We start from the raw sequence: 141,492 nt of genomic DNA, 5'->3' as shown, positions 1-141,492 counted from the left end.
AATGAAGGTATATTTTGTGTTATATAAATGTTGAGAAGTTCTTGCTATTTTTTTTTCTGTAATTTTTTTCTCCCCTTTTAAAAGTCACTGAAGTTTCAATAAATTTTTATTGAAATGTCTTGGGCGTACTGTGAAATGCCTTCACCCCAACCCTCCCCGAAGTGCCTGGGAGGATGGAGGGGTTGAAAGATATATATCCCTCTTCTGCCTTTCTCCTCCACCCCCTTTCCCGGTCCCAATATTAAGATATTTCCCCTGCAAGGAGCTAGTACGAACCAGTCGAGATGGTGTCATTGGAATTGTTGGGGGGGAAGGACGAGTTTTAAGCAAGCTGTTTAATGTACCTTTTCCGTCTTTATCCCTCTCGCTTTTAAAGTCGATCCAGAGGCTACTAAAGTCACCTCTTTTAATGGAACAATATTAAGTGGCGTTTGAAAAGTTAATGAGAAAGGCTCAGCTATGCTTTTATCTGTCATAAATTAATAACGCAAAAGTGAAGAATTAGAGAATAGATCGGTTAAATTTTAATGCAGAGCCCTCCTTCAAAGTTTCCAGGTAAAGTGCTCAGGAGTTGATGCTGCTGCTGGGCTCGTTTTCCTCTCCCGTCCGGGCAGAGGATTTGGCTTTCCCACTTAGTTATCACCTGGAAATACATGGGTTTTTTTAATATTTATTTTCCCCCCTTTTATTGGAATCGCCCCTTTTTGCCCTTAGGCTCGCGATATATCGAGATTAAGCTGGAAAACGGCTGGAACGGGGACCGACATCCAGGCTGGACCAGTGGCCTGGGAGGTCACTGAGAGGAGAGCTGAGGAGAGCTGGCAGCCCCTGCTGTACCTCTGCCAGTCTATGAGCACATCCTTTAGCAGAACATATATATTTCTTGTTAATGAGATTTCTTTTCCCCCATCCCTTCAACAGTTAGTGGCCCGTATATTGAAAAGCGATTCATCGTCCGCCAGTAATAAATATTATAAGGATGTACTTCCAGCCTGTATCCTGTTTTATGCTCTGCCTGCCCCTCGGCCCGCGGCCCCCGGTTCCTGTGCCGGCGAGATAAAGGGAGATCCAGGGGGTAAAAGTGGCCGCGAAGTTGTGGTTTTTTGTGGGTTTCCCCCCCCCCCCCCCCTCGATTTTTTAATTTAAAAATTCCCCCAGGAACATGGAACTGTTCCCCTTCGTGGGGAAACGGGACCCTTCCCATTTCAGCTTGGGGATGGGGGTTTTGTTTAAATCCACGATGTTTGAGCGGCAGAAAGGTTTGGGCTGAGTGTGAGCAGGAGTTTTTGTCTCCCTCTTCTTCGCCCACCTTCGCATGGCCCAAGGTGACGGCAGCTGGAAATGTCACTCGGGCTGATGCTCCCCTGAGCTGGCCTGGCCCAGGAGGGGCTTTAGGGACAGAGGTGGCGGCGGGTCGGGCCAAATAAATGAATAAATAAATAAAAATAATAATCCAGGCGAAGAAGGAGGCAGCGGCTGTGCAGGCGGCCCGGCCCGAGGGCTGCAGCCCCACAAGGGTCCTCCACACGGGTGGGAGCTGGAGCCGCTCCGGGACAGGGACCCCGGTGCCGAGGGGAGCAGAACAGCGGGACAGAGCCTGGGACAGCCATCCCCGCCCGGGGAGCAGCTTTGCCCTCCGTGCGCCAGGGCTCCGGTCCATGACAGACCCCGGCCCCTCGCCCCCATCCCTCTGGATTCAGCAATCACGCGGGGACCTCAATTCTTTCCCTCTCTCAGCTGCTGATCCCCCAAAGGGCTCTTAGAGGGGGAGAGCCGCTCTGATCTGTGTGTGAGCGGGGAAATGTCCTGGTTGGTGAGGAATTCACTGCTGATGGTCAGGAGGAAAGCAACAGACACCCACCCCAGGCCCCCCTCGCCCATCTCGCTGTCCTGCCAGCCCAGGAGCCGCGCCGTAAACCGGGCAGGCACCGGGGCGCCGCAACCCCCGGGCTCACCATTTATTCTTTGTAAGGCTGAGGATGCAGCCTGATTGCTTCAAAGCCCCGCTTTTCCACCGGCCTAACGCTGACCTCCCCCTCGCCATGCCCTTGCAAGAAACCCGTGTACCGCAGGTGTAACTCTGACTTGCAAATGTCTTTATCTCCTGTGTATCTTATTTGTATATAGTAACGTTAATGAGTAACTCTTGTGGCGCTTGTGGAAGGAGGTAAACAGCGAGCAATCTCTGTGGATTATCCTGTCTATTACTCACCTGGCGCCTGTCTTGATATCCTCAATGGTTTTATGGCTGATGCAGGCGACCCGGCGCTGGGTGGGGGTGGCCGGCGGCGGGGGGGCTCCGGCGGGGCGGCGGCGCCACCTCTCGGGCAGCCCGAGCAGCGCCCCGAGACCCCCGAGGGGACCCGTGGGAGGGGGCACAGAACGGAACGCGGGGCATGCTGCGGGGAGCGAGCATCCCGCACCCCGACCCCGACCCCCGGGAGGGCAGCGCAGCTCCCGCAGGCTCTGCTCGGAGCCGAGTTTCACCCACGGGAGTTTTAGCCCCGAGTCCAAAGTCTCTGGGAATGCGGCGGGGATGGATGGAAGGAGCGGGGATGGATGGACGGAGCCGGGAGCGCTCCCCGGAGCGGCAGCGGCAGCGCCCGGGGGGCAGCTCGACACCGACACCCCGGCGGGCCCGGCACCCGCTGTCGCCGGCGCGCTCGGCCCACGCTCCGCTATTAGTTAATTATTGATTGACTACAAGTGAAAATTTATGACCCTCTCTACCCCCCGCCCCCCCGCAGCCTCCCGGTCCCTCGCACGCACACACGCTCCTGCCCTCTGCAAACACTCCGGGGGAGGCGGGAGGCGTGTTGTTGTTTTTGGCCTTGACAGCTTCCAGGAATATGAAATATTTAAGCCCTTCGGTCGATCTCCCGTACCCTGGACGTCCTTTTTTTTTTTTTTTTTTTTTTTTAAGATTTTTTTTTGGTCTTTTTTTTTTTTTTTTCTTCCCCCCTTTCATGTCCTGGGTCGGAGGCTGCCGAGCCCCCTCCCCGCAAACAGCCGGCGCGCGGGCCCGGAGCACGCCAGGCCTCGCAGATCAAAGGGACCTCTCCGGCCTCTGCACAAGGGGAGGAAAAAAAAAAAAAAAAGACAAGAAAAAAAAAAAGTTTGATTTCTTTAACGATTGTTCGTAAAAATCTTGGAAGCAGGGACCATCCCGCCTCCTCCCTCGCCTCGGGCTGCAGGATTGCACCGGGAAACGATTTGGGGAAGGCAGAAACAGAGTTTGGGAGAAGGGAAGATAATAGAAAAGGGGGGAAAATTAAAAATATAGAGGAGTTGCTTGAAACTTAGCAGCCGTGCGTCTGCAGGAGCGCACACGCCGTCCCGGGTGGGAGTTCAAGCCGCAGCCCCCGGTGGGCAGCGGGGCCGGGCCGCTCTCGGGGAGGACTCGGAGCGCCTGAGCGTGCCCGTGGCTGCGCGGGGACACTCCCTGAGGGTGATACTCCCAGGGTGACAGTTCCCGGGGGACATTCCCAGGGGGACATTCCCAGGGGGACACTCTCCAGCTCCTGCCGGCACGCCCGGGGCGAGGGGCGCTGCCCGCGGGTGACCGCAGCGCGGCCCCGGCGGGGCTGAGAGACGGACGGACAGACGGACGCACGGACGGAGCGGTTGTTTGCCGTCTCGGGAGGGTAAATGGGCCGATGAGGCGATTGCCTGGAGGCGCTGGCGCTTGGCAGCGTGCGGGGCCCGCCCCGCTGCCCCCCCGGTCCCTGTCACCGGGCCGGGAGCGACAGCCGGCCGGGCGGATCCGCGCTGGAGGCGCCGGGGCGGCGGGGCTGGAACCGTCTGATGGGGGAAACGGGGCGGGAGAAACCTCCCGGCTTGGGCACCTCCAGGGCGCCTCGCTGAGAAACCCGCGGGGGCACCGCCGAGCCCTCACCCTGTCCCCCACGGACGGAGAGTGCCGGGGGAGCGCAGACACCCCCGGCAGGACACCCCAATCCCAGCCTGGGGCTCTGCGCTCCGCACCGCGGTACCGCCTTGAGCCACGCAACCATCTCCCTTTGCACCTGAAGTTTTTTGGTTGCGGATGGGGAGAAAAAACCCAGCGGTTCCCAGGGAAGCAGCCCCAGAGGGTGATGCCTTGGGGGTTTTTCTTGTTGGCATTTTTGTTTTGGTGTTTTGGTATTTTTTTTTTTCCCCCCAGCCAACCCCAAACTTCCCACGTGCTTCTCCCCAAACCCCGCATTATTAGGGAACAATTAAGGCGTGTAAAAACACGGCGGGGCGAAGTCCTTGAGCTGGAAGTGGCCGTTCAAGGCGCTGTTTGAGCTCCCGGCCCCATCCTCTCGCCCCGAGCGGGGCTGCTGCGGGCAGGGTGAGCCCCGAGGCCGGGCCGGGGCTCCGGAGCTCCTGCGGGGCTCCGAGCTGCGCTTTCCTCCTCCTCCTCCCTCCTTCGTGGAAGCTCAACCCGCAGCCGCCTCTCAGACACCACCTTTGGGCTTTCCCATTTCTAATCCATATTTTTTTTTTATTTTCCTTTTTTTTCTTTGGTTTCTTGCTTTTTATGATCTGATTATTCTAGCCTAAATGCTTAATAATTATTATACTTCTAAACGCTCTCAGCCGAGACAGAGTTCAACCTTTAGCTCAGGTAACCGCGGCCATAATTCCTGCTGAATTTCGCCTTGGTCTCGCCAAACGAAGCTTTCCCTCACTCTCCCACATAGAAACCTTCCCAGAGAAGGCATTTAAATAAAAACCAAACCAGCACCGAGCGGGCTGAGCTGTGCGGAGCCAACCCGACCCCACGGACACCCCGACCCCTCCCGGGGCAGATCCCTTCTGCCTCCAGGTTTTCGAGGTCCTTTCAAGCTTTATTTCCTTTCAAGCCGCCCGAGCGCCACTCACAAAATAAAGTTATCAAGGAAATAAGCCCAGAGAGAAAAAGCCAGTGGTGCTTTTCCCCCCGGACCTGCTCCTCCCGGGGAAGGTACGAGCGGCTCCGGGCAGGGGGAGCCGGCCGAGCCCGGGCTCCGGCTGGAGCATCCCTGGGGCTGCACTGACGGGGGGTAAATAAGACAAGGAGGTGTTTTTGGGGCAGGAGGAGGCGGCAGGGATTTCTGGAGAGGTTTCTCCAAGCTTTCCTGGAGTCACGTTTTAGGTCCCTCTGCAGGAATGGTGTCCCCGCACCGCGCTCCTTCGGGGATGTCGCCGCGATCTTCCGCAGGATTCTGTCCCTTCTGCCCCGACACTGCTCCTGGTTTATTCTCCACAGGTTTCTTGAAAATGCATTTTTCCAGCTTTCCCTCGCTGCCCATTCCTGGCCTTCCCCGCGGATTTTCGAGGGGCGCTTTTTGATTCCTCCGTTCTCCCGAGTCCTTTTTCAGCCGGTTTTCATTTCTCCCGTCTCCGATCTAAAAAAGCAAGCAGAAAAAACCCCCTCAAACCTAAATACAATTATAAACCAGGTCAGGAGGCTCCCCCGCTTCCCTCGCTGGAGCGGGTGGGGGTAGGGGCTACCCCTAGGAAAAGTGAAAAGCTCGTTTTAATGGGCGGTCATTGCTAAATCTCACCTTAGGGCCAAAACGACTCGCGACCCATTGCCCTCCTTACGATGTATTTATTTGTCTCAGTGGCACCAGCCGTCAGTCATTAGTGGGGGGGTGAAGCCGAGAGCCGCCCCACGCTGGTGGCGGTGCTCCTGCGGCTTTTTTGGTTTGTTTTAAATCCATTTTTTCAACAGGAACCCTTCCAGAAGAGGAGGAATAACCTGTCCCGGGCGGGCTCCTTGGCGAAACACGGGGGGAACACGCGTGGGAGCGCAGCGAGCGGCGACCCCTCCGAGAATGGTTTTGGTGCGAGCGAGCGGGGTTTGGTTCGCACCCCGAGGAGTTCGCTCCCAGGAAAAGCGGCGCTTGGGCCAGCAGGGACATTATTCAATGCATGACAACATTTTCCGATAGTGACCATAACGGAGGGGCAAACCAGCCCAGAAACCCGAGCTCAGCAGCAGCCGGGCGGGCACCACAGACCCCGGGACGGGAGTGCAGCTCCGGACACCGCCCGGCCGCGCTCGCCTGCCCGCAGCTCTGTGGCTGCGGCCGCTCCAGGAGCTCCGGAGCCGCTCTGCAGCTGGAGGACACTTTATGCACAGCTTTCTCTGCATGCCATATTCAGAAAGAATTTTATATACATTTCATATATTTATATAGCTCAAATGCTTGTGTGTGTGATTATATAAAGTTGATGTAAAGAAATGTGGCTGTGAGCGCGGTTTTTTTTTCACTCCACACCAGACGGTGCTCTCTGTCCCCGCATCCCCTCCGACCCCGATTATCGCAGCTCAGTCCCGCCTGGCCGAGCTCAGCCCGGATGGGGCTCTGAGGCTCGGAGCGCTGGGTCTGGGATTCGTTCAGCGATCCTTTTGCTGTCGCGTGTTTTGAGTAAATCCATCTCTGCCAACAGCAGCTCGCTGAGCAGCCCCAGGCTCCCCCGCCACCCCCGGGACAGATTTGGGGTCCCTGACCAAGGAGAGGGAAATGGATGTGAGTGTCCCCGGTATTTGTGTTCGCACCCCTTCCACAGGCGGCTCTGCTTTGTTCCCTCTGCCAAATGTCCAACCAGGGGTAGGGACGAGAGAGAAACAATCCATTTCATCCTCCCTTTCCCCCAGCTCGCCATCCCGCGGCTCCAAACCTCGGCTGTCAGGAGGCTGCACCGACGGCGCGGCAGCGCTTGGCCTGGCTGGCTCCGGGCAGGGAGGGAGGGATGGAGAAAGGGATGGATGGATTTGGGATGGGGTCGGGATGGGAAGGGCGAAGCTCCATTCTCGTCTCACGGCTCATTTCGTCCTGAAATCAGGAAATCACGAAATTAGGGAATCATGAAACCACGGCAGCGGGCAGGACCTGGATGCCCGGAGCCGGCAGCCCGCAGGAGGAGCACGGGGGGCTCCCTGGGGTTGGGGGTGTCCCTGCGGCCGCTCCCGGGCTGATCCCGAGGCCGGGGCCGTTCTGGGAGCGGGGCCGAGCTCGGCGGGGCCGGGGGCGCCTCTGCCGCTCCTGCGGCGCCACCTGGCGGGGGCAACCCGGCACGGCACGGCTCGGCTCGGAACACGGGCACGGCTCCGGGGGCGCGGCCAGGAACATGGGCACGGCTCGGCTCCGGGGGCACGGCTCGGCTCCGGGGGCACCGGTTCATTGGCAGGGGAAGGAGTTGAAGCATCCCCAGCACGGGTTCATTAGCAGGGGAAAGCGTTGAACCATCATTTTCGGGGTATGGGCCCCACAGCTTGTTTAGCTGACCCTACTAGAAACTAATATAAGGGAAGGATGGAGGGTTTTGATTCCTCTAGTGTAGCAGGTTCGATTCCCGCTTTTCTAAGTGCTAGGAAATGAGAGGGCTGGTATAGCTCCATGTTCACTCTGTCCTAGTGACCCTTAGTGCTCCAGGGGCGCAGCCTGGCAGCTCGGGCACAGCTCGGCTCCAGCGGCCCTTGGGGAGCCTTTCCCAGGGCTGGCAGGGGCAGCAGCGGGGTCAGGGGGTCCTGGGGATCCCCAAGGGCCTGGCCATGAGCAATGAAGGGGATGCAAGCAGCAGTAGCCAAAAGGAAAAGATCTGAATTGTAAGTGTTCCTCCTTCAGAGGCTGGAAATGCTGAGAGCCCCCTCGTTCTGCTCCCCTGAAAGCAGGAGGGCAGGGCTGCCTCCAGCACGGCCAGGATGGCTCCTGGGGAGTCCCATACACTCCAAAGGAGATCCTTTGTGCTGGGCATTCAGAGGGAAGCAGCTCTGGGCCTGGCACTCTTGCAGGAACCCTCCCAGGGTTTTCCGTGTGTGTGTGAGTGTAGCTGCAGTGCAGGGAGCAGTGCAGGGGTTCCACAAATGGAACTGTCACCCTCCTGGTCGTGCCATGGGCTGGTTTGGGTGGCAGAGCCCTCCTTGCTTTGTCTCCTGGGGTTTCTGATGCCTTCCCTCACATGTCCACATCCATTGAACTGTTCTGCTCCTGTGGTTTTGTCTCTGCTCTCTGCCTGCTCACTCACAGACAGGTCCCACCTTGAGCAAGCACAAAACCAATGTGTTTATATTTTGTTTTATAGTTTTATTCGTACTCCTTTAGCTTGCCTTACACTTTTACTCTCTCTTACACACAACTATCCTTCATAAGCACTTTGCCTTATTATATCCTTGTTTTAGCTCTGATTTCTGCCTCCTGCCCCATTACAAAACCATTCTGCACCAGAAACTGCCATTTCACATGAAGCACTTCACTATGGGCCAGAGATTAACCAGCTTTGGTGACACCAGGGGCACAAAAATGTGAGAGCAAGGATGTAAAGGCAAGGAAGACAAGCATCAAACTTCAGAGTAAACAGTGGGGATGATATTGACTGCCTTTTAATGTAATGTGGGTGCACAATGGGGAAAAAAACCTTCCCAGAGCAAAAATATAAGATATTCATCCTGCCTGAGACTCTTGGAGCAGCCAGTGAAACTTTGGGATTAACTCAGAGGGGACCTTATCCCGGGGCTCCTGTGGGGAAGTGCTTTTCCAGATCTAGCAGAGCTTCCAAATAAAGTGCTGTCCTACTTTCTGGCTGTGTCTGAGAGTGACGAGGAATGCCCATTGTCTGTGCCCAGGCTGGTGCGTGCCCTCATTAAGGCTCTGAATTGTGTGTGTGCATCTCGGCGTCAGGGCTCTTTGGGAGGCAGGGACAGGCAGGGCGTTTGTGGGAGGGAATTCCCAGGTTCCTGCAGGCTGGGACATTTCTGAAGGAGTTTTAAACTCTTGGAGGCTTGGTGCTTCCAGGAGTGGTGGGACAGGAGGATGGTGATGGGTAGGATGGTGGTCCTGCATCACAAATGTTCAATGGAGCTGTGTAGCCACATTTCTCCTCACAGAGAAAAGCAAAGAATATTTCTGGGATTCCCATTCCCTGAACCTCAGAGAATGATCAAAACAATTCTTATCTCATTTGCTGTGCCTGTGTTTGTGCCAAAATAGAATTCAATGTGGAGATTGTTTAACCAAAGTGATGGTGTTTTGTTTCCTTGGCCCATCAGTGCCAAGTGTGTGTGTGTCAGGTGTGTGTTTGTGTGTGTGTGTTTGTGTATGTTTGTGTGTGTGTCAGGATTGTTGGGTGACACTCATGAGATTCTGGGCAGTGGAGTACAGTTGAGTGCTTGGCAGATTCCGTTTAGATGTAATGTAATATAGATGCAATATAGCATAATAAAGTAATTAATTAGCCTTCTGATAAGATGGAGTCCTCCTCATCATTCCTCTCCCTTGTTCTATCCACTCTGGAGCTGTGTGAGCAGAGCTGTGGGGGAATCCTCCTCAGAGGATTCCCTGGGAGCAGCAGGATCCATTGGAGGTGTATCCAAGTAACCCCATTTTGCTCCTTGGGTGTCAGGTTCTGATCTGAACTGACAGGGGTGAGGAGACCTGGAAAATGGCCTTCCCTGCCTTCCCTTAATGAGTTACCTCGAGTCCAAACCACTCCATATTCAGCGAGGGTGGTGTAACAAGCAGAAGTGTCAGGAAACATGAAGGCACAGCTGTTCTTTCCACTTGGGTAGCTGTGATTGGTTTGAATAATGGATATTCTGTTCAGCTCCTTCCAGGGCAACTCGGAGTCTCCAGCTCCTCACTAAGAGGAGACACACTGATTTATCATTTATTTATTGGATTATAACCCTGTTTTACGGGTAATCAATCGCTGCTTTTTCGGCTTCCTCTTAAATCACATCACCCCAGTGCAATCAGGGGCTGAGGCCACGCCAAGAGCACGGAGGTTTCCATTGGAAAAAAGTGTTTCCATCAGATTTGGAGATGTTAATGTGGGGAATTGATGGGGGAAATAACAGGCAGGGACTGTCTGTTATGTCTCTGGGCTGGGTGAGCACCCTGGTGGTCACACTGGAGGAGGATGCTGTTTCCTCAGCTGCTCTACAGTTTGGAGACCCTGATGTTTGCATTGAGATGAGCTGGGACAGAAACAGCACCCCTTTTGGGGCTAAATCCTATTTATTAAAGAAAAATGGAGGGGAGGGCACAGTCTGCAAACTCAGATGAAAATTGTCGTTTATTCTTTGCACATCACTTGTATATCCCACCAGATGCCTCCCCACCATTGAGTGGGACCCAGCACATCTCTGGTGAGAGCTTCACACGAATTTTAGTGCCAGGAGCCCTCAGGGCAGTGTGGGCACCCCTGTGAGGGCTCTCACTGCCTGCTTGGGGTGGTGCTTGCCCTCCCCCTGTGCCCAGGTGCAAGTGATGCCCATCAGGCTCAACGAGAATCAGCTGTGGCCAATAAAGAGATCATTAAAGTGTGAATTTGCTGCATGGAAGAAGAGGGCCCTGAGTTTTTATAGACCTGATCCAGGCTAAGGAAGGATTTTTTCTCAAAGCTGTGCTGCTGAAGGAGCTCTGAGAGGTTTTTGGGAGAGGACCTATGATGGGGAGCTCTGGAATCCTTCTGAAGGTAGGAAACTGTGAGAAGTGAGGGGGACGTGGTGTAGACACGGATGGAAATGGTTGCTGTGTGATTTCCTGGCTCCCCTCAAGAGCTGTGGGGGGGTTGTTTCCCTGGAGGGAGTTTTTGGATGTGTTAGATGTGACTAAATAGATGTTCCCTGTGACTCAGAAGGGCTCCAGGGTCTTGGAACTTCTGGTTTCTGCTTCTTTGGGGACTGGTGGGATGAGCAGAGACAGGAGCAACGTGATTTACATGGAGCTGAAGGGTGGGGGAGAAAGCAGCTGCTCTGTGCAAATGTGGAATCTGACTGTGTGAAAATGTGGGGAGGGCTCACAGAGCTTCCCTGTGGAGCTGCTTCTCCTCCCTGCTCCTGCTGGGAGCTGAGGCTGGGCCTGCTGCCCTCCATCCATGGCCAAGCATTGAACTCAGGGGTCTGAGGTTCTCCATGGAGCCTGTGCACAAACTGAGCTGGTTTTGCTCTTTTCTGGGACTCTTCCAGAGTCACCCCTGCTTGTGTGTGGGATTCAAGCTAGACCTGAGCAAGCCCAGCCTGGTTTTGGGTCCCCAGGTGCCAGTGTGTCCCTACAGAGAGCTGGTCCCGGTGTGCCCCTGCAGGCAGGTGGGAAATGGTTTGGGTTGTGCGTGGGGTCCTGGCCTATCAGTTTCTCTGTGCTCTTTGATTTTTGGAGTTCCTTGGCTGCAGAACAAAGGAGGAGCCCTGGGTTTGGGGAGGATGTTGAAACCCAGGGACCAGCGCGGCAAAGATTCTGCTGCAGAATCAGGAGCATGGCTGGGAGGGAAGGAACTTGACAAACGAGTGGAATGCTGCCCCTGGCTGCCCTGGCAGCCTTTTATCATCTGCATTATCTGCCAGCCCGGCTGGGCTGCTCGACACCTGCTTTCTTATGTGAGAAGTCCCCAACCTCCCCACAGTGGTTTTCCTTTTGAAGGACCTCAGCCAGGTACAGCATCCATGTGTAATTTTCCACCCTTGGCAAGGCACACCCGGGGAATCTGGGCCAGCCATCTGCTGATCCTGGCTGTCCCTTGGGGCTCTGGGTGCTGCAGGGGAGGCTCAGGCAGGGCCCAGCACCCAGGAGCAGGGTGGGAGCTGTGATGGGAGCCTGTGGCCCTGGTCAGGCTGGAATGGAGTGGAAATAAATGCTGTTTTTTACAAACTCTCCCCTGGAAGTGTGATCTTGAGCTTTAAAACAACCCGTTACCCCTCTAAAGGTTTAATGTAGAAAAAGAAAAATGTTTGAAGGGTGGGATGCCACCATAACCTTCAAAGCTGCAGATACTTGTTGTGACTATTGCCACAATAATGTGCTCATCTTTGTCACAAGACAGTACCAGATATTTGATGATTGAGGAAATATTGATTTCCCAGGAAAATTACTGCACTGGATGGATTTCTCATTTGCTAGTGAGATGTTATACATAGGAGTGAACGCCACAACATTTTAGGCTGGGTTCTATTCTGATATTCTGCAAATTCCTAAATTTCATAAAGCCTAGAACCTTGATAATACTTATATGTAGATATACAATATCTCGGAGCTGATTGTCCTTGCAGAAGGCAGGAGCTGCACAGCTGTGGCCAATCCACGGTGTAAATGCTGCCCTCCCTCCCCATCCCCTGGTGACCCATCAGCCCCAGGTGATGAGGAGGGTGCTCATTGTGGTCATGTCTTACAGCTGGGGGCTGAGGAACCCGTCACGGGTCTGCAATGGGCAAATAGACACAAAAAAAGGCTCAAAATGTGTGTCTGTCTTAGCACTGAGGGAGCAGAGCAAGGGCAGGGGAGTCAGGACACAGCCCTGGCTGGTTTTGGTCTCCTCTGGTTGTTTTTCTGGCCCAAAACGATGGTGGTGTTTCCCTGGTGAGCTCTGCAAATAACTCTTTCCTAATCCCTGCTGCCACTCCTTCCTGCAGGTGAAGGCAGGCCTGGCTGCAGTCCCTTGGGAACGGTGTGTGATGGCCCTTGTGGCATTTTTGTGTGCAGGAGCAGGGTTCCCTCATCCCCTGAGCCCAGTGCCATGCTGGTGACACATCACTGAGGGCTCTGCTCTGTGGGGAGGGAAATAATTTGAATTTCACTGATCTGATACTGGTGCACCTTGTCTAGATCAGGCAATGCTTTTCCAGGCTTGGGTGGGATTTACAGAGTTAATTTCATTTAAATCTCTTTAGGCAGAAGATCTGGGGTTTTTTTTTTGCACAGCTTAGTGCATGGGAACAGCCGCATGCACATTATGGTAAATACAATTTGGAAAAATTCTGGGTGTAGAGGCACAGGTGTTTAGCTCCTTAATTTTAATGGAGATAAAAACTCTAAACCTTGTAGTTATCTTGATTATTCTGGCTTGGCTGTGAGGTGCAGGCTTTGAAACATGGATGGTATCTTTGTGATTAACCAGCCTGCTACCTCTGTAAAAGCATTTTTTTGGATTAAAACTTTCCATGTTCATAAAGATTTTAAACAGAGGGGGAAGGGGAGCATGTGCTGCTCCTGGTGTGTCAGAGGAGGGGCTGGGGAGGTGGAGATGCTGCTGTGTGCTCTGATGCAGGAGGTCTTGTCACCCTTATTAAGATGTTCTAACCTTCTGGTATTAACATTCTTGTAGCAAATTTTCTCACACGCTTTCTGTAAATAACTCATTGTTTTGCATTCTTTTATGGAGGAGGAGAAAGTTGTTGGACTGTTGGTTTGTCCAGTGTCATTGGAGAGGTGGCACTGTCACCCTCCAATCCACTGCCACTTTTGGAAATCTATAAATGTTAGAGTCAGAAATTAAACTTCCTTTTCTCTTCACCTTGAGCACAGCGCTGTGAGCTCGTGTTCTCTCGTGTCCTACAAGGACAAGGGCTCGGAGCGGCTCCCAGAGCGCGGTTTGCGCAGCGCGCGGCTGTCGGGGATGTGTACGGAGATGTGCCGCTAGATGGCCCCAGGAAGAAGGGATGGATGGACGGGGCAGCGGCGAGGGCAGGAGCCGCCGCCAGCAGCGCCTGGAGCGCCCCGAGCAGGGCTGGGGAGCCGAGCCCGAACCGAGACAGCGCTGGTGGGAGTGAGCGGGGCAGCTCGGGGCTCCCGCACTGCTCATCTCCGCCGGCTGCTCCTGCTGTGCCATGGGAGCGCAATCCCGGCTGTGCCCGGCTGGGCTGCCCCCAGGGAGGGCTGCTGGGGGCTCCCTGTGCCGGTGCGATGGTCCCTGGCACTGCTCTGGGATCCCTGTCCCTGTGCTATGTCCCATGGGGCTCCCTGTTCCCCATGCTGTGTTCCTGGGAATGGTGTGTGATGGCCCATGGGGCTGCTGTGGGCTCCCTGTCCTGGTGCTGTGTCCCCCCTCTCCTGTGTGCCATGGGATTGCTGGGGGCTCCCTGTCCCAGTTCTGTGTCCTTGGGACTGCTGTGGGCTCCCTGTGCCTGTGCTGTCCCCCCTGGGACTGCTGGGGACTCTCCATCCCTGTCCTGTGTCCTTGGGGTTGCTGTGGGCCCCCTGTCCTGGCTCTGTGTCCCCAGGGTGGCTGTGGGCTCCCTGTCCCAGTGCTGTGTCCCCAGGAATGGTGTTGACTCCCTGTCCCAGTGTTGTGCCCTGTCTTGGCACTTTTGCATGAAATGAGGGACAGCCCAGCACAGGTGGCACATCAGGGTGGCTCTAAGCTCTGTGTATCTGTGTGTACTTCTCAGGCTGGACAATTAACCAGCCCTGGTAACTCACAAACATGACCCTCCATCTACAGCCAGCCTGGCAGCCAGAGCCAACACCCCACACTGGGATAAATGACAAAATCATCCCTGTGATGAACAAACCCCTGGGGTCTGGTCAGCAGTTCCATGGGACATAGCACAGGCACAGGGAGCCCCCCACAGTCCCAGGGGCCATCACACCAGGACAGGGAGCTGGCCTGGCTTGTGGGGCTTGGGCTGCTCCTCAGGGGGATCTCTTGTATTTGGGATCAAGGCGCTTTTCCTTTCCCCTATTGTGTGAGGAAGCATTAACTTCAGAGGGGGACACAAAGTGTTCCCTTTGGATGGGGGAAAGGGACACCAAGTGCTCCCTTTGGATGGGGCTTGGGGCAGCCTGGTGTCCCTGCCCATGGCAAGGTGGTCTTTAATGTCCCTTCCAACCCAAACCATCCTGGGGTTCTGAGTGTCTTGTTCTGGTCACTGCTGCTTCAGCTGGATGGAGGGTCACAGATATTGAGGTCTCCATCCACAGAGCTCCAGAAGGTCTGGAAGGGTGGTGGCTGTGCTCAGGGGAGCCCATGGGTTAGGAGGAGATGCAGGGGCTGTGCTCCTGCCCCACAGCTGAGCCTGTGGGGAGCAGAGAGGATGAGAGGCTGTGCATCATTCCAGTGCTTCTCTGGTGTGCTGATGAGCTCCTGGGGAGGATTTAATGAATGGAGCTTCTCTGATGGAGGAGATAGGAAAAATTGCTAACCTGGGGAGGTGGAAAAGCGTGCAGGGCCGTGTCACAGAGTGAGCCTGGCCTGGTGGCCTTCCAGGAGGGGATGGCTGCTGTGTGAGCCAGCTCAGGAGGCTACGCACAGCCAGGGCTGGAGCTGACACCGAGCCACGGCGTTCTGGGCTGTGCTGGCACAAAGGCGCTCAGGGATGAGCTCAGGGAGGCTCTGTGGGCTGCAGGCAGCTGTGAGCCCTGCCAGGGAGCGCTGCAGGGCAGGCTCCCCCCGGGCCAGAGGGGAAGTACCTGCTCTCCTGCAGACAGGGAAGCTGCGTCCTCTCCCCTGTGATCTGGGGTTCCTGCGGGGCCCCGGGCCAGTGGCACTGCTCTTCCAAGCCAAGCTCTGCTCCTGAGGCAAGCTGGGATGAGTCCAAGGGCTTGTCTGGTTTCCTTTCTAGGTTTCCTCCCTGTTTACTGGGATTAATAACACCTAAGGGTGTCAGAGTTAATTACTCATCAGGCTTTGGGCGCTCTGAGAAAACCCTGTGCCGTCATAGCTGGAATTTATGAGGCACTGCTGCCTCCTGACTCCCAGAGCAGTGACTGAGGTCCCTTCTGTGACTTTGCTTTTTGAGGGACGCACAAAAGCCCCTCTGTTGTGACTCCTGATGGACCAATGGGGCACAGGAGGGAATCCAAAGGTTCTAAGGAGCAGTTTGGTTTAGGAATGGGCCAAAGAGAAGATGTGGCTCCTCTACAAGACCCCTTGATTTAAGGAGCGAACCAACCTTCAAAAAAACAAGAAAAAAGCAAGACAACACCTTTGATCCCTTATTCAGAACTCAGTAAAACCAGTGGAAAACCTCTGAGTCTGGGGGATACTGGATCACTTCCAAAGGGAAAAACAGTGCAGAAAGGTTGAGCCCAGGTTGGGACAAGCTGGAGTTTTGTGGCCAATGGCTGTCAGGACAGAGATCAGGTCTTTCAAGAGAGAAGTGCAGATTTCTATCCCTGTGTTTGAACTGACACAACTGAATTTACTCAGTTTGGGGCATTTTATGCAGATTTGAACCACAGGAAAAATACCCCTTTTTTGGGTCTAGGCATAACCAGTATGAGCTGAAATAACACCTGCTGGGAAGTGTCCCTGGGTACCATGGATAAATCCAGTTCAACATGGCTCAGAAACGGAAACTTTTTCCCTGAAAATCTTCATTTTACCCCTTCCCATCCCTAAATATCAAGTCAGACCCTTTTTTCCCCTCTCAGCCCCATTTCTAGAAAGCATCCTGTAAAAACAGCTGTTCACTGAGTAAATTCCTTCTGACAGGTGCACTGAAAGCTGCCATTGAGCCCTTTTGGGCTGGGCACTGAGCAGAGCTGGGATGTGCTGGATTCGGGAGCTGCTCTGTCAGGGAGGCTCAGCTCCAGCTGAGGCATGGCAGGTACCTGCTGAGTCAATGTGCGATGGCAAGTGCAGTGCCCTGCCTGACACCTGCTGATGAGCTCAGCCAGGATTGTTTTACCTGTGGGAGGAGGAATTTCTGGAAGGGGAAATGCAGAAGGGAGCACTTGGAGTCAAGCTGAACCTGTTCTGTGGGGTGCTGGCCCTGCTGAGACACTGGGATGACTGCTCTGCTCTGCTTGCTGGTTTTGTGGGAGCAGGGAGCTGAACCCACCAACACATCCCTGAGGATTTCATTCCCAGACTTGCTGGGTTTAGTTAAGTGGCAGCAGGGGTGGGTTTGCATCTCTTGTGATGCAGGAGCTGTGGAGGATGTGTGCTAGGAACTCATCCAGCTGACTGCAGGTGCATCTTGAGGCTTTTGGTGTCTTGGATTTCAGGCCTTTTAGCAATGTGGGGAGTTTGGGAGCATTCTGTGGTGTGTGTGATGGATGTAGGAGGGGAAGTGGATATGCAGCAGGCCCTTGAGGATGAGTGTGCCTGGAGGAACCCTGGGTCCTGTTGCCTAAAATGGTTCCTTTTATTATTATAGATCGTGTCATTCCCACCTTACATGATGGCAATTGTGTCCAGTGTCCAAGTCTTTGCTGCCAAATTCACACAGCCATAGAATTGTCTGGACTGGAAGGAATCTTAAAGCCATGTCATCCCACCCTCTACCATGCGCAGGGACACCTTTGACTGTCCCAGGCTGCTCCCAGCCCTGTCCAGCCTGGCCTTGGGCACTGCCAGGGGCAGCCACAGCTGCTCTGGGCACCTGTGCCAGGGCCTGCCCACCCTCACAGAGGAGAATTCCTTCCCCATATCCCATCCATCCCTGCCCTCTGGCACTGAGAGGCCATACCCCCTTGTCCTTGTGAAAAGTCATGGAAGCCCTTGGAAATCCCACAGCAAGGTGGGGAGTAAACTCTTGGGATGATAGAAGGAAAAAAGGAGCCCTTTGAGTGCTGCCAGGGCCCTGTTCTGTGGCTGTTCTGTTGGGCTTTGTGCTGTGGCTCCTTGGGGCAGGCAGGAATGGGCTGTGCTGGAGGGAGGAATGCCTTTGTGGTGGGCACAGGAAGGTGGGCAGGTTCCACATTAGTTTTGATGGCAAAGCTGGGAATAAACACAAGTAGTTTTTATTTCTCATTTACCTCCTCCACCATCACTGCTCCTCTGCTTTCACCAGCTGTACAAAAGGACAGAGAACAGCAGCTTGTTTTGTTGGCAAATGTTTATTTTGTGGGCTTTTCTTACACAAGTTTTGGAAATTGGAAACACAGGAATGCGCTGCCAGGGCCATGCTTTCCTCAGCAGAGCTGTTCCCTGCCTTGGCTTTGCTGCTGTGGAGGAAAGCTGGTGCTCCCAGCCCGGCTGCACTGGGGGAGTCTCACCTGGGGCGTCAGGACTGTTGTGGGTTGCTCAGGGGGATGAACCCCCTATGTACCCCCAAACTGCAGCATGAGTGGGGGAAAAGGAGCCTTGCCTGCCCCTTGTCCCTTGCAGTGGGTGCAGAGGGCTGGCCCACGAGCTGACTGTAAATCAGAGTGCAGGAGGAAGGCAATTTTCAGTGAGTGAAACCTGCCCTCACCGAGCCCTGGGGGAGGAGGAGAGCTCAGAGTGTCAAGGTGGGACGGAAGAGCACCAGAACGAGATTTAATTTCCTTCCCAATAATTTTCTCAAGCTGTATAAACTTTCCTTATTTAAAACAAATACTCCCTGAAAACACATTCTGTGTCAGTGGCCCTGTGAAAACAGCCCCAGTCACAACCTGTGCCTGTCCCTTGCTTGCAGCCTCAGCCAAGAGCCAGCAGTTTTACATTTTGCTCTATTAATTCGAGCTGTAAATTTCCTTGTGCAAAGTCTCCCAGGCTGGGGAATGAATTTAAGTAAACAGGGTGTACAATAATAGACTTGTGTTAGGGCAGGTTTTTCAAGTGGCCTGTAACTTTTGGGTAAGTTGGTCTAAGTCTTGCCCTGTTATGCTGGAGAGAATGTGAGTTTGTCCAGGAGGTGGAGGAAGTCAGAGAAAAGGTAAAAATCTCTGTGTTCAGACAAGAGCTAAGAATTCAGGTGAACTCCTTACCTGGCCCATGGCAGAAGGGTTGAACGAAGGGATTTTTAAATCCCAAGCTGCTTTATGATCCTATTATTCCATTATAGTTTTTGGTTCAAGTCCTCCATAATTATTTTTTTTTCTCAGTGATAGCATTAAGGAGATACTTATAAGGACACTGAGGGTTTTTCCCCTTCCCTTGACCTAAAAAATCCTGAATGCCCACTCTAAAATCAGTTTTATTTGCTTTGGTGGCTAAAGGATTAATTCCTTCTCAGTTATCTTCTGTGGGGAGAAGACAGGAGGAGTTTCTCCTGTAAGTGTGATGGAAAGCAAAATTCTGTTTCGGGGTTGTGGGCATCCTTGCTCTGAGAGCCCTGAAACTCTGCCTGCTTGCTGTGCAGCTGTGCTGGATCTGTTTCTGGCTCATCTGAAGGGATTCTGGGGATGTTATGAGGTGTTCATGTTTCCTGCTGCTCCAGGAAATCTCTACTGTAAATGCAACCTACTTATCTCAGATTGTTGTTCAATCTTCTGCTAAAACCAGGCTCAAGGTGAACATGAGCTAGAAGGCTGCAGCTGAGGAAAGACTGATCCCATGTTGCAGTTTTCCTGGTGCTTCTGTAGTAGATGATTTTATTTTTCCCCATGAACTTGCAGTTAAAATGCACATCTGGTCAGTGTCTTTGAGTGATCTTGTAAAGGGAACTTGATCATTGGATAAAGAGGAAAAGAACTTCTGGCTTATAGACAGCCCTTTACTGAAAAAAAAAAAATAAAAAGGAAAGTTGTATGGAATAACCTGGCATAAAAGCCCATGAACAGGGATTTCTTTGGACTCCCCCGGGTTTGGGGATGTCTGGTTATCCAACCTTTCTCCAGCTGGCTCTTGTAAAACCACAGCAAAGTGGTTCTGACTTCTGCTGGGGAAAAAAACCAAGAAAACATCTTTAAGTCCTTATGCAGAACTCAGTAAAACCTCTGAGTCCAGGGGATCTTGGATCATTTCCAAAGGGTGGAAAACAGTGCAGAAAGGTTGAGCCCAGCTCATGTTAGATCTAGAAGCCAAGGGAAATTCTCTGCTCCTGGGAATGGAAAGAGAAAGGTCTCTGTAAAATCTGGATTGCAGTGCTGAAGGAAGTGATTGACCCAAAATGGGAATTTATGGGATAGAAGGAGGATAAAGCCTTGTGTATTGGGGCACTTGAGCATCTTCTGAACCAGGAATTTCCTCTTGGTGCCTTCTTTAGATAAGAAGTGGGTGTCAGGGTTCCTGCTGCTGCTACAGCCCCTGCTGTGATACATCCATTTCTTCTCTTTAAAACAAGTGCGTGCACCCCAAATTTCCTCTCTTTAAAACAAGTATGCACCCCAAATTCCTCCTTCTCCCAGCCAGGGGGCTGATCCTGCAGCAAGGCTCAGCCCAGGGCTTTCTGTACCCCAAAAGACACTGAGCTCACTTCTGTGGGCCTGAGGTGTGACTGGCAGCAAAAGGGCAAATTTACCCAGCTGGATGCAAAGACTTTTTTAGATAAAACCAAGTGTTTGCCTTGGCTTTCAGAAGCTTGGAGATACCTTGGATGGAGAGCTGCCAGCTGGCTGCTCCCCAGCACTGACTCAGAATGTAAAAGTGTAGTGTGAGTCCCTGTATTATTTTCCCCCCCACTCCTTGACAAACTTTATAACTGGCTTTTCTTTTTTTTTTTTTTTTTTTTGAGAGGAGGAGGGAATTCTCATGGTTTTAAGCAAATCACAACTGACTCAGCCTAAGCCCAAGGGTAGAATGGCGAAGGCTTGATGGATTAAGTGTCCTGGAACAACAGGCTGCACAGCTCTTTCTTGTTTTCTGGCTGTGAGCATCATCCTTTTGATTAGATCCATTTCCCTGCCGCTTTCCGGGTTGTAAATCCAGATTAGTCATGGCAGGGTGGCAAACAATGAGTGTGGAACAGGAGGTTAAGCCCAGGGAGTGTGAGGTGGTCTCTGGGTGCTGCTCACACCCTGCTGGCCAAGCAGGGACACCTTGAGGCCACCTGCTGGTAAATTGGGAAGGGTTGGCAGCCTGAGATTCCAACAACAACCTGGATTTCTGTCACATGTGCAGAGATGTGCCTCTGACTCACCTGCTTGAGGGTCTGACTTCCAAGTCTTGATGTAAAACTCAGATTTGTGTCCTAAATCTGTGTATTTTGGCCATTTACCATCTCTCCTGCATATCTGACCTTCTCAGCTCCTGTCAGTGCTGCTGAGGGTGTCCTTGCCCTCAGGACTCCCTGGGGAACTGGTCCTGGAGAGCTCCAGCAGCTCCTGCTCATCCCTTGGGTGCTGCTGATCCCTGCTGGAAGCAAACTACCTTGCTTCTCTGGCTGAAGAGGAAACTGGGATCACTTTATGGACCTCTGCATCTGGGAGAAATCACTGAGACACTTAAAATCAGGGTCACCAAAGTTGGAAGACACTTTTAAGATCATCAGGTCCAACCATCAACCCAGCACTGCCGCTGTCACCCCTTCTTAAGGACTTTGAGGAGGGCAAAGGCTTCAAGTGCAAGGCACAAAGTGTCCTGATGGCCACTCAGTGTGCAGAGGGATGAGCACAGGAACACCACAGCCCTTTGCTTGCCTCTGAGTGAAATCCCTCCCAGCTGCCCCAGTCACACCAACAGGCTGGTTCTGAAGGCCAGTTTGTGTTTTACTTCCCCAAAATGTGGCTTCAAAATGCTGCCTGTCCAAAGGTGAGGGTTTTGTAGGAGATGAGGTGACTGTGCCCAAATTACTGCCATGCCCAAGCCTGGAAATGTCATTTTAAGGCAAATTCTTTAAAGCAGCAAACTTGCAACACCATCAGTTTAAAGTGGGCTCCCAAAGGTGGAGCCAGCAAGGGCTGCTGTGTGAATTTGCAGATTTATTTGCAATAAACTGATTTGCCTGCTTAGGGGGGCTTCTGAACACAGCTGCTGCTTGGAGCAGGGCTTCTGACATCAGCACTGTTACACCAGGGGTGAAATTGGCCTCCCCTACATTGTTGCCAGTTGCAGGAATTTATCATCCACCTGTGCTCTGATTTAGGTGTGTGTAAATCCCAGGTAACTGCATTAACATCAATAAAGCTGCTTGAATAGATCTCTATCTGGGTTGTGCTGAAGCCTTCTCCTGTTGCTGTTGGCTATGCAGGTGCAGGGATGCGGTTGGCTTCAGCTGGGAAACACGATGCCATCCAAGTGTGTGTCTAGCATGCAAACAAGAAAATGCTGAGTTGAAACCACAATGCTCATTTAAAAGCAGGGGGGAGATGCTGTCAGGCTTTCAAGATGTGATTTCTCTTTGCCATCTTGAAATATTTGAACAGGCAGAAATTTTCTGGGGAATGTTTGCCTGGAAATGTTTCCCTTGGAGGAGGAGAATATGTTGTCCTCCTTTGTGGTGGGCACAGGAAGGTGGGCAGGTTCCAGATTAGTTTTGGGAAGAAAAATGAGTGGTTTTTATTTCTCATTTACCTCCTCCACCATCACTGCTCCTCTGCTTTCACCAGCTGTACAAAAGGACAGAGAACAGTAGCTTGCTTTTTTTGGCAAATGTTTATTTTGTGGGCTTTTCTTACACAGATTTTGGAAATTGGAAACACAGGAACAACCTTGAGGCTGTGGGGTGGAGCAGAGCCGCCTTGCACTGGTGTATGGATTTTGGGTCAGTTGTCTTGTGGCAGCAGCAGAAATTAAAATTTACCTGGAAAAGAGTTGTCCCAGGTTGATGAGGGAGTTCAGACCTCAAACAATTTCTCCACCAAGCTGGTGGCTGCAAACCCAAAACATTTGGGACTGGAAGTTTTTCTGAACCACTTGTGATGTTATAAAGGCTACCATATAAATTATCCATACAATTTCTGAATCTCACTAACCCCTTTGGGACAGCTCCCCTAAGAAGATCCTGGGATTTTTGGGAGGGCATAAGGCAACCTCATGAATAAAGGTGGAAACCAGAATCAGTTTGGATTGGTTTTGATTGGTTTTTCACATGTGAAATGCAGATTTTTGATTGGAATTTCTCCTGATTAGCTGAAATAGAAGGATTGGAAATACTGTACATGGCAGCTCATTTCTGTGAGCATGTGCTCATATCTGGGGACTCCAGAACTGAGCTAACAATGGATAGGTGCAGGGGAGGAGGAAAGAGGATTATTGGCAGGTTTATTACAATTTTGGGGGTTTTAAAATTAAGATGTTGTCTCCTTGGAGTGAGAGGTGGCATCTTAAAGAAGGAAAAGACTTGTGGCCTCCTGAGGTTTTCCATTGCAGGGAGGGATGTTTGCTGTGTGCCCTCAGCTGGTGACAGTCTGGGCAGGAGCAAGGGGGTGCCAGCCTCGGGCTCTGGGGACACTGCCGCCATCTCTGCTGGCTCTGTGCAGAGCCACTGTGTCCTCCAGTTCAAGCCTTTGGCCAAATGCTCATTCCATTCAGACAGCTGGCAATGGCCAATACTGGGGTGTGTAACCTGCCTCTGGTTTTTTACCACTGCTCTGTCTTGTGCCTCTGAGCTGGAAGCAAACACAAGACCAAGCCAAGCACCTTAACCCCCAGACTAAACCATGGCCTTCCTCATCCTCTTCATCCCACAGAAAACTGGAATAGTGCCTTTGGAATGAGCAGAGAATGTACTTTTGGGCTGTAACCTTTGCAGCTGCTGGGTCTTTAATATGAAGAAGGGTCTGAAAATCTCAGTTTGGATCTGATCCTCATTCACCTTGCAGGGCCCCTGAAGCAGCTGGTGCAGGAGTTGCAGTTCAGGTGTCTCATGTGCCTGTTTTCCATGAACAGGTTTCCCACCTGGGCTGTCTCCCATGGCAGATTGTAGCTGGAGGTCCCTCTTGGGAATTCTGGCTGTTTTTCCCACAGGCTGATGCAAAGTACCACAGGGGATGGGAAGTGGGCAGGAATCTGTCATACAGAGGAAAGCAGAGGCCCTGGCTGCATTTTATATTGCAATGGCTTTTTGGTAATAATGCCTTTTGTCAATAAAGGCTTAATTTTTATTAATTTGGGGGGAATGTGTCCCAAAGAAGCTTTCCTTGGGGACAGGGGTTGGAGAGGCTCTTGTACAAATGCCACCTGTACAGTGGTGTGAAGAAAGGGGCTGTTAAAATGAAAAATTCCTTTCCAGCCTCGGTGCTCCTGTAGGTGTACCCAGGTTTGCTAAAAATAGGCTCCTGAGCTGCCTGAAAATGGGCTGCCCCAGGCGCTTGACTCCTGCAGCTCCCCTCCTCCTTTCCCTGCTTTTGAAGTCGAATGCTTATGGATGTTTTTTAGCTTATCACAACCCCATCACTCCTGGCAGCACTCCACTGTTCCAGGGCTGAGGGTTTTCTTTCTCAGCCTCCACCCATGCATGTACCTCTGGGGAACAGAGCACGTGAAACCCTCTGCTGCTGCAAGAGCAGCTTGTCACTTCTCCATGCCTCACAGATGGTGCTTAGCATTCCTGTCAGGAGCATTTTCCACCTCCTGAAGGGCCTCAGACACTGGCTGTGCCCTTGATCTGTGACAGACTCCTTCTGGTGGCCTTTAGTCTCTGCTCTGAGCCCTCAGGCTTGTCCTAAGGGGCTGGATGAGCTTGAGAAGGGGAAGGTGTTTCCAGGAGTCCTCCTGTTTTAAGTGTTTCCCTCCCAGAGATCACAGGGGGAAGAAAATTCACTGTTGATACCTGCTGAGACAGAACCATGGAATTGTTTGGGTTGGAAGGGACCTTAAATATAATTTAATTCCAATTCCCTTGCCATTGGCAAAGACGCCTTTTAGACTCCCACCTGATTTAAGGGACACCTTCCACTAGATTTAGAGTTTTTACACCATCAGCAGCAGCTGGAGGTGTCTTGTACTAAACTTGAGGGTTTTTGTGAAGCACATTAGGGGACAGATCTGGCTAAGATAGAGCACCTTAAGAGAAGGAAAGGACATTTAGAAACTGTGTCCATGTCCCCAGCAGGGCCCTGTGTGTGTGAGGCACTGACACAGCCAGTGCTGACACCAGGAAAGGGGAGACACAGCAGCTGTGGGACTCTGAGAGAGCTGTGCTGGGATGTGTGGGCTGGCTGTGCATGTGAGCACTGCAGGAGTAACCACAGAGTGCTGGAGGCTGGGAAAAGCCTCTGGGAAAGATGAGTGGGCCCAGCTGAGCCATGGATGGGCCCAGGCTGTTCTTCTCACCTTGGGCCTGCCTGCCACAGCCAGGCTTAGGGGGGCTGTGCTCTAAATTGTGTTTTAAAGGTTGAGGGAGCTGGTTTGGGCACACCAGAGGGCTTCCAAGTGCCTCTTGGTGAGGCCTGAAGGGGTGTGCATGGTGCTGGCCATGGCTCCATGGCGGGAAGTGTGGCACTCCATAAATGAGAATGCAGGACATGTTTTGTGGTGCAACAGAAAGGATCCATCCTGGTTTATTTCACATATCCCTTTTATAGGGCTTTTAAGAACATCCCCTATCCCTAATTGATCAGTAACAAGTTGTTATCCTATATTAATTGGTCACTCAAACCCCTGTGTGTGTACATGCAGGAAAATTGTTTGTGAGAGATAGCTTTCATTTTTCTAACAGTGTAAAAAGATATTATACAGTGGGTAGTGTATATCACAGTCCTAGAGTTCTTCCTCAGGGAAAACAAGTTGTTTTTCACTGTTGCAGAGCTCTGTTGTCACCAAGAGCTGTCAGCTTTCTCATGGTTTCTCTTGGTTTGAGTCAGGGTTTGGTTTGTAGGCCTTTGGCTGCTGTTCCACCACCACAGGAGTGGTACAGGAGCTGAGACATGGCTGGAAGGAGCTGCTGGGGATGGTTTTGTGTCTCCCTGCTGGTCACAGGTCTCAGCCAGGCTCATTTGTGGGGTGAGCAGACCAAGGCACCCCAGGCAGGCGGGGGATGCTGGTGCTGCCTGTGGAAGGGACTCTAGCTGAACAGGCCATGTCATGAGGAGTTGCTCTTTGCCCTTCCAGCACAGATTAACCCTGTCACAGATGCTGGAAAAAAGGTCCCTTCCCTGGAAAAGGGAATAAGGATTTCCCCTGTCCCCCTAATGCAAGTGTGGCTGCAGTTCCTGCACACAAAGGATCCCCTATGGAGCCTTTCCAGCAGGTTTCTACCAAGAAAACTGGGAGAATTCTGTAGGGCTGCTTCAAAAATCTTCCAGAGGCAGGGATGGTAGGGGAAGAGTTAAGGAGAGTTAATGTACAGGACCTTTTCAGAGGGTTTCATTCCATGGGGCAAGGGACAGCCCTGCGGTGTCACCACAAATCCTACAGATCCAGGTGAGAAAAATCTCAGAGGCTCTGTTCAGGTGGAGAGGGACCCAAATGCTGCTGAATTCCGATTCTTTGTGACATCCCTGCTGCTTCAGCTGTGTGTCCATGGATGTAGCAGTGGATACCCCATTGCTTAGCCCAGACCCACTGCTGTGCCTGCCTTGTGGGGCTGAAACCCCTTTTCTGCACAGAGCTTGTTCCTGACTGACTTTTCAGGGGTGTCATTGCTGTTAGTTCTTGAGGAGACAGGAAAATTCACAAATGTGCTTGGGAACACTTTGTCTTGCTAAGAGCTTTGCTCCCTGGGTCAGGCTCTCTGATAATATCAGTGTCTGAGCTCAGGGAGGGATGTTTTGGTGGCTGCTGCACTGCAAACAAGACAGATAAATAATAGCAATCCATGTAGACAGAGGTAATTAAAGTGACAGTCCCACTGACAAATAGCTGAGTAAATGGATGGGGTGATTTGCTAATGAAATGAGGATAAATGGATATATGGACATGCAGGATGGGGAAAATGACAGAAATATGAATTTGGTGTATTCCCAATAGGCACTCTCGGGGCTGCTGTACAATGATTTAGTCAAACAAGGCTTTGTGTCCTAAATCATGAAGTTGTTGCAGATTGAAAAGACTTTTTTTCCCCTTTAGCTGAGTGTGAGATTGATTCAGAACTGGAGGAAGAGTGCAAATTCCCAAAAGAGGCAAATCTGGACAATAATCCCAGTCCTGGGCCAGTGACTGTGGGTTAAAGTACAAAGTACCTTCAAGGCAATGAGATGTGCAAGCAGTTTGATGAAAAGCCAAGGGAATTTTCTATTCTTTAGTCCTCCATTTAGTAATGGTGCAAGGTGCAGAAATGTTTGCAAGTGTTAGCATTGGGATGAGTCAAAATGGGAGAAAACAGTGCTAGGAAGTCCTGATAGCCAAGTTATGCTCTCTGCAAGCCCTCAGATGACAATGGAGTGGAGAGAAAGTCCTGAAGGTGGTGTGAGCCCCTATTCAAGACTGGGGACTTGATGTGTATCAGCTTCTCTAGACTCTGATTAAGCCCAGCTTAAGCTGCTTTACACCTGGGACCAGTGCAAGAAAGGTTTAAGCTCAGTCTTAGACAATGAAGTGTTTCAGATTTGTGGTTATACACAGCTTGGCTGATAAACAGCTTATCTTGATTTTTAAATCCTCTGTGCTGTATGCTGGGAAATCCATGAATTTTTTGACAATTTCAGTCAACTTTGGAGCAGAATCTGAATAGCCAGCTTGTGATCCTACTGCTCATCAACAAAATACTTAGGAAAGATAAATATTAATATATTACTTACTGTATTTTTATCTTATTCTGGCCATCTGATGTTATTTAAAGTGTTATTCCTATTTTTGCAGCCTCTTAAGACCCTATATCAGTCTTGCACATGCAGCTGTTTCTGGGGAAATACCATGAAAAAATCAGAGTTGTTGCAGTTTTTAAGTAAAGCTTGGAGTGGTTTCTCTGGCTTTAATGGAATAGGCACCAAGTGCTGAGCAGCTTTTCAACTTCGTGTGCTCAGGGTGGGGAAAAATGCTCCTTTAATATGAAAATGACGTGATGCTCCTTTTCCAGAAATAGCAAACGGTGTGTTTGGAGGGTACCCATTAATCTTCATTAAATTAGTGTCCTGGAAATTGGGGTGAGCAGAGGTGCAGAGGGGGAGAAGATGGGGCAGCTCTGGAGCACGTGTACCCTGCTGCTTTGTGCAGCTCAGAGCATTCAAAGTGCTGCTTGTCGGGACTTGAAGCTGAATTTAATGGAGGGATAAGATGGAGGAGGCAGGAGAAGGAGGCAGCATAACTTCCCTGCAGGCAGCATTTCTGCTCAGAGCCTGCTTTGTGTTGGTGTGCTCTTCCTTCCTTGAGATGAATTAATTGGAATGGTGGGGAAGCTTTTGAAGGCTGCCTGGTGCCACAAGCCGCATGTCCCTGTGTCCTGCAGGAAAAACACAGCAAACCAATCTGTCAAACTGCTCCCATGATGGAGAGCTGCCTGCCAGCCTGGGTGGTCCTTTGGTTTCCAGAGAGGGAAATAGCAGGTGTAAAGCAACTTTTTGATGCAGAGCTTTCAAAGCATGGTCCCTGTGTGGAGCTGGGCTGGGTTTGCAGCCCACAGTGCCAGGATTCCCTTCCCAGAGGCTGAGTCACTCCCTGGCCGTGGTTTTGCTTTGGTTGCTCTGTGCTCTGGTGTGTGAGCAGCAGGTACTAAATATTGCCTTTTGCAGGAGAATATCTTGTATTATGGAAACCCAGGGCACTGGGAATATTTTCCTTTTTGCTCTGGGGTGTCCTGACCACCAGGGGAGCACTGACTCTGACCTCATCCATGGAGAAAGTTTCCTAAACTCCAGAATAGACTAGAATCCACAAAAGTGTGAAATAGATTATAAAGAGCAGTGTAGGTGCGTCACTTAGGTGGGAAATTTATGTTTTGGGATTTTTAGTATGTTGTGGATGGAAGCAAGATGGAGGGCACTGGGTGTCATCCTGGGTTTCTTCTTTGTGCTGCTTCTTCCTTCTTCATGGGTTTGGGTGGCATTTTTTAATTGGGCAGAAAAGTCTGCGTTGTGGGTTCTTTGGGATCAGTTATTGGGTTAAAAAGGGAAATAATCTAGGTGTCAACTCTTAATTGGATAGCTTGGCTTTAAAAGACCTTGTAATGAAAGATTTTTAGCCATTTTTGTGGTGCTTTTCCAGTGCGCTGAGCCTGGTGTGAACAGCATGCAAAACTCTAGGTAAGATAACAATAAACAACCTGAAGACTGAAAAGATCCAGTGAGTCTGTCTTTCCATACAGAACCACTCCAGGAGGGTCTCCCTGGTACCCTGACATTGCATCTTCCTCTGGGAAGTTTGTTTGCTCTGTCCCTGGGCTGAGCAGAAATCAGGATGGTGATTTCCCCAGCCAGGAGCTCCTTTGGCTCCCCTCAGCCTGTGCAGGATGCAGTGCCTGCTCCTGAGGGATCCATCTGAGCACAGCCACACCTCTGGGGCTTTGTGTTGATTGGCAAAAGCTTAGAAACACTTTTTGTCACCAATTGAAACTTCTCTCCATCAGTTTTGCTCTGCTGGTTCCTGTCTGGACCGAAATCGGAGTGTTCAGCATTCCAGACAGGCTGGATTCAATGGGCAGAGCAAGGTCATGGTTCATGATTTTTAAAGGATTTTTTTCAATATATCTTTCAGAAAAGAGAGTTTACAAAACCTGGTTCTGTGTGACTTAAAAATATTCCTCCCATGTGCTCTGTTTATTGTGATTTTTGTTCTCAAGGTAGTTTCAAGCTTTTCTGCTTCATGACTCAAACAGAAAGAAGTGGATGCTATTTCTTGTCAATCTCAATGTGTTTTATTATTTTTCTTGAAGTGGCAGGTAGAAACCAAAGCTGAGTTGGGATTTTTCAGCCCACAGCTTATATTGCTGACACTGAAAGATTGGATGTGTGTGGATGGAAGAGTCTAAAACTCACTTTTCCCACAGTAGCTGGACCTCCTTGGGTTTGCTTCTTGGTGCCTTTTCCAAATTCCCCTTCATGCTGAGTAAAGGGAGGTTGTTGCCACGAGTTAGGCAAGGCTTGCTAACCAAGCTTGAGCCTGAAATTTAGGAGTCTAATCCTTGTGTAAGGTGCAATGCCACAAACCACTCCAATTACGGAGCAAACTGGTGTGCACATGCTCCATCCTGAGCCCAGCTGGAGCCTGCCTGCTGAGCTGGCACAGCCTTTTATTCCACGCTGCTGGGGGTAACAGCAGAAAATCTCTGGGGTTTATTCAATTTATGACCGTAAAGTGAGTATTAAGAAATTCAGGATGCAAATTTTGTCTTCAGTGGTTCAGGGGCCCCTGAGATGGATCTGATGCAAGCAGTCTGTCCTGGCTTCTTGCTCTTGTTAAATATCTTTCTCATGCTTTTGTAGAGTGGAGGGAGTTTTCTGTGCCAGGCATAATAAAAATATAACCTCTGCCCCAAATCCTGCTGCTTTCATGTCAGAGTACAGTAAATGTTTGCAGATTTTGATGCCCAAATGCCAATATTAAACCTCCTGTCAGCTGTGCTTTGTAGTCAGGGTGAAGTTGTTTATCCCTTTTTCCTCTTACTCAAGCTTGTTTAGGTGTAACCTGTTCCTGTAAAAAAGGAATTTCTCCCACACTGTAAACTATTTTTTTAAAAATCAAACTATGTAGCACATGGAATTTCCCCTCAGATATAGCAAGACTATTTTTAAATCGATCTCAGTTAAATTAGGTGTATTTTACCTGCACATTTTGGGGCAGGTGTCTCTGGAGAGCTCACAGCCCTGGTTAGTGGTGCAGAGCTTGCCTGTTGTGGCAGACTCTTGTCCCTAAGAGGCATTGCAGGGCCATAAATGATAAACCCTCCTCTTCCCTCCTGGGCTTTCCCATCATTTGGGAGGAGGAGGAAGGGCTGGGATGCTGAGAAATGTGGCTGGAGGGCATGGAGAGGCCATGGATTGCTACCCATGGAGTGCAATATGCAAAAATGGGAGGGAATGGGAATTCTGGGATAATTCTTTCCAATTCCTTGCCCTGCCCCAGGCACTGCTAAAAGCTGCTGGCTTCATGGCACAGGCTGCTTTGGAGTCCTCATGGCACAGCCTGGTGCTGCAGGTGCTGGGGAGCTTTAGGCTGCTTCCAAATCAGCAGGATCAGAGGGAAAATGGGATCAGGAGTGCAAATGAGAGAGAGTCAGCAGCAGATTTAATGGATTTCATGTCTTGCGGCATTTTCCTTAGAGCTAAAGCAATTAGCTCAAATATGGAGCCTTGGGTGAGCTGTAATTCCCTTTAAAGGTGTGTTTTGAAGGTTTCTTGCAAAACCAGGGCTCAGGTGGCATCCCAGCCTTCCTCCAGGTCTGTGTTTTCCATGCTTGGCCTGTGCAGGAGTTTGAAAGGAGCTCCCTGTGGGAGCTCAAACATCCCAGCAGTGCTGGCACTGGAGCTGTGGCCGTGCCCCTGTCACTTGTTTCTGGTTTATTGTCTGAAACTGGACTGGGAGCTGCTGGGGAATTGTCAAGGCTTAGCAGAAATCAATAGTTTTATTTTCCTTTTAGCAGAGCTGCCTCTGAACCCCTCTTTAAGGTTGGTTTCATGTCCAAATGCAGGTCCCCAGTGCTCCTCAGCACGCTCCGCTGGCTCTGAGATGCCTTCTGTGGTGGGCAGCATGTCTGATGTGAGCAGATGTGGTTTTGCACTGCTCCCTGCTTCTTCCCTGGGCTCCCGGGGAAGGAAAAGAGCTGAACTGGTCATGTTCCACTTATCTCCAGCTGTTGAAACATCCTTTTCCAGGTGATGAAGAAACATACTGTTAAGACTCAAGGCCCTGCTCTTTGCCAAGGATATGGTGTCCATTTATCTTCCCTTAAAATGTTTTTTGTTTCCTCTCTCAGTTCACCTTCACAACACCCATCACTCTGACAATCAACACCCAGTACTAGGCGATGGAAACAGAGGAGTGCTCTGCACCAAAGTGACTTCTTGAAGCTGGGGTTTATTGCAAATTAGCCATGAATCATAAAATAAAAGCTTTGCACAGAACCAGTGCTCCCATGGAAATTCTGGGAGTGCTCTCCTGAGCTCCAATCTCATTTGTGGTGCTCTTGACTCTTTTGATATTTGCTGGCACTCCAAGAGGCCTGGCAAGCTCACAGGAACTGACAGAAGAGTCTTTAGGGAAATCTGGACCCAGGTGATGCCTTCAGCCTGGTGGAGTTATGGACTGGGGCAAAATGCAAAGGGGAAATCCCTGTGCTGGGACAGAACTCGTTGTGCTGTCACTGCTTTGAAGATATCTGCAAGATCTGGGGGAGGATCCATGGCCCAGGAACTCCATCCTCAGCTGGGGGAGCTGGGTGGAATACTCTATGACAAGATACTGGAAGCTCCCTCTGTGTCCAGGAGAAATTAAGCTGTCAGTGAGGAGCTCCTAATGCTGGACTCAGGGTTCAGCCTCTGCAAACCTTAAATCATATTTGAGGTGGCAACAGTGCTAAATCTCAGTAAATGTCACCTCCTGCCAGGTGGTGGCCTCATTTGTGAGAGGACATAAAGCTCCCCCAGGCTCACCTTGCTGGTGGGAAGCAGATCCTCACTTTGCCTTGGTTTCCTCCTGCACTCTGCTCATTCAGAGGAATGAGGAGATATAATTAGTGTTTATGAAACACTTGGGGATTGTGTAAAACAAATCATAAAAAAGGGGAGCTCTGCCAGAGCGCTGACAATATTTACACAACATCTGAAGCCTGCCTGTGTTGGACTTTATCACAAGGAAATCCACGCAGGTGCCAGAACTTGAGCAAATGTTAAATGCATCCTTCTGGCATCCATGAATCCTGGAGGAAGGCTCAGTCCTTGAAACTCAGCCATGATGTTCCTGCTGGTTATCATCCAAAGCTCTCTGAAGCGGGAGACCACCTCACTGCTGCTGGTCTGGAACAGGGATGATGGATCCTCAGGGAGGCCCAACAACTCCAGGGTTGTGAAAGAGCTTTAAATCCACAAAGTTCTCCTTGCCTTGTTCTGTCTGCTGCTCTTGGCTTTCCCTCCTCCTGCTCTGAGGAGGGGTGGGGAGGGTTTAAACCTTCCCCTGAAACAAATTCCAGTGGCTTCCTTTCACAGTGTCCTTCTCATTTTAGGTGGCACCTCCTGCTCTCCAGGAGGAAGCTGCATCTTCCAAGAGTTCAAAGTCTGAACACTGCAGGTTATTTCTACTTTCCTTTAAAAATCTGGGATTGAAATCTGCTCAGGGATGCCTCCAGCACCTCAGAGCTAACTGCTGCCCATCAGGATGAGCTTTTGGAGTCACATCCTCATGCCTGATGCCCCCCAGGGCTGTGCCCAGTGGGAGGAGGCACATCCAGGCTCCTGCAGAAGGAGGAATTATGCACTCATCCCTCCCTGAGCCTCCTGGGTTTGAATCCTATTTCACCCTGCCTTTCCCAGCTGATAGGCCTTATCTCCTTGGAGGGCTTTCCCCTGGGATGGGGCCATTCTGCAGGATCACCTTCGGCACCAGAAGATGCTTTTTCAGGAAGAATGATGGGGTTTTGGGATCCTTGGGGGAAATGCAGCCAGGATCAACGTGCTGCTTGTTTCTTGTGCCTGAACTGCACAATTCCATCTTTTTCCCCTGTTCCTGTGCTCAGTGGTGCTTGCCTGGATCTTATACTCAGCTGTCTGCTTCAGATATCAGCTGGCTGTTTATCAGTGACTTCCTTCACCCAGCTCAGGGTGACTTTCAGATGAGTGCCAGGCAAGCATGGAATATCCCTTCCTTTTAATAGCATTTTTGGGATCAAGTCAGATCCTTTTCAGGCCTAGCATGTTCTTATTCAAATACCAGCAGCAAAATGTCCCTCAAAAAACATCTCTCAAATGGAAGACAAGAAGTTCCTCTGCTCCTGAATGGTGGAGTTCTGAGACTTGTCAAAGGCCGTGGGGGATGTTGGGAAGGAGGAAAAGGGCTGGTGCTTGCAAATTCCTCTGGTTTTTGAGCTCATTCCTAGGATTGAAATATAGGAATATGGTTTGGTTTAGCTGGAGGAGATTTATGGCTTTTGGAGGCGATGGGTGAAGCAGATAGATCCGAAAACCCTTCTGAATTTCAAACAAACAAATGCTGAACATGTTTTATTGTATTTTAATTGAATGGTGTCTTGTGTCTCCCATAGACTGCAGGGAAGTGCCTGGAATATTGAGGCACTGTTGGGTTATATTGATCACAGGGATAAATCATGAAGGATGTGGAATGAAAGAAATTCATTCCTTCTGTACATTTTGCTGTATTGCTTAGGAATGAGGAAGTTCTGTCTTCCTGGAATTTCAGATGCCTTTGGATGTTTGATCAGATCCCATGTGAGACCAAGTGGTGTGTTTTGGCTCTGCATTCAGGGTTTTTTTGCATTTCTTGAAGTTACTAGAGAAGCACAAAGTCCTGGCAAGGAGTGCATTTCTTTACATCCTGCCTAATGCTGAAACTGCTGTCTGGGTTTCCAAATTTTAGTGGGAACAAGACTAATGTTCATTTGAACAAAAATAGAAGTTGGACTAAGGCACTTTCTGCTCTTCTGTGTTTGGGGAGGGAGGGAATTGAGAGGGAAAGCCAGTGAGGCTCAGCAGCATTGCTAATCAAATCCATGGTCTGATGATTGTCTTAATTTCAATTAGTGCAAGCATCCTCCAAGAGGCTGAGGCCAGCTCCGGATGCTCCAGGGAATCCAGAGCCTCCTTCTCTCTGAGAGCTGGAATGGATCTGCTGGAAGCACCAGTCTGATGGACTGTGCTGGGCATGTAATGGCAATGCAGTGGGAATTGCTGATAGATGATGCTTAAATGGACTTGAGCAATCTTTCACCCAGAGCTGGATGGCTCTGCTAAAAACACCAGAGCCTAAAAACACCAGAGCTCAAGTCTATTTTTGATATGAAGGGAAAGCAGGAAGGTTTAAATAGAGCAGATTGAGGAATGATTGTTGTTTTATTAGTCAAGATTTGTTGTTAAAATGGTGTTGGGTTAAAATTTGTTGCCTTTAATTTGCCTGGAAGCTCATTGGCTTCAGTGGGAATGAGGGACAGAGATGGGAAAATCCCAAGCTGTAAAGCTCAGGGAGGCTGCAGCTCCATCCAGCACTGAACCCTTTCCCTCAGAAAGGCTCTTCCACACCCTGGGTGGATGCTTTGGTCACCAGCTAGGGTACAACAACGATTGCACAGGTTCAGTGTGTGCAAGGCCTGGCCAAGGATAAATTGGGATTTCAGGCCAGGACCTCAGAGTGCATCTGTGTTGCTCTGTATGGTTCCTATGGTCTGGGCTGCTCAGACAGAAGCTGTTCTGCCTCTGAAAACACTCCTGGAAATGTTTTCAGCTGCATCAGGAGCTCCTGTGTCAGCTCAGGAGTTCTTTTGGATCACAGCTTTAGCTTTGACTGTCCCCAGGATCTCTTCCCACAAAACACTGGCACAGTGTTGCTTGTCTTGGTTAAAAAAAATTAGTGAAAACTTTGATTGTGTGGTCTTAGGCTCTGGTTTAGTCTCTCCAGCTGAACTCCCATGACTCCCTGTCAGTGGCTGCTTCAGGCACTCCTGCTGGGTGGAATTTGTGACAGCTCAGCAATTCCTGTGTTGTTAATTTGTCACACAGAAGGGTTTTCTCCACTGCTGGTCTTCTACTGCTTTCCCCATCTTTCCTCACCTTGAAGAGAGGGAAAATCCCAAACCAAAATAAAATAATCCAGAGTTTTACAGCAGAAATTACCCTCAAGGCACTGAACGTGACATGGGGGATCCCTTGGACACTGTGGGTGTCAGTTCTTACAACACACCCAATTCAGTGGCATTTCTTAACAAGGATGGGGATATAAATGTATGTGAATGATCACACAGCAGTTGTGTTAGCTTAGGAATGGGTTTCATTCAGTGTGAATTCCTGTGAAATCTTAAGACAGTTTCCGAGCTCATTTTCCTTGGAGAAAAATGTGGGAGAGCTTCACACTTCTACAAGAGTTGGAGTTTTAGTTTCTTCACATTTATTGCCTCTATATTCTCTGGTTCTGCCTTCTCGCTGACATTTACTCTGAAGAGGCTGTAGCAGCTTTCACACCTTGTCTTGATAATCTGCTGCTGGTTTATTAAGTAACTTTTTGGCTTTAATTGAATTAAATCTTCATGTATGAAGAATTGGATGGAGGCTTCACAAAGCCTCTTCCTAAGGCAGGGGGCTGGAGCTGAAGGGTCTTTAAGGTCCCTCCCAAGCCCAACCATCCCATGGTTATTCTCCATCCTAAAAACCTGGCACCTACAACTGCTCAAGCAGGTGCTGCCCTCTGCTCTGCCTGAAAAATTGTATTTCAGCAATGCCTGCAACACCTTGAAATCCCTCTAATACACTTCACAGCTTTGCTGTTCTTAACACACCTGAGTCCCTCTGTGTCTGTAATGTCTCCTCACCTCTGTCATGCTCATCTTTATTTATGAGGCTCATGGCAGGGCTGGATTGGTATTTTCTAGGTGTTACCCAAGCTCTCAGCCCTGCAGGCCATGTTCTGATCTCCTCACTTAGAGCAAGGACTCTTTGTCCCACAGAAAGAATTAATTGTGAAATGAGTTCTGATCGGTGATTTACTGCCCTGTTTGGGAGCTACCTGGGCTGAAAGCATTTTAAAAATGGAGTTGGCTTCAGGAGCTGGGCTAGGTGGCACAGATAATTTGAACCCACAAGCTAATCACTGGTTCATTTTCAGATACACATCCACACTCCTGTTATTAAGATGGAGTGCAGGCAGCAACACTCCTGGTGCTCTCAGGACTTGCTGCTGGGATTTTGTGATGAGGTTAATTAGGCAGCATATGAATTTCTAGGTTGTTTGAAGAAAATCAGAGCTAGTTATTTTCAGAGATGCTTCCAAACTGCCCCTCCAGAGGTGAAAGAGTTGGGGTGGAGTCCAGCTTAGTCAGAGATCTCAGAGTTCACAGAGGCAGAGGGGTCTCTGCTAATTTAGAGTAATTGTGCTGTGAACATTTTGAGCTGTAAGGGTGTGACTGTGTTCACAGGGGTCTTAGGATGAGGGATGAGATGAGGATCTGACTCCATGTTTCAGAAGGCTGATTTATTCTTTTAGTATAGTTTTAATGTAATATATATAATAAAAGAATAGAAGAAAAAATTTCATCAGAAGGCTGGCTAAGAATAGAATAAGAAAGAATGATAACAAAAGTTTGTGGCTCGGCTCTCTGTCTGAGCCAGCTGACTGTGATTGGCCATTAATTACAAACAACCACATGAGCCAATCACAGATCCACCTGTTGCATTCCACAGCAGCAGATAACCATTGTTTACATTTTGTTCCTGATGCCTCTCAGCTTCTCAGGAGGAAAAATCCTAAGGAAAGGGTTTTTCATAAAAGATGTCTGTGACATAAGGGAGCTGGAGAAATGAAGCTGTGGAGGTTCTGTGTTGTCAGCATTTTAAACAACAAAAACACAGTCCCCCAGGATATCATGGATGGGGAAAGTGTCTCTGTCCAGAGAAAAGCTTCTTTCCTGTGGCTGTGCTCTGTTGCTTCTATTTGCTGCTTTATTCACAGACAGGTTTTGTCCCTGTCAGTGGATTTATCTTTCTCTGCTGGCTTAGCAAACGCTTTTGAGGGGCTGCAGCTTCCCCTGCAGCTCTGTGAGTGCTGCAGATGGAGGCAGAGGTTGCAGCAGAGCTGTGGCACTAAAAGCTGGGTGTGAGCTCTGGCAGGTGCCTGCTCACCAGGAGGCTGCCCTGCTCTCGGGCTGTTAATCGATTCCCCTCCCTCCCAAAATGAAGCTGGCTGCATTAAGGGAGCCTTGGCTCTGCCACTTGACCCAGAGGAGCATTTCCATTAAGTTGCAGGATCTGTGTCCCTGGGGGAGCAGCTGGCTCCTGATGCAGAGAACAAAGAGCTGCTGTCCTGACACAAATGCAACGGGCTGAGCCAGGTATGTGCTGCTCTCCATGGGCTCTGCCTCTCTGGAAGAAGCAGAAAAACACTCAAGGGGCTCTGAGGAAGAGCTGTACCCACACAAGACATTTTATTTGTTACCTGGCTTCACTGGGAGCTCTTTTCTTGCATTTCTGTCTCAAGGCTCAGTGCTGCTGAGGAAAGACCAGATGCTCCCTGTTTATACATGCTTTACTGAAGTGTTTCCTTTTGTTTGGAGGATCCTCTTTGAACTAGAAATGAAAATAGCTTTGATTGCTGCCTCTTGGATTATTTTGAAGCAGTGTGGTTAGGGGAAGATGTCCAGAATTTCATCAGTGGGTCCCATATCTGTGTCTGGAGAGCTGCAGACGATGGGAATTTGCTGCAAGAGCAGCTGTGGGTGAGAGGATGGGGGAAATTGTGCTTTTTTCAGTGTCCTCTGGTAAAGCACCATTTGGGGAGCACCCTGCCAAAGTGGGGTGTTCAACCACCTCTGAGTCTGAATAAGAAACTCCTGGACCTTTAAAATTTGAAATTTCTCGTGTGACTGAACAGTAGAACCTTGAGGTGAATTGTGATGCTGCTTGTACCCAAAGCACCTCTTTAAATGAAACTTCTCCCAGTTTGTGCCTGTGCTGTGCAGCCAGGGGGATCTGGCCTTCTTTTTGTGTGGAGTTTGGTACTGGTGGTGTTTCTGTCCTGGGAACCCCTGCTCTGCTCAGCAGTCCAAGCCACGATTCCCAGAATGGGGTGAGAAGGACAGAGGAGTATTGAAAATCATGGAATTAAAGGCAGAGATGTTCAGAGAAGCTGGGTATAAGAATCCAGCTGCAGTGTCCTGGTATTTGTGCTCCTTGTGCTGCATCCATGGCCTCTCTGGTTCCCTCTGCCATGGATGCAGTTTGTCCCTGGGGTTGTCTGTCTCCACCACGGGTTCAGTCTGCAGGGATGGCACAGCTGGAGCAGGGCAGCTGCAATGGGAAGAGCCCAAGGGGTGCTGGGATCCCTCTGGTCCCAAGGCTCTTGCTTCAAGCCCCTCTTTGCACAGAAATTCCCTTTTGGGAGCTCTGCTTTCACAGGGCTCCAACTCCAAGCTGGTTTAAGGGGTTTGCTTTTCATCTCTCACCTGGGAATTCTGTGCTGGCAGGGGAGGTGGAAGGGCTGTGGGTGAGCTGGAGCTTGGCAATGCCTGCCTGGGGCCCTGTGGGGAAATGCCTGCTCCCTGCCAGCTTTGGGAGGAGGAGAGGAGAGGAAAACACCATGGCCTGGCTGTGCCAGCTGCAAGCCTGGCAAAGTGCTGGGAGCTGCTGGGGCTGGGCTCATCTACCCCTTGTTTCCCTTCATTCCAGCCTCACCAGGCACATAAGGGATGCTTCTCCTCCTTCCCCAAGCTGGCTGGCAGCAGGGGTTTGCAACCAGCACAGAAGTGATCCCAGATCCTCCTCAGAAGTGATCCCGGCTTGTTTGGGCTGGGCACTGGCAGGTTTGAACCATGGCTGGAATTCAGGGTGAGACAGTCCCTGTCCTGCAGGGTTTGGTCTTTTCTCACCCTCTGGAGGGTCTGGTGACACCACAGGGACTCGGCTGAGGTCACGTAGCTGCTCCTGTGGCAGGGGAGGGGAGACAGGGCTGCAAATGAAGCATCTCCTTCCTCCTGCCCCCAGCACTCCCCTGGGAGCATCTCCTCTCCTCCCTGGCTGCTTTGCATGGCTGGAAAGGCCCAGGGAATGTGGCAGTGACCTGTTTGAAGCCAGGTTTCCCTGGGCACACCCACCTCCAGCCTTCAGTGAGGCAGAACTTGGGAACAAAGCACATTTTCTGCCTTTTGCAGGGCTCTGCCTCGCACAAGAACAAGCTTGCAGCAGCCCATGTTCCTGGCAAGGGCTGGGAGGTGGGTGGGATAGCACAAACAGGCTGGGGATGGAGAAATCCAACCACAGAAAGGAACTTTCACTCTGTCCTGCCGTGCCTCGGGCAGGGATTTGGATCTGAGGCATAGATCCTGCATCAAAGTTCAGAAGAAATGCATAAAAGTGGGAGATGTGGGGAGCAGTGAGAGTGTAGCCTGAGGCTCAGCTCTGTGCAAGGGCTGCACAACTGGCAGTGCAGGTCTGCCTCTGCAGAGCTCCTGCTCTGCCTCCTGCTCCTCCTGGCTGCAAACAGCCCCATGTCAGGGAGGGTTTTCCTCTCATCCCTCAAGCCAACCTGGCCTGGGATCTTGGGTTTGTGTGGCTCTCCTGAGCTGGTTTAGGGGTGAAGAACCTGGGTTTTCCACACTCTGAGTCCTGTCCTGCATTCAGGTCAGATGAACAAGGTCATTGTCTGTGGGAATCTACAAAATCAGAGGGTTTTGGGAAAGCTGCAGAAGGCAGGCCTCAGAGACAGCAGAACTGTGATTAGAGCTAAGCAGCAACCATGAGATTGGTCAGCAGAAAAATTATTTAAATTGTAGAAAAGCAAGGACAAATAGAACAATGGTCTGTGTATTAACACTTGTCTGAATAGCTCCCTAAGCTACAGAAAAGTTTATCTAGCAAGATGTTAGGAAGTTCTAAGCTTAATAATGGAGCTCTGTGCATTGTGTTTTAAGGCTTACAAGCAGGTATTGTATTTGAAATAAGCAAGCATTGTTTAACCAAAGGTACCTGTGCTTATGGTGGTTGGATAGAGCTACTGTCAATGTGCTTTTGCTTTGTGTGATTGGGCAAAAAACTTATAAAGTGAGTTGTAACATTGAGTTCTGTGTCTGCTGCCTGAGATGTGAGCTGGTGGCATCTTCCCATTGCCAAAACCATGGAATGAGGCTGATGGTGGAAAATCAAACAGCTCAAGGCAGTTCCAGGCAGTCCCGTCCCGTTTGTGGTCTGTAAAAAGCCCCCCACCAATAATAATTGCCTAGCCCTGTCCAACGGGGAATTGTGCATTTCAGGGTGGAGGATTTTGGATTGCCAAGGTGTTGCCAGCTAGCAGAAGAAAAACAAGGATGTGATGCTTTCCCTGTTTCTTGCTTAGAGTCAGGCTACAGGAGAGGGAAGCTAAAAATAATCCTTAAAATAGTCCAATTCCAGGGATTCACTCCTTCCTTCAGCCTTACTGGACCAGAACATGAGAGGACAGGCACAAACCCAAACCCCAATCCTTTGTCCCTGCTTTCCACTGTGCATGATTTTGCCATTCAGCAGGACCCAAAGCAAAGCTGGCCTGATCCACACTGAGGGAAGGGTGTCAGAAAAGTGCTGCAATAAAATCAAATTCACTCTGATCCTTTCTGGAGGCGCCAAGAATGGGGACAACCAAAAGGAACTGGAGTTTTTTGCTTCTCCTGAGTTTCCTTAGGGTCTTTGGATAGGAAGGCAGCTTTGCCTGGGGTGACTCCCCCTCTCTTCCCCCATTTTTAGTCCTTTGGCATTAATGTGGATTATTTCAAAGAGTAAATTGCAGTTTTCATGAATGAAAATAATATTTGGGAATAAAACACTTGAACTGCAGAGAGAAATTTGGATCTGTGTGTGTGTGGAAAGACCATGGCCAGGAGACAAGGCATGGGATGCTTTTCAGCATGGGAACTCCTGCTAGGTGAGAACAGGGCTCTGCTCTTTGTGGGGTAAATCTAAAATAAAACACTTCCAACAGAATGGGATCAAGTTTGGATTTAATCTGTTCTCTTAACATTTAGTCTGGAATTGCTCTGCCATGAATCTGGAGGAACAAAGTGATCATTTAGAGTTCACTGGGGATCCCATAATGCTGATACCACTAGAATTAAATGTAAATTCAGAGGCAGGTTATAATGCTGATATTACTAGAATTAAATGGAATTTTAGAGGCAGGTTATCTTTTCAGGGCTGCCTGCTGTGGAAATAGAGCAAGTCACCAAAACAGGCTGAAAGAACAGGCAAAATCATGCATGGGAAAGGCTCTGAATGCTGCTGCAACCCCTGGGAAAAGGACTGGGTTGTACTGGAGGTCAGCATTCGAAGTGTTTAAAACCAAGCAACCCATACCCAGATTGTCACTTGAATGTGGTACAATGGTGAAGGAGTCTCTGGGTCTTAGAAAATGTCCTTGTGCAGAGAATCAGATCCGGTGGGTCCTTCTTGCCATCCTGCCCAGAGCAAACCCTTTTTATATTACATATTGTTTCATCTCCCTGCATGTACAAGCTGCCCCTGCCCAAGCTATCAGATCTGCCGAGCCTGGGAGAGACTTTCACCCCTGGATCCCTTCCTAGCCTGTCCGTTTGGCCAAGGCAGCACCTGCAGAACCTCCTGTGCTCGTGGTCCTCAGCCTCTGCCCTCCCTGGAGAGGTGGGAGCCTTCAGAAGGCACATTCTGACATTCCCAGCCTCCACATCATCCCAGCTCCCCTCCCTCATGGAGCTCTGATGCTCCTCCAGGTGTGGAGCCTGTCTGAGGCTGAGGGGACACAGCCTGGGACGAGGGTTTTGTGAGGGGACACAGCTTGGGATGATGGTTTTTGAGGGGACATGGCCCAGGATGATGATTTGAAGGAATTGGCTCATTTTTCCTGCCGGGAGGATCCTGGTTTGTGCAAGGTGGAATTCCTGCTGCTCAGGAAGGGATTAGCAGCACGAGCTTTGGTTCCTTGCCGGCTCTGTCAGAAAGCAGGTGGCAAAGAGGCTTTAATGTGAGATTTAACGAGGTGCCAAAAGTCACTGCTGCGGGAGGTGAGGCCCCAAGCTGGGCTGAGAAGAGAGATGAGCCTGCTCAGGAGGAGTTGTGTGGGTAAAGATGTGGGGCAGAATCCGGGCCCTGATGTCGCTGTCCTGAAGGGAGCAGTGGCTCCTGCAACATCCCTGGCACCATTCCTTGTTCCTTGTGGAATGCACATCCCCGGTACCATTCCCTGTCCCCCTTGGAACAGTGCATCCCAAGGACCGTTCCCTGTGTCCACTCTGGAATTCCCATCCCTGGGATCATTCCCATCCGTGGGACCATTCCCTGTCCCCTCCAGAGCATTCATCCCCCTGGGACCATTCTCTGTGCCCTCTGGAATTCCCAACTTCAGGACCATTCCCTGTGTCCCCTCTGGAACAGGCATCCCTGGGACATTCCTTATGTCCCTTGGGACCATTCCCTGTGTCCTCTGGAGCACACATCCCTGGGACCATTCCCGGTGTCCCCTCTGGAGTTCCCATCCCCAGGACCATTCCCTGTGTCCCCCCTCTGGAACACACATCCCTGGGACATTCCCTGTGTCCCTCTTGGAATGCACATCCCCAGGACCATTCCCTGTACCCTCTGTTGTTCCCATCCCCAGGACCATCCCCTGTGTTCCCTCTGCAATTCCCAGCCCTGGGACGTTCCCTGTGTCCCCTCTGGAATTTTCGTCCCCAGGACCATTCCCTGTCCCCTCTGTTGTTCCCGTCCCCGGGGCTGCAGCGGGAGCCGCAGCCACGAGAGGGCACTGGAAGGATGCGGATTTGGGGGCGATGCCGCGGCTGGTCCCAAGCCATCCCTGGAATTACCAGAAAAAGGAGCTTTTTCTCCTCTCCCCCTCCGTTTGAATCCCAATTCATTGGCGCTTGAAGCAAGGCTAGAATGGCGCAGACCCAGCATCGCTGCTCTGTGCTGGGTTTCTTTCCTGCCAGGAGAATTTTTTCCTGCAGCTTTCTCAGGTCTGTTGAGTTCTGCTCATCTTCCTTCAGTCCTGTTAAGAGTCCCAGGTCTTGCAGGGAACAATCTGGTTTTTGTACCCTGAATTCTGGAGATAAGGTCCTGGACTGAGACAAAAGGGACACACAGAGGAGTTAATTCCAAAATTTTGTGTATATTGTCCTGGTTGAGAGGTTACAATTTGTCTCATTTCCCTGAATTTATTTTGAGCAGGGGATATTTGGTTTCCTGCTCCCAAAGGGTGACCGGGAGAGGTTTCCCTAAGAATCACTGTCCTGCCTATGGTGGAAGGTGCTGCAGGAACAAATCCTCCTCCTTCAACTGAGTGTCAGAGGAAATTTGGAAACAGTTTGAAATGAAAATGCTTATTTTGCCCTTTCACTTTGGCCTTATACTTATCCTGACTCAATTAGGTTCTGATTTTTGGGCTGCACATTAAAGTAAATAATTCTATTTTGGAATATCGCAGAAATTTCATTCTGCAAAATATCTCAAGGTCTGCCTTTTATTTTTTCCTTCCAACCTGCAATCAGGAGGAAATGAAATCAACAGCTTGGGATCTCTTTGGAGAGAGAATCTTCTTTTCTGAGCTCTTTCTGATGTTGCTGGTGTGCTGAGCTGGGATGATTGCTTGGCTGGGCTGCAGTGTGTTCCTAGGAAGGCTCTCCCTTCATCCTCTGCCTGACATTTGTGCTGAGGCCAAGGCAAACCTCGGTGCAGTTTGAACACTGATCCACACTTGGAGATCAGCAGATGGGAAGGCTCAAGAAATATTTTATCTGGCAGAAGATTTTTTGTCTTGGAATTAGAGCCCGTGAGCTGGGGGTGGAGCAGGGATGTGGATGAGGATTTGCAGGTAGAGTGATGCCTTGGGGAGCTGGAACAGAGGCTAGATGGAGTTTAGAGGAATAAAGTGAATATTTATTGATGAGCCTTCAAAAGGCCACACCCTGGCAGCACCTGAGCCTCATCGTGGCTCTGCCCAGATGGCTCCAAGGTGGAAGCAAAGGAGGACTTGAGATCTCACATTTTTATAAGTTTTAGTCCATTTGCACATAGGAGTTAATTGTCCAGTTAATAGCTTCAAATTATGAAGTTTCATCCTCCTTGCTTGCTTGCCCACGTCCTCTTTTCATGTTTGTGCTTTGGGCTGAAGTTTGAAGAGCTTGTGTCTCCAGCTAGAACATAACCGTTTTATCTCCACCACCATGTGAAAAGATCCCAGTAACACTTAATACAAAGCTAAAAGCTGCACACCAAAACAGAACAGAAAAACTTAAAACCCAAGGTATCAGAGAGAGACAATATTTTTGGCTTTCAGGTATGAAGAATATTGAGAGCTGCACTAAACTGTGCAGCCCTTCAATCAGAAGAGCAGCTTAATGTTGTTTCTTTGTTGACCACCCCTTTAATTATCTTTAAATGCACTGAGTTTATTCCAGCAAAAATCCAGCTCTCAGGTTGGAGAAGTTTCCTCAAGCTGCTCAATTTGTTAAAAGCTGAAAGCACAAATAACCTCTGGAGAGATCTTTTATTCCAAAGCATGGATCTTCTGTTCCAAGTCTGAAATTTCTCCCCTCTCCATGTAGTCATTTATCAAATAATGTAACATTAAAGCAACACCCATTTCTGGTAATAAACCAAGAAATAGGAGTTTTGCTTGCAAAATAAGTTGAAGCTTTGATAATTTAATAATAACAATAAAAAAGAAGGTTTTTTTTTTTTCCAGTTGGCAAAACCCAGCACTTCCTGCTAAGTGGCAAATAAGCAACTGAAGAAAAGACAGAGCCTGCTCTGTGAGGTTTAAATCAAAACATGCACACTTTTAAAAAAAATATTCCAGGGTTTTAAAGGCCCTGAAAAAGAGGAAGAGCAATTAATCTGCCTTGGGTTTAGAGTGGTGGCTTGGGTTGTTCAAAGAGACAGCACGTGTGTGGGAATACTCCCCTAGAAAATGAAGATATTCCCTCATCAAAGCGGGAACCTGCAAACGTGTGTTGCATAAAGGGGGAAATTCCAGGCATTCCTGGGGAAATTGCAACTTCTCCACTGCAGGACCGAGCCATGAAACGCTTGTAGACCATCCTGGAGGCTGTGTCCAGGGCTGGAGGGAGGTGCAGGAGGGAGGCAGGGGTCAGGATGCTCCTATGTGAGGAGGGAAGGAGCAACTCGCTGTTCCTCGAGGGCTGGAGGCTTCTCCCCAGCACTCATGCTGATAACCACAGCTCCACCTGGCCATCCATTATTCATGGAGACCCCAGCAGCCCTGGGAGGCTGCAGGGATGAGAAGCAGCAGTGTTTGAGCTGTTAATTGGATGGGTAAGTTCCCCTCTCCTGAGGGCTCACATGAACTTCCCATTGACCCCACAAATGGTTTCTGGAGGCTGGAACAGAGCCCAGGGTGCTCAGGGCAGGTGCCTCTGACCAGCTCTGGCTGCACTTTGCAGAGCTGCTGGGCTGGGGTTGATTCCAGGCGCTCCAGGGGAATCTGGGGAGAAATGGAAGGATCAGGGGCTCAGATCCCATGGGATCACCCAGCCTGGTGCTTCCCACAATAACCTTTGGATTCTGCCCTTTGGGGGTGTGGAGAATCCAAAGATTTTTGTTAAAGCAGAATTGGGCAGCTCTTGGCTCTGCTTCAGGCCATTGTCCACTCCTTGATTTGTTCCCCCAGCCACCTCCATCATGCTGACTCTGCTGGCAGAGCTGCTGGGAAACTCAAAATTCCCGTATTTTCTCCTCAAATCACCCAATGGTGTCCAGCTTGGTAGAAGCAGAGCCCTGGAAGGAGGGGGCTGTGTCCATGGAGTTGTGGGGATGGGTAAGAAAGGAGACAACCAGGCTCCAGTGATGCTGGAGATGGGTTTGTAGGATTTGGAGTGGGTCAGGGCTGCATTTTATCTCTTTATTTCATCTATTATCAGCTATTTTATCTCCCTTTGGGAAGGGAGGGAAACCTTCCAGGTGGATTGTCTTTGTCTTGGGACATTCTTGGCCATGTGGTACTGAAAGTGGTTGTTCCTCTGTGTAGTGAGAGCCTTATTCCACTCCTGAGTATTCCCCAAAATCTCTCAAACCAATGGGGTTCAACTAGTGCTAGCTGCCAGCAAGCCTTCCTGTAGAGCTGATCCATGTCCTGCACCTTCCCTGTGGCCTCCCTGCTCTTTTCTGGGCTCCTTTTCCTACTCTTTACTGTTTGAAAGTGCCCAAACCTCAATGTCTGGAACAGCAGAGCAGCTCACACGCTTTGACAGATGAGCAATGTCCCTCTTTGTCTGTTCACTGCAAAAATATTCCCCTGCCTTCCTCGCCTTCATCTGTCCAGTAGCTTTAAGTGGCTTTCCAAATGTGTTTATCTGGAATTCTTTACATTTTTAGCCTCCATCCCATGCCTGGGAAGCGACTGGGCCCTTGGATGCTGGAATCAGTGCTTAATGTATGTCTGGCCTGCAGAGTTATCTAGAGGAGATGATCCTGTTGAAGGAAGAAGAGCACAGGAATCAGTGCCCCTGGTGAAAATGCAGGTGATAAATGTACCCTGTGAGCACATTCCAGCTCCCTGAGTCCCAGCATTGCTCACAAATCCCTCCTAGGAAGAAGGAGAGGGAAGCAGGGAGCTGTAAATTACAGCTTGGCTTAATTGGCTGGCTCAGGTACAGCAGGCTGGGCTGGGAATACACAAAATATCTTTATGTAAAAGAAGTGGTTCTTAGCAGGGGATGCAGTGAAATGGGGGTTTCAAGCAGTTGGTGTCTTGTGGTTGGATCCTCTGGTGTCTGAGGAGGTGCAAACTCCAACTGAATCTTTTCCTGCCATTGGGGCTTTCTTAATATTCCTCCCTCCCCTGTGGATTCTCGGGTGTCTAATAATATTCCTAATAAGCTGCAACGTGATCTCAACAATTTCTTTCAGTGTGGGGCATTAATAGGTCTCAGGGCACGGGAGAGGGCCCTATTTTCATAAAACTTGTAGGAACTGTAAGACCTCTGCCCCTTCCACCAAGCTGGGCTGGAATTGGCCAACAAATTTGGAAGTTATTGGAGATGTGGGAGATGAGTATGTTTGTTTTATTTATATTTTATATATGTATCCCACGTGCAGACTGACTGCAGAAACCTCATTTCTTAAGAGACTGAGCCTAAACCTTATGTTTTGCCTCTCTATTGTAATAAACCCTGTCTCCTTTTATTTACCCACCTGTAGGATTTGATGATTTCCCCTTTCTCCCCAGTCCTCAATTTCCCCATATCCTGTTCCCAAAAGGGCTGGGGCCCTTCCCAAGGGATGGTTTTGTGCTGTTCCCCAGGAGGGCTGCCCTGAAGGATGCAGATTTGTTAGGTGTACATATGTTACATTGCATTATTTGATAGCAGCAAGAGGGAAAAGAGAGGAAAAGGATATAGGGGGAAAAGAGAAGAGAGAAAAGGATACAGGGAAAAAAGAAAAGAGAGAAAAGGATACAGGGGAAAAGAGGGAAAGGATACAAGGAAAAAAGAAAAGAGGGAAAAGGATATGGGGAAAAAGAGAAGAGTGAAAAGAGGGAAAAGGATACAGGGAAAAAGAGAAGAAGGAAAAGGATACAGGGGAAAAAAGAGAAGAGGTAACAGGATACAGGGGAAAAAAGAGAAGAGGTAACAGGATACCGGGGAAAAAAGAAAAGAGGTAAAAGGATACCGGGGAAAAAAGAAAAGAGGGAAAAGGATACAGGAAAAAAAGAGAAGGGGGAAAAGGATGCAGGGAAAAAAAGAGAAGAGGGAAAAGAGGGAAAAGGATACAGGGAAAAGAGAAGACGGAAAAGAGAGTGCTTGCTCTGGCCTTCCCCAAAACCAGTTCAGATTTCGTTGCTTTTGAATCTGTCAAAGGCACCTATATCCCCACAGGGGAAAAAACCTTTAACAATGCAAAAATAGGAGCATCAGGAGAATTTCTTGTACATTTAGCCCACGAGGCCACTTTTGCTGAATTGGAAAGGATCTTTCTTTTGGGACCTGATGCTTTAGATGGCACCTGAAGCCCCAGGACCTGAACCCCCTGAGGCAGTGTGCTTTTCCTGCTGCCCCAGCCACAGATGATACACACACACACACAGAGCACCGTGTCCATGCTTCCCTCTGCAGCATTCCAGCCCGCTCGGGTTGACCTTGTCTCTCTCAGTGATTTAGGTTTTGGAGAAGGAATGGCAGAGGATTTGCTTTGACATTTAAAGGCAATCCAGGTAATTGATAGCACTGGCAGCGTCCATCTCTCCCCCCATATATCTGCACAACAGTATCTATTTTTGACGTAGCTGACACGCCATTTCCTCTGGCAGCCCAAGGGCGGCTCATCTTTAAATTAAACTCGTCTCCAAGGCTCAGCCCTGCGAGCTGTGCAGAGGCAGACACGGGTGGGGTATTTCATCTGGAGACTGTGCAGGCATATTTGAGCAGGGTGATGTATTATCAAAAGGGCTCTGCATTACTGCTAGCTGGAACCAAAACAAGCTCTAAAGTATTAACTAATGACATGGGAAGTCCCTTAGGTATCTAATCACCTTTAATGTTCAGATTTAGAAGACAACTTTAAAGGAAGAAAAAGAGATTAGCAGGTCAGGTCAGAGCACCCCTTCCCCCCTCCCTCCGCCCCCAAAATACAATTGGCTTTTTAAAGTCACAACCAGATTCATATTTCACCTCATCAGTAAATACACCATTAAAACCCCAGCCTTGGAGCTTGCATCTTGGAGCAAAGCTTTGCTCACATTTGGAGGGGTTTGAACCTTTGGTTTGTATCAAAAGCAATGATGGGGCTTGGGGGTCTGGAAAACAAACAAAAAACCCACCCTTTGTGAGGTTTGAGGTGAAGTTTGGTGCTGTCTGGCCGTAGGAACAGAAAAGCCCTGCAGTGTTTCAGCTGTAGATCCCCAGGTTTTCATGCCTGTGAAGTGCTTGGTCTCAAAACTGTGTGGCTCTAATCCCTGTTTTCCTCGTGCCAGAGCTCCTTACCTGGACAGAGGTGCTGTAGGACATTCCTGTCTCCTATAGGAAATCTGTCAGGGGGCAAGGAAATACTGCTTTGGCCTCCCAAGACTCAGGCCAGCATGTGGCTTGCAGAACTGGCTCTGTGGACTGGGGAAAAAAAAAAAAAAAAGAAAAGAAAAAACCAACCCAGAACCTCATAAGAAAAGGAAAACTGTTATCAGTAAATTCACTTTCCTGCATGGATGTGGACCCAGCTGTGTTCCTCTGACTTGGGGCAAAGGATTTGGGCTGTGCCCTGGGCCAATTTCTGCCTCCCACACCAGTGTCTCCCTCTCCAGCTTTGAGGGGGAGCAGTGAAATTTGTTTTCTCCTGGGTATGTTGCTGTTTACAGCAGGAGCAGCTCTGCTTCCCAGAGCTGCTTCTCCAACTTCAAATTGGGGTTTCAAGGAGGATGAACAAGTTTTGGCATCCCAGGCCCTGCTGAACTTTGCTGCAATGTGGATTTTTGTCTGCTCTGAGGCTTTCTGGCAGTAGCACACGAGCTCAGCATTAGCCACACGCCTCAGTGACTGTGGATGCAAATATAAAATTTGCAGGGATTAAAGTGATTTCCAACCCCGGATTTCACTGATTTTTTTTTTCTAGTTGTGCTTTGGCATCTGTGCTAGAAATCTGGGATTTCTGGAATTTTTTCCTCCATTCCTTATTTTTTTAAGGGTGGCTTGCAATCCTGAATCCTCCAGTATTTCCCCCAAATTAATGGAACCCAGAGATGCTCAGCATTCCTTCTAGTCAGATTGAAGCTAAAATCCTGAATTAGCATAAAATCTGATTTCTTTCCCTTTTCCTCATTCTTTGACACTCTTCAGAAACTGTTTAGGTACAAAGTAAATAATTTGCTCATATATTTTCATGGGTTTTGTGGAGAAAAGATTACTTAATTAGCTTAAATTGTTTCTTTTCTTTTGACAGTATAATCTTAGGATAAGAGTTGATACTTCTGAAATACAGAGAACAGAATAAATAAAATTGGGAGCTGACCAATTCCAGGGCAAGTGTGATGGAGAGAAATCAGATCTAGTGCCTTCAATTCTTTCTTTATTTTTTTTTAAAAAGTCACACAATCACCCTCAGCAAAAGCTGTGCAATGGTATCCAAGGTTCTGCATCCACCCAGGGATGTGATGATGACAGAAGTCACAGGAGCTCTGCTCTCATCTCATTTGTTAGGGTGTCACCTCCCCAGACATATTTATAATTCTGCAGCTTGTGGTTCCCAATCGTTTCTTGCTGTTAGATAAATACACGGCCGTGGGCTTTGGTGACATCATGGTAAACCCAGGGAGTGAGGGCTGAGGGCTTTGGCATTGTGGGTTTGTCTGGCAGCTTTCCCCACGCCTGTGTGGTCACCCCTGCTGGGGGATCCCAGGGGGAGATGGCTCTGGGTAAAGTGGGAACTGTTTGTGTTTCCTTCTCCCTTCTTCTGTTGGACTGGCATGGGTGGTGTGGTTCCAGTCCTAAAGGGACTCTATAAAGAGCTGGAGATGTTTCTTGGGACAGGAATTGAGGATTTTGGCAGCCAGCACCCAAACATGGAAGAAGAATTGGGATAATAGTGCTGTTTCAGGGTTTTGTGTGTTTTTTTTTTTTATATAATGCCTTGTGCCCATGTGTATCTGGCACAGAGATGGAAAGGACACTTTTTATCTGCTTCATCTACAAAATGGGCACCTTAAATCAAATATTTAAATGGAGAACAATAGGTAAGAATCTCTTTCTGGGTACAAATCTCTATAGGCCAAATTCTTACAGCTCTGGGAAGAGGCTGGGGGATTTTATGTGAGAAATGAGCCCTGAAAGTGGGAACACCCCCCCTGAGCCCACCCAGCAGTGCCTTGTGCTCCTGTCCTTCCCTTGGGAGCTGCAGCTGGAGCACAGAGGCTCTGAAAGCTGCTGGCACAGCGCTGCTGCCTCCATGCCCTGCTGGAGCCCAGCCTGTTTCAGTCTTCACTTTGCATTATTCAAGCCCAAATGTGATGGGGGATGATTGGAGTGGCAGGGAGGGGATGGTGCCTCCTCCCGAAGAGCTGGGTGGGCTCTGGTGCCCTGCCAAAGTGAGATCCCGTGGGGAGAGGAGGAACAGGGGGATGCCAAGGCAGGAGAGGCTCTGAGGAAAGTGTCCAGGCAGCTTCCCAGCTGCATTTCCCAGGGCAGTTGCTGCTTTTCCTCGAGCTTCACGCTGCTTGAAGGTCCAGCTCTGCCCTTGCCTTGCTAAACTGACCCTAAGGAGATTGTTCCAGTGTGAAGGTACCAATCTTCCTTGGGGTCTTCTGTTTTCCTGGGTGTGTCTAGCAAGGATTTTTCTCCTGCAGAAATCAGGAAAAACTGGCAGCTCCACCATCCTGTGCTGGCATCACTGGTGGAGCTCTGGGAGATGTGATGTTTGCATCTGTCCTGCAAACCACCCGGGATGCTGGTGTTCATCTCCTGAGAGCGCTGTGAAAACCACGCTGCTCATGGTAAAAATATTCTTAGCATTCAAGGAAGGACAAATATTTTCTGCCTCTCCATGCCAAAAACAACAGGGGTGGTTGAGGGCTGTTTTCTGCTGCTATCTCCTCACTCTAGGGTAAGGCTCTGCTCTAAATAGGGCCTGACTGTTTGTTCTTCCTCTGGATGCTGAATGGAGGCGTGGAAACCTGTGGGGATGATTGCACTGGTTGTTCCATCTGTGCCCAGATGGGAAAAGCCAGCCCTTTGCATTCCTATTTTCCCAAAAAAGAGATGCCCAGGTGCTGATTTCCTGCCAGCAGTTGGGTGGGATGAATTCAGAAGAGGATGCATGTGGGTCCAGAGGAATCAGCACCAAACCAGCGCTGAACTGTGACAGTGTTCACAGGGGTCTCAGATTGAGGGAAGAGATGAGGATCTGACTCCATATTTCAGAAGGCTTGATTTATTATTTTATGATATATATTACATTAAAACTATACTAAAAGAATAGAAGAAAGGATTTCATCAGAAGGCTGGCTAAGAATAGAATAGGAAAGAATGATAACAAGGGCTCTGTCTCGGACTCTCTGTCCGAGCCAGCTGACTGTGATTGGCCATTAATTACAAACATCCAACATGGGCCAATCATAGATCCACCTGTTTTATTCCACAGCAGCAGATAACTATTGATTACATTTTGTTCCTGATGCCTCTCAGCTTCTCAGGAGGAAAAATCCTAAGGAAAATATTTTTCATAAAAGATATCTGCAACACTGAACCAGCATCAAACCTGTGCCAAACCAGTGCCAAACCAGCATTGAACCAGAGCCAAGCCAGTGCCAAACCAAAGCCAAACCTACACCAAGCCAGAGCCAAAGCAGTGTCAAACTAGAGTCAAGCCAACACCAAACCAGAGCCAAACCTGAGCCAAAGCAGTGTCAAAGTAGAGCCAAGCCAGAGCCAAACCAGTGCCAAACCAACTCCAAACTAAAGCCAAACCTGCACCAAACCAGCGCCAAGCCAGAGCCAAACCTGCACCAGACCAGCACCAGCAGTGCACATGCAGTGGGGAGAGCTCTGCAGGCCGAGCACAGGCAGCAGAGGAGATGGATGGGACTCTGGGCCGGTGCTGTGAGGTTCAGATAAAATCTGCAGTTCCCAGGGCAGGGTCTCAGCGCGCTGGTGTCGAGGCTAAATGGAGTTTACCCACTTGGGCCGGGAGTGACGGGCTGTTTATCCATTTCTCATCTGCACCAGGCAGTGGGAATCATTTCTTTTCATATCCTATCTTGACATTGGGAGGGAGGGGGGGTTCACCCCACTGGGGGCTCAGGAGCAGGTGCATGGGGGGCTCGGGAATGCTGCCATTCCCTGTGGAGTTGGAGGGGGCTCTGGGCTTGCAGGGAAGTCTGGAAAAGGGGGGTTTAACCCCACATTGCTCCAAGGGTGTGCTGCTAAGGGGATGTCTGAGCCCCCCTGAGTTATGCTGTGCACTGTGCAGAGAGCACCCTCACTTGTGTTCTCTCTCTCCTGGCATCTTCTCTCATAATCATTCATTCTCTCTATAAACAGATTTCCCAGTAATGGTTTTCATTTTCTTTGAAGTGTCCCATTCATTCTGCTGCTCTGCCCATTCATGTGCTCAGGGTTCCTTGAAAGGAAGACAGACACAAACATCCAAAGTGCTTGAAATATGCTGGTGGGGGAGGGGGCAGGCACAGGCATTTCTTTAAAAATATATCTATTTTAGGAGACTTTTTCATACTTTTTTTTTTTTTCATCCTTTTTTTTTCCCCACCTAAATAATTATCTTTTTGATTATTGTGTTGCTCTCCCCCCTTAGTGATCCTGGTGCAGCCTGGTTTTTAAATTCCACCCCCTGCAATGTGTTCCTGCTGCTTTAAACTATTAATAAATTGAAAGCATGTTCTGGAGGCTGTTTTAATCCAGCCCCAAAGTTAAGCAGGTGCTGAAGTGCTTTGCTGATGGGGTGCATTACTGAATTGGGGCCTTCAGGCTAAGACACGACTGTCAGCAGGGCTTGGTGGCTGGGCTTGCAGGAGCACAAAGGAATATTTAGCCCTGAAAAACTGGAATTTTATTTCTCTGTGAGGGCAGGGGACTGGAAAGGCTGTAAAGAAAGGCTGCTGCTCTTTAGGGCCAGCATAAACCCCAATGCTGGTTATTTGTCACAGCCTGTAACACTTCACCTGCCCAGGATCCCTTCCCACTGCAGGACTAGCCCAGTTTTGGGGGTGAATCAGTGCAAATGCTGCTCTATTTTACCCCAATGTCCTCTGCCATCCTTCTGTGGTGTCTGAACTCCTTGGGGCTTCCTCAGGGACAGGGATCCTCCTCCCTTGGATGGAAAGTGACTTTGCTCCAACACCTGGTGTCACCAAACCCATTTCCTTCCAATGGCAGGCATGGCCTGCAATTGCCCCTAATTCCATCCTCAAAGCCTTGGCCCAGCTCAAGAGGAGGAGACCTCAGGGTTCTGATCCTTTCCTAGGGAGGCTGAATTTAGGTTCAGAGCAGAGAAGAACCCTCACCCTCTATGAAACAGCACTCTTGAGTCACAGCCCTGGGAGCCTTCAAAAACCCAGTGCCTCAGGCGGGTTCTCATCATTGACACTTATGCCTACACATCCAGGGCTGCATGTGGCATTTTTGGGGCTCTATTTGTGGCCAGCCTGGGGTTTTTCTTAATTATTATGTCGTGACGGACCAGGGGTTGGGTGTTGGGTTGGTTTTTATTAGGACATGTTTGGCTTTGGTTTCAGATTTTTAGGTAGCTCTGTTCTATGAGGCTCCAAAAGGTTTTTTGAGTTCTGAGCCTGATAGAAATGGAGAATTATGGTTCCAACATCATGCCTATAACAATAGTAGCAATAACAATAATAAAGGCTCATATTTGTGTGAGAGACAAGCCCAAATTGTCTTTCAGGAGCCTGTGCTGGCTCTGGAGCAGGCAGGACCCCATTTCAGGTGGAAGGTTTTGCCCACTTGTCTCAGAGGGGTGGGATCTGCAGCAGATCTGGGTGAGGAGCACAGCTGGGGGAAGGGGGCAGGAGCAAACCAGCCCCTAGCATACCACAAATGTGTTTTATATTGTAATATCAAACATTGGCTTCTTCTGTGTTTTCTGTTAAAACAAGTCATAAAAGGACTACTTAAAGGGGACTCCATTCCTATATTTTATATATACCCACAGAGAACATGTGGAGTGCAGATAATGGTGACCAACCTTCCCCCCTCCCACCCCTCCTTCATCTCCTCCATCTAATAAGAAAAAGAACAGAGCTGGTGTTAACACAGGAGGGGTTGTTAATCTATTCGGAAACGGATTTTCGGGGCCAGCCATACTATTTTTAATTTTTTTGGCGGGCCTGAGAGGAGAAGGGATGGGAAGGGATGGGACGGGACGGGACGGGATGGGATGAGATGGGATGAGATGGGATGAGATGGGATGTTCACCTTGGCCGGGCAGAGCTGCAGGGGCTCAGCCCCTCAGAGGGCTGGGATGTAATTGATAGCAGGGAAGAGCTGTCACAATAGCAGGATAGGAAACCGGCTATCCGGGACAGAGCCAGCTTTTAAAAGCCCCTAATCTGCCCGTCTATGTATTAAAGGGCTGATTTGAGGGGAGGACACGGCGGAGGGGGGTTAAAGAGGAGGCCTGACTCCTGTTAGCTCCTTCTAATGAGGCAGTTGAATAGCATTTAAAAGGGCTCCTGGCCTGGCATGAAATCTCACAAAGGAACCTCCTTATTTTAATGCACGCAACTGACTTTGCTTTACAAACACTTTTATAGTGTCCAGACACTTACAAATCGACCTGCAGTGATTCTCGAGTTAATATGAAGTCTTGGGAAACATTAATGCGCTATTAAAAAAAAAAAAAAAAAAAAAAAAAGAAAAAAAAAAGAAAGTCTCTCAATAGATCTTTCTAGTCTTACAAACACTCTCAGAGTTCTTGAGTACTCGGCTCTGGGTATAAAATGTAAAGTCGTTTAAGGCTATTAATGGGGGGGAGGGAGCCGATCCTGCATTCCGTGCCCGACTCTCTCATTTGAGCTATTAACCTCCCGCTTGTAGTTGTTTGGTTTGTTCGGGGTTTTTTTATTTTTTTCCCTTTTTCCCTCCTGTAAAAAGCAACGGATTTTGGCTTCGAGCAAGCATGTTTAAAACCCCGAAGAAGGGCTTGTGTGTCGGCAAGTTTATCTTCCCCTCCCCAGCTCCCCCTTGATATGTCGGTTGGTTTAATAAAAAATCCCCTATTACCATCCCCTCCAGACTTCTGCTCTCTAATTATCCAACAATGAGAGGGAAGAATTTTAGGGGTCCAATCCTGCCAAGCGAAAAACTGGAGGGGATGGGAAGGGCGAGATCGGGAGCTGTCTGAAAGCAGCTTGGAAAATACCTTTTTCCTTTTAAAAAAATAGAAAAAAAATTTAAAAGAATCCGCGCAGCAGAAGGGAAACGGTTTTAAATTGGCAAGCGAGATGAATGAGGGATGGAGAAAGCGCGGAGTAAATGTGGTGGAAGAGGAAATGTGTAAATGTGTGCAGGGTGGGGATGCACCGAGCGTGCCCAGCCCGTGCTGATCCCGGGACAGACATTCTGCACTTTGGGAGCTGGAATTCCCTGAGGATTTGTGCCTCAGACACGGAAAGGAAGGAGGAAAAAGCCAGACTGAGAGAGGAGTGCTGTGATGAGGAATGGGCCGAGATTTTGGGACGGGTTTTGGAGGAGGGAGTCGCTTTCCACAACCCGCTGCTCCCCGGCACGCCGCGCCGTTCCGAGCACTAAAACTCATTTCTCACCACTGAAATTTTGGCTTTTTCCCCCTTTTTACCGCCCGGCTGAGCCGGGCAGAGCTCAGGAGCCTGCCCGTGGGGCGGGGGGGTAAAACCCAAGCCAAGCCCGAAGCACCCCACTCTCCAGCCCGAATTATCTCCTCTGAGAGCTGCTTTCGATAAGGCCAGACACAGGAGGGGGCTCCTCTTTTGTCTGCTTTTCCCCCGGCTCTCCCTCGGTTTTTCTTTTTTTTTTTTCATTTTTTTTCCCCCTTCAGGGAACAAAGAGCCAATTTAAAGGCTGCCCTGGGCAGAGCGCTGGTTGTGCGCGGGCTGAGCGCGGAGGCTCCGCTCCAGCGCAGCCGGGAAAATAAACAACGCTCTGCTTTATCTCTCTGCTTTCCCCCTTCTTGGGCGAAATTCGCGGGAGGGGGAGTGGATCTGAGCTTGCGAACAGCTGCTTAAAATCTAATATAGACAAATAGACATCTTGTATAACATTAAGTTTTAGTAGGCAACTCATTTATTTTGAAGTGCGCTGGCGAGTAGTTTGGCAAAGAGGTTTTCTCTCTTTTTTTCCTGTTCCTGGAGAGTTTGCTGGGCAGAACTGGGATTTGGGAAGGATCAAGGCACTGTCCGTGGAGCTTTCCCAACCCTCTGCTGCGCTCCCGGAGCCGGATCCCTTTCACTCAGGCAAAAAACGAACAGGAAAAACCCTCAAACAAAATTAAATGTAGAAAGAAGACCGTGAAGATAAATGAAATATTTACTATTTGGGCTTCTGTAAAAAACTTTAGAGAATCTTAACGCTTATTGCGTTCGAAGTGCAAAGTTTTGGGGCATCCCCTTCTTTAGGCTTGTGCGATATTAAACTAAAACAGCCTGGCCCGGGGTGTCTTGAGTTTGTAAATTCCTTAGGAAAAGTGGATTCCGCCGGGGATGGAGCAGGGCGCTCTTGCCTCGGCAGGACGGTCACACGGTCTGTCAAGGAAAGGATAACATATTAATAATTATTAATATTATTATTATTTTATAGGAATGTAAGTATTTTATAGGAGCCAAGAGCACAGAGGCAAAAAGCAAACCTGTGTCCAGGCAGCCATGGGGAGAGCGGCTCCAAACGAGAGGGCTGGAGTTCAGGGGGAATAAAAATTAAAAAGGCAAGTAATAACCAGAAAATCAAGATTTACTCGTGGAGGTGTGTGCTGGCTGCTGTTACCCACCGAGCCTGCCTCTGTCTCTGCTATCCAGGCCACAGAGCCGCCGTCCTGCCCTAAATCCCTCCCTGAGCAGAGATTTTAGGGCTGGATATGAGGAAAAAGGGGGAAACGACAATAGTTTGTGAGCTCGTAGGGATAACAGGGCCCTGTGCCGCCCCACCGCCTTCTCCTGCCCTCAGCGTTTATTTGCACGGTCAAAAATTCCACGGGTTACCGAAATTTTTTGTTTAATTCGTTATGTATATTTACATTTTTTTTCCCCCTCTCGTTTGTACTAAGACAACCTGGTGAATTACTCGATGGAAAACAGTCTGGGTGCCAGGATAAAGTTCTCTGCTGCATCGGGGGTTTGTTTGTTGGGGTTTTTTCCCTCGCAGAAACCAATTTCTGGACCTGCCCGTGCGGCGGCAGTGAGTGAATTCCCCGCTTGGGAAAGATGCGATCCGGGGCTAAAATCCCGCTGGGTTCAAGCTGGGGTCCTTCGAGGGGTTTTTAAAATAGTAATTAAAAGGAGGATGTTTATAATAATAATTAAAAACCCTGAAGTGCAGGCATACACCAAAAAAAAAAAAAAAAAAAAAAAAAAAAAAAAAAAAAAAGAGAAACCATATCTGGACCATTTAGGAGGGCGAAAATGTAGAAATAAACCTGCGGCGTGATTAGAAAATGCGGTTTTGGAGAAGAAGGGAAAAGAGAGCGAGCGGAGCTTTGGGGAAGCACCAGCCCGCGGTGCCTGGAGCTGCTCGGGGCTGTTCCCATCCCTCGCTGTGCCCTGGGAATGGGAATGGGAATGGAGCAGCAGCGGTTCCGCGGGCCGGCAGCGGCCGGGCCGGGAGCCGGGGGTGATTTATTGTGTGTTTGTTTGAAAGCGTTCCCCCCAAACAGAAACAAACCATTGATCTCCCTGAGAGGCGCAGGGCTGGGCTCGCAGGGTTTGTGCCGCCGCTCGGAGCCAGGGAATAACAATTTTTCCTCCCGGAGCCAGGGAAAAACAATTTTTCCACCCGAACCCTTGGCTTGGCGGGGGAGGAACGCTCCCCTCGCTTCAAACCCGGCTTTATTTCGCCGCTTAAGAAGGCGAGGCAGCCCGCCCGAGCACGGAAGGTGCTGCCGGGTCTGTTATCCCTCAATTATAACTTCATTAATATCTCCTGCTCCCGGGGCAGCAGCGCCGGGCGGCGGAGGCAAAGCGGGCAGCTCAGCCCCAGGTATCTCCCTCCTTCTTCCTCCTCTTCTTCTTCTTCTGATTCTGATTGTTGTTTTTATTCCATCCGCGTTGTGGGCGCATCCCGGATCCCCGGCTGGCGTTGGGAAGAGCCCCAAGGCCGAGGTGTTAACGAGGGGGGACCAAAGGGGAGCGGAGCGGGCGCGGCAGAGCACGGAGGAAACGCCTCGGGTTCCTTTACGGGCTCATTTTCTCCGAGGAGGATTTTACTGCACGCGTAAAGAATTTTGAAAAGCAGCGGTAAATATTTTCTCTTCTGGCAAGTTATTTATTGGCATGAAGAGAGGGTTGGGGTTTTTTTCTGTTTCTTTTTTTTTGGGTTTGTTTTTTGGTTTTTTTGGGGTTTTTTTTTTTGTTTTTTGGGGGTGTTTTTTTGTATTTTTTTTCTCTCCCCCTCTTTATAAAGCTACATGTGGTGACCATATAGGATCAGAAATAACGTGGCCCTTTCTGGGTTTGAAGAACTGCTAATGTCATTAAAGGTCTTCCTAACACGCCAGCTAGGAGTTCAAAAAGCCTCGCCTTTTATCCCGAGCATATATTTGGTTGTTTATAAAGTGCAGACTTCCTCGTGCTTCAAGTGCATCGGGAGGATTCCTTAAAACTCCGTAGCCGGATCTGTTTTCAACTATATTCTTCTTTGGAAATTGGAAATCGGGCTGTTTAACTGGTGTCTTTCACACTTCTTTGCTGGCTGCTATTTTTATACATTTGACCGCAGATGAGATTTTCCCCCACACAGAACCAAACAAAGAATTATCCCCTTTGCCTCGTATTGCAGAAAATATCTGCTCCGACCACTAATTGTCCATTAGCGCTAATAAGTGGCTAAAACAATAGCAGGAGATAACCCGAGCAACCTGTCTTCTTTATTTTAATTTGACTTAGTGAAGTCGGGAGGGTTTTGATGAAGACCCGACTAGACGTGTCCAGGGAATCTGTGTACTAAACTTTTGGACTGTTGATTTTGAGGGTCACTTATCTAAGCTAAGTTCAAAGTGTCACCTGCTTTAATCCCCTTTCTGTCATGCTCGGAGAGACTCCACACAGCACAGTTCGTTTCTCAGAACGCCTGGAAAAGTCTCTCTGTCTCGATTATTTTTTTTTTTTCCTCCCCATTTTCCACTCACAAATACGTTTAAGAATTTCTCCCCTCGATTTTAGACTTTTAGGGAAAACTCATTTGAATTCAATTATTAATATTTTCCGGGCATGCTCTTTCAGCGTGCCATTTGTAATATATTAGGATGAATTATATGTTGGGTTAAAAAAAAAAATAAAGGAAGGGGGAAAAAATGGCAAAAAAAAAAAAAAGAGAGAAAAATCCGGAGGAAAAAAAAAAGGCCTATTCTGTTAAATAGAAACAAGATGTTCAAATATAGAATACATGAATTTGAAATCTGGTGTTTTCCACTCTTGGATGTTGATGGCGTTTAAAAAAAATCCATTTTGCTGCTTCTGCAATTTAAATCTTTAGGTAGAAACATAAATTATCCACCGGGATATTATTTTTAATTAAAATTCTCTTTCCTGAAGGAGTTGTTTTTAACTTCTCCTCGGTTTTCCTGAAGATTTTTCTTTTTCCCTCGGATTTCACATTTTCATTAATTGAGGGATTCTTAAGACGTGTCTTACAGCGGGCTTAGTGTTTTTGAGACTTTGACAGAAAACAGCCCGCTCGGTTTGGTTTGGTTTGGGTGAATGGTTTTGGGGAAAATGCATAGTTTTGAAACAACTCAGAGGGAGTGGAAAGCTCGGAGCTCTCAATGAGCAGTGTTTACACACACACACACACATACAAAAATCCCGTGTTTTTTCAACGAGCTCTTGAATGTCAAGCTCCTCACTAAGGCTTTGGAGGGACAAACCTAAATTTATGCCTCTCCAACCAGTTAAAGGCACCTAAATAGAAAGGGAGAAGTGCTGAGCCCTCCCAAACCCGGTTGCGACAAGGAGGACAGCCCCAAATTCGAGCCCCTTTCCTCTCACTCCTTGCATGGGATTTGAGCTGCCTTTATCATTCTCTCCCAGAGAAGAGCTGGAGCACCAAGGAAAACTCCCTCAGTATCCCAAAAATCGGGGACTTGAAGCACTTGGTGGAGTTGAAAAGGTTTGGGAGGGGCAGGGCCCCACACCTGCGTTGTGTTGGATGGGGAGAAGGGCTGAGAGGAGCCATTCCTGGGAAATCCATCCCCACCAGTGTTCCTGGGGCATCCACGGCACAAAACACCTCCTGCTACCCGGGGACAAATCCTCAGGTGCTGGTAGAAGAGAGAGAGAGTGTGGAGGAGCCCAGGATCAGGGGACTTTAAAGGTTCCAACACCCCCAGGTTTTGCTGTCGTTTGGTTTGGTTTGGTTTGTTCCCTCCTGCCACTTCAGGCTGAAGAGGCAACAACACTTGAAAAGTAGTAAAAATAAAGCAAAACTAAGGAAAACCAGCTCCTTTTTTTTCCTGGGAAATAGGAAGGGAAAGAGGGATAATTTTGGTTGCTTGAAGGTGGCAATCGAAGCAATGCCCTGTTTTCTCATAGGGTCCTGCAGCTCTGCTGAGCTGGCTGTGCTGCTCTGCCCAGAGCCCAGCAGATAAGGCAGGCAGACAGGGACTGAGGGCACAGACAGGGTTCCAGGGGCAGGTACATCTGCTGATCCCTCTTAGTGCTTTCATGGACTTTTTTGCTCTTTTCCTGTAATTTTGGAATCAGTCATTCTGCTATCAGCTTGCTCTAGAGATGGATGAGTAACACCAGTGAGATAAAAGAGTCAAGCCTCCCTTTCCTGTGATTTGGCTGCTTTTTGTTAACAGTGCTGAGTGCCATGATTTCCCACAAGAGACATCTGGAAAATCATCAATGTGTGGTGGAGAAAGTGGCTCTTCTCTGCTCCCTGCTCCCCTTTGATCCAACATGGAGCACCATTCACTACCTCTTGAGATCAATAGCTGCCATCCCGGGATATTTTTCACTCTCCTGTGCTGTGGCTGATTTGAACCACTTTAAGAAAATATGAATGTTAGGCTGCTTTTTGTCTTGGATGGTGTTTATTTATGAATTTGTGACAGAAAGGCTGATGCCAGGAGGAGAATGGCGTGGACCAGCTGGATATCATGAGTACAAACATTGGAGCTGCTCCTCTGAGCTGGGTTGGCTTCACCTTTGTAGCAGCACACGACTGGGGATTTGCAGAAGTCTGGGTGGGCTCTGCAGCCTCCCAGCAATCAAGGTACACATCTCCAGAGCCAGCAGCATCAGCTGCTGGGGTTTGATCCTGCCTACCTGGAGCAGGGATGGGCTCAGAGCTCTTTGGATCCAAAAGGGGGAGCAGAGCAGGGAGGGTTTTGTGTGTGTGTGTTGGAGTTCAGCAGCAGCACTAAGTTGTGCTCTGGTTTTTCTGACCAAGAGGGGCCAGCCTGTGATTTGTGGCTGTGTGCAGCCTCTGGGGCTGTGGCTCCTGACCCAGGGCTTTGCCGTGGTCAGGCAGTGGTGGCTGAGGCTGCCCCTGGGTTGTGTGGCACCACTCAGGGCTGGCACTGGAGCCAGCCTTGCGTCCTGCATCCCTGGGACCTCAATCCCTGTAGCACTCACCCCCAGAGCCTTCCCCACCCCTATTTGTTGATTCCTCAGTGAGAAGACACCTGGGTGGGTGTGTGAAGCTTTTCCTTGAGAAAGCAGCTCTGGGATACATGGGAAATGCTGAGCTGTGCATTCACTGCACGGACTTAGAGATGTTTGCCTGCTCTCTGCTACCTCTGTTCTCCAGCACTAAATCCTGTAGTACTCGACCTGAAAGGTCCTGCTAATATGGGCAGGATCAAGCACAGGCCTACAGAGAGCAAGGGAGGTCATTATTTTCACAGGAACTGCAAGTTGGACCCTAAATCTTCAGAGGAGAGCAGTGCCTAGAAACCAGCTGTCCCATATATCTGCTGTGCTGAACTGGCAGCAGGGAGGGGAGAATAAAAATGTGTTTTGCAGTATAATATTGCTTTGTGCCTCTAAAAAAGGCTTCTAATTTTATGTTTTAAAGGCAAACATTGCAGCTAATTGAAGAGCAGAGAGGGAAAAATGGATCTCCTTTTCTAAGTGCCAATAAGACTGGGTTCTGGGCCAGTGGTTCTGTGAGAGGTCTCCATTTACTACCTGTCCTAAACCTCAGGTATTTTAGAAGGAAAATGCCTGCCATATATTAAAGAGAAAAGTCATTAAATGGATGTCAAAAAAAAAAAAAAAAAAGAAGTAGGACAGAGAAAACCCATATGAGTGAATTTATGGCTTGCTGAGGAAGCACAAGGTAGCACTGAGAAAACATGAATGGGAACAGGGGGGCATCCATGCAGGGGAAAAGGCTCTGGCCACTTGCTGCCTTCCCAGTGCTGGCCTCAGAAGAGCTCCCCCAGCATGGCAGTGTCACTGTCCCAAACCTCCTCCTGCCTTTTCCCTCAGCCCCCTCACTTGAAGAGCAAAACCTTCCTCCTCCTCCTCCTCACATTCCCTGGGAGTTGGATTAGGCCCCGTGCCCAGAAAGTCTCTGGGATTTTATTGCTCTGTTGAATACACCCATTTGCCTCAGGAGGAAACTGCCCAAGCAGCCCCGAGCCAGCAGCAAAGTCAGGGCTCTGTGGGCATCCAGGCAGAGCCAAGCTAAAGCAGCAGGAGGCAAAGGGAAACGCTCCTGGGGACCGTGGGTTAGCAGCAGGGCCTTGGCTTTGGGCAGGAGGATGCAGGGAGAGAGAAATGTGGAATTGTGTCCAGAGCGTGGTGACAGAGCAGCACCAAGGTGGGGACACACCTGTGGGCAGGTTAGAGCTGTCCATGGGAAGGGCTGGCCTCTTCCACAGGTTCCTGTGGTGCCAGAGGTCTGGGCAGAGCTTGGAGCATGAGGGTTCCCTCTAAATCAGGGAGTGGGACTGAGGTGGGCAGGAGACAGCACAGACACTGAGCTGTCACTGGGCTGTCACTGCTGTCAGCTCCTCTTGAACTTCAGGCTTTCCTTTTGGACATCCAGCTGGAATGAAAGACCTGAAAATCCCATCCTGGAGGGATCTGTCCTGCCTAACCCGTCTCCTTCTTGTCCTCAAGCTCCGCCATGAGGTGCTGTGGCCCTTCCATGGGATCAGCCCCAGGGCTGGGCAGGGGCTGATGGTGATAAGCTGATGATAAGCCCAGATCTGCTCACATCAGGAACCCCAGAACTGATGTCCCAGCAGATGCTCTGAGCTGCTGCTGTTCCTCAGGCCCAGCCCCTCTATCCCACCAGCTCCAGGTGTTTTGGAGGAAGGAAAGCAGCGAGCACCAGGTGAAGCAGTGACTCCCAGCCCACATGTGAATAGCAGCAGTTGAATGGAGCTTGGTTTGTTGTTCTCTCCTTGGCTTTGAGCCTGGTTTGGTGGCCCAGCTCAGCTCTAGGGCAGCCCCTGTGGACAGCGGTGGGCTGAGGAGGAGGAGGAAGGTTTTGCTCTCCAAGTGAGGGGGCTGAGGGGAAAGGCAGGAGGAGGTTTGGGACAGTGACACTGCCATGCTGGTGGAGCTCTTCTGAGGCCAGCAAGTGGTCAAAGCCTTTTCCCCTGCATGGATACCCCCCTGTTCCCCTGTTCCCTTGTTCCCTGCCTCTCCCCCCTCCGTCCCTCAGCTGCTCACTGCTTACACCCAGCAGCTCTGCCTGTGGGGTGGGCAGGCTCAGCTGGGCTGATGGTGGATTAATTCCATAAAATATGGCAAAGAAACTGGATTTTCTGTCAGATCACGCACTGAGCTGGCCACTTTATGGCTGATCCCACAGGGTTCTGATTCTTTCTCTGGCTTGGAGTGGTTTTGGTGTGACCAACACAAGGGAAGTGGCTTCCAACCCTTTCTGCATTGTGGAGGTGAAAATGGGAAGCAAAGGCAGCAAGGATGATGCTCTGAGCTTGGTGGGATAGACAAAGAGTTTGGGAGGCAGCAGATTTGCTTTCTCCTGTGCTGTTGATGTGCCCTGTGGTCTCAGGCTCCTCACCTCATCCTCCTGTGCCTGCCCTGCCCCATCCTGCCGGCCAGGAGCTGTGGGGAGCCGGGCCCAGCCCCTCCCTGTGTGTCTGTGGATGCTTCACACGCTGGTGTCTGTCATGGGGTGGCCTCTGGACTCTATCACAGCCCCACTACTATTAATAATCCAGAGGATTAGAAAGATAAGCCAGTTACAGCAAGGCTCGGCCTTGTCAGTGCTGTCCACTGCCTTGTGGTATCTCCTGGGTGGGGGAACTGCTCTGCTCTGTTTATTTACAGTCCATAACTTTGCAAATGGGCTCATAGAGGCTCAGCTTTTACTTCTTTGCAAACCCCTCAGCGTAGGAGACATCTGTGCTGACAGAATTATCTTTTTTTCTTCTTCTTTTTCTCCCCCCTTTGCCTACAAGGGTGCCTTTAAGGAGAGCTGGGCTTTAATTGGAGGCTCAGATGGATCCCTCCCCCTTGGCTTGGGGGAGGATGCCTGACAAGTAGCCTGGAAGTAAAATCCAGGCAGATTGAATCCGTGTATCTCAGCCAGGAAGCCAAATATTTAATACCTGTTTCATCCCCAAGGCTCAAAATTACTTTATTTATCTCTGTGTGAAGCACAATAAAATCCTGCCTTCTTCCACTGGAGAATTATTAATATAATATAATATAATATAATATAATATAATATAATATAATATCTATTATTTATAGATATAATATATATAATATTTATATATAATATATTATATTTATTTATATTTATTTATATTATTATATTATATTATAATTATAAATTTTCAGAAAAAAAATCATTTTCAGTAAAAATGCAGCTTGGGGGTGAGGTGCCTGCTGGGTCCCTGCTGGCTTGGCATGGCCAGAGCTCTCTCTTGGGTATCCCTGGGTACAGGGGGCTCCTGGTTTGGCATGGCCAGGGCTCCCTCCCGGGCTCCCACAGCTCCATGGGATGCTGGCAGAGCTGTCCAGGCGGGCTGGAGGATCCCTGGGGTCACAGCAAGGTGAAAGTTGTTTATTCCCTGCTGCAGGATCTAATCCAAGCTGGAGCTCAGGGACAGCCCCTCGCTGACTGATCTCCCTCTAGGGGCACTTTTCCTTTTTTTTTTGTTTTTGATGTGATACTAAGTGGATTTTGTCTCCTGGCTGATACAAGAGGGGTTTTTTCTCCTTTTTGCAGAGGGGAAAGACAAGCTCAGAGCAGGGGCTTAAGAGCCAGCCTGGCCCTGAGGCTGAGCAATCCATGTCCCTGTGCACCACCTGAGCATGGAACCAGCACAGGGATGATGCTCACACGTGCATAGATGCATTCCTGCTCCTTCCCCTACCCAGGCAGGGCTTCCCAGCCATGAGCTTTGACTATCTCAAACATCTGAACAACACAAAATGATTTTTTGTGCTGCAGAGGTTTGCTGTCCACAAAACCCCAAACTTTGTGAGACCCTGCAGCTCCATCCAGCTGTGGGACCTGACTCAGCCCGACACAGCAGCCAAAGTGTAACTCTCACACATCTCTCTCTTCTTTCCTGCTCTGGGATGTGACAAGGGGGGTTTAGGAGATGCTGTGTGTGTGGAAAGAAGAGATGAGGTGCACATTAGGAGATCTCACCTGGGATCAGCATTTCCATCCCCAGCCATGCCAGGGAGGCTGGGCTGCTCGTGCCAGGGAAAAGGAAGCAGAAGAAGCTGCCCAGGAACCCCCCTGGGCTTGCCTGGCTGCTGGCATGGAGGGACAGCTCCCTGCTGGGCTGTGTGCCAGCCCTCTGCAGTCACCTGCAGTTTCTGCACCTCCTTCCCCATTTGCCATCACCCCAAGGACATTCCCTGCCCCACTGGTGGCATCTGAGCTCCCTGTGCCCCATGGCTCTGTGTAAATTTATTATTCCATGTTCCTGGAGGACAGCTCTGCCCTGTGGTCCCTCCTGGCTCTGTGTAAATTTATTATTCCATGTTCCTGGTCCCTCCTGGCTGCTCTCTGCATGGGCAGGGTGGAGCAGCCCTTCCACAGAGTGAGCTCCCCCTCCTCAGTGATCTCCTCTGCCACAGCAGGCCTTAAAGGCAAGTTTGGGAAGGACAAATTAAGAAATTTGGCTGTCAAACTCATTCTTGGGAGGGATTTTCTGCTGTCTATGCAGAGGTTTGTTGCTGTGGGTGCAGCTGTTCTAATGATGCTCCTCTGGGGATTCTCTGAACCCAATGGGTTGTTCCCAGTCCATGTGGCACAGGAACTTTGTTTCTGGGAGTGACAGCATGGAAATGGGACCAGACACCCCAAAACTGAGAATGGAGAGAATTAGAGAGATGAATCAGCTGCTGGAGGCAGGTCCAGGCATACAGGACTCGTCCCCTTCCCTTAGGGAACAGGCTGAGCACTTGTTCTGCACCAAGCTGGCATCTTTGGGAATGATCCCAAATTTATGACCCATAACACTGAGCACATTCCTAAAACAGAGTGATTTTCACCTACAAAATAGGTTCAAGAAAGGCTTATTTCGTTCCTTGTTCCCCAAGTTTGCTGCAGGGTGGAGCCCTTCGCCACAGCTTTCGATGTGCAGCAGTGCCTACACCATGCTCCAGGCTGGTCCTGCTGGTGTGAGGTGCTGCTGGGGTCTCTGGGGGGGGGCAGCAGGGGGTCTCTGGGCAATTTCTGGAGCCAGATTTTAGGGATCTTATGGAGATTCTTCATTGGCATCTCCCCAGAGTGGACCCTCTCTCCCCAGAGAGCTCTTGGCTGCTCTCCCCTTTGGCAGCACTGGGGCAAGTTAATAAATAATTCCAGGGGTTCCCAGGGGTGGTGCAGACCTGCTGACACCCAGGGTGACCCTCCCTGCTGCTGAGTGCCAGGTGACCCCCCCAGGACACAGGAGCTTGTCCCCACCCTGGGAGCTGGGACTCTGGTGACAAGGGCACAGTTCACAGGAGAGGGGAGGCCCCAGGGGTTTCACACTGGGATTTGGGAATGTGATTTGGGAATGTTCCCCCCACCCTGCTCCTCCTGAGTAGTTGGTCAGAAGTGTTTACCAAGGGCTAGAAAGGAAACCTGTGTGTATAATAGCCCAGACCAGAAAGCCAGAAAAATCTCCCTGAAACCACAGTGTCAGCCTGGCAGATTTGCAGCATTAATTTACTGCTGGCTTAAACAAATAGAGGCAGGTTTGCACTCCTGCCTGCTCCTCTGCCGTCCCACACTGCAGGGGGCAGCCAGGACAGCAGCCAGCTCTGCTCTCAGGGTCTCTGCCCAGCTCTGGGTGCTCCTTGCTGCTCACCTGTGCCCTGCCAGAGCCAGAGGTGAGCATCAAATGGGAATTCCCAGGAGCCACAGCATCCCCACACAGCATCCAGAATCAGAATTCCTCATTTTGGAAAGAAAATTTGAGCATCTGTGCCTCAGCATGGATCCCTGAGCTGCTGCTCTGGCTCTGGTGATGCCTCAGGTTTGAGCTTTTAGATTTTCAGGTTCTGTGCTGCTTTATTGTGTGAGTCTGAGCTTCATATTAGGGGATGGTGAGCTCTGTGCGCAGAGCAGGGAGACAAAGCAATTCCTTCTCCAGTTGGGGACCAAGGACAAATGATCCAAATCTCAGCCCAAGAGCACAAACAGCGTGGGCTGAAGAGAGAAAAACAAAGAGGATGGAACTTAATAACCTAATGGCATAGGTGAACAATTAACTCCAATATGCAAATGGAGCAGAACTTACAAAAGTGACAGACCCTGTGACCAATTGTCCATTTTTGTGACCATTTTGGTTCATCCTGGGGGTAGCCCGGGCTGGGCTCTTGTGCTGCCCAAGGTGCATCCATTGAGGATCAGGTTTAGCTTTTCTATTTTTCAGATTTTCTGCTGCTTTAGTGCGTGGGTCCGAGCTTCATTTTAGGGGATAGTATAGAGCAGCTAGATTTATATATAGTAATAGTACATAGCTACTACTAGTAGCTAGTAGCAAACCATTCCTTCTCTAGCTAGGGACCAAGGACAAGTGATCCAAATTTCAGGCTCAAGAGCAGAACTTATAGAAGTTATACAAATAACATGGACTGAAGAGAGAAAAGCAAGAAGGATGGAACTTCATAACCTAAAGCTGTAACTGCACAATTAGCTCCAATATGCAAATGGAGCAGAAATCATAAAGGTGAGAGACCCTGTGACCTGTCCTCATGATGGAGCAGTGATTCCTGCTGGAATCCCCCTCCCTCTGAGGGCCAGGGGTGCTCAGGGCTCTCCTCGTGGAGCTGCTGAGTTAATTGTCCCCATCGAGGCTCTGATGCAGGAATTGCTGCTGAACTCTGCCCCCACCTGCCCTGGTGACGCTCACTGCCCTGAGCCCGTCCCTGCAGCTGACAGGGAGCCAGGCAGGCTGGGGAAGGGCAGGGCAGCCCTGATCCCTGTGCTGCTGCTTGCTGAGCCCACAGGAAACCAGCTCCGGGGATGCCTTGGGAAGGCTGACCAAGAGCAGGGCTGGACAGGGTTAGAGAATAAAGCAGGGATTTATTTAAAGCTTCAATGGATCCACCTCGGGCAGCACAAGAGCCCAGCCAGGTGAACCCAAGGTGAACCAAAATGGTCACAAAATGCGCAACCAGTCACAGGGTCTGTCACTTTGATCAGTTCTGCTCCATTTGCATATTGGAGTTAATTGTGCAATTACAGCTTTAGCCCAGGCAGTCCCATCCTTCTTGTTTTTCTCTCTTCATTCTGCCATTGTTTGTGCTCTTGGGCTGAGATTTGGATCATTTGTCCTTAGTCCCCAGCTGGAGCAGGAATTGTTTTGTCTCCCTACTCTGTGCACAGAGCTCACCATCCCCTAATATGAAGCTCAGACCCACACAATAAAGCAGCACAGAATCTGAAAAATAGAAAAGCTCAAACCTGAGGCATCACCAGAGCCAGAGCAGCAGCTCAGGGATCCATGCTGAGGGGGATGTTGTTCAAGTTTTCATTCCAAAATGAGGAATTCTGATGCTGGATCCTGTGTGGGGATGCTGTGGCTCCAGGGAATTCCCATTTGAGCCTCACCTCTGGCTCTGACAGGGGCACAGACATGATGCTGCTGTGGGACAGGAGCAGCTGAATATTTAACTCTAATTTATATCAATGCTCCTAAAAACGTCCTCACTGAGGGCCACTCTGCCTCTTCAGGATCATAAAACGTGGTCCTTCATGTCTGCTTGGACCTCCCTTTTACATCTCCTCTCCGTAATTGTGGGATGTGAGGATGAGTGTGAGGTATTTAAATGTGTGCTGAGAGGGGAGGAATGGTTGGCATCAGCTCTGAGCTGGGACAGGAAGGGTCTGTGCTGGTCAGAACTTGTGATCCATGTCTTGAGTCTGCCTTTAGGGAGGGATGCTGTGGATTTGTCAAGTCTGTCACTCAAATTAAGATGTTTCCCTTTGGAAAAGCAGCTCCATGGGAGTGGAGGGATGTCACACACCATGGGATGCTCTGGGAATGCTCCTGCAGGAGCTGGAGCAGACAACAGCATTTCTGCTGCTCCCAAAGGCAGGAGTTGGCAGCTTGGGGCATCCTGGGGAGCTCCTCTGCATATATACACAGATTTTATAATATGCACCTTTTAAAAGTTACAAATACATTTTTAAAAATCCAAACAGATATGAAATTTCTTATCACAATATCAGAATTGCTCATTAAAAAAAAAAAAAAAAAGCATTAATCTTTATAATGGGCCAGTGGGTCAGCACTGGCCTCTGTGAGAAGGTGACTTTGCTGTGTGGGTGCCAACCCCAGGTTATTTGTCTTTGCAGGAATTACAGGGCTGGCCCAGATTGTGTTAGCAGCCCACTGCATTCTCCTTGAAACCCCCTCAAAAATGGAGATTTAGCCCAAGGAGAAAAATCTGGGCTTTGGAGCAGAAAAGAGGAGCATCTTTGTTCTCCTTTTGTCATTAATTTCTTTTCTCATCTCTTTGAGTAGAGCCCTTCCCTCCCTGGAAGGTGCTGTCACTGCACTCCCTTTTTCAATTCCAAATCCCAGCACTGGGATAAACCAGTGTTAGCAGCCCACTGGAACCTCCTTGAAACACCCCCAAAAATGGGGATTTAGCCCAAAAATCTGAATTTTGGAGCAAAAAAGAGGAACATCTTTGTTCTCCTTTAATTTCTTTTCTTACCTGAGTACGACCCTTCCCTCCCTGGAAGGTGCTGTCACTGCACTCCCTTTTCCAATTCCAAATCCCAGCTCTGGGATAAGCTCAGTTGAGTTTTGCAAAGGGCTGGAGGTGGTGTCAGGGCCATCTGCTCTGCAGGCCATTAGAAGAATTTGCAGGGTAAAGCTTTGCCATGTGTTCCCTGCAGATTACACACACCTTTGGCTGTGCTCTTGTTGTTAGCTGCTCATTATTGGGGGGTTTGAAAAGCTTTCCTTATAAATGCCCTGGGTCCCAACCACACGTGTTGTATCAGTGGTTTTATAATGACCCATTTGGAATTATTTAGCCAAGGAACCTTGGAGTTTTTTTCCTTTCAATGTGTCCTTGTAAGATGCCCAACTTCTACAGTTAGTCTATGAATGTACCCACACTATTAGATCCACTTGTTTATAATAGCAACCAAATGTCTTCAAATATTCAAGCCTCCTTTTATTTTTTACAGCACTGGCAATAAGCCTTTACATGTTAACTCTTGGCCTCTCTGGGTAACCTCTTATTTAAAAGCAACTTAATTGACTTTACCAGGCCTGGGCTATTTTTCATTTCTTCCTAGAGGACTCATTACTGGAGATGGATGTTTATAAACTGGATCTGGATCCTTCTCCCTCTCTCTTTCTCTCTCTCTCTCTCACACACACACACAAAACCAACCTATTTTACCCCTTCCTGCCTGTTTACATTAGCAGGCCATAATCATATTCATGGCTTCACATAGTTTGGCCAAGATTTTTGCAGTGGTGACCCAGTGGAAAGTGAAAAAATCAAATAGGTGAACGGCAAGTGCTGAAAGAAAAGAGGAAATGCTAAAACACTCAGGATTTTAGGGATCTGTGTCTAAATGAAACGGGCAGGAGTAGAATAGAGGTTTGATTATTTGGAGCAGGTAGGATTGTGATGTCAAACAGGTGTAAAGCAGTGATAAACCGAACCCAATGCTGGGGTTTTAATTCCTTCTTTCCCTTTGGAAGTAGTGGTATCATAATTATTTAGGAAAAAAATGTGACAGTTTGAATCAAGCTCCAATCCTTGGCATAACATCCTCCAAAATTCTGCCCAATAACCTGCAAAAGCTTAAGGCATGAGAATTTCATCTGTGTAAAATGCTAAGAAGGACAAACTGAAACCCATAGCCTTGGAGTATTTAATGCATCAAGCCCTCAGCCCAGCCTGTGCTGTAGGAATTTTCCTGGTGCCGTTGGATCCCCTCTGATTTCCACCATGGAACATCTGGTGCTCTGTGGTCATGTCCCTGGCTCGGTGTAGACCCACAGACCTGTTCTGGAGAGGGGCTCCCAAAGCCCTGTGTTTGCTCAGGGTCTGAGCTGCTCTGTGTAACCCTGGGCAGGCCACACTGCTCCTGTGCACCTCCTGAAATTCCTGTGGCGCCCGAGGGAGGCAGAAACACCCATGCTCCATCCTCTTTCTGCCCTATTTCCACTTTGCACCTGATCAATTAGGGGATTTTTTTCATCATTTTAAGTCTTTGGTGAGCAGAGAATTGCAGCACTTTCTACCCTTCTCAGGCCAGCAGAATTCTGGGGAGGATTTTCCTGCTTTCTGTTTAATTTACCCATGTTCTCTTGTGTCTTGTCCTCTTTCCTTGTTCACCCAGCAGGTCCCCACCAGCTGCCACTGCTGTGGAGAAGGGTTCAGCTGTGGGATCCCAGATTTTTGAGGAGGGTTTGATTTTTGATTTTCTTTTCCTCCTGCTACAGACCCCTCATGGTTGATATTATTTTTTTAGAGCTCCATGAGATGCCCCTAAAAGAGCTGAGAGAGCAAAGTGGGCAGCCAAGCTCCAGGATTGTCAGATTTATCTTATTTATGAAATCTGGTGTCTCCTGCACCACTCTCCCAAACTCAAACTGATCCAGATTGATTTGATGGCACCTGCCAGGAGCACAGGGAACCCCAAAACATCTGGGGCTGTTGTTGAACCTTGTTCCCTGCCTTTCTGTTGAACCCTACCCTCAAAATTAAGGGTCTCTGCTACCCTTTTCAGCCCAGCAGCTCTGTTTGCTGTGTCCCAGTGTTTCTCTGGGTGTTGTTGGCAGTGCCAGCAGGAGGGTGCAGCCCCGTGTCCCACTCTGTGTGTGAGCAGAGCTCCTGCTGTGGTCCCTGCCCTCCTGCCACCCCTCCCTGCGAGCTCCAGCCTCACCTTCTGCCCCATCTCTCTCTGGGACTCATAATTCATGTTTACTGGGTTGTGGATAAAACCACAATTAGAGGATCTGGGTTTTGAATGATCCTCCAGCCACCTTTCCCTGAATTTCATCATCGCAAATAATTTTGGGCTTTTTCTCTGTCCTTTCTTCCTGCTTTTCTCTGTCATTTTTCCTTCCCTTTTTAATCTTCTCTTGCCTTTCATGAGCTCCCTTAACTGGGTAGCATCTGCCAATTTTATTAATGGGCTGTGTAATCCATTTACTGGGTCATTAATGAAAATATTAAATAAGGCCAGACCTAACAAAAGATCCTTGGAGTACTCTGCAAGATACCTCCCACAAGTGTAACACTTGGCTTGGTGCCTTTCTGGCAGCTCTGAATCCACAAAGCAACGTTCTTATTATTGTTATTATTATTGTTGTTATTGCTGGCACGAGGTGACAACCAGAAATCCCAGCCCAAGGCCAGGTTTCTGTGGCCATGGTGCACACATGCTCTGGTTATTGATTAGAAAACAGCAGAGTTTCTCTGTGAGGGGGGGTCTGGTTTGGTGCAAGAGCTGCACAAAGCAGAGGCAGTGCCAGGGTGGTTGCAGCATGAAAAAAGTGACTTAAATGAAGGATGGGAAGGGTGACAAGGGGATCAAGGGCACTGCCAAAGGTTTGCCCTCACTTGTCTCCATCTGCTTGATTTTACCTTTTCTAAGTGCGTCAGTGCTGGATGCTTCAATACCAGTGCCCAAATCACCCTTTTTGTAAAACACTAAAGCCCAGAATCCTAAAAGCCATGGAAAAAAAGAAAATATAGAAACCATTCTGTGTCTGCTGCTGCTGCTGCTTGCTGCACAAGCTGAGTGCCTGCTAGGAGACACGAGCAGGGGGATCAGGTTGATTTTTAGGAACCACAAGTAGATCCCAATGAAGGGGACAATGAGGGGAGCTCAGGGCTCAGCAGGTGGTGGCACAAAGCCACAGCAACCTGGACAGGGAGCAGAGGGAGTAGAGCAAAATGCCCAGAGAAAGAGATTCTGGTGGATATTCTGCTGGAAAATGTGAATTTCCAGAGCTGCTTTTACCCGTCTCCCAGTCAAAATCCCACTGTTCAGGCTTTTAAGATCTCGAGTTAATTAAGATCAATGCCTGGATATGTAAATTGTGTGTACCAGATGTTTGAAGAAGTATTTGTGTGCACACATCCCAATGTTTACTGACAATCCTTTTCATATCAGCACAATTATCAAACCTCCTGGATGCTGCACGTTTAAGGCCTTAAAGCTGCATTTTGGGAAACCTATCCCAGTGGACTGGGATAAAATATTTTTATATATTCTCCTTTCCAGGTGCATTTCCCACAAGGTCTGTGTGTACACCAGGACCCCTCCGTGGCTCTATGGGACAAACAAAGTCTTTTTTGTGACTTTGCAGCTCAATTTGCAGGACCTGAAGTCCAGGCAAAAATAAAAAAAAAAAAAAAATCAAAAAACCCCAAAACAAACAGGAAGGATTAAGGGTTGGGGGGGGGGGGGGGGGGAGAGAGGTTTCTATGGAAAAGAAGAAATTTCTGACCACGTTCCTTTTATTGGCCTGCAGGAACCCTCGAGATTAACAACCATCAACCCCCCCCTTCTCTGCAACCCTGAGACCTTAAACAATCCGGTAGAAGGTGTGACTTCAAACTTGGTGGTAGGGATAAAGAGAAAGGAAGCCGGAATGTAAGCACTTGTGTGATGTGATTATTCCCAGAAATGCCTCGACATCTCCCCGCTGGCCGGGCCCGGGGCCGCGGGGCTCGCAGCGATACCTTATCGGGCCGGGCCGTGTCCCCGCGTAGTTCCGAGCGGAAATGGGGCCGGGAGCCAGCCGGGCCCTCTGCCAGGGCTGCTCGGCATCCATGAGAGCTCTGCCGAGCCCCCTGCCAAGGTAAAGGGGCTCCGCTGCACCCCCGGCCCGCCCCGCATGGGGAACACCCTGGGATGGGCTGGGCTGGTACCCAAGGATGGTACCCAGGGATGGGGATGGGGTTTGGGATGGGGATGGAGATGGGGATGGGGGTCCCCGAGGCCCTGGGCACGGCCTGACATGCGTGGGGTGGATCCCACAGCAGGGCCCACCCGTGGGGGCAGAGAGGTTTTTATGGGGAGCCCCCCTTGTGCAGGGAAATCGGGGTGCACAGACTGGGAGTGTTTGATCACTGCTTCTTCTGGGCTCGCTGGCCATCCCCAGCAGAGGATGAGGAGAGACGGGAGATTTTAGGGAGGGTTTGGGTGTGAAGTTTTGGGTGTGGATATACCTAAAGATGTTCTGGTAAAACTCACCATGGCTCTTCTTCATGTTCTTCATAAATATGAATTTATTCACCTGAAGTGGTACCCGGTGTGCCAGCTCTGATCACATATGGCAGGAGAGAAAAACAATACGCCTATTCTCTCTCATATATATATATATATATATAATTTTTTTTTCGTTATTTAAATAATTTCATTTACAGGGGAGGTGGAAGCGAGAGAGGGCTAATGTAGAACAGGTGTTTTGATTTCACGATCCTCTTTGAAAAGCAAATCTTGCCATTCGGAGCCCCTATTCACCCTCGGTTGGTGAAGAAATTAATAATAGGGGTTGTTTAGGAATTCATCAAAGAAAACCCCATCCCCTTTCTCCACCTCCCCTTCCCTGAGCCGTCAGTGGGATCCAGCACCCCCTGATTGGAGACAGCACAAAGCGTCAGCGTTTGATTTTTTTTTTTCAATTATTATTTATTAATTATTTTCTGGTTGATTTTATTTTCCAATGCGCTGTTTGGCGCTGTGATTTAGGAACTTGGCACGGAATGAGAGGGGCTGGCTCTTCCTCGCCGTGGGGATAGGGCGAGCAGGGAGAGCCAGCCGGGATGCTGAGGGGCGGCGGCATTCCCGCAGAATTCCCGTTCCGTTCCCGCTCCATTCCCGTTCCATCCCCATTCCATTCCCGTTCCATCCCTGCTCCATCCCCGTTCCATCCCCGTGCCACCCCCATTCCATTCCCGCTCCATCCCTGCTCCTTTCCCGCTCCATTCCCTCACTATTCCCTCACCATTCCTGGACCATTCCAGTTCTACTCCTGCTCTATCCCCGCTCCATTCCCGCTCCATTCCTTCCCTATTCCCTCACCATTCCCACTGGGAGCCGGGATGGGAACACACGTGGGTTTGGGGAACTGCCCCCGAACCCTCTCCTCGACCCTTCCAGGGATCTGCCCCCATCTCCACCACTGCTCATGCCCAAGAAGTAGCTCAGTATAAATATATTTATATATAATATAAATATATAACTATATAAACAAATGTATAACAATATATGACTATATATATATTTAAAATAGCTATACTTATATATAAAAAATAAATATAACTATATATATATATACATATACAGAAATAGCAAATAAATATACACATATATATATATAAAAATATAACTATACATATATATATTACTATACTTTTGTGTATGTATATATATATGTATGTAAGTGTATATATATATATACATACATATATGTAAGTGTACACATGTATATGTGTGTATATATATATATATATATATATATATATATATATATATATTTCCTTTCTATTTCTGCTTCTCTCCTACCCCGTGAATAATTAAAGCCACAGAACCGCGGCTCGGGGGCTGCGTGTGTCCATCGGGTGACACAAAATGTGTCTAAATCTTGTGAAGGTGTGCCAGGGGCAGGGGGTTCATTCATCCCCAGCTCCCAGAAACAGCTCGGGGACACGGGGATGAACGAAATCTTTGAGTAGGTTTTGGATTGCTGTTTTATTTGTTTTCCACTTTAATCGTTATCATCCATCAGAATAAAATGTGGTTTGATGATTTTCCCGTTGCCCGAGAGCTTCAAGGTTCCTCCCCGCTCATCTCCCGAGCTTCACAAAAATGAAAAGCAGTGGTGGGAATGAGGTAAATCGTTACATCGGGAAAAAAATGTTTGCACTGGGGCGAATTGCTGTAAAACGGGGACTGGAGAATTAACATCGAGTTTGTAAAGCGAGGGTAACAAGTGCCACGCATATTTGGGGGACTGGTTTTAGGACGAGGTTTTAAATAAGCCTTAAACTTGAGTAACTCCTGGTTTACATTCGCCAGTGTGAGGATAAAATAAATTCAGGATCCTAAATGATGTTTGCGCCTAAACTCAGCCAAATTAACCAAATATTTGGCAGTTCAAGAGCCCCGGTTTGCTCTCGATTTCAGGGCTTGGGCTGCTGCTGTGGGAAAGCCGTGGGTAAATGCATATCCGAAATTTGATTTCTGCAGCCTGATCCCGCTATAGGTACTTGTGCCCAAGCAAATTCCTGCCCGCCGCTGCTGCCTGCTCCGAAAAAAATAGATTTTCCAGGAGCCCAGGGCAATTTTCTCCATCCTTTTCTTGGCGAGGCTGCTCCGTGCTGCAGAAACCCCGGCTAATTTCCCCAGATAACCTTAATATTGGAAGCCGAAGGAATGAGCTGGGCCGTTCCTCCTTTGGCTTTAGAAGTTGATTCAAAGCTTTGATTTGAGCTCGGGGTGGTTGGAGGGCGCTGCCCGCACCCCCTGGTGAAAAGGCGAAGGGGAAATCAGCGATGAAACATCTCCGGGATGGAGAGGGACCTGTGGAAACTCTGCAGACACTCAGTCCCGCCCGGGAGCTCTCCCTGGCCGAAAACACCCTGAGGGTTTGTCCCAGCAAGTGCGGGGCGAGAGAGATTTGGGATTTAAATGGGGTAGAGAGGAAAAGAGAAATGTTTTCTGTGTGGAAAACAAGGAAATCGCCTCTTTTTCCGTAGGGGAGGTAAAAGAAAAAGTTATGAGTTTGGTGGGGTTTTTTTCTCTTGTAATTTCTCTCCCGAGCGGCTCTAATTTGGCAGCGATCGCTGGTTTTTAATCCCGAGCCTAACGGGAGCCGGGCTTAGCCCGAGGCCAGGCAGCTCCTTCCCCTCGTCTTCCAAAATCAGGGATGCCTTCCTCATACTCCCTACAAACCGCTTTAATCCCCCTCAAAAAACCCCAAAACTTTCAGTAATTCTCTTTAATACCCCCCAAAAAAATCTCATTAAAACCAACCCAGCCCCACCTTTAAACGCGGATTTACGGGCAGTCGCTTCGGACGCAGTTTGGGGGAATTTATTATTTTTTTCCCCGTCTTTTCAGAGTAAATCTTTTTTCTCTCCCGTTAGAACGCTCCTGGATTTCTCCCCCCTCCCGCTTTTGGCTGGGGGGAACGGTGTAATTTAAATCCGCCCTTCAGCCCGAACAATGGGGGCCGTAAACCCAGACTAAGAAAGTTGTCGGCAGGGACGGAGGAACCGCAAACACATTTTTTCCCCCCAGCCATACAATGTGGAAACTCTTAAAGGACGCTATCTGTAGACATCTTGCAATCACTGGTCTTCCTTGTCATCTGAAGGAGAAAGGGGAAAATATATTAAGTGAAGACACACTTTAAAATTACTTATACATTTTAAACATGCTGGCAAAGGGAACTGCCTGATAAACTCTTGCCCAGATTTCCTTTTTCTCGGGTAAATTATTTCAAGTTGTTATACAAATATCTCCCGCCCCTATCCTTCCCCGCATTTAATTCGAACGAAAAACAAATTCCTGCATCTCGGACGTGGGGGAACAACAGCCCCGCGTGGGTGCGAACACCCACCTCAGTTTGGCTTAAAAAAGGAGAAAAAAGACAGCAATAATAATAATTTAAATAGGTTTAAATGCTTCATAACAAGCCGGTGCTGCAGCCAGGTGGGAGCTGAGCTGGACTTGCTTTCCCCTGAGCCAAAATTCCCCCGAAAGCGGCGGGGACAGGGAATTATTTCAGCGCTGCCGGCTGTGCCGCCCAGGGCTGCGGCCAAGCTGCCTCTGTACGGCCGCCAGCTCCGAAGCTTTGGCTCTGCAATAAACTGAATAAACTGAATAAACTGAATAAACCCCGCGACTTTCCCACTGTGCGGCCGCGCTCCTTGGCTTTGCAAGCGGGATTGATCCGCACGGGAGAGCGCTCGGAAAAGGAAGCGTGGCGCTGGAAATTTTTTTTTTTCTTATTTTGTTTATTTTTAAATTTTTTTCTCGTTTCTCCGGGGTAAAATTGATTTTTCCCCCCGCCTCCCCCTTTTCGGTTTTTGATAAAAATGGGGAATTTGCGGGGATTCGGTAGGGGATGCGCTGCCTGCTCAGGGATATCCCGTGGTGGGGAGGGGGAAATGGGGAATTGGGGGATGGAGGAAGCGGGGCTGGGGTGACCCAAAGGAAGCTCCGGGCAGCGGAGGGGCTGCGGGGATGAAGGCTCGGCCCTGCTGAGCCCATGAGCAGGATCGGGCCCCTCTTCTCCAGGGGATCTCCGGGCTCCCTCTCTCCCCCTCCCGCACTTCCAGCATCTTCAAACAGCGTCCGTCGCACAACCTGAGGGTAACGGGGCGGGGGGAAGGCGCTTTCTTCTTCTTTTTTTCCTTTTTTTTCCCCCCGTTAAGTCTCTTTCATGCTGGATTTATGTTTGTGTGATGAAATGCCCCTCTGTGTTTAACATTCCCAATGATCATTTGTTTCCTTAGCTCCATTACTCCTTTATGAGAGCGCCTTTCGCCCGGGCATGTTTAATCATAGCCGCTTACGCAATATTTTCTTTGGGATAGATTCACTCAGCCTTATTACATATCAATTATTTCCTTACAACTTCGTTCCACACCAGCTGCTTTGTTATCTGGGCCTGCCACCCCTTCACCCCCCCCAGCCCGGCGTGCGGTGGGAAGGGAGGGAGACGTTTGTTTTTCCTAGGATAAAATACTGCTAATAATAATGCAGATTGAGTGGATGGAGAAGGGGGGAGCGAGGGGAGAAGCCGGGGATGCTCCGTGGGGCTGAGTGTCCCTGTCCCGGGTAGGACTCCTGCGGATCGGGGTCCCTTTCCCCCCCTCACTCGGTGGGACTCCCCGTTTCTCCACGATTTTGCCTCATTTTGGAGCTGCTCCGCTGTGTTCGCGCCCCCCAGGCTTGGCGCTGGCTCAGAGCGGAGATTTCAGCTTCACCGTGCCCGGGGGAGCTCTCCCCACCCAGCCTCCCCCGGCCCCTCCGGCAGCCACCCATCTGGAAAGGACATTTCCAATCGATTCGAGCCCTTCCCGCCCGGACTTGGGCTCGAAATCATTTCAGTGCGAGTTTTATCGGAATTTGACATCGTAAACACGCCGCCAGGTTTGGCTCCTCGTTCCGAGCCGGTTTTGCTGTCCGGGATGGGCTCCGCTGCACCGGCGCTGCCGGGGTGGGCTGGGGGAGCTTTTCTGCTCCTCCAGCTGGCAGGGACGGGAGGGAACAGCCCCGACAGCAGGGAACCATCCCTCACAGGCTGCGAGAGCCCTGAGATCCCTTCTCACCTTCTGCTTTCCACCCTTCCCGCCCCGAGACTCCAGTGACAGAGTTGCGTTTCCCCTTTGGGCAGCGCGGCACAGCCAAGATTTCTTTTCTTTATTTTTGCTTTTTTTCCTTCTTTCTTTTTTTTTTTTTTTTTTATTCTCTCTGATGCCGAAGAACCCGAGATCTTTTGGTTAAGTCCTGTCTTTATAGGGGAAATATATACATCCATTTATGTGGGCTGTAAAGCTGCGCTGGGGAAGGGAGAGTGACCTGCCGCAGTTCTGGGACCGTGACTCGCTGGGACAGGGACTCTGAATGGGGACACCCACATTTGGGGGTGTCAGGAGCCCCAGGAGGATACACTCGGGCATTGGGGGGGTTAATGCTGAATTTCCCGGCCCTGGCGAGCTGCTCTCTCCATCATCTTTACGCGCACACACGGATATGTGAACAGATGACTTGGCACCGGCGAAAAACACTTAAAATAATGCCTCTGCCTCTGGCCAGGCCTGTGTAAATATCTCACTCTCCCACATGCCCGCCTGGCTTTTCCTGATGCTGCGTTACTTGATCACAAATACATAATTTGCGCGAGTGTGTGTATACACGGAGCCGCTTTGATCTCGGCGCAGAAATGCCCCCCCCTCGCCTTCGGAGGGGCTGCAGCCCCGAGAACAAAAGCGGAGAATAAAAATGCTCAAATAACACATTTTCAAATGGGAAGCGTGTGTCGGCTTCCTTGAGTGGTTCTGGCACTTGGAAAGGGGTGGTGGTGGTGGGGGGGGGAAAGAGGCTTTATTGAACATATAAATTTAAACTTAGTTACCGCTAACAGTTGCCTTATAAAAGGGGTCCATATAACCCACATCCATTTTTTTCCTGCAGTCCTCAGGCGCGTTTCCCAGCTCAGCCGATCTCTTGGCAGCGCCAGGCTGCGAGCAGCGGGGCTGGCCGCGGGCTTTCGCAGGGGGAGATGTTTATTTTTCAGTCATTGTTGGCTCCCTCCCCTGGATTATTTTACTGCTGCAGATTTAAGCCCTTCTACTTATTTCTCGGCTCTCTGGCAGCGCTCTCTGCAAAGCTGCTCCCAGCTCTGCGCTTTCTCCCTTCGCCGCGTCTCGGGGTGGTGAAATTACAGGGTACGAGGGAAATGTGTAAATTATAGGGTTTATTAAAATGTAGGCGAGCGTGGCTCTCTAGGCGAAACAGATGCAGGATGGCTTGAAGTCAGGCAGGCTGACAAAGTGCAGAGCAGCGGGGCAGGGGAATCATTAGAGGGACATTTCCCGCAGGGAGAGAGGAAGCGGCCCCGGGGTGCCGGGCATGGGGAGGGGGGCTCTCCCTCCAGGAACCCCCTAAAACCAGCACTGGTCCCCCTGGGGAACAGCGAGGAGGTTGATCCCATAAAGAGGATGAGGCCTCTGGGTGTTCAGCCCCTAAATGCTGCATCACTTCTCTGTCTGTCCCGGGATGTCCGAGGGGCTTCCCCTCCTCTCCCTCCCCACCCAGCCACAGCCCCGGCCTCGGAGGTGATGATTTATTTAGGCTAAAGCCTAATTCTCAGTTTATAGTTTGGCTTCTCCGATATTAACCTCAGCTGCTCTTATGTGAATCTCAGGGATGATGAAGGGACTTTCTGCGGCAGGAGAGAGCTCTCAGAAGGACCTTGAGGTTTGGGCACTCAGACTCCCTTTTCCCTCTTTGCCTCGCTCCAGGGAAGAGCAAACTGGCAGGGAACAGGTCTGGGATGTCGATACAAAGTGGGGAGTGGAGAAAAAAGCCCTGGATGAGGTGGGCTCGGTGCTGCAGGGGCTCATCCTGGGAGATGGAGGTGGATGGAGCAGAGTGAGATCAGCAGGAGAGTGGGACCGTGCAGCTTCCCCTGAGTTCAGGTGGACGGAGGATGGAGGATGGATGTGCTCCCCTCGGCAGGGCACAGATCCATCCTGCACCTCTCAGGAACTGTTATCACCCTGCCAGAGGAAGGACAAACATCCAGCGATCCCTCCTGCTGTCGCTGCTGGGAAGAGATCCCGTACAGGGAATCCTGCGGGTGTTCTCTCAGCGCCCGAGTTCCGACACCTCGCGCAGCTAATGAAGCCTTTATTTATTCGTGTTTGTTTTGGAGGGTGTCGGAGCAGCGAGAAGTAGACAGGGGTTAACAAAGGAAAGCGTTATTTACTAATCCCCTCGCAGCCTCCATTCGGGGTGACAGAAACACCATCATAAAAGGAGTAATTAGCAGGGTACTGAAGTATTCATTCAATTCTTGTCTTCAAGAGGTTGGTTTGGAGATCTCAACCAGCCTGGTTGTTTCACCACACTGCGGCCGTCATCCCCTCCTGCTCCTCGGGCTGTGAAATGGGGAGGAAGGCTGCCCACACCTCCCTCCCCTGTAAAACCAAGTTTTACAGCGCTGGTTATCAGTCCTGCCTCCCTGTTCATGTCCTGTAAACACATCTGTAAGCTCAGCTGTCATTTTACCTCCCTCGCTTTATTTGATTTTTTTGTTTGTTTGCTTCTAGCCACTGCATTAATTTAGGAGGAACACATGTACTCGGAAATGGTCCTTGGGCAGCTTTGCAGCTCTCAGTGAGGGGAAGCTGAGACTGGTCTGGGTAGGAGAGACTGGAAAAGCAGCTGGAATTTCCATAAGGATGTGGGAGAGCTCGGGCTGAATAGTGGGAACGGGGGAAGAGGCCGTGTCAGCAGGGACCAGGAGGAGAAACCTCCTCCAGGGCTCCGATCCTCCTCTGGGCAAGTCCTGGCTCTGGGCAGATGCAGGAATTGCTGAGGGGTTTCTTCTCTCATTCACCGAAGCTTCCTAGCTGAAATGCCTGTGAAAGACAAGCAGGTTTGCAAATAAAGGACAAAATCAGCTCTTCGGTTCAGCTTTCCCGCTGCTTGGAGCAGGGATGGGAGTCAGAGGAGACTGGATGCTGAATGGAGAAGTGCCTGGTGTGATTGGGGAGAGCTTATGCACTCAACAGTTGTGTTCTCGGTGCAGAGAGGGGGCTTTTGTGCTGCTGGATATTTCAGCAAAAGCTGAAGAGGAAATGAAGCAAACCCGTCTGCGTTTCCAGGGGGAATTCTGCAGCCTGCAGGCTGGAAATATCTCCCACTTTTCCCTTGGACTCCGTGGCTATTTTTATGTTACTTTAGATCGTGATCCTGGGTTCTTGGACTGCTTCTTCTGGGGTGCCAGTCTTTCTAAAAACAGGAAGAAAATTCTGTTCCTAGTAGTATTTTCTTTCTACTTTTGACTGGTGCCTTCTTATTTTTAATGAGTTTTTGGGGTATTTTCTTTTGGTTTTTTGGGGTTTTTTGAGCCAATGAGGTCACCTTTTCTCCTGTGCTGAGGGGAAGGGGATCTTTGCACAAATGCCTGTGCTTTGCCCCATGCTTATCTCATCCATACATAACTCTGGCAGTGCTCCACTGCCTTGTGAGCCGCTCACTCCTGGCTGGGGAGGAGCAGCTCCGTGTGTTTGGGAGCCCCAGCAGGGCCGGGCAGGCAGGAGCTATCAAGTGTGAGGGTGATTAACGGGATGGAGCCTCCAGGCTGGAGCAGCACGAGTGCAGGGCTGTGGGGATGGAGGGAGACAAGTGTCAAGTGCTGCCTCTCAGCTGTGCACGGAGCTCTGTTATTCCTGCTCTGTTATTCCCGAGCTAATGCCCGCTCAGCCCCTCGGGCTGGGCTCTGATGTCCCCAGCTAAGGAGCCAAACAAAGCAAAGGTGGCAGCTGAAGCCTCCAGTGAAAATTGTGCTGTTACAGCCTCGTGTAGGGAACCCTCCTGAGTGACGGGAAGAGTGCAAAAGGCAGGTTGTGTGCGGGAGGCAGCGATAAAACAGGATTTATCCACAGGGAGGGAGATCCTGCCTTGCTACCGAGCTGCTCTGGGCTGCTGCTGCTGAGCTCGAGTGCCTGGACTGCTGCCTGAGCTCTCTGCTTCCCTGGGCTGCTCCTCCTGCTGCTGATGGAGCCATCAGGCTCTGACTATTCCCGCTCCTGGCCCGTCCATGTCATGCTGCAGAAGAAGGAAATCTCCTGTAACTCAGGGGTGGTTTCTCTCTTCTGTCATCTGCCTTTGGAGCTGCTGCACTGTGCCCACAGAGCTCACTTTGCTGTGGTGCTTGGTGGGCTCAGAGTGGGTTCAAAGTGGGTTCAGGGTGGGTTCAGGGTGTCTCAGCCCCAGATCTGTTGCCACAACAGTTTTTGGCTTCCAAGGTTCCTGCCCAGTTGAGGAGGGCCTGGAGGGATGTGAGATTTGCTATCCAGAGCAAACCCAGTGTGGCCACTGAGCCAAGCTGGACACCAGCATGAGCACTGTGCTTACAAGTGTGTGTACACCACTATGGGTACTCAGCACACATTTTATCCCTAAAAATGCCTCAGGCTGCTGTAATGATGCTGATCTCTGTGGAAATGAGCAATGCATCTCTCTGCTGTCTGCTGCTGTGCCTCCAGTTCCTCTGGCAGCCACTTGGGACCCGACATCCATCTCAGACCCAAAGACAGGAAAGACTGAAGGGTTTTATTGTGTGATACACGAAGGACATGTTGAGAATTCCCAGCCAAGGATCAGCAGAGGTGAAAATGAAGCAAAACTGAAGCAGAGGAGGGATTGATACTGGTGGGATATCAGTGACAGTGGAGCTGGCTTTTCCATCTGAAAGGAAGAGCAGGGATGTGGGAAGGGAAGAGGTCTCTGAGTCCACTGTGGGAGAGCAGAGGCTGAAAGGAGGCCCCAGCATGAATTCTTCCCTTCCCACTAACTTGGAGAGTTTTCTCTATTCTGTACAGAACGTGATACTCTCTCAGGAGTGACCCTGCTGACCTCCCACCTCCTGATAGGATGGCGAGTAAGTGAGTGCAAAATAAATGGCACCAAATAGACCTTTTCAAAGAGAACAGGGGAAATAAATCAGGTTATTCTGGTGCAGCATTGACAGCATGTCAAAACAACTCCCCAAAGCGTGAAACTTGGCTGGGGAAAGGTAATTCCACTGCCATGATCCTCACATGCCAGATGTATGGCTTATCATCATGTCTGTCTGTCTGTCTGTCTGTCTACCTGGCTGCCTACCTGCTGTTCCTCAGGATCCACTCTTGGAGCACACAGGAGATTTTTATCAGCTTGTCTCCCATTCTGGAGCAGAAAGTGGGTTCTGAATGGGTGAGGATTACTCAGGGAGGAAATTCTGTTAGAATAGCTGGGGACTCAATGTGGCCAAATGATCTGCTGGGCAATGCCATTGCAGATGGGTGGTTACATTTTATTTATAATTTATTTATATTTTATTTATATTTTATTTACATTTTATTTACAGAAGCCCTGTTGTCTCGCTGAGACCCATCGGGCAGCTGGGTGATGGCAATCCCTGATGGATGCTGCACTCTCAGCCTGGTGAATTATTGTGTTATCCAGGCTTCTATTATTACCCAGAGCAGTGACAAACAGATCTAGAGCTCATCCTGCCAAAAAAAAAAAAAAAAACAACCAAAAAACAAAACAAAACAAAAAAAAAAAAAAAACAAAAAACAAAAAAAAAAAACCACCAAAAAACAAACCACATTTAATTTTGTTCTGTTGAGCCCCAGCCTCCAGGATGCACACACTAATTCCACCAGGAGACTGGCACACGAAATCCAGAAGTGGGGAACCCCATGCAGGCTCTGAGCAGATCAAGAAGAGCTGATGAACGAGGTGTAAACAGCAGGAGGAGAGCTCCACAGCCTCTCCTGTGTGGTTCTCAGGACACACATCCCTGGATTTGCCGTGCACAGGAGCCTTTGGGAGGGAAGGCACTTGTGGATTTCATGGCTGTGATCTCCAGGGTTCCCCCAGCAGGAGCAGAATAAAGAAGGCTTAGAAATGCTGCTGAAGTTAGTTAGTATGTTGGAACATTCCTGGAGATTTCTGTAAGTCCAGAAAAACTGTAGAAAATTATCCTCCCCAGGAATTTCCAGGGCTAAAGGCTGAGCTCACTTCCAGTAGTGCAGCTGCTGTAAATTTTGACTAATTAGCAGAAGGCTGAGTAATTTGGGGAGTAGTTAATGTTTTGGCATTTGTGTGCTTGTTTGTTTTTCTCTTTGGGGGATAAGGGGGAAATGGATCTGTGCTGCACACTGGGTCTGGTAGCAGGGGGTGTTTCTGGGGCCAGGTTGGAGAGATTTCCTGGCTGTGCAGAGCCTGTTTGAGCAGTGGAGCTCAGGACATGGCCGAGGTCTTGAGCACACAGCCTTTGATCCCAGGGAGACCCTCCAGCAATCTTGTCCCAAATCCACCGGGAATTTTGTATTTCTGGAGGTGATTTTGGAGCTAGGTGGGGGATTGTAGGGGTCTGAAGGAGCTTTAAACAAAATTGCTGGTGCTGGTGAAATAAAAATAGAATATGAGCACCAGAAGGACTCAGATCAGGCAGAGCTTTAGAATGATGCCTCGCCCCTAAAATCTCCCTGATCCACAGGTATTGGTTTTGCCTGGGCTGAAATTCAGTGATTTAGGACAAAGCTATGCAGGATTCTCTGTTCCAAAAGTAGATAAAAGCCCTTTCTTCTGACTTCAGGTGAGCTGGAGTACCCAGTGTGGTCTGGAGGAGGAGAAGTGTCCTGCAAGACAGGAGCAGGGGCCAGGTTCTGTAATTTCCCAGTCCCAGGAGTTCCGCCTTGTTTATGGTGCCAGTCCCCCCTCTCACCTTGGTTTATAGGAGTCACACCTCGAATGAGAGCAGGGGGAGATGTCCCAGCTGACCCTGCTGGGGTGCAGCTCCTGGCAGTGAGGTGGCAGAACCCTGCCACTGCAGGACCAGGGAGGGCTGGCACAGCCTGGCAAGGACCCACCTGCCCCTTGGAGCACAAACTCTCACAATTCCAGGTGACCATGCTCAATCCAGAGGGGTCCCCAGCACATCCACCGTGGGCTGCAGGCCATAAAACACTTCCCAACACCCTATAACAAATTTAAGACCCTTAGTACAAAAGACCAAAAGCCACAAAACCTGGAACATACAGGAGAGATCAAGGGCATTGCCAGTGTCCTGGGTCCCAGCAGTAGCAGTGAAATTGTGAGGTGAAAATGTCCAGACCATCTTAGGAAGTGGACCATGGCCCACCCTACAGAGGAAAAGCAAGAAAACCCCATCAGTCCCTGCCAAATCTGACCCGAGGGGAAATTCTTTCCTGAATACGGGCCAAAACACAAAGTAATTGCATATGTACTCTTTAAAAATGGATTTTATTTAGGAGAAACACATTGTCATCATCATCCTGTAAACTGCTCCAAATGTGTGCTGAGGACTTTCCATGGAAGGAGGATGGGGAAGGCTGCAGAGCTTTGCAGAGGTGCTGGGATGGGTGAGGGACCTCCATCCCCTTCAGCCCTGAAACACCCCAGGTTTTTTTGGGAAGTTAGGTTTAACTTTGCTGGAGCTGCTTTTTTCCCTTACATGAGTCCCCCACCAGCTGTGGTGCCCTGGATTGGTGGTTTAGAACCAAAGTCAGGCTTATGAAAGGGAAACAAAGCTTTGTGCTTTGTTTTTGAGGGTTTCCTCAAGGTCCTGGCCTGAGGACCTGGCTCAGGGCTGGAGATCCATCGTGGCTGTTGAGCACACAGCAGCCACTCTGTGCCTCTGCTGGAGCCTTCTCTGATGCTTGAAAAAGCCCCAAGCACCACTCCAGCCTGACCAACCAGCCTGAAGGACTTGTTCTCAAGGCAAATTTGCTCCTGTTTCCTGCAGTCCCAGGTCTGTTTCTCTCTTTTGCACCCTTTGATTGCAAAGGAAATCTCTGGAAATGAAGGGAAATGAAGGAGAAATCTCTGCTCTCAGTTCAGGCAGCAGTGGCAGTCAGAGCTATCTCAGGCTGCAGTTCCACCGTGTGTGTGGAAGCAGATGGATTTAGAGCATTTGCCAGAAAGATTTATCCAAATTAGAGCTTCCAGCCTTGCTGAAGCAGCCAGCTCTGTGCTCTGGATAGAATTAAGAGGGGCTGGGAGGGAATGGATAGAGGTTGTTTTGCTCTCTTCCTGTCCTTTTTGTGATGCTGATATTCCTTCTTTTCAGTGAGGATGAGCTCACCATGAAATCTCAAACTTTTCCCACCCAAAATGGCATCACAAAGGCATCAGACTACTCTGTCATTTTACAGATAGGTTCACAATTGTTCAAAAAAGGGCTCAAAATCACACAGAGGTGTTGGAATTTTCTGCCAGGGACCCTGAAATTTTGCCTTTCCTAGGAAGGGAATCAGGGCTGACATGATTGGATGCTGATTTGGGGAGCTCTGGAAGTGTGGGATGTGCTGCCGGCCCTGAGGACAGATGTGCAATGAGGACAGCATGCACTAGGGACTGCACAGACACCACTGATCCATCTGGGACTCTGCTGGCTGGGATGAGCAGTGGCTTCTGCACCCAAACTGTCTGAAATGTGGGAATTTGCATCCCACACCAAATCTTCTTGATGTTTTCTCATAGCTGTGTTGTGACACATGCAGAGAACTGATATGTTCAGATTTGTAAGTGAAGCCGTGGATGAAAATTTGGGGCAGGATGATCCTGGCTGGATCATCCTTAGGGTGAGGTCTTGGCCCTGCAGTTGTGGGGTTGTCCATGGGGAGATCTGTCCGTCCTGTCCTTCCTGTCCATCCCTGTGACCTCAGGCCCTGTTCTGGCTGAGCTGAGGAGCCTCTCTGGCCACAGGAGGTGCTGACAGACAGCTGGGGCAGCAGCTGAGCTCTGGAATCCAATTTCCACTGGGAGCTGGTGGCAGGAAAGCTTTGGCAGAGGGAGGGCTGTGGGCAGCACGGTGTTTGAGCATCCCTGCCTGTCCATCAGTGACATCCAGGGCTGCTCCAGCAGCTGCAGCCTCACAGTCCTGCCTGGCCCCAGATCTGCTCTGGGTGGGTGTCTCCACTCTGAATTCCTCCTCAGACTGAGCTTGGCATTGATGGGAGCCTTGCTGCTCCCTTCTCATGCCAGGAGGAGCACCAGCAGATCCAGCAGACCCAGCTCTCACTGGGCATTCCCAATCAGCCTCTCTCACCCTGTATCTGCAGAAAACACAGCAACAGGATTTAATGCCAGCTCACCTGGTAAAGCTGGAGAGCCAAGTGCTGTGGAGAGTGTGTTGGCATGGCATCTATATATATATATTTTTTTTAATAGGAGGATTTAATTTCTATATATCTGGAACAACAGGTTAAAAGCACAAGTCAGTGTTAAGTTAGAGCATGCACACAAGAATAAAAATAGCCCATGCTGGGCTTGGTGGAGAGAAGGGGAGCTTGCACCACTTCCATTAAAAATGACATTTAAGTGGAAGGTGAGCTTGAAGCTTTGACAGGACCATGTCCATCCCCTTTGGAGCCTGCTCCTGCAGAGCCAGAGTAGAACAGCTTTCCCCGCTGATGATTCCTCACTGATTTTTGTGTCCCTTTTGAGTGTGGGGAAAGTCCACTGAAAAGAAAAATAACCAGATCTTTTTTCCTGAAATACCCCTATCAAAATCAGCTCCTACAGACAAACAACTCTCCTGCTGGAGACCTCATTTAGGAATAATTGATGTGCTCCTCTTTCCTCCTTTCTGTGATGGAAAAGGGTGTTAAAGGGTGTGCTCAGGTGCCATCCTGTGTCTGAGGATGACATGGGGTATTTGGGCTTTAATAAAGCATTTTTCATCACCTGCTGAGCCTCAAGGCTGGGTCTGGAGGAGTTGTGTGGGATGTGAGTTCCAGGTGCCCAGGGTGGCACTGAGATTTGGCTTTTCCCATGGGGCTGGCCCTTGCCCACTCAAGGGAAATCAGACCCTAAAAATCCTGGAAAGGAAAAAGGCATGAAAAGAAAAAACAAAGAATCAAAAACCCCCAAAAATACTGAAAACCCCTGTAAGCCCACACCTCCCTTCCCCTTCTCCATGGTTTGGAGTGGCTGCTTTGGGGGATCTGTTTTCCCTCAGGAGCGGGGTGGGCTCCATCCCCACGGGCCCCGCTCCCCTCTGGGCTGAGGTGGCTCCAATCACAGCCCCGGGGCTGGGCTGGGCTGGGCAGAGCCCTGGGCAGGCTCCAATAACCCTGGGCAAGGTTCACCCTGCCCTGGCCAGGCCCGGCCCCGCCGAGCTCCAGCCCCAGCAGTTGTAGGGGTCAAGCCAATGCTGACACTGGGGCCTTTGATTGCGTTTGATTCATGTCCCAACACCACTGGTAGGTCAGATGGGCCGTTAATCCAGATTCCCTTCCCCCTTCCACAGAGGGAAAAAAAAAAAAGGAAAATGAGAAATAAGTTTAGTGGGTGACTAAATAAGCGACTTCCCAGCTCGCTTCAAGGCTTGCAGTGCCAACTGGCTGCAAGCTCTGCGTTTCCTCCTCCTCAGTTTGGTTTTTTGGGTTTTTTGTCATGATTTTGGGGTTTTTTTGGGGATTTTTGTCGTCGTTTTTTGTTTGGTTGATTGGTTGGGTTTTGGTTTTTTCTTTTTTGTTTTTATGTATTTTGAGTAGCCTGCTGACTAAAATGCCATGGAAGGAAAAAAAATCTCAGCTGATGTGTGGAGTAGAGTTAATTGGTGGTGAGGTGGTTGTAATAACCTGTTTCAGGGGGACCTGGGCTGCCTGGGAAGCTGTGGTGGAAGTGGGGTCTCTCTGCTTTGCTGTTTGTATTTAATCCCAGGGATTCCATTTCCATCTCATTTTGGCAGCTGGAGGCTGGAGGAGGAAGCTTTGGAGCAGAACTCAGCATCACCCCCGTTTTCTGTCTGCACAGAGCTTTTGCCTGCTTGAATCTGCCTTTACATGTGATAGGGATGTTTTTTCCCAGCTGATAAAACGTATTTGTGCGATAACATGTATTTGATATCGCTAAAATGCCGGATAATCAGATTGTGGGTGTGCTGAGCGGGACACAGAGGGTGGTCAGAGGCACAGCCGCCCTGGCGAGGTGATGCTGTGTGGGAGAATCACTCCGTGATTCCTAAATGCGGGAATTCCGCGGCTCCCCCAGCCCGTGCGGGTGTTTGGGAGCGAGCAGGAGCTGCCATTGGATTTGGGAAGGGAAGATTTGGGGGGCAGCAGCATCCCGGGGGATACCTGTGGCTCCATACCCCCGCTGGAGGCTGAAAATAGCGTCAGGCGGGCCCTGCGCTGGGGCAGGCTGCTGCGGGCAAATGACCAATTAGGGAATCTTTGTCAGATTCGGGAAAGCCGAGATAAGTCCCTTTTATCAGCCTATAAAAATACCACTTTCACTTATCTGGAGCTACCTACGCCGCCCAGCTGCGGGAGCCGGGAGGGGGAGCGGAGCCGCTCCGCAGACAGAGGAGGAGTTTCGGATGGGCTTGACAGCCAGGGGGGTTTGGAAAACCCTTTTCTGCCGCAGAACGAGCCCTCTCCCCTCGCCTCTCTTCCCCCCGGAGCCCACCAGCTCTCCCAGCCGCGGTCTGCTGGGTGGGAATCCAAAATTTCCCTTTTCCTTTCATTTCACCCTTTTCTCCCGGTGTGATGCTGCTGGGGGGCTCGGCCAGGTGGCAGAGGAGTCGAGGAGGTTTTGGGGCAATTCCGAGTGGGGAAGGGGCACCCATGGGTGCGGAGGAAGGCACGGGATGCTGGGTGGGTGGCAGCTGGCCCCACTCCCCCTTGTGCACTGAAATTCCCGAATTTACATGGAAATGCTCAGATCCGAGGCCGTGCTGGGGCTGGGGGTTTTCTGGACACCCCAAAAATCTCTCCCTGCATCTGTGCCTGTGCATCTGAAGGCATCTCCGCCCGCATCTCCACACGCAAAGGGAGGATCAAGACGTGGAGAGAGTGCTAACATGAATTCCTACTGTGGGAAAACATGCTGCACTTTGATTATTTTTTCTGTGGTTTCCAGGCTGTTTGGGCTGTAGGAAAACGAGCAGATAGAGAGTGGAGGGGGAAAAGAAACCCATCAACTCGCAACGCTGCTTTCTAGGTTTTTTTGAGAGGCTGTTGGGGAAGAGAAAAATGCGGGGAAAATATGGTTTTCGTTAAAAAAAAATCTCCAAGCGATTTTGCTGGGTTGGAAAGAGGGCAGAGAGGCAGCTGTTCCCCGCTCGCCCTTCATCCCCCCAGATCCAGGCCCGCAGCTCTCCCTCTGTTATTTTTGTTTTTTAGGGCAGAACGAGCAAATCTGGCTGGCACCGAGTGAGAACCTTGGCTGGCGTGGGGTGAAATCGCCTCTCTTGGGGTTTGGACAGGCGAAACTTTGCGCTGGGGTTTTTGTGGATTCGTTTCTCTTTCGAGGAACCAGCACCGGGATGGAGAGGAGCAGCGGTGCCACGGGGCGTGGGGCGACCCTCGGGGGGCTCGGGGAAGGGGCCCGGTGCCTTTCGCACACATTTGCTGGGAGGGTTTCCAAATTCTTTTCCAAATATAGCCCTGGCTCCTGCGGGTGCCCTTCAGGCAGCCCGGGGGGACAAGCGCGACCCCGGCAGGGAACGGGGACGGGGTGACCCCATGGAAACACGCGTGGAAGCTGCAGGGCCCATCCCCATCGCTCTCCGTTTTCCCTGCACTCCGAGCAAGCTTATTTTGGGGGGTTTTTGGGTCCTTTCTGCCCTGCTGTCACCTCCGGTCCTTCCCGAGGGTGGCACCGTCCCCCATGCCCTGTCCCGGGCCAGCAAGGAGGGATGAGGAGTTATTTTCCTATTCTAACCCAAATCTGGGAATTCCCACCCCAAAACGCCCTGGCAGGAAGGGCCGAGTTGGGACAACAGCGGGGTGTCCACAAGCACCATCAACTTTGGGGGGCCCCCAAACCAGACCCCCCATTTCCCTCAGAATTCCCGTCCTGGAGGGAAATCCAGCTGGGGGAAGGAGGCAGAGCCTGGGGGGATCTGGGGTGAGGGGATCCCTCCCCGCAGTCCTGGGAGCCTTCAAAGATCATTTCAAATGGGATTTACACCCGCACCCCCCGTCCCGCAGCCCCCGGTTCCATTATAAAAGGCTCCGCTTTGGGATATTTCTCCCCCATCACGTTTTTATAGCGAGATCAAGGACAAACTTGTTGCGGGTCTTTGGGATTTTTTTTTTTCTGTAGTTGTTTTATAATTTTTTTTTTAATTTTTTTTTTTCCAAGTTCTTTTCGGGGGGTAGCTCGGAGAAATTTGCGGTTCTCCCGCCGCAATTAAGAGGCAGAGGGAGCGCGATCTTGATTGCTGCCGCTCGCTGTGCTCGCTTCGGAGGTGGGGAAGGGGAGGGGGAGACGGGACGACGGGAGGGAATTGATTTTAGATTTCTCTTTTATGTCGGGTCTGGTTTCTGGTGATTAAATTTCTCTCTTCTGCGGACTGAACCTCGGGATAACTGATTAATAACATGCCACTTGGCGCCAACACGGGGTCTCGAGGCCTTTAATCGGCAAGATGCACAAGAGAACAGAGAGAAACACAGAGCAGGACAGAACTCCACCGACTATTCCAGCCTGCTGCTCTCTGCCTCGGAGGATTTTTTTTCTTCCCTCCCCCTCATCTTTTCAGTATTTCCTGCTAAACTCGTAAACTTTATTTGATTTACAGCTATTTCATGAACCTGCTTAAACTAACATGTGTTCCGTCTTGTCCGACTGAATCATAAAAACAATCTTGGATCCAAACGAGTTTTTTTTTTTTTTAAAGGAAGAAACGAGTTATTAATGACAGAAAATAGACATTGTCTTGCACGGCGGCCCCCGGAGAGGGGAGGTTGGTGGCTCCTGTGCCCGCAGCCTGCGGGGGGACACGGGCTCGGCTCCTTTTTTTGGGAGATTTTTTTGCGCACAGATTCGAGCGCTCCTTTCGCCCTCTAAAGGATATTTCGTTGGAAATGAACGATTTTCAAGGCAAAATGAGCTGGTAAAAGCATCAACCCGCGGCCCCTGTGGTGGCAGCCTGGCAGACACACACGGGGCAGGTAAACACGCCTGGCTGCACCCCAAAAATCCCAGGCAGGAACCAAACGAGCTCCTGAAATTTTCTCCAGTGGGGTGAAAGCAGAATTTATTTTGTGCCCAAAACCACAGGACAGAGAAGCACGTATCAACAGGAACTGTTGATATCCGTGGAACAGGTATAAACACATAGGGTTGTATAAATGGAAGCACACTCGGGTTTATAAAAAAATCAGGTTTACCACACCGAGTACCACCCAAATATTCAGCCCCGATTCCCACCTCTGTTTGTGTGGAAAAGCTCTCCAGGGAAGATACCTGCTAGGCTCAGAATTAACTCCCTGACACTTCGGGAAGCGGGATAGGGCATCCCACTGCTCCCAGATATCGCCGATAACCGGCGGGGCTCTGCCCCTCCAAAATCCATTTCTCTTCTGCACTCGGGTAGCTCAGGGCCCTGAAGTTGCAATTTGGGTTTAAACCCTCACCCAGCCCTGGAACAAGAGGGGAAATGCTCATTTTTTTCTTTTCTATTCCTCCTGTGATAATTTTTTGGTATTGAACATTTTCTGAACACACACACAAAAGAAATCTCAAGAACTCTTTTGGGTTATTGATGTAATCTGTATTTTTTCCCGCAGAGATAAAAATGGATTTTAGGATGCCCGTGACACCCGTCCAAGGCCGAGCCCACAGCCACCCCCCTGCCTCCCTGGGAGCGTCTCCCGCTCCCAAAATTCGCGGATAGCCGGGAGTACAAAGGAAAATCTGGGAATCCCAGAGCGGCCGCGCTGCGCTGTCACCCGGCGTTATTCAGGGCAGGGGGCGAGAAAAGGGGGGAGAAACGGAAAATGGGGAAGAAAGGAGACGAAAGGGCTTGGAAAAGAGGAAAGAGAGAAAGAAAAATGAGATGGAGAGAAAGGGAGGAAGAAAAATGAGTTGGAGAGAAAGGGAGGAAGAAATTGGGCCGGGATGAGGGAACTGGGGATGCCCTTGGGGTCGCCCCTGCCCAGGGCTCCTCTGCTTGGGAGGGCGAGGGAAGGGAAAACACCCACAGGTGATGCTGTGAGGCTTTTCATCGGTGTCTGCTTCAAACCCTGCGGATCGGGCTCCTTTTGCCACCCCTTCAAGGTGACGGCAGGATCGCGCTCAGGGAGAGGCACGGGGAGCTGAGCATTTCCCCTTTTTTGCCCTCATTTCGTTTCTTCCCAGGGAGCGAAGAGAGCGAAGGCCTTATCAGCTTTTATTTGCTCCTCGGGGCCGAGATAAGGCCCTGATTGACGCCCTGGTTGGAGCGGGGATCCCACGGACACCCCGTGCCAAAAATTCACCCACGATAATGGGCACAAAGAGAAATTCAGCCCAATTTCCTCTGGGCAACACTGGGGAAAAACTGGGGAGGGGGTGGTGGGGTCCTGTCTGCCCGGACTCCCCTCCCTGAGAGATTTTTCTCCCTTTTAGAGGAAACAGATCCCTTTTGCTCCATTAGGGATGGATTTGGGGATCCAGGAGGAAAAGGGATTTTCACCCCACGCGTGGGAGGTGCGGGAGGGCTGCGCCGTGCCCGCGCCTCGCCAAGCCAAGCCCTGCCTCTGCCCCGCTCCTTCTTTTTCATTTTCGTCACTGTTTTAAAGGCTGCAGCTCGCCTGGGAAATTAATGGGCTCAGGGAGGGGAAAAGGGTTTTAATTGCAAATTTTTTTTTTTTTTTTTTTTTTAAGGTAGCCAGAAGGGCGGGAAAAAAAAAAACCAAACCAACAAACCAACAAAAACCAAATCCAAAACAGCCGAAACCACAAACTTTAAAAGAAAAACGCCATTCACCTGTAATTAAAAAAAAATAATTAAAAAATAAAAAAGCTCGGGCCAGGTATCTACCCCCGAAGGCTCGTCTAAAGCAATTCTCCAGCACTAAATGCAGGATTTTGTAATGGCAATAATGACACGACAGAACTGTATTGGCGGGACTTTTACACAAATGTTTTGTTGATACCAACTCTCAGATCAATGCAGTCAGTCCCTGCCCCCATGGCTGAGGGGAAAGAAAATAGGAAACAATCGGGTGAAAAAATCCAACACATATTAAAAAAAAAAAAAACCAAATAAGTGAATGGACAAAAATGCTTCCAGAGAGGAGGATTATTTTAAACACTTGTTTGCTCCCAGGTGCGTATTTCGCCAAAGCGAAAAGCGGCCAACAAAAGGGAAATAAAAGCAAAGAGAGAACTGGTCCGAGAGGGGAAGTAAATTACCTAAAAATGGAAAGGAAAAATAATAATCCCTGCTAGGAGGGACATGATTTTCTCTGAAATTATGGCAAGGAGAAAAAAATTAGCGTTAGGAAGCCACAAGGGCTGATGTCTCTGTGTTTTACCAGCCGGGCATCCCTGGGCAGGGCGGCCGCCGAGGAGCCGCGAGAGAAACGCAAAAACCTCCTCGGTTTGGTTCAGCCGACCCAAAAAGTGATTTTAAAGGGGTGTGGAGGGCGGGCGGGGGGAGAGCGAGTTCACGCTCGGCACTATTTCTTACTGCTGACACCTCGACCCCACTGCGAGCCGGCACCCCGGCCATCCATCCCCTTCCTGCGGCAAATCCCGCACGGAGAGAGCTGCGGGGACAGCCGGGACACCCAGCCCGGGGCTGCGGGCACAACCAGGGACAGCCGGGACACCCAGCCCTGGGGTGCGGGCACAACCAGGGACAGCCGGGACACCCTGCCCGGGGCTGCGGTGACAGCCGGGGAGAGCCGGGGACACCGTGCCCGTGGGTCCGGGGACAGCCGGGGACACCCTGCCCGGGGCTCCGGGGACAGCCGGGACAGCCAGGGACAGCCGGGGACACCCTACCCGGGGCTCCGGCCATGCGGGGCTCCAGAGCCGAGGCTCGCCGGGGCCGGGGAGCGCGGCTGGGGAGCTGAAAAACCGGGATCGAGCACGGCAGGGCTGCACGGAACTCGGGGGGGAACAGCCACAAACCCACCATCCCCACCCAGGTAAGTGCTGCACCGTGTTTGGGGCCGTGGCTGCCGGAAAATGCGGGAGATTTGTATTTCTAGATAATATATAAATATATATTTATATATATCTGGTGCATAGGCGGTGCATCCGCGCTGATCCGCTCGCCCGCCTTCTGCTGGCGCGCAGATTTGCGCCCACTCCCACTGAGCTGTGAGGAGGGTGGGGGCACATTAAGGCTTGTGTGCACCCAAAAATCCCTCTTTAAACCCCGGGTAAGATGGAAATATCCATATAAAACCAAACAGTGGATGGGGCAGGGATGGCTCGAGCTGTTGGGCAAGTGTTTGTGAGGATCTCATCACAAACTGCAATCTCATCACAATCTGCACATCCACACAGGCGATTTTTGTGCTGTGCCTGGGGGTGTTTCCGTGCACAAACAGCCGTGTTTATCCACGAGGAACTCTTGGATCTCAGCACTCGCGCGGTCATACTGCTAAAGATACCAAATAAATAATATATGGAATAATGGGATATGAAATCGCTTAAAGGCTTGAGCGGAGAGGCATCGTGTGCGGGGGCGTGTTTGCAAATGGAGTGTCTGCACTCGTGTGTGCACATCTGTGCCTAAATACCTGTATTTGCCTTAAATACCTGTATTTCCCTTAAATACCTGTATTTGCCTTAAATACCTGTATTCCCCTTAAGAACCTGTATTTGCCTTAAATACCTGCATTTTCGGGTAGTTTTACCTGCATTCCTGTTTGTGCCCGTTCTGTGGCCCCTCATCCTCGCCGCTCTCATTCCCCGGCAGCAGCAGCAGCAGGATCCGCGCTGCTCCAGCCTCGGAGGCCGGGAGCGGGCAGGGACAGCGATTCCCATCCCTCGGGGCTTGGGGGGACCTCAGGGGACACCAGGAGGTGATGCCGGCTGCGGGGGAGAATATTTGAGTTCTCATTTTGCGTGGGGTCCTATCCTTTGGGCTCTCGGTGCCAGCTGGAGAACCGTCCTCGGTGGGTTTTCCCCTTTTCTCAGGGTTTTTTTCCCTCCATCCCGAACATTTGGCACGGCCAGATCCAACAAATGTGGCGCACCAGGGTTGAAGGGGCCTTTCCCTCCCTAACCCCCTTAATTTTATTTTTTTCCCTCCATCCTCGCTGGTGCTTTTCCGGCGGGCCTGGTTCATCCAGACCCCTCAAAGCTGGGCCGGGGGGCTCAGGGCAGGGCTGGGGGTGCTGCCCCAGCCCCTCGGGCCGGGCAGTGCTGCGATGCCCGCTGGGAACTCACCTTGGCTCCCGCACGGCTCCTCGCTCTTCCTCGGCTGCTGCTCTTGATTTCCTTGCTCCCTGTTTCTCCTCCTCTCTTTTTCTGTCGGAGGAAAAAACGCTTTAGTACCTTTTTCTCTATGTACTTGTGTGTATTTTATTTCCTGTTATTTTTCCTTTTATTTTTCCTTTCATTTTCTCCTTTCATTTTTTAATTATTTATTTTTTAAATTTGAGTGAAATCTTCCTGCTACCACCGCATGTGCATCCTAAAATTCCTCCAGATAAAGGGAGAGCTGGGACACGGGGCAGCGCCAGCGGCATCTCTGGCTGCACTTGGAGGGATTTGGAGGTTTTTGATTTTTTTTTCCCCTTGTCAATCTCATTTGGCAAATAATCGCCTGGACTTGCTATTTTTTCCCCCCTTTTTTCCTCTATATTTTTTTATTTAATCAGAGCAAATAATTGGTTCCCGAAGCACACTTGAATCCGTGCAAATAACCAGGTTATCATTTGCTATATATAGCCCAGCGTGCTTGCTTCCAGAGGCGCCTGAGCGTTCATTGGACAAGTTTCCTGCTCACTCTCACAGAATTATTTGTTTAGAAAAAGAAATTCAGCTGAATAATGCCGATCCCGTTGGATTATTTAAGTTGTGATGAAGAGGCAGTTTTGTTTCTGTTTTCCCTTTTTTCTGCTCGAGGATGAGGGGGTTTCCCTGACATTTCCAGCGGCTCAGTTCCTGCTCGGATATGCTATAAAACACCTCACACCCGCATGTCTAAGTCTGCCTCGTGAATATCTATATTTATATATATAAACATACATCACATAGAGGTCGCACACACCCAGCCACGTTTATTCTGCATTTCACCGAATGGATTTCTTTTTGGGAAGAAAAAAAAAAAAAAAAAAGGCACAGGAATCTCCCTGATAGAGCTTTAAAAAGAGGAGAATAATACAAATTAACCTTCCATTACTGCTGCAGTCAACCATGACAGAATAGGCCAGTTGCGTGGTTGGTGACGTCTCCGTGTCCTATAGGAGCAAAGCTCGTGAGATAGCAGCTATCGCCTTGAACTCTCTTTATTTTATCGGAGTATGGCCGGTAATAAACAGTAATATTTAATTTGTCTGAGACCACAAACCGGCTTCGAGCTGGAAGGCTCCTCGCCTTGCCCTTCTAGTCCTGGGGGAGCCTGAATTTGCCGTTCTTTTTTTTCCCCAGCTGCTTTCTTTTTTTTTTTTTTTTTCTTTTTTTTTCTTTTTTTTTTTTTCTTTCCCTCCTTGTCCACTCCTCCCCCCCCTACAACCTGCAGACGGAAATAAATTCGATTTATTTGCATCGTTTTCAACTTGTCTTCAAGGTGTTTGAGAGCTAGTTTGGCACTGGAGAGGTGAGTGCTTTTCTAGGCAGCGGCCGTGCTCGGGTTCGCTCTTCCGAACTTCAGCATTTTCACTTCTCCCTTCCTTTCCGCCCAGGGGAGGAGGGAAGCTATTTTTCTCTGCCAGAAACCTTTCTCCTCGTTGCTTTTGCTTGTTTTTTTTCTAAGGAAACCCCGCTGTCCTTTCGGGGATGCTGGCGGCACACGTGCGGTGCGGGCCGGCCGCGCTCCCCGCGTGTTTCCGCGGCTTTCCCGCACCTCCTGCCCGCCTTTCCCGCTGCCCTTCCCCGCTTTTCCCTCGGGTTTGCACCGCTCGGAGCAGAGCCCAGGCCAGGGAAAGGCTCCTCGGAGCCCTCGCTCGCCCCAGGCCGGGGCTCCCTCGCCGCTTTCCCCGCAGGGCAACGAGCGCCCGCTTTGCTGCCTGGTTTATTTGTGTTTGGAAGCGCTGCTCGGCTCCTTTCCCCTCGAAAAAATAATGAAATATGGGACAAGCTTGGCTCTGTTTGTTTAAGTAGCGTTCTCTGGCTTATTCTCTGCGGCTACAAGTGCAGTTATTTTATTATTCTTATTTGCGAGCGTTTACTGTTGGCTGTTTCTTCTCAAGTAGCTGCTGGGACTGGCGTGCACATGGGAAGGGTTTGGGAGATGCCAAACTTCACCCGCAGCCGCGCCCCCCTCCCCGAGAGCCGCTCAGAGCCCCCAGACCTTCCCCTTCCTCACCTCAAACTTTCAGAGGGCTCCGGTGTTATCGCGCCCTGCGAGGGTGGATTGCTGAAAATTTCCTCGAAATGCCAAAAAAACAACAAAAAAAGAGAAATTGTCTGAGAGGCAGAAAAGAGTAAGGGATTTTTTTTTTTTTTTCTGATGGGACAGAGCGGCGAGCAGAGGGTGGGGGCAGCAGGAGGAGGAGGAGGAGGAGGGTGGGCAGAGCAGATCTGAACCATGCCATTTATTCCGAGTCTTATCAAAAATCCGCCTCGCCAATCTGGTTCTCTTCAGCCTGCAGAATGCGACAGGGAGGCTGTTTACCCTGCGCTGACCTATTCAACTTTACCCTCCCAATAATACATTAAAAAAAAAAAAAAAAAAAAAAAAAGAAAGAGAGAGAGCGAAGGAAGATGCAGATAAACCCGCAGCCCCTCTCCACGCTGACGGCTTGATTATTTGAGCTCTGGGGGGCTGCGGCCCTCGGCCGTGGCAGCGCGGCCAGGGGTGAGGAAGAGGATGGCAAAGGACAGGGGAAGGAGCCTGGATGCGGCCACAAGCGGGGACAAGGGACACAGCCCCGCGCACACAGCCCGGGGCCCTCGGTGCCGCCGCGCCGCTGTTTCTGGGGGGTTGCACTCATGAGGACAATCTATTTTAGGGGAACACCCCGCACCCCCCAATAAAAGGCCTCTGTGAGCAGCAGCAAATTTCGAGCCGGGTTTAAATCCACACCTCCGGGCTGCCTGTGAGGGCGGGAGGGGGAACCGGGGGTGGCGCGGCCAGCGGTTTATTTAGGGCTGGGGGGGCAGGATATTCCCAGCCGCTGAATTTTCTCTTTGGTTGGGAGAGATGGATGGAAGAGGGAGGGAGGGAAGGAGGGAGGGAGGGGGGAAGGAGGTAAAGGAGAGGGGGAGGGTTGCTGGGGAGTTTGATGATTGTCTTTGTGCCTTGTTCTTGTTTGCCGGCCAGAAAAATAGGCTGGAAAAGGAGGTTTGGGGGGGAGGGGGCGGGAGGGAGGGCTGTGGGAGAGGGAGTCTCTCCGGAGCAGGATCCCAGCTGGTTGGGCAGCGGGTCCCGGCACTTGGCGAGCGGAGCTGGACGAGCCCACGTCACCTCCGCGCTGCGCTCGGCTCCTCCGCGCCCCGCGCCCGGCTCCGCGCACGGCGGCAGCGCCGCGAACCTGCCCGGAGGAGCGGGGCTCGCCCGCCGCCAGAAACTTTTTTCTTCTTCTTCTTCTTCTTTTTTTTCCGAGAGGGTGCTGCTTTCTTTTTCCGCTCTTTCGCCCTCTCGCGCTCTCTCTCTCTTTTTTTTTTTTTAAATTTTTTAATGACTATTTTTTATTTTTAAATTATTTTTAGCCGAGCAGCAGCGAGAGTAGGCTGGGGAGAACTGCATCAGATCAGGCTGAGAAAAGGGTGGGGGTGGAGGCATTATCTTGGTCTCAGGATCCTTTCTAGCGCGTCTGACAACCTGGAAGTGTTTGGAGAGAGCAGGAGAGAGAGAGAGAGAGAGAGAGAGAGAGAGAGAAGCAGGCTTGCATTGGATAGATTTTTTTTCTTCCAGGCTGTGTTTTCACATGCTGATCCGCAAATATAAATAAATAAAAGGAAATATGCACACGAGAAGCCTGATCCCATTGTAATTTCCATTGCAAACGGGGGAAATAGAGCCACACATTATATATGTGGAGATGCATTGATTGCATGGAACTCAACGAGCAAGGTAACGGCTCTTGCATTGCCATGTCTGTCCGTCGGGCTCGGTCTGTCCGTCCGTGTGTGCGGGTGCGTGAGCGAGGCTCAGCGAGAGCGGGGGCACCGCGAGGCCCCGGCAGCGGCGGGGAAAGCAGCGGGGGCTGCTCTGCCCAGCGCTCCTCGGGCTCGGGGAGGGCCAGGAACAAAAGCAGAGGGGGGTGATTTCATTTATTTCATTTTATTTTATAAAATTTCCCCCCTCCTTGTGCTTTTTCCTCCCGCAAACCCCACTCGGCGCCACTTTAGCAAAGGGAGATGCATTTTTCATCCAGCCACCGCGGCCTGGTTCTGTCAAGCTCCATTTCTTCTCAGAAGCTCTTTTAAGGGGAAAAAAAAATAAGAAAAAATAAATTAGAAGCCACGGATCGCCAAATGCTATTAGTTGTGGGATTTTTTTTTGTCGTCACACCCTCTGTTTTAAAAATTATGAATATTTTTTATATCTGCTTAATTATGTCTGGGCGCGGAGAGCATCGAGGAGGCTTCGCTGGGCTGGGCTGTGCTGCCATGGCTGGGTGCCTCTTTGTTTTAATAAACATGCTTTAGGGTTTTTTATTATTATTTTCCCTCGGTCTACCCCCTAACCTTGCCAGCTCTGAGGGAACCATAGCTCCAAGCTGGAGGGAAATCGATTAAAAAATGCATAAGCGGCGCTTCCCAAAGCAAGGAAAAAAAAACCCAAACAAACAAGACACCACAACAGTCCAGAAGGAAAAAAAAAAAAAAAAAAAAAAAAAAAAAAAAAAGGAGGAGGAGGAGGGGAAGAGAAAAGCCTTAAATGGTCCCTGGAGCTGCGGCTCTGCCCCCGCGGGCTGGGCCCGGGCCCGGCTCCCGCAGCGCCCCGCGCACTTTCCGCGCTTTCGCTTCGCCCTCGGCTCCGGGGCCGGGAAAAACCTTTGGGAAGAGAGGGAAGGAGGGAAGGACGGACACGGGCCGTGCCTGCACGAGCTGCAGCTCCAAGGGTGCGGACCTGGAATCCCCTCGCTTTTTGTCCTTTTAAATTATGAATCCGTCCGTGGGTGCGTTCCCCACCACTAGCGGGGAAGATCATTTTCTCCCCCCTCCCTTCCACTCCCAATTTTCCTTCGCTTTTAAAGGAGAATTGCCTTTTTCTCCCTCTCTCTGCTTGATTTTGAACAGCTTTCAAATATCGTTGCAGGGCGAAGAACTCATTTAAAAACATTTTCATGTATTTAAACCCAATATTGCCTCCATATGGTTGGCCTTTCAAAACTCAATCCCCTTCTTTGAAACATGCAAGAAATATTTTTTTAAAGCAGCTAAAACTCCGAACTCCTTAAAAACAATAAAATCCTAACAGATAATTCAATGGCTTTTATCTTTTTTGGTAGTTTTTTTGTGTGTTGCTATGAAACTTTTACCATTCCTGATAGAGCCTTTAAAACTAAGTCAAAATACAGCTTTAAAACTCACTGCGGTTACTCACATCAGATATAAACCTTGTAATTTTTAAGCTCGTTTTCTCTGCTGGTGCAGTTTTATCCTAAATGTTCTGGCTTAGTTCAGTCCAGCCCCAGTTCCATCCCCCGTTCACCAGCCCGAGTTACCTCGCACAGCGTTTGTCCGATTGATTTATTTGCATTTTATATTGTGATTTTCTCCTCCATCCTTTGCTTTTCTTGTAACTGCCTGGACTAAGGGAAGAACAGGCTTTTAAAATTTTTCCTGCTTTATAAGAGGTGCAAAAAGTTGAATTTTCCTTGGGAATTGGGTGCTAGAAGTGGCCTCGTGCGTCAGCGGTGTTTTCCTGCTCCAAACCGGAGCGGGGTGAACGCTTCCCCTTCCCTGGGAGCAAAGCTGGGACTTTCAACCCCCCGGGCCGCAGCGAACCGGGGGAATTGGAGGTGGCCAAGCCTCTGGAGGTTGTGGGGTTCGAGGTGGGGGCTCCAGAGCCATTTGTGCCACTCGCTGCTCGTTCCGCAGCCCCTCGGGTGCTGCCAGGCAGCCCTAAAAACGCGCTGTTTACCTTTTCCAAAAAGATGCATTCAATAATACCGCCTCCCCCTTCCCCTCCCTCCCCACACCCCCCCGAGCCCCCCCCAAAATCCTATCATCCCTTGCGGGCTGCGATAATAAATAAAAGTCTTTATTTCTCCCTCTCCCAAAGTTAAAGGGCCTTGTGAGTGTTAAAGTGAGTGTTGGGATGGTCGGGGCTGCCCCGGCCGGCGCTGCTCTCGCTCGGAGCCACCCCGCCCGATCAAAATCTATCTTTTATTAAACGTCAGCATTGACTTGTGCGTCTCTTATCTCTGCTCTCTCCCGACGTGTGCCTGCAGTGGGGGATTCGGCGAAGGAAGCTCGTAACATGGCGGATAGCGAGGAAGGCTTCGGGCTGCCCAGCACGCCGGCCGATGCGGAGGCCAAGGAGCTGCAGGCCGAGGGCAAGCAGGACACGCAGCTGGGCAACACCAGCAAGTCACCCACCTCTCCCCAGGCTGCCTTCACCCAGCAGGTAAGCACCCAGCTGCGCCCCTTGCACCCCATCCCTGTTCCATTCGCTGGTTTGCCCCTTTTCCACCCCATCCCTTTCTATTCGCCCCGTCCCTGTTCCATTCGCTGGTTTGCCCCTTTCCCACCCCATCCCTATTCCATTCGCTCATTGCCCCTTTTCCACCCCATCCCTGTATCATTCGCTGGTTTCCCCCTTTTCCACCCCATCCTTGTTCTATTCGCTCTTTCCCCCCTTTTCCACCTCATCCCTGTTCCATTCGCTCTTTTCCCCCTTTTCCCCCATCCCTGTTCCATTCGCTCGTTTCCCCCTTTTCCCCGCGGTTTACCCCTTTCCCAGCCGGGGTTGGGTGAATTTAGGCCCCACGCGTGGGTAAAGCCTCGCCTGGCCATGGGCTCACCCTCCTGCCGAGTTATTTGAGGTCGTGCTCCAGCTCCAAAGCTGAGGGGATGTGCCCGGGAGAATTCTGGGGGTGTGGAGAAGCAGGAGGGGAGCAGGACCCCAAAACACAGCGAGGGGAGCCCGGTATGCAGCGGCACCCCCACACCCACCAGTGTCCGTGCCCGGGTGGGCAAATGCACAGGCGAGAACCCACAGGGCGGAGATGCCTTTATATTTATACATAAATGTGTGTATTTTGGACACATTCTCATCTGCGCACCCTCGGACCCCTGGGCGGGCACAGCGGGCACTCAGCGCAGGCTGAGCCACGCGTGGGCACCCTCAGAGTGACAATTGGGGGGTCCCTGGTGCCCTCCCTCTGCCCTGGCCCCCCTGGCGCTGTGTGGGCTCCATGCTCCGAGCCAGCCCTCGGCTTCTCCCCGTGCTGGGAGCCCTGCGAGGGAAGGGGAAAGGAGATTTTCACCGCGGTCCCTGCTGTGGGGTCCCCCGCAGGTACCCCCGATGGACCCCGCTGCCCACGGGTGCACAGAACGCTCGGCAGGGCCCAGGCGAGCACCGGGGGTGTTTGGAAAGCGATCCCCGAGGTCTGAGGGACTTTTTTAGTGAGGGGAGAAGCGCTTGGCTCGGCCGCGGGTGTCCCCTGTGCCTCCCAGCCCGGCTGCAGGGATGTGCTGTCCCCACGGTGGCATCGAGACAATCAGGGCCCGAGGGGAGCAGGGTGACAGCCACGCCGCTCTGGCCTGTAAATCACTCGCGGGACGGTGTCAGTCCCCTCCGCTTGGCTCTGGGAGCTGCCGGGCGGGGATTTCTCCGGGAGGATGCGGTGGGAGCCGGCTCAAGGGCTCTCTGCCCGCAGGACCCCGCTCCAGGCCTGCCCTGAGCGGCATCCCGGGGATCCGGCCTGCCAACCCCTCCGGCCCGCAAACCCCTCCGGCCTGCAAATTCTCCGGCCTGCAAACCCCTCCGGCCTGCAAACCCTCCGTCCTTCAAACCTCTCCGGCCTGCAAACCCTCCGTCCTTCAAACCCCTCCGGCCTGCAAACCCTCCGTCCTTCAAACCTCTCCGGCCTGCAAACCCTGCGGCCGGCTCTGGGCAGGGTTATCCCGGGAGTGCCCCGAGCTCGGCCCGCAGAGCCCGGCCCTTCCCTGCCAGCTCCCGGCTGGGCCGTGCGGGGCCATGCGGAGCCCGGCTGCCCTCGGGGCTGTCCCCGCTCCCCTCAGGGCTGTCCCTGCTCCCCTTGGGGTTGTCCCCGCTTCTCTCGGGGCTGCGCCCGCTGCTCTCCGAGCTGTCTCCGCTGCCCTCGGGGCAGTCCCGACTCCCCTCGGGTTTGTCCCCATGGCTCTCTCTAATGTCCCCGCTCCCCTCGGGGTTGTCCCCTCTGCTCTCGGGGCTGTCCCCGCTCCCCTCGGGGCTGTCCCCGCTGCCCTCGGGCTAACGCTCTGTGCCTCCCCGCTCCGCAGGGCATGGAGGGCATCAAGGTGTTTTTGCACGAACGTGAGCTGTGGCTGAAGTTCCACGAGGTGGGCACGGAGATGATCATAACCAAGGCCGGCAGGTAAGAGCGGGGGGCTCCGCGGTGCCCTCGGTGTTTGCGGGGACGGACAGGGGAACATCCCCACCTGGATGGGGGACGCCGGGCGCCTCCCCGGCCCAGGGACAGTCACACCTCTGGTGTCCGTGTGTGTGTGTGTGTGTGTGTGTGTGTGCCACTGGCCGGCCGTGCAGAGCCCTCCCTGCCTGCAGAGAGGCGGCAGAAATTGTTTCTTCTGGCTACTTTCTCAACCAGAACAGTTGGGTCATTAATTCCGACTTCAGGCCTTTGGAAACTTTCCAGGCGAACGGGAGTTGAGTTGCAACCACTTGGCCAAAAAGCAAATTTTGTTTAGAGCAGCTCGCTGGGCCACTATTATTATTATTATTATTATTATTATTATTATTATTATTATTATTATTAGTGCAATTTGGCTCTTCTGCTTGCTCCCCCCCCCCCAAAGTTTCATGCCGTTTTACAGAGATTTTTATTTATTTCTGCTCACTCTGGAGCGAATATTCCCATCTAAGCCACTTCACCCCTTTTAAAAGTCTAGGCGGTCTTAAGCTACTGTTTATAGAGAGATAAAAAAGCTGTTTAGATGCAGAGATAGATGCGTCCGCAAATAAATATCATGTGGGTGTGTTTCTGTGCGGGTGTTTGTCTGCGTGGGTGTGCGGCAAAATATGCAGCCTTGCAAATCCAACTTTATTGGGATTTAATCGATTCCACGACCGGCTGTGTAAACCTGATCCGCAGATATTTATATGCGGACGAGGGTATTTTTGAGGGGATTTAACATTATCCTGCATATTAACGTGGTGGAGGGTTGTTAAATTGAAGAGTGGCCAGCGAGACGCTGTAAAAAAGTCTCTCCAGTCCTATCAACAAATTGGGAGCAGCCCGAGGGAGGATTTTTCGTTGTGATTTTCAATTAGAATCCTTGGAGGAAAAAGGGGAAAAGCCTCCACGTGTAGGAATAGTTTCAGATTGTAGGGACGCAATCAACAGGGCAGAATGAAACTTTCATTTCGCTCTGTCAGCTGGTATTTGTTGTATTTGCCTGAAGAGGGAGGGGGGAAAATAAATATCGAGCTGGTTGGATAAAGTTTTAGCGAATGGATCTCGCCTTCCCCTTGAACCTTGCTGCTGCGAAATGGATTTGAGAGGGGTTTGTGGCCAAGGGGACATGGGATGGAGTCGGTGCTGGGATCTCCCGATAAAAAACCCCGGTTCGCAGGGACAAAAAAAATAAAAAAAAATCCAACTCCGAAGGGAGACAGAAACCACCTTGCAGAAATTTCAAACAAAAATCTCTGTGGACAGCGATCTCATCTGGAGGGCAATAAAAGAGACATTTACAGGCAGGGCTCGAGGGGAGATGCGGGCTCGGTTTCCTTATTTACATCCTTGCCCGTGGTTCTCGTTCAAGTCCCTGCTCCCGCTGCTCAGGTGTTTTCCATGGAGTTACAGATTAATCTCCAGCTGGAATTTGGTTTCTCCTCCCTTAAAAAGTTTAAGTTCAAGACCCGCTTCCTTCTTTGGGCGCTTTTCGCCCCCCCTACAACATTTTAGAGCCGAATTAAAGCCCAGCCCAGCCCAGGTGCCCCACGGCAGCGATAAGATCCGAGCCTCGGAGAAGAGCGAGGTATTTTTAGAGGTGTGGGACTTTTCTTTTTTTTTGGAATTTTTTTTTGTTGTTTATGCGTGTTTTAAGTCAGGGCTCCATTTTCATCTGCTTTATTTTTAAATATTTGGAAAGCTCGAACTAAAATAACAGCAGTGGTTTAAGTGCCTGCCTTGCAGTAATGGAAAATATTTCGAAAAGCCCCTGCCTTGTGTGTATCCGAGGGTTTCCAAGGATTTGTCAGGTGTGTTTGCTGCTGTCTCGGGGTGATCGCACGGCTGTTCACGGGTTTTCTCTTCCACCTGAGTGCGTGCAGGTTTTTTGCTCGTTATCTGTCCCTAGAACCTCGAGGTATTCATATAAATGTATTTTAAAATATTTATATTTCTATATATGTAATATATGAGAACGTATTTCTATAAACATATACATTTATAGAAAGATATATAAATATAATTTTTATAGGAGTATCTATATTGTAACTTTTATTTTAAAACTTTTTTTTGGCAAATTTCCTCTCCTGTTCCAGCGGTTTATGGAGGGAGGGAAGTAACTTGCTTCCAAAAGTTCTCACGCTCAAATTTGTTCCAAAAAACGGAGATTCAAAACTTTGGTGAAAGAAATAATTAGTAAAAACACGAATAGATTAACAGATACACGAGGAGGTGAATAAACAAACACGCCAGCCTCGAAATTCCGATTTTGGTTTGATAAATCACCCGGTTTGCCTGAGTGGGACCCAGCACCACCCAAACCTGTCCCAAATGCCAAGGGGACTGTGGGGAAGATCCACCTGGGAACGGGGTTTAACCCTTTTGTTAAATGTTAAATGTTTCCCTCCGATGTCTCCTCCTCGCACACACGAAACCACCTTGGCAAACTTTGTTTTTATACTTATATTTATTTATTTATTTCTTCAACAGGCGAATGTTCCCCAGCTACAAAGTGAAGGTCACTGGCCTCAATCCAAAGACCAAGTACATCCTGCTGATGGATATCGTACCGGCGGATGACCACAGATACAAATTCGCGGATAACAAATGGTAGGCACGCCTGGGGGACAGGGACGAGACCTCTGGGGCTGCCCGAGGTGGGAGAAATCCTTCAATCAGCGGCTCGTCCTTCTTTTTCCGTGCAAAATGTTGGGCTGCAGGAGCCTCACCTGGGCGTAGTGGGGTGTTACCACAGCCCCCGGGACAAAAATGCATCCAAAAAAAAGGGGAAAACAGCAGGAATTCTGTCGCAATTAACGAATCCTGTTTGACGATGAAATTATTCGCTATTGTGGAGCTGATGGTTTAATTATATTAAGGAAGGCAATATCGCCGGGCAGGAAAATTTTTAGGATTTATTCTTTGCTCCTGGCCGTAATTAGGGAAAGGGGGAAGGATGGGGTTAAACGGGCGAGCGGCGAGAGCCATCTCCGACGGGAAAGGTGCCAGAGAGCTCAGTAATTCCCCGAGCCAGCCGTGCTGGAAATGCCTTTTCTCCTTCTCCCGGGCACGGGTACCTGGGGGCGAGGGGACGGAGGGGCAGCTGGAACCCACGGGAGGGCATGGCCGGGAGTAGGAACCCCAAAAGGGGACAGACGGGGAGCAGGAGCCCACGGGAGAGGATGGACGGAAGCAGGAACCCCAGGAAGGGAGAGAGGGGGAGCAGGAGCCCCAAAAGGGGATGGGAGGGAGCAAGAGCCCACGGGAGGGGACCGACGGGGAACAGGAACCCCAGGAAGGGACAGATGGGGAGCAGGAGCCCACGGGAGAGGATAGGAGGGAGCGGGAGCCCCAGGACGGGATAGATGGGGAGCAGGAACCCCAAGAGAGGATGGACGGGGAGCAGGAGCCCCAGGAGGGGACGGATGGGAATAGGAACCCCAAGAAGGGACGGACGGGGAGCAGGAGCCCCAGAAGAGGATGGCCGGGAGCAGGAGCCCTAGGAAGGGACAGACGCCCCAAGAGGGGATGGATGGGGGAGCAGGAACACCAGGAAGGGACGGACGGGGAGCAGGAGCCCACAAGAGGGGACTGAAGGGAGTAGGAACCCTAGGAAGGGACGGACGGGGAGCAGGAGCCCCAGGAGGGGATGGCCGCGAACAGGAGCCCCAAAAGGGGACTGAAGGGAGCAGGAGGCCACGGGAGGGGATGGAGAGGAGCAGGAGCCCGCAGGGAGGGACTGAAGGGAGCAGGAGCCCACGGGAGGGACTGAAGGGAGCAGGAGCCCACGGGCCGTCCCCAGGCGGCCGCAGCCCAGCCCCGTGTCCCCCGCAGGTCGGTGACAGGCAAGGCAGAGCCGGCCATGCCCGGCAGGCTGTACGTGCACCCCGACTCCCCCGCCACCGGCGCGCACTGGATGAGGCAGCTGGTTTCCTTCCAGAAGCTCAAACTCACCAACAACCACCTGGATCCCTTCGGACATGTAAGTGCCGCGGCTGGGACAAGGGCACCGTGCTGTCCCCTGCCACCGAGGCCGTGCCAGTGTCACCCACACTCAAACCCGGGCTGCTGGGGGGTTATTCACCCCTGGGAGAGCGGGGTGAACCCCACTGAGGACCCCCCAAAAATAGAAGCCTTAAATAAAGCCAAAAGTAAACCTTAAATGTCGTGGGAATTGATGGCAGACCCCCGGGGGCCTGGAGTTGGCGAGTGGGTGAAACTTTCCCGGCTTCAGTGAGAATTTGGTCACTCTGATTTTAATCGCATGGGGAGTCCCCAGTCGTTAAAATCCACCCGCTGCCTCCGGGAGTTTGCCTAACAGGTAAAATCAATCAGGGATAATTAGCGGAGGAAATAGGACCTAAAACGATGTGGATCCCTCGATCAGAAAGGAAAAAAAAAAAAAGGAAAAGTAACAATAATTAAGGACAATAATTAGAGAAATTGAAGTCCCGCTAGAAATTCTTGAATTCTTGGGCATTAAAAAAGTCTTTGTGAGACCCGTGGGGCCGTGAAAATTTGTATGAATTCTGCAGCCAGGAACAGCCCTCCTTCGAAGGTCTCCAAAGATGCGAGTTCCTCTGAGCAAATATATGTGAATAAAAAATATATATGTGTGTATATATATATAAAATATATAATTGAACGAATATGTGACTCCAGACCCCGCCAGCCCTTCCCAGGAGCGGATTTTTCTCCAGTCTCGTTTCAACACTTCAGTTTCATTTTTTCCAAGCTGTTTTTTTTTTTCCTTCTTCTTCGCTTTTTAATGATGAATTTTGTGCTATTAAATCCTCGCCCACGTGGTAGCCAAGAAGTGAGAGGGGTTTAGGGGAGAGAGGAGCCAGCAGAGTCCCGAGCCCACCCCAAAGCTGAGCATCATTTACAAGAGCTCCTTTGCACCTCCATTTGCGGGGGTTGATTTCCTTGTTCTTTTTATAATTCGAATTTTTCTTTTTATAATTCGAATTTCATTTTCATTCTAATGGAGCTGCTGCAGAAGGGGTTTGCAGGGGCTGCTTCCCAGGGATCAGGAATTTTCCTGCGGGAACAGGGAGGGAAGCAGCGCAGCCAGGGGAACCCATCCCAGCCCCGGGGGTGCTTTTGGGGATCCGGGGGGGGGGATCCGGCCCCGGGGGGAAGGGGCCAGGCATCCCCGCTGGGAACAGGCGGCTCTGGGGAAAAAGTCCCTCCAAACAAACCCAAGACGCTGAAGGGACAATAAGGGACTTCAGAGGAGGAGCTGCGCCAGGAGCCTCTCAATTAGAGTCGCTGTAATGAAATTAAAAACCATTAGATCGTTCACCGTTGATGTCTACGACTTTCCTGGATGTCAAAGCAATTTGCTTAAACCCCCGGGACGGGGGAGGCGGCGGCGGGACGCGCTGCGTCTCGCTGTCGCCAGGGTCCGGCAGTCATTATCGGGCCCGAGCGGCCCCCCGCCGGCCCCCATCCTCCCCCGGGATTAACCCGGTACCGAGCAGGGCCCGCTCTTTATCTGGAACCCCCCGCAGCCCCTCCCGGCTCCGCCACCGTTCTGTGGGGGAGAGATGTCCCTAAACCCCCAAATTCCCCCAGCTCTCTTCCCTCGCCCTTTCTGCACTCTTTACCCTCCCTGAGATGGGATGGAGGTGTTGAGATGCTCCCATTTGCCCCCAATGCGTGTTGGGGGAGCAGCTTTGGCCCCTCAGGGGTTTGTGTAGGGGGAGCAGGTGAGGAAGCAGCTTTGACAGCACCTCCCGGCCCTGCTGGGCTCCCGGGCGTGCCTACCATTTATTATTCGCGAATTATCTCCTCGAGAAAATCTCCCGAGTTTCTGGGGAGATCCGTGCCCCTACCCAGCACCTCCATCTGCCCTTCGAAGGGGCTCCAGAAAAGGGCAAACATTCTGGGGAAGGGGCTCCTGAAAAGGGCAAATATTCTGGGGAAGGGGCTGCGGGTTCCTGTTGGTGTGTGTCCTTCTCCTCCTGCCCTGCGCCGTGCTGTGCCCCCTCCATTCCCACGGGATGTTCTCTCCTTCTCCCCCTGCCCAGATCATCCTGAACTCCATGCACAAGTACCAGCCCCGGCTCCACATCGTGAAAGCGGACGAGAACAACGGCTTCGGCTCCAAGAACACCGCCTTCTGCACCCACGTCTTCCCGGAGACCGCCTTCATCGCCGTCACCTCCTACCAAAACCACAAGGTGAGGGGCTGGGCCGGCCCCCGCCCCGCAAACCGCATCCCCCTCCTTGCCTCTTCCTGAGACACTCAGCCCCTCTTCCCTCCCTGCTTCTTCTTTCACCCCTTCTTTTCCTTTTCCCTTTTTCTTTTTTTCCCTTCTCCTTTTTCTTCCCTTCCCTCTTCTTCTCCCCTCCTTTTTCCTCTCATTTCCCCTTCTCCACTTCCTTTCCCGCTTCCTTTTCTTCTCCTTGTCTCCTTGTCCTTTCTTCTCCTACTGTCTCCTCCCTGTCCTTTTCCCTTCCTTCTTTCTCTTTCTCTTCCCCTTTCTTTCCTCTCCTTGTCCCTTTGTCCTTTCTCCTTTTCCTGTCCTTCTTTTTCCTCTCCTTGTCCCCTTCTTTTCCCTCTCCTTTTCCCCTTGTCTTTTCTCCTTTTCCTTTCCTTCTTTTTCCTCTCCTTGTCCCCTTCTGTTTCCTCTCCTTGTCCCCTTGTCCTTTCTCCTTTTCCTTTCCTTCCTCCTTTCTCTTCCCCTTTCTTTCCTCTCCTTGTCTCCTTCTTCTTCCCCCCATGTCTTTTCTCCTTTTCCTTTCCTTTCTTCTTTCTTTCCCTTTCTTTCCTTGTCCCCTTCTTTTTCCTTTCCTTGCCCTTTCTTCTTGTCCTTTCCTCTCCCTCTCCCATTTTCCTCCTCCCTTCCCCTTTCCCCTCTCCCCTCTCCCATCCCATCCCATCCCCTCTGTTATTCCTGGCCGCTCAAAGCATCCAAAGCCAGGCTCGGGGCGAGCCGGGGAGGGGGGAATGAGCTCACCAGGATGCTTTGCTCACACGGAGACATCCAACCGAGGAAGTTTGCTTTATCTTCCCCCCTCGCCGTGGGTCAAAGGCTCCTAATCTGGATGAGGGAGCCGGGCGCTCCCCTCGCGGCCGGGCGCTGATAACCCGGCTGCCCACGGGGGCTGCGGGCTCGGCAGCCGGGAGGCCCGGCCAGGAAAGGGAGGCTCAGCCCCGGGATCAGCAAACAAAGCACGAGAATAACGGGATGGGCTTGTCTTGTGCTGGCTTGGGTGGAATAAGGGTTTTCTTGGTGCTGTCGCTGCCCCTCCGCTCCTTCCCTGCTTGGGTTTGGGCTTCCCCACCCAGCACGGGAGGAGGAGGAAGGCTGAGTGTTGAAGGCAGGGTGGTTTTCCACAGATGAATCTTTCACCAACTGTCCCTCGCCACAGCCCCATGAAAACTCAATTTCTTTCAGCAAAAAAAGCAAATTCCTCTCCTAATCACGTAAAAAGCACTCACTATAAACTTGTAGTACAGGCAGGTAGGATGGCTCCTTTGTACCCCATAGAATAATTGTTTCTCAAAGAGAGAAAAGTCATTTAGCACCCCAAAGAAATCCTGGATGCTTTCCTGGAAATGCAGGTTCCTAAAGCTGTGTGAAATGATTGCATTTCCTCCATCCATCAGCTGACCAGCAAGCTGCAGAGAGCAGAGCAGGGCTGGAGAAGAAAGTGTGTTCCACCATAACTAGGGAGAAAGGAAAATACTTCCCTGCCCTTTAAAATAGGAGCTGCTGGCACGGCTGGGACAAGCAAACCCAATCCAAATTGAGTCTTTGCCAAATTATGCCTTAAATTATAACTCCACTGTGGATGCTATAAAATCAAGTTTAACTTCTGCTTGATGGATTTGCAGAAAGAATATAATATTAATAGAAGTGGGAGTTAATAAAACAGGACACACTGCCTGCTTTAAAGGCATTTCCCCAGCAGAAAACAGACGTGAATGGAGCTCCTCTCCTTTGAAGAAAAACGGGGCTGGTTTATAGGAAAAGAAATGATCATGCAAATAAAACTAAAGCAAAGCAGGAACATGTAAGTACAGTAGTTTGGGAAAACTGCCATGCTAGGAGGAGCAGGAATATTTGATTGTAAATCAGCAACATCTGTTTGATAAGAAATGACATCTGTGTATCTGACACAGGCAGGAATCCCCACAGACACACCAGGACACATTTTACACACCCCTGACACATTTTACAGGCTCTGACATCCCTCTGCCCCTTGACACACACATTCCTCCCTGTGCTGCTTGGAATCAGGGGGGGAACAGGGGAAGAGGGGCTGGAGCCCCAAGATAAAATCCCAATTGGGAAAGATAGAGCCATAAAAATAAACCAGGGGATGATCTTCCCTAAATGGCATCTCCCTGCAGGGAAGGGAATAAAAGCTGGAGCTCACCCCAGTGCAGACAGGGAATGATATTGGGGGTGATGCAAATGCCAAGGAGAAACATCTCCCAGCTGAGGTGGGTGAACTGGGGTCTTTTCCCCCAGCTGAAACCTGAGCTCAGCTTTCACAGCTGAAGTTGCTTGAAAAACCAGATTTTCCTCTTGTAACACAAGCTGCATTCCCCTTGCCATAAAGGATGGCAGTCCCCAACATGTGGGACATCCCCAGCTCTTGCTGGTTTTTTTCCCATTTTTCTCTGTCACCTGTAGCTCATTCCTCTTGCAATCTTTCCCATCCACCCCACCCAGCGTCTGACATATTTTAAACACCCAAGTATTTTACACACACACATTCATCCCTCCATGGGGTTTAGGTTTCAAGAGCTCTGTTAGAGCTGCATTCTATTAAAGACTGAATTGTGTGACTCACCCCAAAATGCATTTGAGTCCATGCTTACACAGCTTATAGAAATACCTGCCTGCTTCCAGATAGGTCAATTTATTTCAAGAGCACAGCTGCAATCCCAATGCAGGGCTTGTGCTTATTTCCCCTGATATTTTAGACAGCCTGCAAAGATATTTAAGCACCCTGGGATCTCCCTCTCCTCAGCCCTACTCCCCAAAAAGCGGCTTAAGCTATGAAGAGAGTTTTGGTGAAGTTTTCAGGGTGGTTGTCAGCAGCTCCATTGGTCACCTCCCCCCTCTCTGCTACCCTTGAAAACACCCCAGAAATACTGAGGTGTTAAAAAAGGTCACATGCACATTTCATTTCCTTGCCATTTACACAATGGCTGCTTGCAATCAGGTTGATTCCCAAATATTAACTTTCCCTGTAGTTAAGCACCATTTTGCTGTAGCTTAAATCATTGTGTTGCTGGCTCATATTTATTAGGTATGAGCTTTCTGCTTAGGACCAGGAAATGAACCTAATAGACAGAAATAATTAAGGTTCTCCCCTCACGAGGGTTCTTTCAAAAGCAAGAATTCACAACAATTATTCTCATTAATTTTTACAACCTACTTTCCCCCTTAGCTGGGCTTGGACTTTATATTGGTTCCCCCCCCCTCAGGATATCCGGTTTTATGCTGAATTTTTTTCCCCCACCCTAAGTTATTTAACATTCTTGGTAGCCAAAATTCTTTTAAGGAAATGTTAGCCCTGGGCGGGATGTTCCAGGCACCCAGAAATGCTGGGAGGAGCAGGGCAGGGCATGGCCAAAGACTGGATTCACTGCCAGGTATCTGGTGGGATTTCTGAATACAGAGGTTCATCCTTCCCCTAAAAAGGGGAGGAAAAAGGAGAAGGAAGGAAAGAAAAAGACCCAGTGCTAAAATCATGCTGGTGAGTCAGCTGGTGCTCCACTCTGGGGTTCTGGAGAGCTGGTGTCCCCTCTGAGCATGTGGCTTCTTGTCACTGTCCTTGAGGGCTAGACGTGAGCAGGTCCTTGGGTGTGCGTGTTTCCTCCCGAGAGCTCCATTTTCCCTGTCTGTGGTTGCAGGTGCCACCTCCACCCCTTCAGCAGAGGCCACCAGTGGGGTGGCCTGGCTGGCATGTCATGGGACTGCCCTGTGCAGCCCCCAGGCTCTCCCTGCCCTGCCAGGGGGTCACTGTCCCTGTGTTTCTCCATCTGGCTGGCAAGAGGGGACAGCCCCTCTCCTTACCCAGGGCAGACTCCTCTCCAAAAAAGGGTCCCCCAAGTGCTGGGAGAGACAGAGCTTCCTGGGGCTAAGCAAGGTGACACCAAGGAGCTCCTCTTCATCACCAGCCCTGGTGGCTTCTGTGCAGCCCTGGGGCACCTGAGGATGGCAGGGAGCTGCTGCTCTCCCTGACCCTCTCTGGGGCCCCTTATGATCCTTACTGCTGTTCCAGGCCTTGATGGGAACAGCAGTAAGGAAGTGCTTCCTTCCAGGGGTCTCATGTCCTTCACAACTCTGGGTGAACCAGTCTTGTCTCCTTCTGTCCCAGTCTTGTCTCCTTTTGTCCCCAGCCTTGTCACCTTCTGTCCCCAGTCCTGTCCCTGCTCGTTGCCAGTCCTGGGATGGGGTGCTCAGCCAGCCCTGAGCCCCTGGACTCTTTTGGTCCTCAAAGTAGCCCCTCTCCTCAAGCTTGGCCAAGACTCCCTCTGGATCTGGCATCCATCCTGCCTGCAGACTCCTCTCCTTCCCCCAAAGCTCAGTGCCAGGTCTCTGTTCCTGTCCTTGTGTCCCAGTTCAGGCAGCAGGCTCCTCAGTGAGCCCCTCTGTCTCACCCCAGCACCTCCCAGCAGCCTCCCAGTCCCTCCCATTTCCTTCACTGCTTTGGGTTCAGCATCTTCTCCCCTCTGCCAGGAACTCCCCCCTCCCTTCTCCTGGGGCTGAGTCCCAGCTCCCCATCCAGCTCCTGTGCCTGGCCCAGGTGTCCTTGGGCTCAGCAGCCACCTTGGCTCCATCTGTTTCTCTCCTTCCCACCCCCCTGGTTTGGCTTCCTCCTCCATCCTGCCTTGGCTCCTACCTGGGCCATGTGAGAGCCTGGCAGAGAAGTCTCTGTGCTCTGCAGCTCCTGTGGCTGCCAGCACTGCCAGCTCCAGGTCCCTCTATGCCACCCTGAGCAGGACCACGGCCACCTGCAGGCCAGGGAGAACTGGATCCAATGGAGAGGGGAGCTCCATGAGTACACTGCACCTCTCAAGGGTGATCACCTGCACCTCTTCATCACTAAATGGGGATTTTTCTCCCCTCTCCAATCAGTTTTTATGTTCTCCAAGTAGACCTGAGTGAGAATTCAGAAATCAGGGATCCACATTCCTTGCAGAGCATTCCTTTTCCAGAATGCCCAACCTTTCTTAGTTTCAGAAGAGCCCAAAAAGATCAGGGTAAAGTGTTTTCCCTTAGCTTAAGTGCTAAAAAAAAAAAAAGAAGTTGATAGCAAAATACGTAAATAAAATAAAACCCAGAGTACCTGGTGTGGAACACATGCCCCCTAACAAAGTTTTAACTTTGTTACAACTTCTAAACTGAGAAACAATTGAGAAAAATCTCATCATTGAAAGTTTTTGATAAAAAGTAATACAAAATGGTAGTTTTGATTTTGGCCATATCCATGAGCCCTTAGGCACAAATCCCATACAAATACACGTCTGTGGAAAAGAAAAAAGAAGTAAAGCATCTTTCCTCGACCTAACTCCATGCAAAGCTAAATTTTGCCATGCTGGAGCTGAGGATGCTGGTGGGAAGGTCTCAGCAGAAGAGCTTTGTGGCCAATTAGCCCAGAGAAAGGAGTGCAGGGGAGCAGCCCAGGGATTCCTTTGGGATTCCCAATTCCACTGGGAACTGTCACTTCCCATTAAAGTGAGGATGAGCCCATAGGTCAGACAAGCCCTGGAAAGTGGAAATCTGGGAGGCTTCACCCTGCAAAGCTCTGCTCTCCAAGGGTCTGTGGCAGCTTCAGAAGCAGGGAAACTTTGCTGTCAATAACAAATACACAAACAAAGCCCTTCAGTTTTATTGAACCTGTGCTGTACAATTCAGCCCTGGGCACTCTGTCTTAATGACCTCTCAGGACGTTGTATTTTGTTTTATTTTTCATGAGGTAATTGTCATTTGACTTTCTGACAGCTTTTCTCCCCCCCTGCCCCCCCACCCCGTGAGTTATAGTCAATTAAACTCAGTTTTGCTGTGGTAAAGCTGATCCAGAAGAAGATTATTTCCACCCCTGAGTTTGCTTTTCCACCTCTGGACTAGTTTGGAAGTCAGGTAAAAGAGTGGCCAAATGAAACATCTTCCACAGGTTGTTTGCTAAAGCAGAGATTCACCAACTTTTTCTCTGTTTTCTAGTTTGTTGTGTACAGTTTTGTTAAATCTGGCTTGGGCTCTCCTGGCTTTGTGGTGGCTGATGCCATGAGGTGTCACCTGGGGAAACTTTGTTCTGGAAGCTCCAATCCATCTGAAACACACCAAAGGTCTGAGAATTAATTCTAAACCTTTAGTCCCTGGTTTTTAGATGCCTTCAATCGATCCTTAATTTTAAGGAGGCTGAAGTTGGCTGTGATTCTCTTGGGGCTTTTGGCCACCAGCATCAACACCTTTGCTTGTAAGTGTGTTCCTGGCGTGGGTTAGGGGACCTTTAAACCACCAGATTTGCAATATTGAGGTTCCATTTTGATATTTTCGCTGCTATTTTGTGGGTCATTAAAAGCTTGAAGAATCAAATGGGGGCATTCAACTGAGGGGTTTAAATGAGGGGCTGGAGCACTGCTGGCTCCTCCTGCAGTGACCAGAGTGCACTGGGGACCTGTGAAGGCACTGCCACCCACCCCAGAGCCCTCTGGCAGTCCCCATGTCCCTCCCTTGATTCCAGCAGGGAGCTGAGGCTCCCAGTGCAGGCGCCTTGGTTAAAATGCCTTCGGTCAGGTTGGGATGAATCCGGCCCTTTGTGCCTTTGTGTGCTGGTGCCAATCCTGTAAATCCTCACTCACTGAAGGACTTCACTTATGTGAGCAAATATTGCCATTGGGGTCGGCAAGGGAGGACAACTCCCACATTTACAGGGCTTCAGGAACATTCAAAATGTTGAATAATGCCTATTATTCATTCTAGAAGAGTCACCACCTTCAAACCGATAGGCAGTTGCTTTGCAAAATACACAGCTGGTTGTGTAATAATTCAGGGCTTTTAATTACAAAATACACCTCTGTTTTATTGCTAGAGAATGGCTCAACTGGCAATTTGACCCCAAAAGATTGTTTGTTTACCCTTTTCTTTGAAATCTGAAATGAGAGACAAAAAAAAAAAAAAAGTGCCAAAAGTGCCAAGGGCTTGTTTATGTGCTGAAGTATGGTCCTAATTTAATGGGAATGCCTGGGGAGATAAGTGTAAGTGTGGTGGGGGGCTCTGGGAGAAGTTTGGGGCTGAATGAGGCAAAAAATGGCAAATAAACAAGCGGCCTTTGGAAAAAATATGCAAAAAGACAAGAAAAGAGCAAAATAATCTGGTTGTGCCTACACCTGGCGAGGTTTGCTATTGACACTGGGCGAGCCAGATTTTCCTCTCTGGATTTTGGCAGGGAGGTGGGCCTGGTTGTTTGTGCTTGACTCTGTGAGCATGAACCTCTCTCTGTTCTCCCTGCCTTGATCCTGAGCCCTTTCCTTCCCCTTGGCCAGCTCTCAATGGGAAGGAAGGATGGGGTTTCCATAAAACATGGTCAGAGCGTGAAGCTCCTCCAGTGCAAAATGAGGTTGTCTTTCCTCCTGGGCAAGGGTCTCTCCTGATTCCTTGCTGAGAGCTCAGACTGCCAGGCAGGGATGGAGAAGAGAGGGGAAAAAAGGGAAATTTCCCCTCTTCTGCCCAAATTTTGGGGCTTTGCAGCAATATCACACCTGGTCCAGGCTCAGCCCTCTTCTGCCAAGGCACCAAAGCATTTGCATCAGATTTGCCATGGCAGAGGGAGTTTTTACAAAATCCACAGGGCAGCTGAGGGTGTTGCTGGTCCACAATGAATGTTGGCTTAAATGACAAGCCCTGCTCACCAAAACCCTGAGGAAAAGTAGTGCAGGAGGGATTGAACTTCTTGGAGCAGCACAGCCCTTGGGTAAGGGCATGGTCTGTCTAGAAACTGCTTTAAATGTTAAATTTAGATGTTTTAAGAGGGCCAAAGTTGAGTTTGAAGGGATTAATCTGGCTAAAATTTAGACTCTCACTTAGTGAGCAAACTGGAAGCGATGGGGTGACAAAAGATCCTCCAGGGTTTGATGGTCCCAGATGAAGTTGCCCTCAAAGTAATTTAGGTAATGAGTCCATGAATTGCTGCCAGCTGTGGGGCAGGATGGCAGATGCAGAGCACCTGGAGCACATTTAGCTGGTCTGAAACACCCAAAGGGTGAGATTCCCTTGGCTGGGAGAGAGGGTGCAGGGTCTGAGAGGGGAGGTTTTGGTCTTGTCTGTGCATTGATGAGAAAATACTTGTTGGGATTTGTTCAGACCTAACTTTCATCCCTGGTCCTTGGAGCAGTAAAGCCCTTTCTGTCCCAACAGCAAAATGAATCTCTCAGAAAGCAGATTTTCTCCAGAGAAAAATGTGTGTGAGCAGTCCCACATGTTAGTTATGGGACAAGGCTGGGAGAAGCGAGAGGCTGTTGACAGGAGATATTTTTTCTGTGGAGCATTCCAGGGAAAGGCCCATCTGGAGTGGTCAGTGCCTGAGCTGAGGGATGACTGGAGTTCCTGCAAGCTGTATTTTCCATCCCATCCCACCTGCCTTGGGTTTAATAACCTCTGTCCCCTCTGTCCCTGGCCATGACCCCACTGCGTTTCCTCCCTTTCAGATCACCCAGCTGAAGATTGAGAACAACCCCTTTGCCAAAGGCTTCCGTGGCAGCGATGACATGGAGCTCCACAGGATGTCCAGGATGCAGAGGTAACGTGTGCCACCCTCATTGGGACCCTCCCAGGGTCACTAGAGCCACCTGGGCTTTGCTTGGCATGTCCCTGAGCCAGGACATGGTGCCTTGGCATCTGCATGGGTGCTCTACATCAGGTTGTTGAAATATTCCCAGGACATGGGGCCAAAATCCTGGGCCTTGTGCTCCCACCTTAATTGCTGGGTGGCAGAGGCAGGAGCTCACTTGTGGGATGCTGTCTTGGCCACGGGGACTTTGCATTTCTTTCAGACACGTCCCCTTCCAGAACAGCCTTTAGTTTTGTACTAAACTCTCCTCTCTGAGGCTGCCCCTGGACTTGAACCCTTTAAAAAACTTGGAGTAGCTCTGGCCACCAGAGTGTTCCTTTCTCCCAGGTCACAGTGCTTTCAAGACAAAGCTCCCAGCCTTGTTTTGGGAGTAGGGTTTTCAAGCCTGCTCCAGCTGCCTCTGGAGGTGGTGTTGGAGAGTCCTATGCTCTGTTGTTGCTGGCTTTGGAGGGGCTTTGGCAGGAGGGGAGTGTTTGCTGGCTGGGTTCTGGATGTGCAGAGCAGCAGAGGTGTGGTGGTTTCAGGTTGAAGAAGGGAAGGTTAGAAAATGTTGGGATGTCCAGGGCCAGGTGGCTGAGGAGGCCTTTCAGAATCTCGGGTTTGGCTGCAAGTACTTAAGCTGAAAAGCAAGCCTAAATCTTGTTTGAAAATCCTGTTTAATGTCCTTTTCTAAATGTCAGGCCCTGCTGGTAATTAGCTTCGTGCTTTTCCCTTCACTTGGAACTTTCTCCATGTGTCAAGCTGCTTCCTGGTGCAAATGTTTTGCAGGAATGGTGCCATACCCACGATCCTAGCTAAGACAGATGGAGATTCTCAATAGGGCATTTTCCAGGAGGGGAGGAGCCACTCAGATCCTTTATCCTCTGGCTCCTGCTGGAGGGACCTGCTTTGGGACCTTCTCATGGGAGGGTTTTCTCACTGCCCACCCAGGAGCCAGCTGTAGGTGGTCACTTCGGCTTGTTGTAGTTGATGATGTGAGCGTGGCTCTCCATAGCCAGGAAAATTGTGCTGTCAGGCACCAAATAATTCCTGCAATCCTGAAAACATGCCTGGAACCCACCCAAACTGGGCAAATGTCCTCCTGTGTACAAACATGTTCAGACTCAGCCCCAGAAAAGCCAAGATAGATGTATAAAAATGGTATAGGCAGCGCTTAATCTGCTCCATCCAAATCATCTCTGTGGGCTCCTGAATGTGCCCTGTGTTCCCTGCCCTGCCCTTTCCAACAGATCCTGGCAGGATCTGTCAATATTTATTTATTTATGGTGGCACTACCCCTCGAAATAGCTCCCCCCACCCCGTGCCAGTCTCCCAGCTTCTACTGCAACTTGAGTGATGATGTGTTCTCCCCCCTGCCAATATTCTTTTTGCTGCCAAACCACCCTTTCATTACAGCCACTGGAAAGATTTGAAGGTTTGGATTCAAGGGTTTTTTTTTTTTTTGGAGCAGGAGGGAGGAGGTGGAACAGGGAGGACTCTTAGGAAGGGCTCAGTGCCATGTGAAGAGCATGGCATCAAGCCACGCTGAGCCCATGCTAAAAATTGATTGGCATTTTTATGCAGGGGCTGCGGTCGCTGATGCAGGGAACAGAAACCCTTGGAATATATAAATACAGCCACTCAGGGCTGGAAGGGTTAAAATCCTTGCCTTTACTGGATAATTTCTGATGTTCATTTTAATAACTTAGCAGAGGAATGGCTGTGTGCCTTTACAAAGGTGGCATTTTTTTTTAAGGGAGGGCAGGATAAGATGATTATAGTAAAATAAAGACCCATTCAAGGTTGCAAATATGTGCCCACCTTTGTGGGTTTTTTATGTAGATATATGAATATATTCAAAATTATATATGAAAATATATAAAACCATATATAAAATAAGTTATATATATAAATAAATTGTAGCTATAAAAAATAGGCTGTGTCTATGAGATAAAGAACCATTCAGGATTGAGAATGTTGCCGAACTATGCCCTGCCTTTTGTGGGTTTATATAGATTTAACACATAAATATATATTCAAATGTTATTAAATTTATATGTTATATGTTTTAATATATAAATGTAGGTTTATGACGTTGTTTCCCAGTGATGGATGAGTCAGTCTATCCTGGTTTTAGGGGAATGATGTCCATTTATGCCCTTGGAGAATATGGTGGGATGCATTTTTAGTGCTATTTCTTCATTATGAAAAAACTATCTGGAAAACCCCCACATTTTTATAACAGTTCAGAGCCTTTTGTAACAGAAATTTCATACCTGACATTCACCATGGCTTTGAGTCCATCCCTATCCATGGCTTTCTCCTTTCCAGGGCTTCCCATGTTGGTTTTTATCTCTTATTTCCCAGAAAGATGTTAATAAGTCTGTCCAGGTAGAACTTCATTCAGGAGTGGTGTGAAGGCTTTCAGCAGCAGAGGATTTCACTAAAAAAGAGGAGCCACAAGCTCCAGAGAGATCCAAATTCCAGTGAATGTTTGTTTTCCTCCCACTGCCCTTCTTTCCTGAAGGTGCCTTCAGCAGCCTCTTTGGTAGTTTGGACTCTCTGGGAAGAGGAAGTTCTTTAAAGCTTTCAATTTTCTGAGCACAAGGTTGAGTTTTTTATTTTATTGATTAGGGAAAAAAACCCCAAAACATTAAAAAGGAAGGAAAATACATAGAGGGATGTGAGTTTTACTACATGTGTGGGTCTGGAGCACTGTGAGGGAGCAATTCTGGTCAACCCTGTAAACAGTTCTTGCTGCTCATCTGCAGCTCCCATTGTCTGTGGTGGTTCTTATGGGGGCTGACGAGCTTCTGGTAGTCTGGTTATTTTGTAATTTAATTAATTTTGTAAATTAATGCAGTTCAATGCTTGAAGCTTCTGTTGGGAAGGTTTTTGAGGGGGATGATGATTCCATGAAATGGTGGCTCTTGGCTCCCTCAATGGGTACTCTGAGCCCTTGAAAAGTACAAAAAAATCCAGAATGCTGCACATGACAGGGAAGAGTGACAGCACAGTCTGATGTTGTGGCTGTATTTTCTCTGTCAGGGATCACGAGCCAGTTTGCTGCCTTTGGCATTGATCCACAGCAATCTCCTTGGCTCCAAAGGAATTATTCCAGAGATTCCCATGTGTCATTGAGAGCAGAAACAGGGCCAGGCACCGAGGACACAAAATCAGCTCCATGAGTCAGAGCCAGTGTGACAGAGATGACAGTGCATTTTGGGGTGCCAGCAGAAGAAATGGATGAGCTCTGGTGTTCCCTGGCATTCCAACATCCTGTTGGACTGGTGGGCATCAGGCTGAGTCAAGCATACCAGTTTTGGTCTGCTGCAAACCACCTCATTCTTCTTGTGTCCTCTCACTGCATCTTTAATCCACTTCCATTTCCCAGGTTCTGTCACTGAAATCTCCCAGGGGTCACCCCCTGTCTGAAACGTTTTCGGTGTGAGATTTGGCATTATAACGCCTGCTGGGGAGGGGAAGCTTTCCTCCAGCACACATCCCCCCCACCCAGGAAATATCCCTGGTCCTGTTTGAAATGTGTTCTGTAGAATTTGACATAATTCAGATGAAATCCAAAGGGAAACTGGGCAGACCTCACTTATTCACAGCTTTTTTGAAGTGAGAAAGCCACTCAAGAAACACAGGGTAGCTGCAGTTTCTGTCGCTGACCTTTCTCTGGGGATCTGAGCAGCAGGATTTGATCAGCAGCAGCTCAGCCCAGCATGAAGGGATGAGGGGCTGCCTCTGGCCCACATCCATTCTCCAGCTCCTCTTGTGTTCCTCTTACTCCAGCATCTTTTTCTGGAGAAATGTATCTTTTTATTTCTGCTAATGAGAGCTCTTGGTGTCCACCTGGTTCTTTCCATTGCTGGTTCTTGGGTTGGTTGCAGAGATGCTTTGGGCTGTACTGTTCAGAGGAGTTGCTAACAGACCACAGGATCGCCATGGAATGGTTTGGGTTGGAGGGACCTTAAAGACCATCTCATCCCACCCCTGACATGGGCAGGGACACCTTCCACATCCCAGGTGGCTCCAAGCCCTGTCCAGCCTGGCCTTGGACACTCCCAAGGGGCACCCACAGCTTCTCTGGGCACCCTGTGCCAGGGCCTCCCCACCCTCACAGGAGTGGATTTTTTTTCAAATATCCCATTTATACCTATTCTCTCTATCCCATTTAAACATATTCTCTCTCAAATATCCTATTTAAACCTATTCTCTAAATATCCCATTTAAACCTATGAGAATAGGTTTAAATGGGATATTTGAAAAAAAATATCCCATTTCCCCTTTTCCTGTCACTCCAGGCCCTTGTAAACAGTCTCTCTCCAGCTCTCTTGTAGGTCACCCTGGAACCTTCTCTTTTGCAGAGACAATTTCCAATCTCAGCTATCCCAGCAGAGCTGCTCCATCCCTCTGACCATCCTGGTGCCTCCTGCACCTCCAGGTCCTCCCTGTGCTGGGCCCAGGGCTGGGGCAGCTCTGCAGGTGGGGTCTCACCTGAGCAGGGCACAGGAGCAGAGCAGAGCCCTCCCTTGCCCTGCTGCCCATGATGCTGGGGAAGCATCCCAGGACATGGGAGATTTTTGGGTGCTGTGGCATGTCCAGCTCTCCCCCACCAGCACCCCCAATCCCTTCTCCCCAGGGCTGCTCCATCATTTCATCCCCAGCCTGGACTGATCCCAGGATTGCCCCAGCACAGCACCAGCACCTGGACTTGTTGTGCTGCCTGAGATTCCCATCCCAGCCCAGGGATCTTGGAGCCCCTCAGGTCCTGGCAGGAAGGTCAGGACATCTGCTGTGTTGGAGGAGAATGGGGCACTGAACAGACTCCCATGTTCCTCAGTGGATATTTTGGTTTGTGCTGCTGCACACCCAGTCTCAGGTGTTATTCTCTGTGGGGATGCTCCACAGTCCCCATGCAGAGGGGTCGTGTTTAATCAGAGGCTGAGGCTGCAGGAAGTCCTCAATAATTCCTCTCCTACCATTTCCTTTCCTGCTCTAGTTTATCCCCTTCCAGACAGCCTCTTGAGAGTGGTTCAATTTTATTTCAATATTCTGGAAATCAGCTGAAATGAATGCACACTAACAACTGGGTTTGGGTTTTGATTTTTATCCCTGGGAGATGATCTGTTTATTCCAGACACTTTTCCCCACTTCTTCCTTTTGTCTGTTATGGCTGACTTCCACTCCTTCCCTCCTCTTGAGCCTCAGCAGGAAGGACAACAACTGGTGGCCTGGGAGCTATAAACCCCAAAGCCATTGAGTTGTGTTTGCACATCTGGAATTGGGGGTTGATTCTGTGCTGGGTAGAGGGGAGAGTGCTGATGGGGTGACAAATAATTGTCCTTTTGTTGGGAGTGGCCAAGGAGGAGTTGGAAATTTGGAAAGAATAGAGAAGAATCCCTGTGTTCATCCTTGGGTCAGGTTTTACACTAAGATTTGATATTGTGAACAAGATTTAGACAGTTTAGGGATTTCCAAGGCTGCTGTAAAAACATGGAAAGGAAATCCTTTCCCATGTCTTGCTTCACTTTGACCTCCAACAGATCCTTGGGATCTGATATTTAAAAAGTCTTTTGAAACCTTGTTGCCATGAGCTACAGCAGCTCTGGAAAGCCATGAGGTATCCAATGTTTTGTTGCAGAAATATCAGGACCATCTCCTAAAATAACTTGTTTAGGGCCAGTAGGGGTTGGATGCTTCAATGCAGGAGCTTCCTGATTCTAAACTGTGGATTTTTGAAGAGGTTTTTAACCAGGTTTTTATCTGGCAACTTCATTTACTATGCCTTGGCTGGTACATCAGGAAACTTCAGGTCTGCACATGAAAATATATGGAAAATTATTATTCTTTTAGAACGTAGTAATAAGCAAGAAAGTGAACTGGATGTTGCTCTGTGCAGGTCTGTTGTTAGTAATTTGTAGTGGCCAACAAGTTTTCTGGTTCTGATATTGCAAAATCATCTTGGATTTTCTCCTTGGAATTCTTTGCTGGCCTTGAGTTTGTGGCAGGAGTGATTTTACAGAACTCTTGAGTCTGTCGTGGTGAGAGCATCACTTGGCCAGGGAAAGGGGAAGCTGTCATGAGAGAAAATGAGAGTGAGTTTCTAATTGCACCCGGCAGAGGTGGGATTTGAGATTTGGGATTTCAGGAGAGATTCACTTGTCAGGCCTGATCTGTGGGGTGGGAGTTCTCTGAGGAATTTTAAGTGGAATGTGGGTGCTGCTGGGAAGTTCTGCAGAGCTGCTGTCCAGCCCTGTGGATTTGGGGAACCTCTGGCCAGGTGGGAGGCAAGAACGGAGTCCAGACTTCAGTACCAATATGCTTGGACATCATCCATGATTTCTTTTCCCAAGTTTTAACAAAAATCAAAATATCACACAGCACCTTTGCTGCTCCTCCCTGTCCCCTTCTGCTATTTTAATATAGTAACTAAATATTAATTATTAGCCTCCAACAGACTTTAAATAGACCAGGGATGGGTTTTTTCCTTGGAAATTCTTTTCCAATCAATTAAATTTCTTTTAGTTTTGCAATTTTTAATGCAAAAATGAAAATAGCCTATTAACACCCCATGTAAAATTAATATTTTGGCCCAGAAGCATCAACAACCTCATCCTTGTTATGTGGACAATTTCCTACATTGCTTAAGTCAAGATTTAATACATTTTTCCCCTCTTCTTACTTCACTACAGGGATTTTTTTTGGACAGCAAAATTTCTGGATATGACAGAAACCTTTCATTCTATTAAACTATAGCTCAGGATGACAATCACTACTTTAGGAATAGTGACTTTAGGGAAAAAAAATATTGATCCATTTCAGTTTGTCCTTCAGCCTTTAAAAATTATAGGTGTGCACTCTACATATTGAGGGGGCTCAGGAAAAAATAGAAATATTTTGAGATGATTGTTGCTTTAGGAGATGCCAAAGATTCATTTCAGCTCAGCTCCTGTAAGGAAGGATATGTAGAATTACAGAGATAGCAGCCTTTGTGTATTGAAAAGAAAGAGAATATTTTGGATATTTCTGAGACTATTTGGATATTTAGTGAGAAAACACTTCCCTTCTCCTCCAGTAGCTGATTTTTTTGGCAAAAATAGCACCCGACATGTTTTGACTGAAATGGAAATATTTCAGTCTGGAGAGAAGTTATTGTGATACCTCCTGGGAATTGGTGTTTGCAAACTTGGTGACTCCAACCTGTTCCCTCTCCTGAGTGACTCCCAGCTCCTGCTGTATCCTCCAGAGCACCACAGTCCTCTCCTCTGGCCATGGAGAGCCTCCTGTTCCCTGGGAAATTCTGGAACCCAAAACCCCTGTGCTCTGGCACTTGGGGTTCAAGTATTGCTGGTGCAGACAAACAGCTCCTACTTGGCCTGAAAGGAGCTGAGCTTCCCTTTGGCCACCAGGGAAGCTTCACTGGAAGGGTGGTCAGGCCTTGGGATGGGCTGCCCATGAGGTGGTGGAGTGTCCATCCCTGGAGGTGCCCAAGGAATGACTGGATGTGGCACCCAGTGCTCTGGTTTAGTTGGCAATGTGTTGGTCTAAGGTTGGACTCGACCTTGGAGGTCTCTTCTGACCTTCATGATTCTAAGAAAATAGTTTTTGATCAAGAAATGAAAGCCCTAATCAGGTTGTTCATTTTTTTCCTGCTCTCAGTTCTCCATTGGTTTGGGTCAGAAGTATCTGGGGTGGGGATGGCTCCCCAGTGTTTGTGTGGGGCTTGGCACAGCGAGGGACAGACCTTTATGGGGTCCCACTGAGAATTTATGGTCAGACACCACCATGGAGATCACATTCCAAAGAGACCTTTGAAAAGGGTCATGGAATCACTGAGGAAAACACCTCTAGGATTGCATCCAGATTTATCCACTGTGGCCAAATCTAGCAGTGAAAGATGTTCCTAAGTGCCACACAGCCTGGCATCATGCCATGAGATGTCCCTTTCTCCTCCACTGGAGCTCTCAGGTTCCTACTGGGAAACAAAACAAAGCTCTGTCATTTTTTGGGAGTTGGATGTTGGTTGTGTGAGGCTAAGAGAGATGAACCCAGCCAATCCACATAGCCTCTCCTCATGAAGGAGAGCTAAGGAGGAACATCCAGGAGTCACCTCCTTGCAGGTGCTCTCCTTGGAAGGGAAACAAGGTGGGGATGCAGCTTAGGGGCGTTGTGTTGGTACAGCTTTCATTGAGGATCACGGTGTGAAGGTGGAACAGGCAGCTCAAAACTATCACCAGGGAGGGCTGGGAGATCACTTAGAACCCAGAAGATCTGAGGGTCATCCCTGAGGTTTGGTGGCCACAGGTCTTGACCTTCCCCAGAAGCCACCAAAGCTGTGCTCCAGCTAAATCTCCTGGTGGAATTAAGTGCTTGGTGTCCACAGGCAAGTCCTCTGAATCCCACCACAAATCCTGGCATCCACTGCTGCCCTGACTATCCAAGGGATAAATCTCTGCTTCCTCCCAGTCCATCTGTCTTTGTTCCTCGTGCACAGCCTGGATTTTAGTTCTGAGCAAATGCTGCTTCCAGGAGATGAAACCCCACCTTTGGAGCAGGCTGTCCGTGGCAAGCCCCCAGTTCCTGGGCTTGGGAAAGCTTTCATGGCCCAACCAGAGCCACATTTCTTTGGGTTTGAGCTCCTGGGTGAATTTCCCTTTCATTCCAGCTCGATTGCTGATGTTTCTGGCAGCCAGCACAGCAGTGGTTTGGATGAAAGCTCCCTGCTGGCCTAGGTTTATATGATTGCTATTGTCAAATTTTGTAAATAAGTTCTGAGTTCTACGGTGATAGATCCTCCCTGAGGGGTGTCAGTGCAGGTTCAGGGCTCTTCCTCTGCATGGAAGAGGCCAGGTGAGCCTGTGGATGGCATTTAAGGAGCTCCAGCACAATGATTTTGGACAGGTGAGGGAGGTACCTCGAAGCCAGCTTGGTCCAATGGTTACAGACTCAGAGGAGAAAACTTGTGTTGGAATCAGCACTTTGTGGCTGCTCTGAGCTTGGTGACACTTTGGGGTGCTGTACTACCTGATCTTTATGCATTTTAGCAAGTCTTTGGGTTCAGGAGGAGATTTTTACCTCACCTGAAGTGTCTGAGACCACTTATTCAGCTTCAGCTCTCCCTGCAGAGAAGGAATCATCTTTGGGGTTGTCACATTGCCAATGTGTTTGGAGAAACATCTCCAAAAAACACCAGAGGGTCTTTAAGGAGAGGGGATTTCCAGCCTGTGTTGGCAAAGCATACCGACTTCAAACCAGATCTGGGGGCAAGAGAACAGTCCAGGCTTTCCCTCCCATCCTGGCTCTGCTGAGGCTCTGGTGTGCATCAAATCTCAGTGATTTATTTATTTCTCTTTTCTGAGCTTGGTCTGTGGGGCAGGGATCCCCCATCCAGGACAAGCAGGCTGACAGACTCCAGGCAAAAGGAATGGGGACAACTACTATAAGGGAAAAAAAAGTAGACCTAAATATTTAATTAATTTCCAAGTCAGCTTGGCAGAAATGCTGGTTTTATTTACATGCATGTGCATATTGCAAATACATTACAAACAGTATGTAGCTTATAAATGTTGCAATATGTAAATAGAAACCATGTTTATTTTGCTGAAACTGCATTTATATATTTTATGTGTGTGTATAAAATAGTGGTGGATGAAAAGGCATGAATTTAAGGGCACTAAAAGGAAAGGGAATAATAAGTTCTGTATGGATAAAGTGTGACGGGGCTGCAGCCTCCAGGGAGGGATATCTGCATTTCCCTGAAAGCCAAAACAAACTCCATGACACTAATGTGCTGCCTTCATTTATTAATAAATAGATCAGAGGATTAATTGATTGCTTTGCTGACTTGTTTCTCTTCTGTTTCTTTGCTTGCAGTAAAGAGTACCCAGTTGTTCCCCGGAGCACAGTGAGACAAAAAGTGTCCTCGAACCACAGCCCCTTCAGCGGTGAGACCAGGGTCCTTTCTGCCTCCTCCAACCTGGGCTCCCAGTACCAGTGTGAAAATGGGGTGTCCAGCACCTCCCAGGACCTGCTGCCTCCTGCCAACCCCTACCCCATCTCCCAGGAGCACGGCCAGATCTACCACTGCACCAAGAGAAAAGGTCAGAGCTTGCCTGCTCCCTGCTTCGTGTTTTCCCCCTCCCAACAATGACTGTCAGCATTGTTTCCTGATGTTTCCCCTTGGACAGCTCCAAGGATAACTGTCTTTGTGGGTAGAAAAACATCAAAGCGAAAGAAAGAGAGTATTTTAGATATTCAGTGAGAAAATACTTTCCTTTGTCTCCCTCCTCCAATGGTTGATTTTTGGGCAAAAATAGCATGCAACAAATGATGCTGGAGGATGAGCAAGGCATGAGGGTTGTGGGCTGGGAAACTCTAAAATCCCATTTCTGCTGGGTTGGGAATGAGCTGTTTGGAGGGCTGGCAGTGCCTTTCACCCACCATGAATCCACATTTGGAAAGATAGCTGGTGCTGGAGATAAAGATGACTTATCTGCAGCCCCTCAGACAGGCTTAATCTCCAAGTGGAGATACCTTGACAGTTTGTATTTTGGCCAGTTTTCAACTCAGGGGCTGTCTCTCGGGAGACAGTTTTCTGTCTGCAGAAATGCTCAAACTGATGAAGGGTGCCTGGGATTGAAACCCATGATATCCATGGTCCTTTAGGAACTTAAGGAATCAAACTGTGAGGGCTTTCCAGTGGCTGCTCAGCTTGTGCTGGCATGAAGAGCCCCTGATAGTGCTGGGATAATTGTTCTGGGCAGGCATGAGGGGTTTGTGGTCTCTCCCCTCCTCTCCCAGAGCAGTGGGAATGCTTCAATGCAGCACCACTTGTAGGACTGAGATAGCAAAAGCTTTAAATCAGTTTTACTTGGAAACAAATAGGGGATTTCCAGCACTGGATGCAACAAGGGGTGGGCAGAAGCTGGTTTCTGCCAACCCTGTTGCCCTTCTTGGGATTTTCTCTATGGAGAAGCTACCAGAAGGCAGCAAGCACCAAGGCAGCAGGAATTTCTCCCCACAGCAGAGCCCTTCCCACTTCCCTGCACCACCCTATCAGTCAGACACATGTCATTATTTTTAGCAACATAACCTCTGGAGCACTGGGATGTGCAGACACACAGTCTAAGGTAGGGAGGGCTGGGAAGTGCTGGCAGAGGAGGCAGGAGGGCAGTGGAAATCTCTCCCATGTCCTTGGTGAATCCCCCAGATATTGTAGCAGCACGTGGGTTATGTACAGGTATGCAAAGTAAGAAAAAAAAAAACCCTGAGAAATCGGAATGTTTTCCTGAGGTAAACAGTGGAAAATAGGTGGCATTTGCTGTCCCCTCCAGGTGACTGTGCTCACATAGAATGTGTCAGAGCAGGGATTGGAAATGGTCATGCTGGCTGTAAGGCAGGGAATAAGGAGATGCCCAAAGTGTCCCCCAAGTCAGAGGGAGGGTGTGTGGCCTGTTTAACCCCTGCACTGCTGTGGGGTGAGGTGCTGGGCTGCTGCAAAGTCCCAGCGCTGGAAGGTGATCCCTGCGATCCCTCCTCAGCGCTGGGAGCTGCAGCTCCTGGGAGCCCTTTCTCAGCTCCTCCATCCTGGGAGCTGAGCTCTCACCTCTGCTCTTCCCCCTTTTCCAAAACTAACCAAAACAAGCTGGCCCAAATGACAACCATCCCTCGGGACAATCCCTGACTGCTGCGTGTCCCTGCCCCGCGGGGCAATTCATCATTCGCCTCTGCGTCGGAACGTGATAAGGAACCAACAGAGGTTTCCTTCCAGTTTTGGGATTCCTGCTAAGTGCTGTCTCCATGGGTGGTTTCCCTCAATCCCCCAATTATCTCACTTCCTCTTATTGTCACAAAAGGCACGGCTATCTGCCCTAGAATAAAGCTCCCCGGCCCTCTTGGCCTGCGTGGCCCAGCGCGGGGACAGGCCCGGGGAGGCCTCGTCTCCCCTCCTTATCTCTGCCATGCCCTGAGTGGCACAAGCAGTTAAGGACCTTTTATCAGAGCCGCCAAAGGCTTTAATCAAAGAGGAGCTCAAAGAGGAGCAACGTCCTGCCCAACACCAGAGGCTTCTTCCTCAAGGCTGGGTGTCCCAGCAGCCTGAGCCTCCGCTCTCCTCACTGAGCCTTCTCCTCTCCCCTCCCCTTGCCTTTGGTAAATGGAAAACAGCCACCAGGGCTTAGAGGAAAGAAACACAAAGTTAATGGGAACCAGAGAGGCAGCCTGGGCTGCCAAGCAGTTCTTTGCGAAGTGAAATTAATTAAAAAGAAAAAAAATTCACTAGAGATGAGCGATCCGGGTTGGATAAATCAGAGCGTGATCCAAGGTTTCATGTCACTGAGTGTGGAGCTTCCTTCCAGCACCAGCAAGGATCTTTGTTGGACATGGAAACATAATCCTATGTATGATATTCCTCTTTTATTTTTTGCTGTTCCAGCCTCTCATTTCTGAGTTTTCCCTCATGGTTCTCCTGCTTTCCTATGTTTGTGCTTAACAATTATCAAGACTCACCACCTCAGAAAACTCAAAAGCAAAAGTTTGTCTGCTCCTACTGCCCCTGTGTCCATTTTCTGGACTGGAAATCTTATTGATTGTGTTGGACTATCCACTCCTCAAGCACTGACTCCTCCTGAGGCAGTTTAGGATTTATCTCAAGCGGATTATTTCCTTTCCCAAGGCTGTGGTTACGGATAAGTGCTCTCGGGGGCAGAGGGCACTTCAGCTGGCTTTGAGACTAGCTGCTGTCTGCATCTTCTGGGGTGAATTCCAAGCCAGTCTCCTTACAGCTTTGACATCTCCTGAACTTTCTCTGCCTCCTCTTCAATCAGAGCCAAGCCTTGGGTTAGGCTTGCTCAGGGACAGGTCTGTGTTCACCCAACCCAAAGGAACCTTGTTCAACTCCTGCTTTCCTGGTGACCTAAGGCAAGGATAAGTCTCTGTGGCTGGCAGTGTTGTTCTTAGCTGTCAAGGCAAGATGGATTCACTGTGGAGATCTGATATGGAATTGCATTAGGGGAGAGCAGCAGGGCTGCCAGGGGATGTTATCTCTGAAGGCTCCCCTGCTTCAGGGAGGTGATGCTCTCCTGGCTGAGGAAGGAAGGAAGGACACATCCCAGAGCTCCTAATCTGGTGATTCCTGGTGTGCAGGTGGGAGGGCAGGGTCACAGCATTGGGAATGACCCCGGTGCACTGCAGTGGGGTTGCTGTTCCAGGAATGGGGAATGGCAAAGATCATCCTGCCTTGTATCCCAGCCCCACTCTGGGATTGCCGATGGCATGTGACAAAATCACTGGTCTTGAGAGGATGGACTACCTCCAACCCTGCATCCCATCAAGGAGTGGTCTCAGCTCTTGATGTGGATTTTTAGGCTGACACAAAGAGCAGTTGGAGATTTGTCATTTTTCTGGTTGTTCTCCACCTCTCCCTCTTCCATTGTTGTGCTTGGAGAACTTGTGTTGAGCTTGCCTTGTGTCTTTCATTTAGCCTCACATCCCAGTTAGGATACTGGGCCTTGTTTTCCCTTGTATTATCCTCTCTCTCAGATATCCTGTGGACTAAATAGTCATCCCTCTAAATCTCTGCTCCCTCCCAGCCTTACACAATCCCAACCACTTGGCAGATTTCTGGGATGCTTGTGATACTGAACAGGAGGCAACTGGAACAGCCTCTCCCTGGGGAGGTTATAAAAGTTGTCAAGTTGGCACTCTGAGGGAGAAGAGGGACGCGGCAGAATCCACTGGCTCCAACTGGTGAGGACCATGTCCTTCAGCCCCCTAACTTGGACATCACTCTAGGGAGGATTTTTCATCTCCTTCCTGCTCTGATGAGGTCAGTGCTGGTACAGCAATGCCTTTCCACCTTCTCCTCAGGAACAGGCACTGTCAGTGTGCAGAGACCTCTTTGTTGACTGAACCAACTTCTCCCACATCCCACCCAGCTCTGCTTTTTCCCTCAAAGAATCTGTAGGACAAAACTCAGGCATGGGATGTCTCCTTGGAGGACACACTGCTCACCCTGCTGATGTTTGGTGATGAGATGAGCTGGCTTGGGCTGTGCTGCAGCTGGAGAGATGCAGTGGAGCCCAGGGCAGGGTGGCTGTGGGACACTGAGGGTGAGGAAGGGACTCCCTGCATGGGGAGATGTTCAGGGAGCTGGGATGCACCCAGCTCTTGCTGAGCAGCCACACTCTTGTGGCACTCCAGTTTGATATCCCTAATGAGGAAAGGCTGAGGGAGCTGGGCCAGTCTTGGCTAAGAGGAGACCCCATCAATGTCTGCAGGGAGGTGCCAAGGGATGGACCAGGCTCTGCTCCATGGTGTCCAGCAGCAGACAACAGGCAGGAACTGATGCTTGGGATGTTCTACCTGAACATGAGGAAGGACATCTTTCCAGCCAGGATGCCCAGGAGGGTGTGGAGTCTCCTCACTGAGATATTCCAGAATTTTCTGTACACAATCCTGTGCCATGTGCTCTGGGATGACCCTGCTGGAGCAGGGAGGTTGGACCAGACAAGCCACTGTGGTCCCTTCCAGCCTGACCCATTCTCTGATCCCCCTCTCCTGTCAGAGGTGCCTGCTGTGCCTCTGTAGGGAGTGCTGGCAGCTTGCTGCCTGTGGAAAAGATTCCAGCTTTTGGGGACTGGATTGTCCCTGTCCCACAGCCCTGTCATGTTCAGTACAACACAGCCATATCACAAACAGTGAGACATAGCTGGAATGGCTGGCATGTCTTGGGTTCCATGTCCTAGGATTTAGGGCTTATTTCTCCTTTAGAGATGTTCACTTTGATTGGATCTGCCTTGTCCTTTTCTTCTTGGACGACCTTTGTCATTCTTGCAGCCTGGTATTGGCTCTTCAGGCTGGTGCCAGATCCATGCTGGAATCCAGACTGGATAAAACAACAGAGTTGGTGATAATCACCCATTGTGTGTCCCTCACAAAGTCAGGATGAACCTCCTGTAATGCCCTGGAAGTGTGGGTGAGCTCTGAAATCCAAAGGAGTCATGTCCCATTCTTCATTGTCTTCCACCCTGGGGAGATGAGTGTCATCTGTGGGGAAGGAGCTCTCCTGATTTACACCAAGGGAGGAGAGGGAGGCTTAGCACACCCTGGAGTCCAGAGGCTTTCCATGTTTGCATTTCATTCTACGTGGCCCGAATCTCGGAACTGGGAAAATTCCATTTAAAAAGCCATTTGCGTGGTATTTACAGCCCAGCTGGAAGTAGTAAATACCGGAAATCTTGGAAACGCTCATGCTCTCGCTCAAGCTCCTTCATTAGATAGATCATCAAATTCCTTGTGAGGGAGCCAGTTTCCAGCCCATTCTTCAGGCTCTGTTTTCCTTGGATTCACTTCAGAGCAGCTTCTCCCTGGCTCTGGCAGCTCCCTCTGCTTGGCAGCACCTCCTCCTTTTTGAGGTTTGTGCAGCACTGAGGGGCTGCTCCCTAGAGTTGATCACCACCCTTGGCTTCCAAGAATAGCAGCAACAGGGGGACATGGTCAGGATATCTCCCAGGATAGCCAACAGCTCCTCTGAGGGCTCAGTGACACCTGGAAAAGGACAAGGAGCTGCTGTCAGGGAACCAACAGCAGGAATCAAACCCTGAGCAGGCAGTTACATATCCCAGTGTCCTGGTTATGTTGATAGGAGGGAAGAGGATCTTCAGGGACAGGATTGTCCCTTGAGCTGCACTGTCCAGGCTCCAGAGCCCATGAGGATGAATTGAAGCTGCAGCCTTTGGCATTGCATGAGAGACCTGTTGGTCTTGTGCTCCTTTTGTCATTGAAGATGTCCCCTTTCCACCCTAAAGCTGCTCCTCATACCCTGGGGATGCCCTCCAGCTGCTCTGTGCTGGCTCTGATCTCCTCTGAGGTGGGACAAGACCAGAGAGCCTGAACTGCTGTAAATCCCACAGGCAGCACCAGCTGAGGCTCTCTGCTCTGCACCATCCCACCTCAGGATGCACAGGGACCGTTCTCTTCCCTCTCTAGCACTTTGAGGCTCTATAAATGGGAAAATCACTGGGAAGAGGGGAAGGAGGACAGGCAGAAGCTGTTAGGGCAGCCTGGAATCCTTTGGTCAGCCTAGGTCCTGTTTGGAGATGGGAGCAAGGTCCTTACACACCTTAAAATCCCTTTCCACATAAAACATCAGGGAACCTGGCTCTAGAGGGACCAGTAGAGCAAACCTGAGAGCTTATAGAAGGACAGAGGGCACTTATGGGGTGAAATCCTGCTTGGCTTTGTTGTTTCCTCTTCACCTGTGATGGATTCTGGAAGTGGTTCTGTGACACTGCAGCTCTGCCCAGCTGGGCTGTGGCAGGCAGTGAAATGTCTGGGCTAAATGGAAAAATCAGCAAGCTCAGGTTGTAAGTCAGGCAGTTTTACACCATGGAAAAACAGAGTTTGACTGGTTTGTGTTGTATATTTAAAAAAATCAAAATAAAATAAACAGTCAAACCCCAAGCCAATGATTTCTGGTGCCAGCAGAGTGATGCGGTTTAATGCTGAAAACTTTATTAGCAGAACAATGCTGCATTTTACAAGACATTGTTTTTCCACCCCAGTGTTCTTATTACTCAGCGGTGGGTCAGGAATCCAAACTTTTTACACTGTCCATAAAAGCTCCAGCTCAGGCTGCTCTTCCAGATGTACCTCCTGTCATGGAGCTGAGATCAGGACAGAGGTTAGACCTGTGCCTCCAGATTTTGGCTTTCAGGGCACTCCATCCTTTCCGCTGCTCCTACAAAAACTGGACCTGAGCTGGGTTGAGGAAGATGAGGCATTCCTGCATCTCCCTGCTCATTGTTCCAGCTGGTTTCAAAAATGGGATGGAATTGTTCTTTTATCCCATCCTGCTTCCCACCCCAATGTACAGGGAAGGCAGAGGAGAAACTTGATTATCAGGGGTCTGCATTGCTGAGGTGAAGGAGCCAGGCTTTGATGTTGTCAGGAAGAAAGAAACAGGACTGTGGCTTTCCAGCTGAATTTATGCTATTACAGAGCCAAGGGCCACTGTGGGGATGTCCCCGTGGTGTCCCTCAGGACCTGCTCTTTGTGGGATTGTTGGACCAGGATAAACAGCAGCAGTTGTTCCAGGTGGACTTGGAGGACCCTGGGTGGGAACAAGGGGTTATTTTACCCGCAGAGAGGGTGCAGCTTCAGGAGAGCCCTCGTGGCTGTTCAGGGCAATAAGGGTTATGTGCATGTGTGTGTTTAGAAGAAACAAAGGATGCCTGCACTGCCCACCTGTCCCTCCTGAAGGTGTGACATGAGCACTCCCCTCAGAGCAGCCTGGCAGCAACATCTCTGTGCCTCTTGTAGGGCACATGCTCAGTCCTCCTTTCTGTGCAACTGTTTGGGGTTTGTTTCCCCACCGTATTTGGGGGTGGAAAAAATTACACCTCAAAACACATCGGTGGAGAAAAATTGTAAAGGGTAACTTGTTCCAAATTTCTTTCAAATCTGACCCCTGTTCAAAGGGTACAGCCAGGACAGCTCTAACCAAGTGGGATGTTTTCCTGCCTGCACCAGAAATCTTGTTTTTGAAGCAGCAGCAAAGTTAATCCATGTCAGAACAGCTCCCGTTCCCTAGCCACACTGTCCTTAAAATCTCTTGGTGAAGTGCTCATCCCTGGGAATTTTGCCATCCATTCCAGCAGAGCTGGATTTCATTTGATGACCCTGTGAATGAATAAATAAGTGCACATTCATTTATTCATTTGGCCTCACCCTGGAGATTTCACCTAAATTGTTTATCTCCTTCCCTCTGCTGGCCTGGGATGCTGCAGGAAACAAAGGGCTCTGCAAGATGTGCCTTGTTGTTTCTAGCTGTGAAATTTACTTTTCTCCTTTGTTCCCCTTGGCTCCAGCATATGGCCCTGTGTGGATTTATGTGCCCACAGCCCTGTGAGGATTTATGTGCCCAGCTGCCTTGGCACAGCTGAAGGCTGGGGCTGTCAGACTCCAAATCTGATTGTCCCAACCGTGCCATCTCTGGTGCTCTCTTGGGAGGATTTTTATTGTGATCTCCTTTTTTGTCTCTTTTTATAATTTATATTTTATCATGGAAATATTTTGTTGTAAAGGATTTGAGTTGACAGCATCAGCTCTGAGCCTCCTGGGGGGGAGGAGGGATCCTGGTAGGTGCAGAGGTCACAGGCAGATGTGGTTCCTCAGGCAGAAGTGGCAGCAGGAAGGAGATGGGGAGCATGTGGGGGATCACCAAGTAAGATAAACCTCAGGTCCCTCCAGCATCTTGATTTTCCTCCCAGAGCTCCTGGATAATCCCTTCTCTACTCTAGCAGGGCCAAGTGTAAGGCTTGGTTTCCACAGGATAGATGAGTTCCAGGGAAATGATGGGGATTTACACCAAGGGAAGTGCCAGCTTGTCCTGCAGAGAGGGACGTACAGCCTCGGGCACATTATCATTGGTGGCTACCAGGACTTTTCTCTCCCAACAGATGAGGAATGTTCCACCACTGAGCATCCCTACAAGAAGCCCTACATGGAAACCTCTCCAGCAGACGAGGACCCTTTCTACAGGTCCAGTTACCCTCAGCAGCAGGGACTGAACACGTCGTACAGGACTGAGTCGGCGCAGCGCCAGGCCTGCATGTATGCCAGCTCTGCGCCACCCACGGAGCCCGTGCCCAGCCTGGAGGACATCAGCTGTAACACGTGGCCCAGCGTGCCCTCGTACAGCAGTTGCACAGTGTCTGCCATGCAGCCCATGGACAGGTTACCCTACCAGCATTTCTCTGCCCACTTCACCTCGGGGCCGCTCATGCCTCGCCTGGGCAGCGTGGCCAACCACACGTCGCCCCAAATCGCAGACACCCACAGCATGTTCCAGCACCAAAGCTCTCACCAGCCCATCGTGAGGCAGTGTGGACCTCAAACGGGCATCCAGTCCCCTCCCAGCAGCCTCCAGCCGGCGGAATTCCTGTATTCCCACGGCGTGCCTCGAACCCTGTCGCCCCACCAGTACCACTCGGTGCACGGCGTGGGGATGGTGCCAGAGTGGAGTGAGAACAGCTAACCAGGGGGGCAGGGAGTGCCAGAGCCACGGAAAAATCCCAGCAAAAGGGAGAAGGAAAAGGAAAAGAATCCCCCTGTTGATAACAAAGCGTTTTGCAAGACTCCTTGAAGTGAATGTTCACCGCTAGCACTCGGGAGGGACGGACACTGACCGAAACCACGGCTTCGCTGTGACTTGCCCTGACCCCCCTTTTGATTTCTTTTGTTTCAAAAGAAAAGCCAACAGCCCAGCACACTTCTGTCCCTCCACGGTCCCACCCAGTTTGTGTTGCTGCCACCACCCTCGTCCTCCCCCTGCCCTTCTGCTCTTTTTGTTCTCCAAGGGACACCAAACTCCTGCTGCCTTTCTCACCACGGTCAGAATGCTTGAACGAGAACAATTAGGATGTTACTTTTTTTTTTTTTTGTGGTGTTGATGTTGACAATGTTATATAATAAATAATAATATATATTTTTTTCTTTCCATTTTCTCAGAAAAAAAAAAAAGAAAAAGACACCGGCCCTTTTTACCAAGGGTGAATTTTGGAGTGGTGTTTGTTTTTTTTTTTAGTTAGTGTTATCTTTACTTTTCAACAGAAAGAGGTACTGAGAACCCCCAAATAAATAAACCCAGTACCTACCTCGCCCAGGCATTGTACCAAGAGTGAAATTACTCCCACGGGGAACTGTTTCCTTACATATTCCCCAAAATTCTCTCCAGGAACCATTCCATAAACCATCCCCTCATCTCCTTTCCCACTTGTAATCCTCTCACTCTTCTTCCCTTCCCATCTCCTGGTCTTTCCTGGTCCCTCATCTGTCTCTGACAGAAGCGTGGGGTTATTTCCAAGCTTGCAAACATCCCCAGCTTGAGTCCTGCTGGATTTTTAGCAGCATGTGGAAAGCCAGGCTCTGAGCCAGCTGCCACAGGGGGAGAGGGGGGAGAGGATGCAGACACTGAGAGGAAAAAGTTTGCTCACCAAAATGATGATGATGCTTGTTTGCAATCCCAGGCTTTCATTTTCTCCTGTGTTCCTTTGCTTCCTCTCCAAAAAAAAAAAAAAAGGAAAAAAAAAAAAAAAGGGATATCAGTATATCAGTCTGGGT

The 141,492-nt window shown here is 49.9% G+C and overlaps 1 protein-coding gene across 1 annotated transcript; it reads left to right on the top strand.

The window, feature by feature from the left end:
* Window positions 1-102,025: 102,025 nt before the first annotated feature.
* Window positions 102,026-140,407, top strand: TBX5 (T-box transcription factor 5). The gene is made up of 9 exons (XM_054288927.1): window positions 102,026-102,065; window positions 104,395-104,570; window positions 106,430-106,524; window positions 109,051-109,170; window positions 110,395-110,542; window positions 112,593-112,745; window positions 121,241-121,332; window positions 131,245-131,471; window positions 139,830-140,407. The coding sequence occupies exons 1-9, from the start codon at window positions 102,026-102,028 to the stop codon at window positions 140,405-140,407; spliced, it is 1,629 nt and encodes a 542-aa protein (XP_054144902.1).
* Window positions 140,408-141,492: the final 1,085 nt, after the last annotated feature.

The sequence above is a fragment of the Melozone crissalis genome, unplaced genomic scaffold (genome assembly GCF_028551555.1).
Source record: "Melozone crissalis strain CALT ecotype California unplaced genomic scaffold, PUWL_Pcris_2 ptg000063l_1, whole genome shotgun sequence".
Classification (NCBI taxonomy): Eukaryota; Metazoa; Chordata; class Aves; order Passeriformes; family Passerellidae; genus Melozone; species Melozone crissalis.
Note: the sequence above shows the minus strand (reverse complement) of the source record. Positions and strands in the feature narration are given on the sequence as shown.

Coding starts and splice junctions, on each gene's coding strand:
- TBX5 (XM_054288927.1), top strand. CDS start 102,026: ATGTGGAGATGCATTGATTGCATGGAACTCAACGAGCAAG. Junction 104,571..106,429: donor AGGCTGCCTTCACCCAGCAG/GTAAGCACCCAG, acceptor CCCGCTCCGCAG/GGCATGGAGGGCATCAAGGT. Junction 121,333..131,244: donor AGGATGTCCAGGATGCAGAG/GTAACGTGTGCC, acceptor CTTTGCTTGCAG/TAAAGAGTACCCAGTTGTTC.